Source organism: Melitaea cinxia, chromosome 28 (assembly GCF_905220565.1).
Source record: "Melitaea cinxia chromosome 28, ilMelCinx1.1, whole genome shotgun sequence".
In the NCBI taxonomy this organism is placed as follows: domain Eukaryota; kingdom Metazoa; phylum Arthropoda; class Insecta; order Lepidoptera; family Nymphalidae; genus Melitaea; species Melitaea cinxia.
This window is the reverse complement of record NC_059421.1, coordinates 1,168,853-1,290,656: the sequence shown is the minus strand read 5'-3', so window position 1 is coordinate 1,290,656 and position 121,804 is coordinate 1,168,853. Positions and strand designations below refer to the sequence as shown.

Sequence of the window (121,804 nt, the reverse complement as noted above, 5' to 3'; positions counted from 1 at the left end):
TTTGATGTGATTTTCTTTAGTAAATAGAGTAATTCCAGAGGAAGGTTTATATGTATAATACATACATAATATAGTAGAGGAACACTGATAGTTTTTGCAACCGTGCGAAGCCGGGGCGCGTCGCTAGTAAATAAATAAATCGGCTTATTGCACGAAATGTAGTTTTTTCAGTTGTTGCGTACAGTTTTTATTGGAAGATATTAAAATAAATGAATGAATATTTATTCATTCGTTCTTCTTCGTTCATTTGAACGAGGTCCGGTTTTGTGGTTTACGGTAACAAGGTCATAAAGGTTTATTTGATACGATCATACTAATGAACAAACAAAGCACGGTGGAATAATTGTCTAAACAACGTGCAAATAAATGTAATTAACATAACGTGATAATTATTCGAATATTTTGCAAGTCATCAGAAATTTTAAAAGCAATTTTGTTATAGGAACCGTCCTATATTTAAAAACGAATCGTTCTGAAACGTGTCGTGCTGTATGAGAAACGGTTCGTTTTTTTTTTTTTTTTATGTCACTAGGTCGGTAAACAAGCGTACGGCTTACCTGATGGTAAGCGATTACCGTAGCTTATAGACGCCTGCAATACCAGAAGCATCGCAAGTGCGTTACCGACCTAATCCCCAATCCCCCCAGGAGCTCTGGTCACCTTACTCACCAACAGGAACACAATACTGCTTGAAAACAGTATTATTTTGCTGTGATCTTCTGTAAGGTCGAGGTACTACCCCAGTCGGGAAACCAGTCGTAAACGAAACGAATCATTTTTTGAATAATAAATAGGTATAACTGGAACCGGAGTTAACAAACCTGTACATATATAAATAAAGTCTACAAAAATTACTATTTCAATATGGCGTCGGTGCACACTGATCAGTGTGCTGTGTTTGGAAATCACTATTTTATAATGAGATTACTCCTTAATAATTTTTGTATAATATTAAAATTAATTACTCGTAGTTGGAATAAATCCAGGTACAGTCTAGCTTAAACATTAGTTCCTACTTTATTTATTAAGTAATAAACATGTGAAATAAAATGTGTTTTATTTTTGTTTTCATTCTTAAAAAAAACTTTAGTCTATTTTTTTCTGAAATCGAGAGAAACCCTCGAAAATCGTCGTGACGACTAGTGCTTTTTTTATTATTTTTTAGTAAAAAGGATACAATACCAAAATTTTCAACCAATTTTCTTCGAGTCTCAAGTTTTGTATAAATTACAGTAAGGAGGCATAGAGCAACACGGAGGGGAGTAACCATTGCGTTTGTTACCGATACAAAACTTTCTGTCATTTTTTGCGGGGGGAAATTACACACATGCACACTTTATCTAATTCCCACACAAATATAATCGTCTGTCAGACTGTCACTACGAAACTCACACATACTAAATTAAAATCACACTTACATTTTTCAGACACACGTAGATACATTCTGTGTCATTACAGTATAATGACACGCCGCAACTACACTGACAAGTTGCTTACAGCCGTGGTTGTACCAACTGTCGATATGCATTATCGATAAATTCAAGTACACGGTTAGGGAAATAAGGTTTAAAAGTGACACAAACATCTTCATGTAAAATAAACGATTATAAAGAGTAAAGATTTGATTGTTTGTTTGTTAGCATTGAATAGGCTCCGAAACTACTGGACCGATTTAAAAAATTATTTCACCATTGAGAAGCTACACTATCCTTGAGCGACATAGGTTATACTATATTTTCAAAAATATTAGGGATCCTTACTAAAACTCCAATAATGTAACCCAAGGGATAAAAGATAACCTAAAAAATTCCTTACATTGCGCTGCAAAAACTAATGATAATAGAAATATATAATGTAGTAAGACTTTGTAGAACACATCGTTATCTACATTAATTGTATTTGCTCGCAAAAAAAACCGACTTCAATTACATCGACAAGTAATACGATATACGTAATATATACGCGTTATCAAAGGTTACTCAAAAAGTTGTTATCAGATCTCGATGAAATTTGAACGTGACCACATGATAAACATCAGCTTTCTATTAAATTAAAAATCATCAAATCGGTCCACTCAGTCAAAAGTTCTGAAGTAACACACATAAAAAATACAGTTGAATTGAGAACCTCCCCCCCTTTTTGGAAGTCGGTTAAAAAGTGTCGCGACAGCATATGTCTAACTATTATAATTATGTCACAATATGTTTGGTGCAACGTTGTTGTGCCAAACAATGGCAGTCTACAATAAACGATTTAAAGTTAACATACATTTTGAGGAGTTGATAATGTACACGGTGATGTCAACGAATCGGGAATAGGGACTGTAGCACTAATGGTATCATAAGATGATAGCTTGTCATCTGCTAGATTGAATGATTTGTTGATGACTCTGAAAGGATGGACATTGTTAATTTTAAAAGTTGATAAATCTAAGCTTCATTTCACTACTATGACTAAGGTGAACCACATCTTGATTACCTTGTACATGAGATAAAAAAAAACTTACGGGACAAAAACAGTGTGGCGTTAATGTTGGTTTGGTGCCCTCGACTAATCCTTCTATTGTTCGCCAACACTTGAAAGTTAGTAGTATTGATATGATCAGAACAAATTACACTAGTTTTTGTGGGCGTCCAGGTTAATCTGTTATTACATTTTTTTTCCATGTATCCCTTAAATTTGGATTTTTAGAAAACCCGCCAAATTTTTATATAGAACGTTATGGTCGAAGTTCACATTAAGTTATTCTAGTAAAATGTATTAATACTCATAATACGTGTATTATATTTAATTTAATGCAATTTTATTATATAACTATGTTAAAAAAAGCTAGCAATATAATATTTTAAATAAATCAAAATCTCAAAAATGTTTGTCTCCTCTTTTGCCTTTGCCGTTTTTATCGATAACCATCTACTAACAAACCGGTAACAACACTATCGCTCGGCGACAGTGACTTCTCGGAAATAGACTCCGATCAGTCGCTAGACCGATCCGCATATTGTATGCAATTGTATGAGGGCGAGCGGCCTGTGTTGGTAAACAAATCGAGTCAACACGACCAATAATATTTGTAATTTTTAAGTTTAAAAAAGGTTTAAAAGAAGTATACAAGTAGTAATGTGATTAAAAAATACTTACGTATGAAAGGTAACGTCATGTTTTAGTAAATTTGACGTAGCAAATCTTTTTTTAAAGCAAAAAACAGAACAATTTGGAATTTTTTGAAGGACGTTGATTCAATCGCGCAACTAGATTTAGTCTAGTGATCAGTGCGGCTGCAACTAGTTTTATTGTATGCATATGGCCATTTGGCCTTATACCTTGACAGAGGGGAACGCCTGTACATGGCTACTCCCCTCCGTGTTGCTTTTTGTAAGGAGGTTGAATAATTATGTAAAAAAAAAGCATGTATATAAAAAGCAAGTTTTATTAAAAAAAAGTATTTACAAATCATAAAATATGTTACAAAAATAACATTCCTTATAAATAACGAGTTTTCTACTGGCCTCATTTATTCGCAAAATATTTGCAATAATTGTATATACATAAATATCTGCTGTACATATTATTTATATTATGCACAACAAATAACTCATAATCCGTAGTCATAGCCGAGTCGTTAAAAGATAGAAAAAAAAATTGTCTATTGTCATGCTTATTTGTAATGTCATTAAAAAGTTCTTATAAAAAATAGAAAAAAAAAAATAATACTCAGATTAAATTAAATACCAATTTGATGAACATAAAGATTTAGTTTGGAGTACTTTTTTACTGCTAGTAAACATTTTATAATAAAGAAATAATTATATTTTAAAGTAATACATTTTATATCATTAGTAAGGTCCGCTTGGATATTGGTTTTCGTAGCCAGATTGGCTTCCACTGTAGCCAGACTGGCTGCCACTGTAGCCAGACTGGTTGCCACTATAACCAGATTGGTTGTCGCTATAACCAGAACGTACACCAGTGTCCTCGTACGATATCCTTGGTTTGTAACCATCTTGATCAGCTTCGTATTCAACAGTCTGTAAATACAGAAATCTTTGTAAGTTTCTTCAGAAAATTTCAAAATATTTAGGCAAACTAATGTGTTCAATAGTCAGTGACGTAGCGAGCTATACTCGCGCCCGGACTACGACTTACTACACTACCCTTTTTGCCCCCCCCCCCCCATTCGAAAATCAAATAATATATCCACCAATTTTTTGTTTTGTGGACCATTTGGCGCCCGTTTGTGAGTCGCACCCGGGGCATGATGCCCTCCCCTCGCTACGCCATTCAATAATAAAGGAATTAAAACGAATGACTTAGTTGGATAAGATCAGCTTGAAAGGCTAAATTCCATCTTTAAATAAAAGATTATAACAAAAATGTATAAAAACTTTATCGACTGAAACTCATTTAGGTAATATTTTTTATTTCAATTTAAATAATTGTGTTTGCTCGCAAACGAAAAAAAAACCGACTTCAATTACATCGACAAGTAATACAACGTAGAACGACGAAAAAATAGTCAAGTAACTACGCGTTATCAAAGATTACTCAAAAAGTAGTTATCAGATCTCGATAAAATTTATATGTGACCACATGATAAACACCAGCTTTCGATTAAATTAAAAATTATCAAAATCGGTCCACCCAGTAAAAAGTTATTGCGGATTTTTGAAAGATTCCCTCGATTTCTCTGGGATCCCATCATCAGATCCTGGTTTCCTTATCATGGTACTAAACTAGGGATATACCCTTTCCAACAAAAAAAGAATCATCAAAATCGGTACATCCAGTAGAAAGTTATGCGCTATAATACAACGTAGGTCGACGAAAAAAGCGTCAAGTAAAAACGCATTATTAGATATAACTCGAAAAGTAGTTGTTAGATCTCAAATAAATTTAAATGGGACCAATTGGCACACACCACCTTTCGATTAAAACAAAATTTGTCGAAATCGGTTTACCCGGTCAAAAGTTCTGATGTAACATACATAAAAAAAAAAAAAAAAAAAAATACAGTCGAATTGAGAACCTCCTCCTTTTTTGGAAGTCGGTTAAAAAGTAGGTATAAAATAATGTTGCAAATTGTTTTTTAAGTCGACCTTAAACTGAACAGAGATTTATACAGTTTATTCTGATTCAGTGCATATACAATCACTACTTGGTTACTGTAAAGGATATCGCATATTTAAACTCAGGTCCCTGGTTCTCAGTCATACTTCTAACTTCTACTACTAACTTCTTCCCTTATTTAAAAATTAATCATATGCCATTTACCTGTTTTCTACCATCAGGGAGCAGTACATAGTACAATCCCTCAGCTCTGTCCCCTTGCCTGGACTCCCGGTGACCAAAATCGTTGCCCGAATACGCGTCTCTTACCATGTATTCAAAGTTGTAGTTCGCTGGCTCCTGTTAAAAGTGGATTAAATATCTATACTAATAGAAAGTGATCAATAAATCTAATGACCAAAAGTTTTTATTTTATTTTTTTATTTATATAACTAGGTCGGCAAACAAGCGTACGGCTCACCAGATGGTAAGCGATTACCGTAGCTTATAGACGCCTGCAGCGCCAGAATTCCCCCAGGAGCTCTGGTCACCTTACTCACCAACAGAAACACAGCACTGCTTGAAAGCGGCATTATTTAGCTGTGATCTAAGTAGTGAGTTACTTGAATTAGTCTTAATCTAGTCTAAAGAAAAATGTCGGTATGTAAACTAAACACGAACTTCTATTTTTAATTTCTTTATAAAATTTAATACATTTTTTTTTAGTACATAAGTTTTATCAATAAGTTTGATGTTAAAATTCAATTAAATGCTACGACAAAATCAAAATATTATCTCCTAAAAAAAAAAAAAAAATTATTTATTTATATACGACGCGAAACGACACGCGCGTAATCACATGGAACAAATGAATGTTGAAATGCAGATTGCTACGAGTATAACAGACTACCTTTGAAATAAATATATATTTTGATACGATAATCTTGTACATGAAATTCTCGTGTCACAATGTTAGTTACAATACTCTTCCAAAATGGCTGGACCAATGTTTATGAAATTTTGTGTGAATATCGGATAGGTCTGAGAATCGGCCAACATCTATTTTTCATACCCCTAAGTTACAAGGGGAGGGGGATTAAGCGGGTTAATAACATATATGACAAGAAATCGTTTGAGGGGTTAGCTAGTAATTGTTATAGATATTACGAAGTAGGTGAAAATACAAAGAAACATACCCCGTTGCTGCCATCATCGTATGCGCCACCAGGAGGAAGATATTGTCTGCTTTGCTGGTAGTCGGATCCTGCTAAAATTTTAAAGTTAAAGGAAATTTAATAAATTATAGGCAATAATATCACGATATATTTGATTTGAACTAAATCTATATGCTGTGTGTCTACGGCGTTAAAGAATATAGCCTCTCTTCCTTGGAACCACCTTGGAACTTAAAAAGCCGACCGATGGCGGGATAACCATCCTACCGCTGGCTTTGAAATACACAGGCCGAAGACGGGCAGCAGCGTCTTCGGTGCGACAAAGCCGGCCCTGCGGTCACCAACCCGCCCAGCGTGGTGACTATGGGCAACACACATGAGCACACGCTATTATTGGCGTGAACTTTTGGAGGTGTATGTCCAGCAGTGGACTGTGATAGGCTGAAATGATGATGATGATGATGAAATCTATATATATGTATAATCTTGTAGAAATACAATCCACGTCGTATTTCTTTCTTTAGACAAAATTCGTTTTTATTAACTAATAAAATGTTGTTTTGTGTTTACTATGATGTATTAATATAATTATTATGTATACGATACAGTGCTTTAGTTAAATTATAATACGCTTCAGCCTGTAATATCCCACTACTAAACATAGGCCTCTTTCCCCATGTAGGAGAAGGATCAGAGCTTAATCCACCACGCTGCTCCAATGCGGGTTGGCGGATATATTCCCTACTGTGAGTAACGATCGCTATCAGGTGTACATGATAACAACCGGGACCGACGGCTTAACGTGCTTTCCGAGGCACGGTGGGGAGACCCACAAGGACTGCACAAACACCCAGACTACGGCAAACACCTGTATGGCCAATACAAATGTTTGCCATGTGCGGGGATCGAACCCGCAACCGCCAACGCAACTGGCTCAATTCATGGCTGTGACCGTTGCGCCAACGCGGCGTCTATCTAATTATAATAAAATTGATAAATTGCAAACAATTCCTATAACATAAATTTCTTAAAAGGCTTATTAATCATTTGTATAACTAACCTCTGCTGACACTAGGAGTACCATATTCTTGAGAAGGTGCATTGTATTGAATTCCTGTTACTGCTTGGCTGAGACCTTGGTTGGGTAAACCATATTGACTTGATGGAGTTTGATATTGGCTGGTCTGCGCTTGATATTGGCTGGTCGGGGCTCTGTATTGACTGGCTGGGACTTGATATTCGTTGGTTGGGGCTTGATATTGACTAGTAGGTGGTAAATATTGATTTCTTGGTGCTTGATATTGGGTAGACGTACGGGGAAGACCGTATTGATTGGAGGGAGGTAAGTATTGAGAATTAGGACGAGCGTTAGATGGAGTGCCGTATGTAGAAGAAGGCTTTCTGTAATTTAAAAGGACAATACATGACAGGTTATTATTTATATTATTATGACAGACAGCTTTCCTTAGTATACAAATTAAGGTTTGAAAATAATTTTGTGTAAAAAGATTTATTTGTGATTGATTTTTATTGTTACTAGTCATAAAAATCTTTATTATAAATTGGAAAGTTGTGTGTCTGTGAATCTATATATATAAAAATGAATGTTTGTCTGTATTTCCTTTATAGAATTATAAATCATGTATTTGATCATGTCATGATCTTCAGCAAAGTGTTGTGCATGAGCCCACAAAGGTTTTTGAGTTTTTACGAGAAAAAAAAATAGTAATTCATAAAGATTTTATGATTTAATTATCTTTCATAACCATTTAAGATAAGAAAGTCCAGTAAGACATGATTTTTCTAAGACTGAGTTTAACAGTTTCGTAAAGTATTTGTAGATATTTAATATTATACCTGAACACAGCGTTCCGACTTCCAAAGGATGGAGCGCCGTATGTTTGAGATAGGGCTGAACTTCTGCTAGATGCAGGAGGTAGGTATCTGAAATTGAAATGTCATGTAACTTTTTATTAATCAACTGACAATAATTATAAATAAAAAGTGTCAATCAGTTACAATACATAACATTGGGTCCTTAAGAATGATTACCGTGAGATAACTTCTACATTTCAATCAAATCAAATCAAATTAACTTCATACAAATAGATTTCAAAAGCATTTTACAAGTTAAAATTTTAAAAGTGATTATTATTTTTAAAAGTAAAGCTACTGCACTAATTTGAAATGTAGATTTTGGAGAGAAGAATTGGTAAGAAATTCGGTAGTTACCTACTCTTTTAAAAATGATATATAAACTGTGTTTTAGTACAAAATTATTTATATTTTGTATGAAATACAGCGTCACTTAGTCCACATATCTTTATCATCCCGATGTTATCATATGGGATGAATAATGGGATCAAATATCACTCTCAACGTTTCAGGCCTCGTTACTGTTTCATATGATTTCACTCCCCCATATTTTTGAAGTTATACTTCTTTTGACGTGTTAAGGAAAAAGAATGAGAGCAAATTTTTATGATGCGCGCGCACACCGTCACCCTAGTCAACGCAGAAGAAGTTAGCAACGTACAGTTAGCTAGTCAATGTAGTATAACTTCTGCGTGCGTACATAAGTACACAGGATTTTTTTTCATACTACTGGCCTTAAATAGTTCCTCTAAGAGTGTGAGTTTAAACGCTTCAGCCTGTAATATCCCACTACTGGGCATAGGCCTCTTTCCCCGTGTAGGAGAAGGATCAGAGCTTAATCCACCACGCTGCTCCAATGCGAATTGGCGGATATATTCCCTATTAAGTACTAAGAGTAACGACCGCTATCAGGTGTACATGATAACAATCGGGACCGACGACTTAACGTGCTCCCCGAGGCACGGTGGGGAGACCCACAAGGAGTGTACAAACACCCAGATCACGGCAAACACCTGTATGGCCAATACAAATGTTTGTCATGTGCGGGGATCGAACCCCTAAGTGAGTCTAAAAATATTCATAAATTAGTAATTTATAGAAAATTTGAAATATTACTTATGAAACGAACAGTTAAGAAATTTAAAAATAAATCGATTCATATAACGATCATGTTAATATCACGCGTTGGACATTCCGTCAGACAGGACGATGTCTCTCGGGTCAGCTAGGTTAGAAGTGGTTCAGTTCGAACGAAGTTAATCAAACTGTCAATCATGTAACTGTGTGTGAATCTATATTATAATTCATCAAGTTATAATGTTACCAGTAATATATTTATCATACAACGCTTTTATTTGAGGTTTGAACCAGAAAATGGTTACATGACACACACAATGATTTCTAACAGAAAAAATAACTTCCAATAATGGAGCTCTTAATTTCATAATCAAAGCAATTTTAAATTAGTTTTGGCCTGCCTTACCAGCTATTTCCAATTAAAATCAATAAAAATTGAAATTAAATTACATTTTTTTAAGCAGTTCCTTAAAACAATATATTAGTTTGTGTGTTGTGATATGCGAACAGACACCTATTAACACGGTTCAGTTTGTAATATCCCACTGCTGGGCATAGGCCTCTTTCCCCATGTAGGAGAAGGCTCAGAGCTTAATCCACCACGCTTCTCCGATGCAGGTTGGCGGATAAATTCCCTACTATGAGTAACGATCGCTATCAGGTGTACATGATAACAAGCGGGACCGACGGCTTAACGTGATCTCTGAGACATGTGGGGAGACCCACAAGGACTGCACAAACATCCAGACTACGACAAACAGCTGTATGGCCAATACAAATGTTTGTCGTGTGCGGGGATTGAACCCGCAAACGCTAGAGCAAAAGCCACAAGCCAGTGATGTGACCGTTACGCTAACGCGTCGTTATCGTCTTACTAACACATAGGTATACAAATAAACGTACACACAACAAACATAGTTTTAGATCGAACCAAGATATACCTGTTTACTGGAGGCTCTGCTAGCGATGAAGCTATTAGCGCCACACACGCTATGAAGAACTGAAAAATTTAAAAGAAACTGATTAGTATAATTTCATATATACACATGTACTGGTTTTTAACATATATACATATATCCTAGACATTTTCCTAATTTCATCTGTGTTTAGCTATATTATTTTTTTAATATTTTAGCATTTTTAGCACGTTTATGGCCAAAACAAAAAATTTGGTTTTTGAAAGGCCCATATACTTTTTTAGGTGTATATGATAATAATCGGGACCGACAGCTTAACGTGCTCTCCGAGGCACGGTGGGGAAACCCACCAGGATAGACTAGATAGAAGGAAATTATCATCCATCTCAAAGCAGAATCCAACCCTTTGTACAATTTGTGCATGGCTCACACACCGCTGTTAATTACTCTACTCCTAAGTACATCAAAGTGGTTAGTAGTTCAATCCTCGCTCTAGAGTCTAAATAATAATTGTCCATAAGACACATTTACCGTCCGTCCGGGATCTGCAATTCAATGAGTGAATAAAGACCCATCACTAACTTGGTAATAAATAGGTCATTTCCTGAGCAGTAAGATTGGGCAATTAATTTATTAGCATAGATACATTTTAAAAAATAATTTTATCTCACCTTCATTTTTGTAATTTTTCTTCGATTTCTTTACTAATTCGGTGGGATTACCTGAAATTAATAAAACAAAACATAAGTGGGATACTAAAATGATTTAATAACTTCGACATTGTCTACGAGTATCAACAACACTGTTGAATTGAAATATCGAGCTCTGCAAAATGAATGTAAAAAAAAAATATGATAAATATCCCGTTTTTGAATAATTTTATTAATAAAAATAACCATGTTAATTTAAAATATTATAAGTGAGATAATAATCAAAATAAGTATATTTTTCAAAATAAAACACAATTATATTCTGTGTCTGTTCCTATAATGTTAATGATTCATTTGTTTTAAAACAAATATTTTTTTTTAATTATTATATTGTTATCTATTTTATATACGTGTTAAGTATTAAATATTAAACTTTTACAATTAAAAATAGCTCGAACTCAAAACTACGTTTCTTTTTAAACCGTTACGAAAAGTAGAGGCTATAATATATCATAATATATAGGTTTTAATATATCAATACCTTGTACAACACACTGTTTTACAAATGTAGTGATATGATAAAAAGATGATTTCGGAATGATCTGAGGTGAATCCGTACCACCTTATATACCTGTTCAATCGTTAAGCACAGAAATATACGGCGCATCTCATCATGCGAAACAAAATAAGTATGCTCTACTTAAAACTTATAATAGGGTAATCTATACTAATAAATGGAGCGCCGGTTTTCTCGTTCGGTTATACTGCGAAAACTACAGAATCGATCGGAATAATACTTATAGCATAAGATGCAGCGTGTTTCGGAGAAGGTTTTAGTATATGATACGTTGGTGATTACTTACCGTGTAAGAAAATATGGACGGATAGAGGTCGCTTGTCTTTACAATAAAATGAATCGCTGAAATATATGTACGCACATAATTATAAAACGTCTGCATAAAATTTGATTTATTTTTTGTTTTCGCTATTGTCAAGACAGTGTGTGTATAAAATAAAATAAAAAAACTCGAAATGTTGGCAAAAAAATGCAGTAGCAATTTCGTCGGGCAAAAACGATGCGTTGGCGCAACGGTCACAACACTGGTTTTTGGCTGTTGCGCTGGCAGCTTAGTAGTTAAGCTGTCGGTCCCAGTTGTTATCGTGCACACCTGATAGCAATCGTTACTCATAGTAGGAAATATATCCGCCAACTCGTATTGGAGCAGCGTGGTGGATTAATCTCTGATCCTTCTGCAACTTGGGGAAAGAGGCTTATGCCGAACAGTGGGATATTATAAGCTGAAGCGAGCGATGAATTTCGCTGGATCTAGTAGGTTTATAATAATAGTTTATTCTTTATCGTTTACATAAGGCATAGTAAAGGCTTTACACTCAACGACTCCCAGTAGGATTTATCCTGTCTCGGGGGTCCGGAAATATACACAATACACAAACACAGGCGTGCAGACCAATACAAACTTCTCTAACGCTTATACAAGTTTTTGCCTATGCGGAGATCGAACCCTCGACCACCAGTGCAGCAGCCAGTTCTTCGACTGATGCGCCAACGCATCTTCAATACAAACGAAAATACAAATAAACAATATCAACATAGCAATTATTTTTATTGTATTTTATATGCCACGATATAGTAGCAGATGTTCAAAAAGTGTACGACGAAAAAAATATAGAATTAAAACAGTGTTAACAGAATTATTTTAATAATACGTATCTACCTATATGTACAATTTTTTTTGTTACTACAACATCTGCTTATGCGATTTACAAATCATAAAAAAAATAAAATCAGATGGTCAAAGCGTGTATGTTGAATATATTTATTTATTATTTATTTGTGTATTATTTATTAAATAAATGTAACGTATTTAAAGTTGTATGTCACATACTTAAATCCTTCTTTTACTTCTCGACAAAGAATATATATAAATAAAATTATTTAACCAAAACATAAAGCGAAGCACACTTCACTTCGCGAGCCCTACAATCTCCGAACGGCGCGTGATCCACAAACGCGTGTAGTGCGAGCATCATTTATTTCAATGTAACTATTACTTATTATACTCGGTAGGTACATATGTAATTTGTGTTTATATTAACTACAACTTCGGCTATCCTTGTGAAATGCCGGCGTTTGAGCTTGTGACATACTTCTGTATGAAGATATGGTGTTTCTTTATGATATTTTGCTAAAAATATTTAAATATAACAAAAGTTGTATATCTACATTGATGATCACAGGTAAATAATACTTGCTGTCAAGTAGTGTTGTGTTGCTGTGATGGAGGCAGCAGAGTTCCTGGTTGACGCTAAAGTCGCTTGGTATTGCAGATGTTCATTGGCAACGGTAGCTTACAATCAGGTGGACTGTACGCTTATTTGCTACATCTGTAGACTATAAAAGTTATTAAAAATAGAGAACATGTTTATTTAAACTGAGCTAGGGTTAGAACTAGAGTAAGTAAAATGAAATTATAATTTCTAATATATAGAGTAAGTAAATTAGAATTAAAATTATATTTTCTAATATAGTTTTCAACGAAACCTGTTTTTAAATTTAAATATACAATAAATTTATATGACTCTACAATCGCTTTAACGCAGTTGACAGAGTTCAAGTACTTTCTGCTCTAGTATTGTCAGTTCAATTCTCTTCTCGAGCTTGGGTGTAATATTTATGTATTATTAGAATGTAATTTTTTTTTTAAAAATTCCTCATTATTTTTTTAGTTTTCTACCTTAGGAACAGATGACTGTGTATATGTGAAACATGGTCGGGGAAAAAGTTTTATCGTATTTTTTTAGTAAAAAGTTGCCATAAAAACTTTTTGTTTATATTTTAAATTTTTATTGAAATTAAAAAGTAAACCAGTTTCCCGCCACTTTTCATTTGTTTTTCTGTCCGCCCAAATGGGAGAATCTAACGAAGAAATTCAGTACATTTAAAAGTTTTACTTTAAATAAGGGAAATATTCGACTCAAACTTGCTGCGAAAAAAAAATTGAGACGTTTATTGATATAATGCAGTGTATGTATAGCACAAAATTGATTTAAGCGTTTAAAGTAAGCAAATTTTGATATCAAAGATTCATTTCGCTCTGGTCGCCCAATTATGGATAAACTTGACGACATTTTTGAAAAAGTGGAGTTAGATCGACATTTGAGTAGTTACAATATAGCCGAAGATCTGAGAATTGACCATAAAACAGTTTTCACCCATTTCAAATAGGCTGGCTATACAAGGAAGCTCGATATATGCTACATGAACTCACTGAAATAAACCTTAATGGACCGTGTATTCATTTGCGAGTCTCTCTCTTAAGATGTAATGTTATCGAACCATTTTTGAAGAAATTGATCACTGGAGACGAAAAATGGATCATCTACGATAATAATGTACGAAAAAGATCGCAGTCAAAGTTTGGTCAAGCTGCACAGACTATCGTGAAACCCGGGTTGACACACATAATGTTGAGTGTATGTTGGGTTTGGATGGGCGTCTTTCTTTATGAGCTTTTAGCGCAGGGCAAAATCATCGATTCAGATTTCTACTGTCAACAACTGATGAGACTTAAGCAAGAAATTGAGAATACGCGACCAGAAGGTGCGGTCTTTTATTATGACAGCGTCCAACCACAGACGTCTTTAGGTACACAACTAAAATTATATATAGCATATAGTCCCGATCTTACACCATTCGATTTCCATCTGTTTCGATCTCTTCAGAATTCTTTAGGTAAGTAAAGCTAACATCAAGAGAGAACTGTCAAAATTAATGTAGCGACATCTATCTCGCGACATATAAAACTAGAGAAAACTGACTATCCTACATCGCACTATCAGTTATCAGAGTGCCGTGGGGGCAAGGTGGAGGCAGTAGCCCATCAGACACGTTTCTGTCTGGTCAGAGGATCCTTCCTTTGCGATGGCGGACGAGGGACTCCACACCCTATACCATCGCATCCCCAAACTAATGTAAGTAGATTTTGTAAAATCTTTTATTGAATTTCTGTATAAAATACAAAAGACAATTTTTCCCCGACCTAATATTTATATTTTTATACAAGCTGACCCATTGAACTTCATACAGTCATATTTTTGTAACCGTATCGATATTCTTAATTTTCTTTATACAAATCTAGCTCTAATTATGACGAACTCAAAGAAAGACTTCCAATTTGTTGCAATCGTTCAGACGTTATGTGCATACATACATTTCATTGATCCATTTTTATTTTTCATTGATAAACATAGAATCGTATACGAAAATATTTGTATTTCATGCCTTATTAATGTTATATTATTGATGATCTGTTCTCAGAAATCCATTCTCCGATCTAACAACTTAGACTAAGTAAAACAATTTATTACTTTAACGCAGAGCCCTTAAGCCCTAAGCTGAATTTATAAGCAGTTTCGAATTATCGTGTAAAAGGTATTTCGTTACAGCTACCTTCGATAGATACTATTAATTTTATCTAGAGCTTTCAAAGACTCTCCTAGGATATGTACTGGTTATTTTTGCCACTTAGATACGCCTTTTCGAAGTTTAACTTCTCTACGCACGCTTGACTTGGGGAGTAAACTGGTGAACTCTTGACGAGAGCGTTACGAAAAGTGTGATCGGGCGAGGCGAACGGAAGTTGAGAGGGAGATGTAATGGAGCTAAAGAAGTTTTACTTCATTCGTGTGGTCTAAAGCACACTCGTTTTTTTGACAGAATCTCGTTTTGGCATATAATACAGGATATCTTCAATATTTTCAGTATGAAAGGCTATTTAAAAGCTTATTTAATATAGTCATTCTGTTATATAATATTGCAGACGTATCCTGGTGTAGAGACAATGCGTTAACAAACACAGCGTAGGACTCCCTTTGCAACGGTCACAGCACTGGCTTATAACTATAGTGCTCTGGCCGTTGTGGATTCATTTGTATTGGCAAGATGGAGATGGGCAAGGGCTTTGCTATGGTTTTTGCTTTGTTTGTGCTTGTGTTATTGTGTTTCCTGCCCACTGGGCACGGGAATAAATCCTAGTATCCTCCGTTGAGCGTGAGGCATTTATTTATTTATTTACTATTTATTCTTTTTTATAAAAGAAGAAAGAAAATTGTTTGTTTAATGTTTATTGAACTTCGATGTCTGCGACTTGCGTAATTGTCACAAATAATTATCTGATTTTATTTTGTTCTTTATTTCTTTCAAATACTTTACTTTGTCTTATTATTAATAACTAAGGGGGAGGCCTTTGTCTTTAATACTCTGTACAGTAGTCAATGTCAAGGCTTTTTTAGTCCATTGTCATCTAACTTTTAACGAAGTGATATGATACTCTTAAGTTTTAGTATTTAGTATGATGTAGGTATGATCCTTTTAGTTTTACTAGTTGTTTCTAAAAATGCGTATTCAATTGACTGCTTAATAGACCATCTACATCGTATTATTTATGAAAAAAAAAATAGGAGCAAACACAATTAGTCTCTGAAAATAAATCTCTTTGGATATATTCCCAAGCTAAGTCGCAGGCAACAGTTAGTATGTGTACCTATATACATACAAACATCTAAAAGAATTACAGTACGTCAATAAGTAACTATTTGTTACTAGAATGCTTTAAAATAAAATGTCTGTTCTTATTTATCGATGTCGTAAATATGCTGTTATAATTCTATAACTAAAATTATTTAAATTATTTGCGTTCTCATCGTTAAGACATACCGTAGTTACCTACATTTTATTACCAGTAATTAAAATAGTTACGAATTAATTGAAACGTGTGAATTGAGTCCTTCGGAATATCATTTTGAATTACTTCTCTGTTTATTGCTTTAGTGTAGAAAATAGTAACTATTTAAAGCCGTGGCAAACAACAGTATATAGCGTAACAAACGGATGCAAGGAGTAACGCAAGCGCGTTGTTGACTCTACCCCGCTGTCGACACACCATACCCCCAGAAGCTCTGTTTGCCATTCTCAAAAATCAAAATCAATAATTCCTTTATCTCGAATAGGCTTCAAAATAACTTTTTGATCGTCATTTTACAAATTAAAATAATTTTGTCTTATAAATTGATTACAGTTACAAGTGAAGCTAGCATCAATTCAGAAAGTAGATTCTATGAAGAGAGTCGGCAAGAAACTCATCAGTTACTCTTTTAGATGTCGTCTGGAATAAACTGCTTTGTACTTTCCCCTGATTTTGTATTTTTTTTTCTGGTACACAATAAAGAATTACTTTATTCTTATTACTATTTAAAAAATAAGTTTCATTTTGTGACAAAATTGGTAATATTTTGCAAGAAATGTGCTTTTTCTATCTAAATAATCGCTGACGTGTGCAAAAATAGTATATTTCATGACAAGTGTGGAAAGGCTGTCATTGCAAAGAGTTCCGACATATTGACAGTCGGAACAAGTTGCAATGACGGTTCCGCACGTGTACTGAACGACTATTTTTAATACAGTTGCGAAAAAAATGAAGCAATTCAATAAAATAATAAAAACACAATAAAGTTATTCAAAACTAGGGTCGAAATTACTCATTTTGTGCAACAAACAACTAAACTCGCAAAGAAAATTTCTGAAAAATGGCGCCAACCGTAGAATATAAGCAGATTTTTTTTTCTTCACGCTTTCTGGTAGGCAAAGGGAACTATACCATACAGCTTAATCTTCAGTAGAAGTTTTTTATTGATATGCAATGAAAAATGAAATTTAATGAGATGAAATGAAATGAAACCTAACCAAACTCATTAAATCTGATATTGAAACAAATTAGTAGCTTCTTTTTAGAAATATACGTATTTGCATGAATCATAAAAACTTCTATGAATTTTTTTAGTATAAACTTCATGGTTGGTTTTTCTTTTTAATATACATTATTTTGACAGTTGGAAAAGAGAACTCACGAGTTCGGGAAAGGTAAAAAAAGCACGAGTATGTAATAGCCCACATCCCGAACGCTATACGTCCCTGCAATACGCCACTTTTTGAGCAACTGTATTAAAAATTAGATTTTTTTTTCTAGTTATCAAAGCCAGGAAATAGTATGCATAAAAAGGCAAAAAAGAAACATTTACGAAAAATAACATGACCATACGCAATTTTTTTCATCTCATCGAAAAAAAATTAACGGAGAAAATTATTATTGCTTGTTACATTAAGGCTACATTATTTCAAAACTCTATTTAATAAAATATGCATCTTGTAATTTATTTTTTAAATGCCTACTATTTCTACGGTCTTCAAATTTCTTCGAAGGTTGCATTCTCGACGGCACCGATTAATATCCATCTTGACTTCTCTATTCTCCGTGACATTGAAATCAAACGAATTATTTTGGCACCATTAAAACTCATTAATTAAAATAATTAAATCAATTTATTAGCTTTCATATAATATTTTTAAATACTTGTTAATGATGTACTGGTTTGTTGTTTGTTTGTCGAAATACGAATTTAAAAAAAAATAAGTAGTCCACTTGATTTATTCACTTATTTATTAATTTTTATGGAAATTAATATTACATAATAATTTTATACCATAGCACATATCTAAATCGTTATCAAAACAGTTTTCATCATTACAGCCTTTACAGTTCACTACTGGACTATAGGACACAAGTTTACGTCAAAAATAGCGTGAACTCATGTGTTTTGCCCATAGTCACCACGCTGGGCAGGTGGGTTGGTGACTGTATATTTCAAAGCCAGCAGTTGGATGGTTATCCCGCCATCGGTCGGCTTTTCAAGTTCCAAGGTGGTAGCGGAACTGTGTTATCCCTTAAGGGGCCTACTCAAAGCACTGCCTGCAGGGCCCTGCTTGCAGTGCCACTGCCGATCGTATTGTATGTATGCATGCAGGGCCGATATTTTAATTGTTCACCCTGTCGCAGGGCCGCAGTGTCGTTCTGCCAGCCCGACACACGATCTCCCCACTCCGTAAACTGCAATCAGGGACATGTGTAGCTCGGTCGGGCCGATTTAGACCACCATTTTGTTTACGTCGGTACATTGCGACGTTTGTCTACTCTATTTGACCTGGGGTTTGTCTTGTCAGTGGTTGTCATTTAGCAATTAATCAGTTAGTTGGTGGTTAGTTGGTTTGGTTTTATTATATTATTTGTTTGGCTCTGTTTTCTTCAAGAAAAATGAGCCAGCGAGAAAAAGACGTGTGGAGGGACGTAATCTAATAGTATAGGGATTTGCCATGTCTTTGGAAAACTAACCACGATCATTATCATAACAAAGATATGCGGTCGCAGGCTTATGTCGCTTTTACATGAAAAATATAAAACTTTTTTACACCAGTGCTTCCTTTTTTTCTTTTGAACGCTACAAGTACTCAATACAGTCAAACCCAATGCTATTTTTTGGTGTTTGAATAATGTAGGAGCCATTTATAAAAACTGACGAATTTAGGCAAGGACAAAGAGAACACAAGTGAACACGACAACGTATGCCGCGTAAATGATTTGCAGTGCTTTGTGGAGCAACATCCTCTGCGGCAGTAACTGCAAGCAGGCCCTGCAAGCAGTGCTTTGAGTAGGCCCCTTTAGTCGCCTCTTACGACACCCACGGGAAGAGAGGGGGTGGCTATATTCTTTAGTACCGTAGCCACACAGTAGTACAAAACAGTTTTCAATTACTATTTAACATATAATAAAGTAGAGATTTATAAAGAGAGAGGGTGAAATTATTGAAATAACAGTCTAAAAATTAAAACAATAAATACAGTAACAATTGATCTTCAAATATTTCCTGTTTTTTTTTTTGACAAAGGTCTGACATTAAAATCTTTCATTTATTTTAACAAAACAAAATATTGTGTGTGTTTATAATATCTAAATCTCAGTGTGAACATTTTTAAAATAAATCTAGTAGTTTTAGAGTTTATCCTTAACAGACAAACAAATATTTCATCTTTATAATATTAGGTTATATTACAGTTATAGTCTACATACCAAGGGTAAGAAGATTTCTCATCTGAAAATCTTAATAAGACCACAATGACGCTACAATGACACGAACACTATGAAACAAAGCATTATAGCGTCAATGATTAACGATTTCTGATTATCGAGTTGTAAAAGCAAAGATCTGTTAGAGTAACCAGCTCAAAAATAATTATTAAAATTAGAAAGTCTACACAAAAACTTAATTAAAGTAAGTAACTAAGTAAGTATTGCATAACAGGCCCGCTTGTATACTAATTCTATTATATATTAAGGCCCACTATTCATTTATTCCTAACAATACTATATAATTATATTTAAGGCCAATTACGAATGCTAAAAAAAGTTTAGTGATGCCCAACGTTAATCGATATAATTTTTATCGAAAAAAATACCATGTTACCACGGTGGTGGTGTGTTATTCGAATTCGAATAAAATTCAATGATATACAATGAAGAAGTAATTACCAAAATATATATATTAGAAGTAAGACATAGAATAGAAAAAATAATAACAATGAAAACTAAAAGTCATATTGACTGACGCCTTTGACAATATTAAAAAAAATGAAAAATCTATTTATACAAAAAAAAAAAACAATATAATCGTCAGCACCGGACGGAGACCTAGCTTAGACCAGTCATATAACTGGTGACTGATTATGTAAAACGTTTTAGGACAAGCGGCGTAAAATTTCTTGATGTTATTAAGAATTATAGGTAACTCAGTGCATGTTGCTTAAATGGACATCGAGAAGGTATTCATGTCTATATTAAAGCCTACATGTTACTATGTTATAGTAGTTTCGTGTAAGCTACAATTTACCAGATGTTAGACAATAATGGGTACTATTTCGCTACACACAATGACTTGACAAAATACATTCATAAATCACACAAATTACTTTCGGAATTACCTTAAATATATCATCATAAATAAAACCGTCCAAGCTATAACATCAGTTAGGCAAAGGTCCTTTTTCACAGTTTGTGGATAACGCTATTCGATGGATGACGCTATCCAACAGATAAAAGTATACAATGTTGATCCACAACTCGTGAAACCGGCCCTTATTAAATTAGTATTTATAAAATATTCTATACGCAAAAGTGAATCTAAAAATTGTGGTCTATCAATTAAACCGTTACATGGCGGATATCCGCCGTTACATCCGGATTGACGGAGGAAAGAGAGAGAGTTACGTTTTACCAAGTTTTACTTCAATCGTGTGGTCTTAAGTACACTCGTTTTTCTTTTTACTATCGAAATCCACTATATTTATAAGATGCTAGCTGTGCCCGCGACTTCATCCGCGTGGAATTAAAAAAAAAATATTGTTTAGTTGGCAGACTTACAAAATAAATAAATTTCTAAAATAAAATTGGCCTTAGTTACTCCTTATTACATCAGCTATCTGCCAGTGAAAGTCCCGTCAAAATCGCTCCAGCCGTTTCAGAGATTAGCCGGAACAAACAAATAGACAGACAGACAGAAGAAATTATAAGAAATGTTATTTTGGTATATGTACCGTGTATACATCCATATGCCTTTAGAAAAAATCGGTTATTTTAATATTACAAACAGACACTCCAATTTTATTTATTTGTATAGATTTCTGTTCGTAATTTGTTTTAATTGATATATTCCAAGTCCTAATGACCTGTTCTACCTCGTACTATTAAAGTGTATTCGTAACTTATTTGAATAATAAACTTTATTCATAACTGGAAAACCTGGCTCGAAATATATCTTCATAAATATAATCATGTAAAACTGGTCATCTACAATATTATAGAAAGGCGCATCACTAAAATTTCGTAAGCGCACGAGTTCGCTATTATGACAAGCGTACACGATTGGAGTTATCGATTAAATTGATTCAGAGCAAGGCCGGCGATTTGGTAAATATGGACGCATCTAATGGGGTAATGGGTGTATAATGTAAGGATGTAGCGTTACTTTTTAACGAGTTACGGTAGTGTTTGAATGCGGGTATGTTTTAAACAGACTTAAAAAAGGAGAAATTTGAATGAACTTAATTTTTATGGGTGTGTTACCTCAGAATTTTTTCATCATTACAGCCTATACAGTCCACTGCTGGACATAGGCCTCCACAAGTTTACGCCAAAAATAACGTGAACTCATGTGTTTTGCCCGTAGTCACCACGCTGGGCAGGCGGGTTGGTGACCGCAGTACTGGCTTTGTCGCACCGAAGACGCTGCTGCCCATCTTCGGCCTGTGTATTTCAAAGCCAGCAGTTGGATGGTTATCCCGCCATCGGTCGGCTTCTTAAGTTCCAAGGTGGTTGTGGAACCTTGTTATCCCTTAGTCGCCTCTTACGACACCCACGGGAAGAGAGGGGGTGGCTAAATTCTGTAGTGCCGTAGCCACACAGCACAATTTTTTACTGGTAATGTAATTCTAAATGTGTAAATGGGGTGTACCGATTTTGATGATTATTATTTTATTCGAAAGCTAATATTTGTCTTATAATCCCATTTAAATTTTATCGAATTCTGATGACTATTTTTTTAGTAATCTTGGATAATGCGAATTTACTTGGTTATATTTTCGTCTACATACGTTGTATTACTGTATTATGTGGTATAAACACCTACATTGTTGATTTTTAAATAACATTAAGTATTATTTAAGGATGTTATTATCTATACTAATAATATAAAGCTGAAGAGTTTGTTTGTTTGTTTTTTGTTTGTTTGTTTGTTTGAACGCGCTAATCTCAGAAACTACTGGCCCGATTTGAAAAATTCTTGTAGTGTTAGATAGCCCATTTATCTAGAAAGGTAATATGCTATATATCATCACGCTAAGACCAAAAGGAGCGGAGCACCAATGAAGCATGTTTCAAAATCGGGGGTTCTTTTTTCATTTTGAGAGCTTCCGCTGCGTGCGCTGTGAAAACAGTTAAAGTTTCACAAAAATCACGTATGACAGAATTAAGCCTCTTTAAAAGTTCTAAAAAAAAAGTCCGCGACAGCATATATCTATCTTTTAGGGTTGGCTCATTATAACCTTTTTTATGCAAACCAAGTTTGTTCCAAAATAATGTATTAAGTATTTGCGAAGATGTTTTTATAAACATGATATTAATCCATAACTAAATAAATACGTTATTCATCACAAGTATTTAATTTAAAACAAAATTGCCTTTTACATAATTCGATTTCAATGAGTAATATCTCAAGAGATATCGCAGTTTTAAATAACATCGCAGCAAAATAATGATCAAGTATTGCGCGTGTCTCTGTTCCACGCGGACGAAGTCGCGCGCAGAAGCTAGTATGAAATAAAATGATGTAAGAAACTACTGAATTATTTTATATAAATAGTATAGTATAGAACTTCAAAAGAGATATAGAAAGCGATGACCTATTTCGTTTGTCACTGTACGAGCCCGGATAGCTCAGTCGGTAGAGCATTGGACTTTTAATCCAAGGGTCCAGGGTTCAAGTCCCTGTTCGGGCGGCTATATTTTTTTTAATAAAAATTCTTTTTTTATTTATTTGATCAATTAATGTAATTTAATATAATATTTTATTGAATAAAATGGTAATATCGCTTAGTTTAACTTCGCCTTGGTAAGACATCGTGTACAGCGCTCCAAGCGCATACAATACAAACTAAAATTAGCCGAAAATATTTTGTCTGACTGAAGCGCAGCTGTGTCAGTATTAAATGTTTGTTAATTCCACTTTTTAACCGACTTCCAAAAAGGAGAATGTTCTCAATTCGATTGTATTGTTTTTAATCTATGGTACCTCAGAACTTTTGACTGTGTGGACCGATTTTGATCATTCTAGTTTTAATCGAAAGCTTATGCTTGTCTTGTGGTCCCATTTAAATGTGATCGAGATCTGATGACTACTTTTTGAGTAATCTTTGGTAACGCGTATTTACTTGACTAATTTTTCGTCTACTTACGTTGTATTACTTGTCGATGTTACTGAAGTCGGTTTTTTTCTCGTTTGAGAGCAAAGGCAATTATTTTAGTGAGCTTATTGCCAATTATTCTCAGCATAATACGAGTATGTGTATATTTTCTTGTACTTTGATTATTTAATTTTGTCAATGAAAGACTATCACTAGATATATGGTTAGTCGGTTAGATTACTTGATTTGACTCGATTTTTATAAAATGTAGAATTTGTTCTATGGTAAACGTTTGTTTTGTCAATGGATGACAATTACTTTGTTTAAAATACAAAATACATGGCATGACGCAATAGAAACAGTCTACATAAAGCTATGAATATAACAATACTTATATATAAATTACGCGTCACGTTGTTGGTCCGCGATGGACTCCTAAACTATTCAACCGATTTTAATCAAATTTGCACACCGTGTGCAGTTTGATTCAACTTGAAAGATAGGCTATATTTTATTTTGATATATGTAATTATTATATTTAAGAAAAAAATATATAGCGGTACGAAATTCGCAAGGTCAACTAGTTAATCTAAATAAATAAAATGTAATTGCTATATTGTATATATTTTCAATCCGTAGGCCGAAGATGAGCAGCAGCGTCTTCGGTGCGACAAAGCCAGCCCTGCGGTAACTATGGGCAACACACATGAGTTCACGCCATTTTTGGCGCAAACTTGTGGAGGCCTATGTCCAGCAGTGGACTGCGATAGGCTGAAGTGATGAATTTTCAACTACCGATCGACAGCAACAAAACAATTTTTTTTTTCTAATCCTTACTGATGAGACAAGTTTTATAAAATATTCACGTAAAAATAATATAGTTGTTCGCCAGGTCTTCTAGTTTAATATAAAAATATTCAAAGCTTATATTCAACGCTATATATAATGTATCTTATAGGCTTATAGAAACATAGTTCTAAAACATAATTATAACTAGTGTATTAGTTCTAGTTAGACGCGTCACATAACTCCGCTCGTCCATTGCCTAATCTAAAGTCGTGAGCTGTCTCAACACGCTCGAATATCGATTAATTGCTGTTGTGTGTGGAGTGAGGTATGAGCAAAACGCGGCTTAGAATAATTTATTTTATTATTTTTATAATATTAGGGTGGCAAATAAGTTGCCTACTCCCGACCCTCCCCAGAAGCTCTGGTTAACTTACTAATCACTGGAACAAATCAGAGCTTATTTAGCTAAGAGAACAATATTGTTTAGCTAGATTTTTCGTATCGTAGAGGTACTGTCTCTTCGAGCTGTTCCAATTTTGAGCATGAATTTTTTGTGACCTACCACAAATATTTTAATAAAGCTTAATAACAAAGCATACTCGAAGAATAATTACAATCATCTAATGTAATATAGTTGTTTAGTGATAAATTACACTGACTTCGTAGAGACGACGACTCTATAAATGCAGTGTTTGTAATGAGGTAAATTTACAAAAAAAAAGTAATGATCTAGATTCTAGATAAAGTTTGAAGTTTTATCTGATATAAGTTTGATGGACATGGGTTTCCATGGTTACAAGTTATGTTAACATGATTTGACTTGACTTGATGACGCGTTAACGCAACTCATTTAGTTCAACATATTACGTATAGTTATATAAAAAAGAGTGTGTGTCAGCTCAGACGTTTGACTGGAGTTTACTCCTTCAGATCGACTGTCTAAGGCACAAAAAAGCTTACTGGTTTAAGAAAAAGTTTAAGTCCATATCAAATGAATCATAATCTAAATAAAAAAATCAAATAACATTATCCATCGGAACTGACGAAGGTTAGATGGCGTTATTAGAAAACGTCGTTACGCCAAACGGAACGCCATTCCCGATAGATGGCGTTACGAAAAACGTAACGAGGTCATTCGTTCAGTAGATTTTACTTCTCATATGTTTTCACACAGGGGGCCTTAATGAAAATCGTCCAAAAAACTCCAATAAATTTAAATGACGATAAATCGCTATATTATCCTAAATTAGACCACAGAAGATATACAAATAGTACGCAATTATCTTCGCGCACGAATCAAAACTTATCCGTATGTCCGAAATGATCAGCAACGATCATGGCGTCGATCAAAGGATACTTCATAAACATTCCGATAGTTTGAATACTAGTTATTGATTTATTTTAAGTTGATTCGCTTATTACTTGTATATAATTTATTGAAAAGTAGTTCGCGAATTTAATTACGTTCTTTTTTTAAATTTAAATCGTGAGTATGGTAAGATGTTAATTTTATTTCAGGTTATAGTTTTTATATTATAGTAGATGACCCGATGAAATACGACGGCACGTAATGGATTTTTTTTCGTGAATTTGTCAATTTTTTTTTTTAATTATTTGAAACTGTCCTCATAAATGATAAAAGTACAAAAAATGTATAATCTAATTTGGTGTAGTAGTTTGGAAGTTACGCGCCATTTTAGCATTTTCATTTAGGTATGGGTAAGGATTAAAATTCAAGTTCATATCATTGCAATAAAACGAGTGTACTTTCGACTACACGACTGAAGTAAAACTTTTTTAATTTAACCCTTACAATATACGAAACGTAACTCTCTTTCTATCTTCACTAACTCATATCTCCCTCTCAACTTTCGATCACACTTTTCGTAACGCTCTCGTCTCGCATTCACCAGCTAACTCGCGAATTCCTACTGACCTACCCGATATACACACAAAATTGCATAAAAATCGGTCCAGCCGTTTCGGAGGAGTATTTTAACTAGCACTGTGACACGAGAATTTTATATATAAGATAGATTTAAAGCAATACTTAATAATACTGTTTGAGTTTAGAAAATATATTTCAGTATACGACATTAAATGCTTCGTACTTATTATAATAGAATTACCGACTCCTTAATGTTATGCACATAATATACGCCAATCCAAATCATCTAGTAATTATATTTAATTATCATTGAAAGTTGCACAGCTGTAATGACAGAGGCATTGCTTCGCTATTCACGTTTTGAATTGTATCACCTTTAGACAGACATACCTTTTATGTATGAATATTCATACATACAAATGTAAATGTTATGTTTAACTCATCAAAATTTATAACAAGACTTTCAACAAAATATCGTTAGCTGGCCGACCCGTACCCACTTCGTTGGGTGTTAATTATTATTTTTGTAATTCAAATATATTTCATCTCGCTCGCATTTCTTCGACATGCTTTACATATACTATTATTTTTCACTGAATTTTTTGTTCAATAACAATAAAATATAGCCTATATCACTACTGAATAGTGTAGCTTTCTGTTAGTGAAAGAATTTTCATGATCGGATCAGTATTTGCGAAGATTACCCCCTACATACCATCAAAGTTAGAAACTTTACCTCTTTATAATATTAGTATAGATTATCAATTAGTCTGCCCTTTTTTTCAAGGTAGTGCACAACAGGCTATATCCTGCTCAATCTGGAGCAGTACGTCTGGGGCAGTACCAACAATACAGATGATTATATCTGTCTAGATGCTGTCATACAGTGTTCTGTTCCTGTGGTGAGTAAGGTGACCAAAGCTTGTGGGATGGCTCGATGGTAGAGTCGCCTATGGTATCCGCTTGCCATTAGTCCATACGTTTGTTTGCCGGCATTGTCGTATATGTACTGTGTGGCTACGATACTAAAGAATATAGCCACCCCCTCTCTTCCCGTGGGTGTCGTAAGAGGCGACTAAGGAATAACACAGTTCCGCTACCACCTTGGAACTTAAAAAGCCGACCGGTGGCGGGATAACCATTCAACTGCTGGCTTTGAAATACACAGGCCGAAGACGGGCAGCAGCGTTTTCGGTGCGACAAAGCCAATACTGCGGTCACCAACCCGCCTGCCCAGCGTGGTGACTATGGGCAAAACACATGAGTTCACGTTATTTTTGGCGTAAACTTGTGGAGGCCTATGTCCAGCAGTGGACTGTATAGGCTGTAATGATGATGACGATGACGCTAATGTCACTCGAGTAGGTCGACTTATCACGGCTGGAAAAATAATTATTCCATATCCATAGAATATAGATTATATATGAAATAAATGATTATTATTATTATATGTTTGTCGTGGTCTGGGCGTTTATATTTGTGTATGTTACCGAAACCCGACTTACTACTACTAGACTAGATAACTTAGACATTTTTAAAGTTATACTTCTTTTGACACGTTAGGGAAAAATGATGAGTGAATTTTAACGATGCGCGCGCACACCGTCACAATAAAACCGACACCCTGAAGTTAGCTAGTCAACGAAGAAGTTAGCAACGTGAAGTGATCTAGCCAATATAATAACTTCTTACGTGCGTACATAAGTTCGCACACACTTTTTTTTTAATTATCAGAATAAAATTGTTAATTAAGTAAATAGGGAGGAAAATAAAATAAAGTTTGGTTTTTCAGTTTTATTTATTTACTTCGACAGCTACTTGGCATCACAGTTTACTAAAGTAGAAAGTATTATAGATCACAATTAGTCATTTAAATTATACTTGGTTTTATTATAGTTTAAATTAAAAATACAGTAATAGGCAGATTCGATTCAGTTAGAGTAACTTCACACGGGCTGTCATAACGCTACGATTTTGTTTAAGTAAAAATATACATATCAAATATGCGTCAATGTCGGTAATTCACAAAACATATTTATACATTATATAGGAATATAATAAAATCACTTTTAAGCTATAAAAATATACCTTTAACGTATGTTTTAAAGGAAGACATTTTGACAATTTGACAAAACAGTTCATATTATTTTATAAAAAGCACTATATATATAGCAGTTTATATATATTACGATCTCTACATATCTTATATCTATTTTATATAAAGCTATAAGTATATAAAGAAGCGACGCGTACAACACATCATTATTACATAAAAAAATAATCTTTTGTTCGGACCAGCCGAAATTTTTACAAATATTTTTTTATTTGGTCGTAGTATTTATTTACAAATTACACAGAAAACTAATTAATTTAATATGTAATTCATTTATTATAAATCGTGTCGCAGCGTTTTTCGTTGAACGTGTGAAGCGCTCCTACATATTTTAACTACAAACAGGAACCTGGTTTTCCTTGCTGTTGACTATCCGTCTTTATTTGGCTGTAAGAAAAAAAATCACTACTAAGAAATATAGTAATATTATGAATATACTTACGAGTAGGTACTGTTTATAGTATTATTGACTAGCTGTACCCTATGCGCGTAGCTATGTTTTTTGGTCGTACCAACTCAGGAACCTTTGTGGGCTCATGCACAACACTTTGCTGAAGATCATGACATGATCAACTGCATAAATTACGATTCTACAATGACATACAGACAAACATTCATTTTTATATATATTGATTTTATATTTACTCTATTTACAGAAGTTGTCTGTAAGAGATCGCTAGTACGAATAAGACCACTTTTGCACTTTTGATCAAGTATTGAATAAAACACATAATGCGTTTCATTTAAAGATAATCTTATGATTAATTTTTCAAAAGAATAACGTTGAACAGCCTGTTTCATGAAGGTAGGCTATACAATATCACGCTATGAATGAAAAAGACTGTCGTTCATATGAAGCTATGTATAAAATGTATGATTTTGTTGCATTATTTGTTTTTATCACCACCAGCCTATCGCAGCCCACTGCTGGATATACGCCTTCACAAGTTCGCACCAAAAATGGCGTAAACTCATGTGTGTTGCCCATAGTCACCACGCTGGGCAGGCGGGTCGGTGACCGCAGGGCTGGCTTTGTCGCACCGAAGACGCTGCTACCCATCTTCGGCCTGTGTATTGTATTTATTAATAATATATAATATAGATTATTAATACGCACCAGAGCCGGATAGACGTACGTCGAGATCTGAGTGTTTCCGAAGGTGTTGCTGGCTTGACAGTAGTACTCGCCTAAGTCCTCCCACTGCAGAGACGTTATCACGAGCTCGCCCGAACGGAGCACCTGAAATAAAAATAATAAATAAATAATAACAAATAATAATAATAAATAATAATAAATAAATAAATAAATGTTTCAACTCAACGGCCCCCCTAAGATTTTCTTCTGTGTTGGGGGTCCGAAAACACACAATACACAAGCACAAACGCCCAGACCACGACAAACATTTATATGGTTAATACAAATGTCTGTCGTGAGCGGGGATCGAACCCATGACCGCCAGCACAGCGAGCGCTGTGACTGCTGCTGACCTGACATGTATGTTACATAATTTTAACCTGCATATTTTGTAAGTAGTTGTAACTTAGCTTAAAATTGACTTGAGGAATAAGCTGGTGAATGTGTGACGAGAGCGTTACGAAAAATGTGATTGGGTGAGTCGAACGGAGCAAGAGCGAGAGGTGCACACATTTTCTTTCTCTGTTTCTCTAATAGCCAGATACGTTTTTTATATCTAAGACAAAGTGCAGGCCTATTGCGCAAAAGTTTGACTTCAGTCGTGTGGTATAAAGTACACTCGTTTTTTTAATGATGTATCTAAAGCTACAAAGAAAACTTACACCCGATTTTAATTTAAAACTGTTATTTTTTATTTGTGACAGAACTTTTGACTCTATTTTTAACATAAAAAAAGTACATTTAGCGCCATCTATCAAGTGATTAATCAACTAAATTGTGGATTTACAGTGCCATCTTTTGACGAATAGCAATACTACATTGTAACAAAAATAACTTACAGATACTAATGTTAAATTTTAGAATACAACAGTGTAAAAATATAAATTAAATAGGTATCTAAAATAAAATAGTAATCTCACCTTCATTCTTTTATTGTTTTTCTTGATTTCACCGTCTTTATTTGACCACACAACTTTGGGTCGCGGGTGTCCTTTCACCCTGCAGGGTAGTACGATGTTACTACCTATTGTATCTAAAATTATTTTATATGAAACTAGGATTTTCGGCGCCAGGGGTACAAGTTTAGAGCGTTCCGTTATTTCGGTGCTGCCATCTGTTGACAAAATGAACATATTAGTAGAACTTTGTAGGAATAGTCATTTCGCAAATTGATTTCATTAAAAATTTAGTCTTAAATCGTTAAAATAATCATTGATCAGTAGTAATTTATATAACGAATAACGAATTCGATTTTCTTCTAAAAATTATTATTAATGAAGTGAACATTACTTCAGTGCTTACAAATCTGCCAAAGTTTTTATGGCATATTTTATGTTTCTGATAGTTATTCAATCGTTATGTGTGTTAGATATTAATCTGTCGCAGGCGATAATGCGGTCATTCTTTTATATTATGGGTAATTTCTAGAAAATCTATTTTATTTTTATTTTATACATTCTTGAAGTCGAGAGCTTATTTTCGAAAATAATTAAGTCCACTTTTCCTCAATTCCGTTATTCTAATAATTAATTGATAGTCATAAAAATGAATTACCGAATTGTATCTATCTTCTTGCATAACTTCCGTAGGACTGTACTAAACTGGATAATTCTTGTTTTTTTGTCTGTTTGTTATTGTCAGAATCTGGTTTTTTATAAAAGAAGTGTGTGTGTGCGTGCATGCACGTAAGAAATTATACTTCATTGGCTAGCTAACTTCACGTTGCTAACTTCTTCGTTGACTAGCTAACTTCAGAATGTCGGTTTTTTGTGACGGTGTACGCACGCATTTTAAAAATTTCCTCTCATTTTTTTTTTATAATTAGATAGGTTTGCATTTGACCACTATTTCACCTGATGTTAAGTGAGAATGCGGTCTTGGGTAAAGCACGCTTAACTAGAAGTAACCTATTCACTCGCGACTTAAAGTTCCCCAGGTTGTGTCCCCCGGAAACACAGACGCTGGTAGAGAGTTCCATTCTTTAGCCATACGCATCAAGAATGTACTATTGAATTATTTATTCATTTTTATTCCCATAATTTTTGCCTAACTCACCAAAAGAGGTTATAACTTTAAAAACTAAATCGAAATATATCCAAAAATAAAACGGCAGTACGAACTCCACCGGGTTAATTATTATCAACATTATATTAAAATATGAAACCATTGTAAGTTACAGAACTTATCGTTTCCTGTATCAATTAATTCATAAGCTTGGGCAGCTGATAACGGATGTGTAAAACAACTGTACTACTATTTTTGTACGCACGTGTATAATTATTTATGAATGTTTACGAGATAATATTGTTATATATTATGTACATTTAAAAATATCAAAGAAAGTTTTAAATGAATCATAACTCTGTATGTTGATTCATTAGTTGACCTAAATTGATCTGAATACTTTTAGCATTAAAGGTGGTTTTTATTTATCAATAACTAATATATAATCTCCGAAACAATTGCTTCGAATCAAAAATTATTCATTGTTTTCTAATGTTTACGCTAATTTCACTCATTAAACTGAAACAACTTTTTCGGATTTTATCGCGGAATTAAGTTTTTTTGTAAGTTTCGCATACTTTTAGGGATTTAAGATAATCAATTTTTATTTATTTATTTACACTTTCGCACACTAATACAAGGTTTTAACAGCATAACAAATGATTTATTTATTAATTTAAACTTAGTAAAGTATAATTTAATTGTGGATTTGTACAGGGCCAGACTTCAAGCTAGTAAGATCATGGACGAAAGCAACTGTCAAGTATGTTCTGTATCGCCAATGTCAAGTTACAATCAGTTTTTATGTCCCTTGAGGCACTAATTACCTAACCCTTCACCTTGAATACACAGGAAACGGAAGTAATTATATTTATTATAAATGAAAAGTTTTATAATTCTTAGCGATTAAAATTTCCTATGTACATTCTCATAGTTGGGAATATATCCGCCTATCCGCAGTGGAGCAGCATGGTGAATTAAGCTCCGATCCTTCTTCTACATGGAAAAAGAGGCTTATGCCCAGCAGTGGGTAGTTAAAGACTGAATCGATTAATTGTCATGGTATATATACATACAAATATACATTTGTCCTATAAGATAATGTTGGACATTTTTTAAATAAAATTAAAAATTATTATTTCAAAAGTTTTTGCTAATAAAACCATTACGAAATAAGTCAAATAAACTCTATACTTAAACTTTAGATATTAACACTTTAAAACAGTTTAGCTAAAATATCTAATCAATATTGTCGACCTCTTTCAACTATATATATTATTATTATAATTGAAAACCTCCTTCTTTTTCGGAAGTCGGTTAAAAATAGTATTAGATATTTGAATGTTAAAATATATAAATACCTGTGCTGTATACGATAGTCGAAGCTCGTGCCTTGTTCAGACCGGCGACCACGAGGCAAGTGTACTCCGCGGGTTCCTCCGTCCGCGATATGAGTAGCGTGGACGACATCCTCGCGAGAGAAGTCGGGTTTGTGTCTATTATTTCGTTAGATTCTTTGTCATGCTGGAAATAAATTAACTATTGAGACTTGAGTTTTGTTTGTACACATTTAGATTTCATAATTATGTTAACTTTTAAACGCCATTTATTGGGTCTGTCGATTAGCGTCTGACACACAGCGCGCTCTTGTTTTTTCTGTTTTTTTTTAAATCATTTTTAGGTCATTATTAAAAGTAATTAATAGTTAACATAATTTATTTTAATAAACATAACTTATATTTAAAATTTTAGTATTTTTTATACTTGTAAAAGTAATTAATACTTCATTAGGTAATATTAATTGCAATCTACCCCACTAAAGGTAATGAAGTAATTTAGGTAGAAGTAATAGGGTAATTTAATTTAAATACGTAATCTGAAAATGTATCTATATTATAGTCTAAATTTAACATTTTTAACACATTTAAGTATTTTAACATCAAACTCAAAACGTCTAAAAAACCTTGTGTACAATTTTTTTACATCATTTCGTCATTTGCGTTTATAAATACTATTTAAAGCCAACTATCTTTTAATTCTGGTAATGTCTAGTTTCTGAATGTAAAATTATAAGTTTTTCATATTTATATGAATTTTGAGCGAACAAATTCATTTATTCATTCATTCGAAATACAAGACTTTCTAGAATGTATTGCTGTACATTTTGCATGTTCCAATTTCATTCCACAGCTCAAAATTTATGTACATATCTCCTTTTACAAGAATAAATTCAAGCTCGCAGTTTCTTTTAAGATACTAGCTGACCTGGCGAACTTCGTACCGCCTTATTTATATAATAATTATATATACCGAAATAAAATATAGCCTATATTTTAAGCTGGACAAAGTTAGTATCTGTGCCAAATTTCATTAAAATCGGTTAACGGCCGAACCCAATATTCAATCTATCTCTGGTCCTACTAGAGACAGAAATATCTATCTATCATTCATTTTACTGACCCAATAAACTTGTCGACGATAGGCAATCTTATCCTTCAAAGCTGTCTATCGACGAGTGGGAGGATAGCTTACTAGAGATAACAGTTCGTATGAAAATGACAGTGTAAGCGTCCCAATAATAATAGAGTTCTATCTGTCAGTAACGTTGGTTATCTTTAGTAACAACAATATCCGATCTATAGTTTTCGGGGGATAACTAAGATTTATTAATTGAAAAAGTATTTTCTTTGTTTAAAATAAAATTAATTTCGAGTGAAAAATAATGGCAGACTCAAGTTCAAGTAGCAGTTCAAGTGATATTGCTATTTTGCAACAATTAATTGAATAAAAATAATATGTTTCTTGTGAAATAATACTTACTTTACTCATCTTGTGAATAAAACAAACAATTTGGTGAATGATTGTACCTATAATTTGCAATGATTTGTATAATTTGAATTTTGATTTGTAAAAAAATTATACAAATTCAAACGAAACAACGATTCAATAAAGCGTAATGGCGTCGCAGCGTCTTTTCGTGTCGTGTTAAAACGTTCCGTTACTAGATTTACCATGGATTCCATATTAAAATAATATCATTTATTATAAATTAAAAAGTCTGTGTAAAAATTAATTTGTCCATATTTTTATAAAACAAGATTACTTTAATATGAATAAAATTTGTATGAAAAATTTAAATACTACAAAACATCTGTGTAACATAACTGAGGCCATCTGTGACGCTGCGTATACTAGAATGTAAGGAAGAGCTCAGGTAGCCGGTCTATCTATAGCTAACTGGAGATAGTAGTCCCCTATGCGAATTATTGGGACAACTACAAAGGATAGATAGTTAGTTATTAGCAGTCGATGATAACTACCTATCTCTATCTTTAGATTGAATATTGGGTTCGGCCGTAAGTAGTTTAGGAGTCCATCGCGCACAAAGTTACGCGTAATTTATGTATATTATAAGATGTAAGAAAGTGATGATATGAATCGATCTACCTTTATGTATATGCTGGCAGTAATTAAACCTAACGATAAAATAAAAAGCTCCATAAGACAAAGGAAAGACTGCTACAATACAAGCACTGGAAAACTTACACCCAGATCTGGATTTCAAAGATATTGCGTTATTACGACTAGGGAACATCTTTTTGGTGTACTAATATCAGTCAGAAAGACATAACCCTAGTCGTCGCCCCAGGGCTGTCAATTTTTTTGTTCATGTCCAGTGAGATAGGTTTATGTTCTTAGGGAATCTCGTGTACTATAAGTGTATGCACTGCTGATGACTATATCTCGTGGTTACCATTATTCGCTAACGTTTGCAGATTTTGCACCCGCTTATGGTAGATCTAGGTCTCGGTCTCTCTGGTCTTGTGATTTTGCTCTCATACTTTATAGTATTCAGAGAAGGTTTACGCCCAGCGGTAACATAAATACGGACTAATTGGTTGATTCCTACTTTTATAAAGCTTTCATATACCTTATAAACCGGGGCGTCGTTCTTGAACCAGTGTATAGAGGGCGCTGGTGCAGCTATCGCCTCGCAAGTGATCTCAAGCGTTGTACCGGGCCGGTGGGCGGTGTGGGCGCTCGGTCTTCGGATGATGGTTAGGAAGCGTTTTGACGTATGGACTTTTACACCTATTGGAGATTAGAATGTACTTTTTAAAAGAGTTTTGTACCGTATTGTTAGCAGTTGCAGGATGGATGTCTGCATCACTAACTGCAACTTTAGGCGGTTGCTTTTTAAGAGATTATTTTTTTTTGAAGTTATACTTCTAATGGTGCGCTAGAGAACAATGATGAAAGTAAATTTGTACGAAGCGCGCGCATACCATCACGAAAAACCGACATACTGAAGTTAGCTAGTCAACGAAGAAGAAGTTTGAAACGTGTAGTTAGCTAGCCAATGAAGTATAGCTTCTTACGTGCGTGTAATATTTTTACCATAGGGAAGACGAGTGAATATATATTGACAAGCAAACGGTCGGCTTGATCAGCTTACGTAGCTGGTGCTTGCAACCCAGGAGTATCACAAACTTGCTGCCGATACCCGCTATCAACACAGCGCATATTAAGAGCTCTGGTTACCTTAGTGACCGCAAAAATATAATACAATTTGAGAGCAGTATCATTTGGTTGTGAACTTATGTAAACTTATAAGGTAGTTTTTCAATCTAGCCCCAGATATTTGCTGATGTGGCCTGCCTCAACAATCTGCTAGTCAAGAATTGAGAAAAATATTTTCTTCTGCTCTAGCTTAATACTACTACTAGTTGACCCTGCAAACGTTGTTTTGCCATATATAACCTAACATTAATTCGCCCCCTTATAACTTAGGGGTATGATAAATAGATGTTGGCCGATACTCAGACCTATCCGATATGCACACAAAATTTCATAAAAATCTGTCCAGCCGTTTCGGAGGAGTATGGTAACTAACATTGTGATACGGGAATTTTATATTTAAGATGTATATACATCAGACAATCATAGACATACCATTCGTTTGTATCTGGTTTTCGATGTCGAGTAACTTGATGTGCTTGTTGATGTTCGCTGCCCTGCTGCAGCCGAGCAGCGCTACCGCGAAAATGTATATTAGATACATTATGTTTATTGAGATTCTTGGATTAATCTGCAACAAAAGTAGCATTTATTTAGTATTTGCTTAGATTTACTAGCTCATTGTTTTACTAAAGTTCATATGAATATCTGTAATGTAGGCTGTGTTCACGACTCAAAAGATATGTAATAATTTACAGGACATAAGTGTTAACAATGCATTAAATCGTACAAATAAAATTTTGAACTGATGATAATAAAAACTGATCCGCGCTTGTTCTAAAGCTTTAAAAACTTTGTATTGAAGGTTTCAGAGTAAATTTTTTTAAGATTATCTATATTAATATTATAAAGACGATTTTTATTGACTTTTTAATGCAAAAGCTCAAAAAGTATGATCGAGTTTATTAACGGAGGAGGTTCTCAATTCGACTCAATTTTTTATGTATATAATAACTTTTACCGAGGACCTATTTTTTTTTAAATAATAAATTAATATCTACACAATACACAGACGGTCGTCTGTTCTTAAAGTAAGCAACTTAATGCTTGTGTTATAGGTAACAGCCGTCTGGTATAGCTACATGTATATTTTTTTCGATAAACATACTTATAAATAATACATATATAAATGTATAAATAAATTTGTATATTACACCCAGACTCGGGGTGGGAATCGAACCCACAACCCTCGGAGCAGAAATCCGGGTCACTACAAACTGCGCCAACAGGCTAGTTCTATGTTACCTACCTATGTCAATGATTCTTTCTTTAATCGGAAAATGGTACTTGTTTACATGGTCTCATTTGAATTTAACTGTGATCTGACCAGTACTTTTTGATATACTCGTATCTCTAATAACGCGTGATTTGACTATTTTTTCGTCTACTTACGTTGTATTACTGGTCGATGAAATTTGTGTTGAAAAATAAATTTAGTAATCATAAATTCGGTCACAGCACTAGTTTGGAGTTGTTGTGCTAGCGGTTGCGGGTTCGATCCTCGCACATGACAAACACTTTTATTGGCCATACAGATGTTTGCCGTGGTCTGGGTGTTTGTTGCAGTCCTTGTGGGTCTCCCCACTCACTGTGCCCCGGAGAGCACCCTAAGCCCTCGGTCCGCGATATAGGTATAGCGATAGTTACTCATAGTAGGGAATATATGCTTAAACCCGTATTGGAACAGCGTGGTGGATTAAGCTCTGATCCTTCTCCTACATGGGGGAAGAGGCCTATGATCAGTAGTGGGATATTACAGCCTGGAGCGAAGCGATATAATTTTTTATTAATTAATATAATAATAACAATATTTTTATAATTATAAGAACACGAATAAAAAAATCGTTGCAGTGTTCAGAAGTTATGCTCGCACATTTCGGTGACTCGTTTTTGTTAATACCGATTTTTACGCTTATTGCATCGAAGTTATATTGCAGTTTTTACGATTGGGTATAACAAAAAGATGTCGATGAATTTTGGTTTAATGTGGGGTTTTCCCTTTTTTTTACTTGTGTGGTTATTGTTATTTTTTGTTTAGCTTATACCAACATTAGCTTGTATTAAACTTACACTGATAGAAAGATTGAATGTGACTTAGAGATGTTTAATAATCTGTAGTTTTTTTTATTACGCTACAAAAATGCTTTTTCGACAAAAAAATTGTATGAATTGCATGACATTCGGTTTTACGGACTTAGGTTTCCGTGGTATTTAAATTTTAAAAATATTATGTATTCGATCTATATAGGCCAATAAACTTTAAAAAGTTCCGTTTTGGTACAGAAGCCTAACCTTTTTTTTTTTGAATACAGATATCAAAAACATTAAGTGATTTTTTTTTATTTTCTGAGAAGTGCTTCCAAGGAAAAAAATATATTCAATTTTGATTTTATGTTTTTGGAAGCATTTTTGAAGATGTAAAATCAAAAATACAAAACCATTTGAACTTATTTTTAGTAATGATCTTTTATTTTTGGCACAGACGATATTATTGTTTTCTGTTTTTTGTAAAATTCTTAGTAACATGGGTTCTGCATGTTATTTTATTGTAACGCGAGTTTAGCGATTGTTTTTATTTAATAGTTTCTACTCAGTATTAATAAAAAAATATTTTTTTAATAGAATTAAATTCTTGCTTGATTTCTTGATTCTGAAATGGATAGTTCAAAATTTATTTCCTTAATACGTGCACACTTCTAACCGCTGCTACTGTATCATGTCCAGTACCCAAAGGTTATCTGGAAGAAATCGCTATTTAGCGATAAGATCGCCTTTGTATATCTTGTATTATATCTTTCTTTATATGTGTCTGTGCTTTGGTGTACATTAAGAATAAATAAATAATAAATAAAAATAAAATTATTTTATGTTCTTTGGACAAAAAGTTCCGACGTTTGACTTTGTCGATATATGTAATATTATTTCCGTAAAATCTCACGAAAATGATTCTTATCTATAACATTGTTATAATTTATTTATTTATTTGATTTGTTCTATTAGCTACAATACTGATTATTCATAACTTTATTAATAAAAAGAAAGAACAACAGTTACGAGAAATATGATAGACAATAATTTACCAAACTATTACGAGTATATAAAATGAATAATTGAAAAAAAAGAAATCCATTAAATCGTATTTTTATAAACTTTTATAAAAAAACTTTGAAAAGAAAAATCGTTGTTCGATAATAATAGTGTCGGAAAAATAGTTGCGAATAGGAGCGGATTGAATTTGTTGACGGACAATTTGGCTGACGATCGCAACTAAAGTATTAAATCGTTTTCTATATAATACACATTTATTTTCAATTCAATACTGTAGCGTTCAATTTAAATAAAATACCAAAAAATATATAAAGCCTTTAAGCTAAACAAGAACACTTTATTAAAAAAAATAGTTCTAAGGAATGTACAAAAAAAATTGGGTCAGTTATGAATCACCAGTAAAAAAAAAACGTAAAAAAATCCCTGAAAAAACCGTATCCCTGATTCCAAGCCTGTCCCAAATACGGCGCGTTATCTTATTCGGAAGTAAGATAAAAAAAAAATCGATTTGTCTTTAGATAAGAAATAGGTATGTTTTATTGCATCATGCATTGCTATACATTTCGTTCAGTGTTTTACTATTATAATAGTACATAGATTTATTAATCTATAAAAACGTTTAATGTTACTTATTTTATTGATTTAATAATTCACATATTTTTTAAACAGTAACTGCGGAGTTTTATTTTTAATTTTTCTCCGCAGAATCTAAATAAATCTGATCGCGGTGGTACCACGCACAGATTCGCAATAAAGATTCTTAATATTAACAAGAATTAATTTTTTTTAATGATTAATGTGTAAAATGACTAATTTTATCAGAAGTTCTTTTGAAATCTGTTTCAAATAAGAACTTTTTCTTTTGATTTTGACATATTGGATGATTTTTTTTTTATTTTGCCGACAAATATTAATCCTATATTATGTTAATAATTATTAAAATATTTATAAGTAAAAAAATAATCTGTTACAAAATATTTCAACAAATATAATTAATAAAAATAAAAAACATACCTTTTTAGACGAAACAAATATTAAAAAAGAATAACCACTCGCGATAAAAAACCCTACCCACTAAAATAAAATTCACAATCACAGACCACTATTAAAAAATTAAAAAAGAAAAAAAGGCATAAAATTTCAAAAATCGAATTCTAGTAATACTTTTAAAAATCGAACGCTTTTTGAAAATAGGCGCGTGCGCAAGAGCATTGGCCGAACTAAACGCCGGCACTTGATTGGCGTTATATATATAGGCGGCTTCTTGGATTCCAAACTGAAAAATACACGCACACACTCGTGTAAAGTTTAACACTAATAACCGATGCTTAGAGCTTGAGGGAAAAGGGGAAAAGGGGTGTGAAATTTAACTTTAAAGAATATTATTTTATTATAAGGGTGATGATACTCAACTTTGTTACCGTTCTTTTGAAATCTCTTTTTTTGTAACTATTATCGCAAAATATTTTTAAAAATTATTCTTTAATAAAAAAATGACTAATGAATTTTTTTTTTTCACTTTTTTGTGTCCAAAATTGAACAATTTTGTAGTATATCATTTATATCACTTTTTTTGTAATATTTCTTTGTAGTGTCCACTAAAAAGTATTTATTATCATTATTATATTGTCAAATTTAATGTTAACATAGAACTTCATTTATCAAATAGTTGTAATTTTATTAACGATCAAAATTAATTAATTTAATTATTGCTCTGGCAGTGGTCATGGGAAATTAGTGTTGTACTAGGCGTTTGTTGATCTTGGCATTTGTGTGTATTGTGTTTCTAAACCCCAGAAACATAATTACATCCTACTGGAAGCCTTACAATGTAATTAAAAATTAATGTAATTATTTAATATCTATGGGCAACACACATGAGTTCACGCATTTTTTACGCGAACTTGTGGAGGCCTATGTCCAGCAGTGGACTGCAATAGGCTGGAATAATGATGATATGATGATGATTTAATATCGTATGAAATAAATAAATTTAATGATATATCTTTTATTTCCTGTCGTAAAAACTGAACAACATAAAAAACGTCTGCTCTTGTACGTCCTAAGGTTGGCTGGTAAAGAATGCTTTTAGCTTTAAACGCGCCTTTTGTACAATTCTTTAATGTATTGTACAATAAAGTAGTAATAATAATAACAATAAAAAGTCCAATAAATAGTCGGTTTGCCAAAGTAATTTCACTAAAACTTTGATGTCTTAACCGGGGGTTTAAAGAAATTTTATGAACGTTCCGTGGGTAAAGTCTATCCTGCAAATAAGTTACGATTACAGTTTAACAGCAGGAGGTAGAATAGGGCATTAGGACTTGTTTCACATCAATTAATAAACTATAAATTTTAGGTTCATATTTGCGAATGGAAATATCTCATAAATACAGTGAAATTCGATGGGGAAATGAATAATATATTAAAACTTTTATCTGTTGGATGTCGTCATCTATCAAATAGTTTTATCAACAAATGGTGGAACTGGCCCTTAACGTTGAACAAAATTGTGAATAATTTCGGCTGAGTATTAAATTCAAAAATATTATTGTTCATGTTTTAATTTTAAGCTGTTAAATAATTAGACTAGTCATTTCGAGGACTCATGACATAGGATTTTATTTTTATTATTATTAAATGGTATAAAGCTCATTGAAAAGTTCGTTGCTACTCGTCACGAAGGAATAAGAAAAAAAAAACAAGCTTTAAAAATAGTATTAGTGCTTAGGCTATACGCAAAAAAAGTTGAAAGATGTACAGATAAAAAAAAATTGAGATAACGTAACAGAAAAATACCGTCAGCGTCAGGTCACGTCCTAGCTTTACCAGGTAGTTACAGGACTGTTGTTCTATCGTCTTAATAATAAATCGCCTGTAGGATAAGAGTAAATATAATACATAATTTCATATGGGTATGGGTTAGCTATAAATTCTAGAAATATGAATGAATGAGAAATGCCAACAAATTAAATTAACACTTTAATCCTACAGTTATGCAATTCTTTATCGTGGGTCCGAAATACCAGAACAACCACCCAAGTCGAAACAGCAGTGGGTTCGACCTTAAATATTGACACATATTTGTATGGGCTATACACCGTTATTTTTGGACCTTTAACAAAGGATATTCTACTAAGAGCCCTAATGGCTTGTGTAAAGTGCATTAAACAAAAAAAGTTGAGTTAAGAAATCCTTTTTTGAAGTCGGTTAAAAACGTCCTAGACTTCTTATATTAACGATGATTGAATTTTAATTTGTAAGATGATTTGAAGGTGCTTTTGAAGCCTATTTGAATAAAGCTATTTTTAACCGCATTGCTAATGTAAATAAAAATTTTACATTACAAAAAAGGTTAGTTTTTGTTATATTACCATACAATTTAGTTTTTTCCAATATCTCAATTTGTTCAACAGCAATGAGTTTTTTGGAAGCCTGCATTTTTGGGGAGGGGTGTGTTTATGGCAAAAAATAATATATTTATTCATTTTTTTTGCAATCTTCGCAGTGTGCCCTTAAAGTAGAAGCATTCAAAAATGTTCAGGATTTTTTTCAGATTTTTTAAATTGCAAATTAGACTGTAATATACCCCGGGTCTTCAGCGACCCACGATAAACCTACGCGGTGTCGAAAAAAGCGATAAACTGATCGGGTTAAATGCTTAGTATTTTATATTTTTATAAATTAGTAAAATTACTATTACATTATGTAACCAAACAAAAATTTCAAATAGCTTTAGGTATATCATCTTAATACATAAATTTATTAAAGAAAAAAAAATGATAATCAAAGCTAAAAAGAACAAATAAAATGAAAACAAAAAGTTGACACAATTTGACGTTTTAACATACATTTTTTTAACAGTAATAAAAAACTTGCGAGGTAATAAAAGTAACAGGCACAAGTTTTATTTTATAATTATCTAATTATCTAATAATAAATTTTAAAAAATTGCACTGATACTATTACGACTTATTTTATTTACTTTTGTAAATAATTTTTTTAAAATAATCTGAAATATGAGATAACAAATAATACTTATAGTTTTAGAGTTAGAGTTATGTTTATCTGCCACACGCAATGATATCATAGAAGCGTGTTGTAGGTAATTTGTGAAAGTTGGGCATTTTTATTAATTGGCGGATTTTATTGCAATATTTTCATCAGAATTTTTTGACTCTTCAAAAATGTTAAAATATGTGTCTTTTTGTACGAATAGTTTTGCGGATAAGCGTACGGCTCACCTGATGATACGCGATTACAGTATCCTATATACGCCTGCAACACCAGAAGCATCGTAAACGCGTTACCGACCCTATCCCTGGAGCTCCCTACCTTACTCACCATAGGAATATAGCACACTTGAGAGTATAATTTAGATGTGTTCTTAGCGTTGAAGGACTTCCCCAGGACGGCTGCTACAAGTTTTAAGAACATATCCTGCTATAGATATATCAATAATAATGATATTTACGTATTTTTAATTTTATATTGTGTTTGGTATGTCATATTACATTTTGTTGTAATACTTTCATAATCTTTTGAAATTATTTATAATACATTTTTCATACATTAACTAAATTAAACAAACGATTTCTTTAATGATTCTGAAATACCGTGTCTGAAACCTAAGAAATCTATACAAAAAAAAAATAATAATAATAATTGGAGTATCTGTTTTGTAATAACCTTAATAACCGATTTTTACTAAATATCGGTAGTTTAACTGAGGTAAGGCACAGCAGGAATTTCCTGCTCAAAATATGGAGCAGCCCGACTGGGGTAGTACCTCGACTTTACAGAAGATCACAGCAAAATAATACTGTTTTCAAGCAGTATTGTGTTCCTGTTGGTGAGTAAGGTGACCAGAGCTCCTGGGGGGATTGGGGATTGGGTCGGCAACGCGCTTGCGATGCTTCTGGTGTTGCAGGTGTCTATAAGCTACGGTAATCGCTTACCATCGGGTGAGCCGTACGCTTGTTTGCCGACCTAGTGACATAAAAAAAAAAAAAAAAAATTTACTAATATATGAAAAGATTTTTATTTTTAGTTCGTGTGATTTTATTTTTATTTGCACGTGCAAGTGTTGCTTCGATTTTAAAACGATGGATGGTCATAATTTGCTTAAATATTATTTATATTACATATTTTTTTTGCAAATTTTTTACAATTTTTTAATTTAATTTTTTATTTTTTTAATTTTAAATAAAAAAAAATAACAGTACTTTCATGAAACGTCTAATTTCCCAGTTTCGCCGCAACTCTCGTATAAATTATCAATTGATCGAAGTGCGCAACAGGGCGAAAGTCAAACAGCCCATTAAGGCTTTTACTCGATAATAAATCGTTTCTATCGTCCGACTCACGAACAGACAATAGGGTAATGCACTTTAATAAATTTATAAGAATATAATAATTGAATAAACCATAGACATTTCTGCTATAGGCTGATTTCTACGGTTAATTAAAATATGTTTATGTGTATGCCATATAGGTATGTAACTGGCATGAAATAGCAAGAAAAACTCGCAACTTTACGCGTAACTTGCTATCATTCTTGTATTTCATAATAAAAATCGACGTAAAAATCAATCAAATGGACTCTATTCATTTGTGGTATTAGTACAGATTGATTAAAAATTTGACAGATTATTTGTACTTTTAAATTTTTATAATAATAACCGCCGTCAAACCCTAGTATGTGTTGTGACATCACTAATAATCAAACATGGCGGATAAAATTGTAATAATTTTTTGGTATAAATATTCTCTTATACATTTTTATTAGATTTCATTATACATGAGAAATTTATTACAATTGCATTTGTCATAGGACAGTAATGAAATGGTAAGTATGTAGATGAATTTCATTTTTTTATACTGAATTAAACTCATGATATCGTAAAATTCAACATCATATATGCATATCTACAAGAATATCAAATATGAGACCTGTATAATAACTGAAGGGCTTTAAATTACTACACAATTCTGAGGTAGGACATAGCGGGAAATATCCTGCTCGAAATCTCGAGCAGTCCGACTGGGGAAGTACCTCGAACTTGCAGAAGATCACAGCTAAATAATACTGCTTTTTTTATGTCACTAGGTCGGCAAACAAGCGTACGGCTCACCTGATGGTAAGCGATTACCGTAGCTTATATAGACCCTGCAACACCAGAAGCATCGCAAGCGCGTTGCCGACCCAATCCCCAATCCCCCAGGAGCTCTGGTCACCTTACTCACCAACAGGAACACAATACTGCTTGAAAACAGTATTGCGTTCCTGTGCATCGAACAAGCAATACGCGCTTACACGGCGCATGCAGCTTAAACTAGAGTGCCTAGTGCGAGTTTTATTCACAGAAACATGACAGAAACGCGTTTATACGTGAAGATTATTTTGCATGGGAATTTAAACAGTGCAGCCTAGACGATAAAGAATAGAATACGATACAATCGATACCGAGTCATCTAGCGGCAAACGCGAGAACTAGGTTGAAATCCCGAATTTCCCATACAAAATGAAGTTATTTACACCCGTTATTGCGAGACGGATTAAACAAAACTCGCACTAGGCACTCAGAGCGGTTGTTCCATAGTGTACGGGCAATCTGTGAACGCGCAGCGTCGCACGTAGCACACGAGCTTATTACAAATCTATGATTACAAAATGTTAACAAAAAATATGACTTTAAATGGAGTTAGTTGCTTACAATCAGGTACAATAAAATAAAGTACAAAATATACGAGTAGCAAGTTTTTGTGTTGAGATTTTCGTTTTATTGACCATATAGATGTTAGTCGTGGTCTGGGCGTTGTGTTTGTGTATTGCGTGTGTTTCTGGACCCCTAAAACAAGAAAATCCTACCTCTCCTGTGTATTTCAAAGCAAGTAGGTGGATGGTTATCCCTTCATCGGTCGGCTTTTTGAAACTCCGATTTTCTCGTGGAGCATTCTTTCTTTTGTTTAGACAGCAAATATATACATAAAAATGAATGTTTGTCTGTATATCCTTTATAGAATCGTAAACTATGCATTTCAGTGTTGAGCATGAGCCCACAAAGGTTCCTGAGTTGGTACGACAAAAAAAGCGTAGAAACGCAAGGTACAGCTAGTTTATTATAAATAGTTGATGATTGAAGTCCATAGTAGTTACTAGTGACACATGTTTTTCTTGCCATGGGTCGTATTAAAGACAGCGTGAACGCGTAGATTCACACGTAGCTCACGAGAATTTCACAAATCTTAGATTAGCAATCTATTTAAATTATATTCAAGAATTTAATTCATATATTAATAAGCGTTTATGTAATTATGTATGTTTTATACACTTTAATTGAGGTAGAGCACGGCGGAAATTTTTTTTTGTTTCAAATTCTGGAGAAGCTCGACTGGGGAAGTACCCGTCAAATAGACGCAGGGAAATAATATTGCTTTCGAGTAATTTTGTAATGCTTTGGTTAGTAAGCTAGTCACTTCCTCGAGAAACGCTGTGTTGAAAGCAGTAGTAGGAATGGTAAAGCTCTCAAGATTATTAAGTAAATACTTATTTTATTTTAAAACTAGTGTCCAGGATGATTATATATTATTTAAAAAAAAATATTTCTCATTCACCTACGGTCGGTCGTCTGTTCCTATAGTAACTTATTGCTTGTGTTATACTCGTAGGTAACTGCCAACTCTAATGGCTAAATACGTTTACTCTGGTTTCCCTTCAAAACGTATGTGTAGTTAAATACTTTTTTATTGATAAATATAGAAATAATACATATATAAATACATAATTATATAACAACGTTTAGACTTAGGCGGTAATTGCATCCTCAATCCGCGGGGCAGAAAGCAAACGGCGCCAACGGGCTAGTCATACCATTCAGAGCCATGGATCTACTGTTGATAATTAGTGCTTGCATTTAAATAACTAAATTACAATTTGCCAAAAATAATGGCACGATTATTGCTCGTCTATTTTAAGATACGTAATAACCCTGCCGGTCAAATAAATAATTTGCAATAAGTGACGAATATTTGTGCTACTTAGCGAATTGACAATAACAATGATGGATGGTTTAACAATGATTGCAGTTGGAAATCGTGATTGCATTGAAAATTAAATTCCAGCTAAATTGATGATTAAAAAGAAATTTAAGCCGTGTTTGCTTTCAAATATCGACGAGTAATACGATGGAGGTAGTGGTAGAAGTCAAATAAAGTCTGTCAATTAAATATACATTGTCATAACTCAAAAACAGGTACTTGTGGGATCAGCTTTTGATTAAAGAAAGAATGATTAAAATCGGCACACGCAGTGAAAATTGACGAGATTAATACACTATGACTAGCCCGTTGGCACAGTTTGAAGTGGCCCTGCTTTTTGTGCCGCGGGCTGCAGGTTCGATTCCCACCTGAGTCTGGGTGTAATATTTCTATTTATATATTTATATATGTATTATTTCTATGTATATTTTTAAAATAAAAAAATATATAGTTAGAACAGTCGGCTGTTACCTGTAACACAAGCATTAAGTTGCTTACCATAGGAATAGACGACCACGTGTATGTTATGAGATATTTATATTTATATTTCACAAAATATAGTCGAATTGAGAACTTCCCCATTTTTTAAAGTCAGTCAAAATGCAGGCAGCTCAAACTTAGTTTTCTAACTAGTTTTATGTTTTAACGACTTTTGGACGCGTTTCTAGTCCTGCTCATTTCAAATATTCGCATGTCATACAAGTGTTTATCTTGGTGTAGATGGTCTTTGTATGCTGTGTCAAAATCAAAATTTATTCAAATAGGCTTAAAAGCACCTTCGAATCGTCATCTTACAAATAAAAAATTGAACTATCGTTAAAAGTTAAGCTGAACAGGCGAGAATCTCGGCTGTTACTCTTTAAAAGAAAAAGCCTGTGTTTTAATACAAAATTTGGTAACATCTTGCATGAAATACAGTGTCACTAAATCCACATATTTTTATCGTTTATGTAATATGCCATCAAATAAAACGTACTAGTTATTAATCTATTATTAATACTTCAAAATCTCAGGTAATTGCAAAAAAAGTGGATTTCTTGAGTGGATTCTAATTTGATATTTATAAAACAAAGCAGCAAACGTAGCACCCGTAGACCAAGCTTAGTAGTTCTCCCAAAAATAAGAACCAAATTTGCAAAAAAAGGAATATTACTTTCGATGAAGCACAACTTTATAACAAATTATTATCCTATATAAAACATGTAAGCTCAGTTAATTGATTTAAGTCTCAACTATCAAAATATATTTTAGAGAATACCCACTTTTATAGTGATTAAAATATATAAAACGCTTAATTATGCTCTGTTCCGTCAACTAAGTACCTAAAGGCGAATATTTGTATCATTATATTTATTACTAGCTGACCCGGCAATCGTTGTCTTGCCGCTAAACGCTATTAAAAATAGGGGTTGATGGTAGAGGGTTGAAAATTTAGGGTTGTATGAATTTTTTAATGTTGTATCATAAAAAAATAGAAATTAAAAAATTTGTCTAAAAAATAAAAAAAAAATTTAGGGGTGGACTACCCCTAACATTTAGGGGGATGAAAAATAGATGTTGGCCGATTCTCATAGATACCGGATAAGCACAAAAAATTTCATCAAAATCGGTCAAGCCGTTTCGGAGGAGTATGGCAACGAAAATTGTGACACGAGAATTTTATATATTAGACGTTGTTCTCATGTAAGTGAATTTTCTTTTTGAGAATAAATTCTTTAAACCTAACCAAAACCTATTTACAGACCTCTGACACAGGAGTTAAATACTAGTGGAGTTTATGCCTAAAATTAAAGTCCCTGATAGCTATCTGGAAAATTATAATTTAATACAGAAAACTGTAAGACATATTTATGTATTTTCATGGAAAACACGAGAAAACCTGTTGTTGCAAAACGATAAGCAGTTATTTTACAGTTTGAACAGTTACAGAACATCGGTATATTTCACAAGAATCACAAAATAATCGATTCAATGAAAATCTAAGACACAATAAAAAAAAATTAACACAATCTTTCTAGATACGCATTATCATAAATACATTTAAATAAATTCGTGCGTGTCAAGAGGATGCGCAGACGGTCTGTACGAAAATGAATATATTATGGGGTAAATAAACTCTTTATATATACATTTTTTTACTAAATCACACGTCTGTGTATAGCAAATAATATTTATACGTTAATAATAATTAATACTAAAAACTTTTATTATCAGTTATCAAGTTTTAATAAATGTTTACTCATTGAAAATTGGATTGTATAATAAAAACATGACACAAAATTTTCAAATGATTTTTTTCGCGGTAAAATATTTTCGAAAATGATAGTTAATGTCAAAGATTATTATGACTGGCTGTAACGCATCACTAAGAAAAGATAAAAACTTCGCTAAAGTTAAGGAACTGGTTAAGAGGGACTAAAAAATTAATGATTTTCTCTTCCGGCTCTTTCTTTCTCTTGTCGTTTGAAATCCAACTACACCTAGTAGTAATTTACGCGTAGTAATAGTTTTCTGTCACTAACCCGCATGCCCATATGACCCATGACTATACGAAACACATATAAATTCACGAATAACTTGTGGAAGTCTATTTCCAGCAGTGAACTGCGATAGGCTGAAGTTATAACTGGAGCAGCCCGACTGGGAAAACAGATCACAGCTAAATAATACTGTTTTCAAGCAGTATTGTGTTCCTGTTGGTGAGTAAGGTGACCAGAGCTCCTGGGGGGATTGGGGATTGGGTCGGCAACGCGATGCCTCTGGTGTTGCAGGTGTCTATAAGCTACGGTAATCTCTTACCATCAGGTGAGCTGTACGCTTGTTTGCCGATCTAGTGATATAAAAAAACAGTTTTTTTGGATGAATAGTTTTCTGTGAGAGTATGGTACTGACCCGATTTTGCTGACAGATTAGTAAATTAACAAATCAAAAGCCCCTTAGCACTTTCCTACAAATAAACTTAAATTATATTTAATACCGAATTTGTTTTACGCTGTATAAGACAACATTAACTCTAACAATAAACAATGTGCTATAATTATTTTAATTAAAAAAAAATAACTAGAAAATTTAGATTGTGTACGAAATTTCAATATAAAATATAATTATTTAGATTAAAATAATGGTTTATAATAATTCCAAAATAAAACGGATTATTTCAAATTAATATAGAGTAAAGGAGACACGAAAGTCATTAGTGGAAGCTGAAAGTGTATGACAGTCTATAGCCATGGAAGACGCTATTTGAAGTACGAAACTAAGCAAATACGTGTTTCAAATAAAAATTAAACTTATTTAAAAGTATTTTCGTTCTTTGATCAGACAAAAATTTATAATAAGGTGAAGAATGAGAAAATAAGAATTTGAATACGCTTCAGCCAGTAATATTCCACTACTGTACATAGGCCTCTTTCCCCATGTTGGGTAAGGATCAGAGCTTAATCGACCACGCTGCTCCAATGCGGGTTGGCGGATATATTCCCTACTATGAGTAACGATTGCTATCAGACGTAGATGATAACAACCGGGACCGACGGCTTAACGTGCTCTCTGAGGCACGGTGGGGAGACCCACAAGAACTGCACAAACACCCAGACCACGGCAAACACCTGTATGGCCAATACAAATGTTTGTCATGTGCGGGGATCGAAACCGCGACCGCCAGCGCAACAGGCACAATCCATGGCTGTGACTGTTGCGCCAGCGCGGCGAAAATTTGAATATACTTATGTAATTTGAAGATAAATGATTCTTTTGATGAGGTCTTTATTATCGAACGAGTTTTTAGAAGTAGATAGTATTTAGGAGTAGTGTGGGTATAGTATTTAGGAGTCACCGTTTCTTTTTGGTTCCCAACGGTAAAAATTTTAAGATTGTATAGGAGTTCTGCCATTGATAAAGTTAAAAAAATAAATAAAGAAAATGCATAATAGTTCAATAAGAAAATATTATAGACTTCTGTGAGGTTCTATAATTTTTGGAGTCCGAAATATGAAAACTTTAGTTTAGAATTTTTTATATTTTTAATATCGATGGGTTAAATTGGGTTCGAGTGTTTGTATTGGTGATTTGTAAGGATAATAAAATCAGAATCAGATGAAATATTTCATATTTTAACAACGTATTTTGTATGTACATAAATATGTCTGTCAGAGTAAAGAGAGGAATAAATAATTCCAAAAATAAATGAATGAATAAATAAATAAACGCCTCACATTCAAACGCCCCTAGTTTGATGTTCTGTGTGGGGGATCAGAAGACACATAACACAGAAAACAGAAACAAACACTGACAACTGAGACTCATAACCTGGAGCGGCCCAACTGGGGTACTACCTGACCTTACAAAAGATAACAGCTAAATAATACTGTTTTCAAGCAGTGTTCCTGCTGGTAAGTATCGGAGCTCCTGGGAATCGTGGATAGGATCGGCAATGCGCTTGCGATGATTCTGGTGTTGCAGACGTCTATAAGCTACGGTAATCGCTTACCATCAGATGAGCTTTACGCTTGTTTGCCGACCTAGTAATATTAGAAAAACTCAAATTATACAAACTAACACAATCTTTGTGGGCCATACAAATTTTTATCATGCGCTACCACGCGATCGAACTTTACATTGGGGTGGGTTAAACAAAAAAGAAGTTAGAATATCTTGAGAAATTTACAAGGTTTCAGAGGTTTCAGAGATTTTTGTTTATATAAAATTTTATGTGATATTAAATTTTTTACAATTCTCTAATGCGTGGGTAACACAAAAATAAAATCGTACCCTGAAGTTAGCTAGTCAACGAAGAAGAAGTTAGCAACGTGAATTTAGCTAGCCAATGAACTATATAAATTCTTACATGCGTACATAAGTATACTTTTTTAAAACCAATTTTTGAAATATGTATAATAAAAAAAGGAGGAAAAATCCTCTAAATAATACGCGTGTATCAGTATTATTTTCAAGGATCCTCGAAACACGAGGATAAAATCTTAACCTGAATTCATTTCATTTCTTCATTGAATTTCAGATGACGTTGAATGTCAAATGAGATGATCTTTTATTCGGTTTTTAAATTACTTTTTTTGTTTCATTTTTAGCGTGACCAAAAATCTAACACTTTTATATGTCATCGTATTATTTTGAATGGTAACCCTAAATCGTCAGATTGTGAACTAGAAGAACAATTACAACTGAATTCAATTGAAATAATCTGCCTGTTAATGTCCTATAGCCGCTCAAAGATTTCTTCTTCATATAGAAGACGGGCCAGCCCTATTGTGGGTTGGTAGATTTCCTATTATGAGTAACGATTGCTATCAGGTATCTGTCATAACAATTGGGTCTAAAGACTATAGTTATATATATGATTTTCAAGCCGCGATTACACAACTATTTAACTGAGGTAGGGCATAGCAGGAATTTCCTGCTCAAAATATGGTGCAGCCCGACTGGGGTAGTACCTCGACCTTACAGAAGATCACAGCAAAATAATACTGTTTTCAAGTAGTATTGTGTTCCCGTTGGTGAGTAAGGTGACCAGAGCTCCTGGGGGGATTGGGGATTGGGTCGGCAATGCGCTTGCGATGCTGCTGGTGTTGCAGGCGTCTATAAGCTACGGTAATCGCTTACCATCAGGTGAGCCGTACGCTGGTTTGCCGACCTAATGACATAAAAAAAACAAGAACCAAAAACACATATTTGTTCAAATAGAAATATCTCCTCGATGTGGGAAACCATGCCCAAAGTGTTACATTACACCAAATATAGAACTCTGTGCTAAAAAGCTTACGGAACTCTGATGGTAAGCGCTACGATAGCTTATACAAGTAACACCAGGAACATTTAAAGTGCATTGTCAATTCTACCATCCTTCCAGGAGCTCTGTCTTTCTCACCCAATACAGAAACACTACATTAGAAATTAAAAAAAAAAAAAAAAAAAATTCTTTCATAATTTAATGTTGTTTTGTCGATTTTTGTAAGTATTTTGAAAAAATTAATCGTTATTTTTAATACTCCTTTGGCATAAAACTCACCGTTTTTATACGAAAATACTTCGTAATAAAGATTTGAATAACCACAAAAATTTGGTTAATCTAAAAATACACAAAAATATCTTAAATACACCAATTTCCAAACACATATATTGTTTAACATACAATGAATATATTGAAAAAAAAGCGTCCCACATATAAAAAACCATGTTCAACATTAATATTGCAAATTAGACAAAGTTCAACGTTTATTAAAAACGAATAAAGAAGGCTTAGAAGGAAAAGTCTTACATCCGGTGTTGACCTCAATCTGAACTAAAGATTCTCGAAGTGACAACGTTTCTGAAGGAAAATGTATCGCGTTGTAAAAATTTTGATGTCAGTTGCATAATGCTAGCTGAACTATTTTTTTGGAACGAAGCTCCTTATGGGGAGTTGCAGAGGGGTACTCTAGTCGGTAAGATACGTCCGTAACGTAAAAAAAAGCTTAAGATTTTTATGTATAGTATCATTCAGCGTCTAATGTATAGTCTACGTGATGACTAGTATTATTATTGCATTTTGCTACTATTATTATATCAGTCGATAATCTATAATAATCTATAATAATCTATAATATAATAATATATATAAACGCGAAAGGTCATTCATCACGAAATCTCCGAAACTATAACACCTACAAACTTGAAATTTTGCAGGTAGGCTCCTTATAGGAATTAGACATCCGCTAAGAACGGATTTTACGAAACTCAACCCCTAAGGGGGTAAAATGGGGGTTGGAAGTTTGTATGAGAGTCCCATGTTTTTGAAGTAAGAGTCTTGAAATTTAAAATGTATGCTCTATAGATGGTAACAAGGTGTTCAAATAATGTATCTTTAGAAATCAACTCCCTTTTGGGGTTAAAACGGGGGCTGTTACGTTGACTCACTAATCACGAAATCTCCGAAACTATAATGCTTACAAACTTGAAATTTAGCAGGTAGGCTCCTTATAGGGCATAATCTATTGCTAAGAATGGATTTAACGAAACTCAACCCCTAAGGGGGTAAAACGGGGGTTGGAAGTTTGTATGAAAGTCCCATGTTTTTGAAGTAAGAGACTTGAAATTTAAAATGTATGCTCTATAGATGGTAACAAGGTGCCCAAATAATGTTTCTTAGAAATCAACTCCCTTTTGGGGTTAAAACGGGGGATGTTACGTTGAGCCACTCATCACGAAATCTCCGAAACTATAACAGATACAAATTTGACATTTGGCAGGTAGGTTCCATATAAAGCGTAGTCATATGCTAAGAACTAATTTAACGTAACTAGACCCTTAAAGGGGTAAAACGGGGGTTGGAACTTTGTACGAAAGTCCTATGTTTTTGAAGTAAGAGATTTGAAATTTAAAATGTATGTATAGATAGTAAAAAGGTATCCAAATAATGTATCTTTAGAAATCAACTCCTTTTTGGGGTTAAAACGGGGGATGGTAGGTTGACTCACTCATCACGAAATCTCCGAAACTATAACAGTTATAAACTTTAAATTTGTCAAGTAGGTTTCTTATAAGGCGTAGACATCTGCTAAGAACTAATTTTACGAAACTCGACCCTTAAAAGGGTAAATCGGGGCTTGGAAGTTTATATAAAAGTCCTATGTTTTTGAAGTAAGAGACTTGAAATTTAAAATGTATGCTCTATACATGGTGAGAAGGTGTTCAAATAATGCATTGTAATCTATATATATAAAAGAGAAAGATCACTGACTCACACATCACGAGAACTCAAAAACTGCTGGATGGTCCATTCATCCAGGATGGACAAAGATGAAATTGGGCAGGGAGGTAGATTATAAATAATAGACGTCCGCTAAGAACGGATTTTGCGATATTCCACCGCTAAGGGGGTTTAATTGGGGTTGATAGTTTGTATGAAACTTATACAGCAGGGTCGGTTTAAAGCAAAATAACCACGTTGCAACCCTATGTGTTCAAGAAACATTTATATTGATCACTTATAAGTAGTATAAAAAAATATATTTTTTACAATATCCAACCTTTACGTTACTAGAATACTTTTTATTTACCCCTGTCTTCACGGAGTCACGGAGGAGCGTGCGTTACGCTATTCTGTGACATATAGTTACGTAGAACCATATTAAAAACTGAGTTGCATGCAGTATAGTTAAACATATTTACACTACAATACTACATTATTTCATACCACAATTCTGACGAATTCAGCAAACCATTTTGTTAAACGCGACGCGCGCTTCACGCGCACGTAGTCGCGGGCAACAGTTAGTGTATTATAAAACAAAGTCCCCAAAAGTGTATGTGATCGATTCCCTCAAAATCTACGGAACAGATTTTCATGCGGTTTCATCAATGGAGAGAGGGCTTCAAGAGGAAGGCTTATGGAACGGCTAAGCTGATTATGATGAGAGTTTCACTGGAAGTTTGCCGGAAAAACTTTGTGTCACACTGATTTCAACGCGGGCGAAGCCGCGGGCACAGCTAGTTATTAGATATTTTTATAAATCATTGCAAATAAAATAAAGGTGTTAAGATAATTTAGTAAAATAGTTTTTTGGATTTTTATCGATAAAATATTCATAATAAAAATATATACCCGAATAATTATTTTCTTGAGACTTGAAATCAATGGCTATGCTTTAGATTAAGAACCATCGAATTATGGGGTTTTGGGGGGTGGCGGGTGGAGGGTGGCAGGGGAGCTACACTAGGTAACACTTTACAGACAGTAAATAAGTAAATATAAAATATATTATATAAAAACGACGCATTTATGCTTACATTGCTTTGGAGCGAAACGATAAGTAGCGTGCCATTTTTTTAAAAGTATCTATCTCTTAGTCGTTAAGCATTAGAAACCATGAAAATTAAAAAAACCATGTGAAAACGTTAAAATAACGTGTGAAATATGAAAATAACGTGTGAAATGTGAAAATAGCGTGTGAAAGCTGTGGAATGGAGCACGAGTAACGTAAGTTGTATCTTTTGTTGATATTGCAGTCGATATCGGTTTTACGTACTCCTGTTTAAAAATAATGGGTGAAATTGTGAAAATAACGTGTGAAATGTGTAAATAACGTGCAAAATGTGAAAAAAACGCGTGAAAGCTGCGGAATTCTTCCTCTAATTTCAAAATTTTTACCATGGTTATCTCCAAAACCATGGGGTTCCGAAGGGTGGCAGTGGTACCGGGGGTAGCGCTGACACAGTTTATATATTATTTTAAAATGAGTAACTGCGGAGTTTCTTGCCAATTTTTCTTAGCAGAATCTACATTCCGAAACGGTGGTAGCTTCACTATTAAATATAATAATCACTTTTAAACATTTTAATTTGTAAAATGACGATTTTTATTGATTTTGATAGTTAAAAATTTAATACGGAATGTAAAACTTGGCAATATTTTTATGATTAGCATGAAACTTTAAAAAGCTTCTAATATTAAATATGTGCTAGCGAAAATTTTAGGTTTCTCCTTTTATAAAAATAATTAAAAAACTAATTCATCATCACCATCATTATCATCAACCAAGTCATACGGATACCGGTATCGGTCGACGGTACCCTTATCGAAGTTGTTCAGGATTATATTTACCTAGGCCATACTATCCAACTAGGCCGCAACAACATCGAGAAGGAGGCCGACAGGAGGATCCGGTTGGGCTGGGCGGCGTTTGGCAGGCTTCGTCAAGTCTTCTTCAAAGAATCTTCACTTCGAAGATTCCGCAATGCTTGAAGACAAAAGTCTTCGGGCAATGCGTCCTGCCTGTGTTAACATACGGAGCCGAGACGTGGACACTGACGAAGGGACTGGTCCACAAATTTAAAGTTTCTCAACGTGCAATGGAACGAGCTATGCTTGGGGTTTCTCTCAAAGGTAGGATTAGAAATGAGACTATCCGCGAGAGAACGAAAGTAACCGACATAGCCCACAGAATTAGCAAGTTAAAGTGGCAGTGGGCTGGTCATCTGTGTTGCAGGACCGATGGCCGTTGGAGTAGACGGGTCCTGGAGTGGAGACCGCGTCTTGGCAAACGCAGTGTGGGACGTCCTCCGGCCCGTTAAACCGACGATCTACGTAAGATTGCCGGTTTAGGCTGGATGAGGATTGCGGAAAACCGGGATGTCTGGCGTGAAGTTTCGGGAGGCCTATGTCCAACAGTGGGCTGCCATAGGAGGCTGATGTGATGATCATTCAGCCTATCATTCAGCCTATTACAGTCCACTGCTGGACATAGGCCTCCACAAGTTCACGCTAAAAATGGTGTGAACTCATGTGTTTTGCCCTTAGTCACCACGCTGGGCAGGCGGGTTCATTAACATATTTAAATATTTATAATTACACAATTATGCTCAGCAGCGTCGACGAATACTAAATACTATTCATTTTTATTAACACAAGATTCTGCGCAGTTCAATTTCAAGATCATCATAAATCATAGTAATATGCTAAGCGCCGAAATCCTAGTAGTGTTCTAAGCGGTAATTATTCTAAGTAATTCACGCGTTTCCGAACGCAGAATACGAGCCAGCTGACTGGAATTGTAATGGGTCTTCTGAATGCGAATTGCGTATTTGAAATTTAAAAATCGGCCAATATTTAAGGTAACGACAGATGTTAAATCTTTGATTCTAAACTGTCATTTATCGACTGTGTCATGTGTGTGTGGTTTTTAACAGAATATATAAATAAATACATAATTGATATGTAATATAATGTGTAAAGACGCGGGCGTACCGAGAATTCTGTAATGGTGGGGAAAATAAATTAATGTAAATGTTATAAGTGGTAGAAATTAAAAACGCTTTCTATTCAGTGCAACTTTTCATCTATACATATAAATTAAATTTATCTGTCTGTGATTTTAAAATAACTGTATTTTTTCAAGTTATTTGAAAAAAGAAACTTAAAATTTGGTTTTCGCACAACGGGAGCAAATGAACGGACGTTACCACCTGATATTAAATGGCTATCGTCTCCTATGGACATCTAAAACAATAAAGGCGTTGCGTGTGTTTTACAAGCCTATAATAGTGATATTATAGTAAAAACGTTTATTTCGGACAAGATGTGCAGAAAAACTAATAGTATTTCACGTCAAATACAGCACAAGTAAAGGGCAAGTAAACAGATATATATATATATATATGCTAAACATTTTAATGAAAGAAATCTAAAATAAAGTAACAAACATAATTATAATTAAACATTAAATAAATTTAATAATGGAATGTCGATATCAAGCACTATCAATCAATCAACTTATATTGTTATTAATAAATTACGCCATATTTACAATATGTCATCTTTGGAAAAATAAAAATAATAACAACATAATAAATAATTAATTATGCCCTATAGGTTTTCAAGGATATTTTGGTCTGAAGGGGCACGACAGTGATGTATCAGATAAAGTCAGATTGCTTCTATTTCACATATGTATATAGAATATCAATTATGATTTACAATTAGTACGCTAAACTACTAGCCTACCACTAACTACATAGATATATACGTCTATTCATCTTGTCTTAAATCTCTCTCTGGTTCTACATCATTCGTGGCGTTAATGTCAAAATATAATTTAACTAGCTGTGCCCCCGCGGTTTCACTCGAATTAATTTGATAGATAACTGTACAATGTAGATTTAAATGAACGCCTAGGATCCTAGCCCTAATCACCCAATTTTTTACTAAAGCACATATCTCACAGAAAATTTATTATAACATTTAAAAGCCTATTTATTATATAAGGCTATATGACATCACGATACGACTTTAGAAGCGGAACTATAAATATGAAAAACTATGATATTATATTATATAAGACGAGTAAGGATATATAAATCGCAACGCAATTAATGAGTTCAATCTGTGGGTTGTATTATTCACTTTTATCATTTCAGCCTATCGCAGTTAGCTGCGCGATATAGGCCTCCCCAAATTTACTAATATTAATTAATCATAATATTACTTAATCATTATTATGTTGTCTCGCAAACGAAAAAAAAGACTTCAATTACATCGACAAGTAATGCAACGTAGCCAGACGAAAAACTAGTCAAGTAAATAGGCGCTATCAGAAATTAGTCAAAAAGTAGACATCATATCTCAATTAAATTTAAACAGGACAAGCATCAGTTTTTAAGTAAAATAGGAATCATCAAAATCGGTACACCCAGTAAAAAGTTCTGAGTTAACATAAAAAACACAGTCGAATTGAGAACCTCCTCTATTTTGGAAGTCGGTTGAAACTAATACTACATATATAACTGAGCCTGAATCGCGCTATTAATGTTTTAAGCGCACTTAGAATATATATACAGTTATCAGGACAGTCTAGCAGGTCCTAATCCAGCTAGGACCAGACCCGGATCTCCTCCAACCCACTAAAATCATAATAGATTTTAAGAAACTCGACATCGAGTTAAACAATACTGATTCCAACGAGAATTTAAATAGAATACCCGACACAATTGACTCCGTAGATGTCGCGAAAATCTCACCTCTTTTATTAAAGAAAAGATCGATCACTGCTCAAGGGAGATTCCTAATCGCCCTGGAGAGCAATGGGAACTCTCGGAGGAGTTGAAAGACCTGATCAGGCGCAAGAACGCGCAGACTAGAGCCCATGACACTTACCCGACTGACGACAATCGGAGGAAACTCCGTGTCCTACAGAGGGAGGTGAAAGCACGCTTCGCCGAACTCAGGGACGACCGCCACAGTAGGCGTCTCGGAGAGCTCACGCCTTCGCACACAGCTTACTGGTCGCTAGCGCGATCTCTCCGAAGCGACACTGTCACCACGATACCCCCCTTGCTACGTCCGAACCTCCCTCCAGCCCTCGACGATCTGGATAAGGCCGAGTGTCTTGCTAGTAGCCTGGAGAGCCAATGCTCGCCAAGCACTGAGGCGGTCGATCAAAGTCACCTCTTAAAGGTGGACTTTGAAGTAGAGCGCAAGGCGGCTTCACCGCCTACTGACGAACCACTCCCTCCGACTACCGTCGAGGAGGTTGAATCGATCCTCAAAGGCCTTCACGCGAAAAAGTCTCCGGGGCCCGATAGGATTTCAAACAAGACGCTTAAGCATCTTCCAAGGCAGTTACTCGCCCTCCTAGTAATGATTTATAACTCCCTCCTGGCTGGCTGCTCCTTTCCCGACCAGTGGAAAGAAGCAATAGTTATAGGTATTCACAAACCTGGCAAACCCAGGAACCTCCCTACTAGCTACCGCCCTATAAGTCTTCTCAATACGCTCGGTAAAGTGTACGAGAAAATAATCCTTAATAGATTAAAGAAAGCCATGGAGACCATGGAACCTCCGCTCATTGACGAGCAGTTCGGATTCCGAGCCGGACACTCTCCAGTCTACCAAGTGCACCGCATCACCGAACATATCCTGTCCGGTTTCGCTAAATCGAAAGTCCACTCGACGGGCGCTCTATTTTTCGACATAGCGAAAGCTTTCGACAAAGTCTGGCATAACGGCTTAATTTACAAGCTGTACAATCTAAAAATACCAGACAGACTCGTGCTCATCATACGAGACTACTTGTCGAATCGCACCTTCCGCTATCGAGTCGAAGGCACGTTATCGTCGCCTCGGCCGATACGCGCCGGCGTCCCACAGGGATCCCTACTTTCTCCGTTCCTGTACTCTCTATACACGAACGACATCCCCATTCTCAGCCAAAGCTCAGCAACCAAGCTGGCTCTCTTCGCAGACGACACTGCTATATTCACGACCTCCGTCTCCGTAGCCATGATGTCCAAACGACTCCAATCTGCAACCACCGCACTAGGCGAGTGGTTCAGGAAGTGGAGAATCGAGGTCAACGCCGAGAAAAGCTCAGCGGTGCACTTCACCCGAAACCCAAAATTCGTATTTTGGAGACAAGGGCGCCCGGAGACAATCAAACTCTTCGGGACACCGATCCCATGGCAAAAAGAAGCCAAATATCTCGGAGTCACTCTAGACAGGAAACTTATTTTCAAGTCCCACATCAATCGCGTTCGTAACCGAGCCGCCTTCGTACTCGGTAGGCTGTATATGATGCTATGCGGAAAGAGTAAAATGTCTCTTAGAAATAAGACGACATTATACAAACTCTGCGTTCGTCCTATCATGACCTACGCGAGTCCAGTCTTCGCTCACTGTCACCCCACCTACATCGAACGGCTGCAAGCGTTGCAGAACCGCTTCTTACGCACGGCCACGGCGTCACCGTGGTACGTACGTAACGTCGACCTCCATAAGGACTTTGGGATCGATTCAATCGCCAAGCATCTCAAAAAGCTTTCTTCAAGGTTTTTTGAGAGAGCACTCCGACACCCCAACCCTCTTGTAGCAGAGGCCTGCTCCTACGTAGGTAGAGGAAGCGTACAGACGAGACTTAGACGTCCTAAACACGTCTTGACAGACCCCGATGATAGAATAACCGCAGCCAACGCCCCTCTCGTAGGTAACACACCCACACACCGAACACTCACGCACCGCCTTCGCCGGCGAAGACGAGGTCCCCCGCGTTAGGACGGCTCGGATACGCTTAGGCGCATCGACCGTCCACAACTCGCCGCAGCGCTCCGCATAGCGCCTCCTCCATCCCGACGACGTTCTAAGCCGAGGTGCGATCTCGCTAGGAGACACCCTTAGGACGAACGTCACCCCCGTGCCCGCCGAAAAGGGCCCACATCTTCCTTCGCGGCCGGTTGCCTAAGTGCCCGGCCCCCCTCACCGGTGACGCTGTAAAGGCCAGTAGGGCCAACAGCTACTATCATTTCGAAAAAAAAAAAGTCTAGCAGGGAGTCCATTTCTACACAGTGGAGCAGTCGTAAGTAATAGGAAATAGTTAATTAGTAGTTAATTATTAGAAGTTAATAAATAAAATTTAATTAATAATAATAATTAATTAATAATATAATCATAAATAAAAATAATTAATATTTAAAGTAAAAAATTTCTACTCGGGTATATCATCACGTTAAAATCAATAGGAGCGCAGCACTAATGAAGAATATTTCAAAAACAGGTTTTTTTTCAACTATTCAATGCGGACGAAGTCGCGGGCAGTAGCTAGTATTATAATATTTTCCGTTTACGCATGTTTCTTTGCACGTGTCTTCAGAATTCGAAATCCTTTTTTTTTGCTTTTTTTATGAAAATAAGAATTGATTTGTTGTTAAATTAACATAGTGTTTGGTAATTCAGTAATTATTGTGAGTTTGACAGTCTGTTTTCATCATCATCATCATTACAGCCAATACAGTCCACTGCTGGACATAGGCCTCCACAAGTTCACGCCAAAAACAACGTGAACTCATGTGTGTCAGTCTGTTTTGTTTTGTATTAAATTGTGTAAATGGTTTTAATTTAAGACGGGGTTTCTACATATATTCAGTAAGTGATTCGTTTTGCTAACGGACCATTATCGAACACGACACATTCGAATTTCATTTTATATTGGGTGCTAATGATAGATGGGGGAAAAGCGTTTTCGTATTTTCTAGTAAAAAGTTGGTATAAAATCCTTTTTTTTGTTGTAGTTTAATTTACCTATATAACTACATTTATACTACATTACCTATATACTACAGTTTTTCTAAAAAAAAAAAAAAAAACCTACACCTAAGCTAGAGTTAATGATCTGTTAGTAATTTTATACGTATTAAAAAATTTCTTTTATAGACACATTTTATAAAACTAAAAACTTTTTTATTATTTTAATAAAATTCATGGAAAAAAAATCCAAACAGCCTTGACCACGCCATTATGCAACGCTCGTAACACTCACTGTATAATGAGCTGTAATCACAACGTGACGAATCTAGAAGGTACACGTTTCAATAAGCCTTACATATTATCAGATATCACACACATAATGCCATGTAAATATTCTTTTGGTTCCGTATTATTTTACAAATTTTTTACATACTTCCGCAACCCGAAAATGAAGCGAATGCAGGTGTTGAGCAATCGATCAAGTTTGTTCAAATGGACCTGTTTGAGGTCCAGACAACACACATCGCCGTAGTCGATTATGGGCAAAAGTAAAGTATTCACCAAGTGTTTACTTTTGCCCATAATCGACCTGCAGTGGATTTTACTGAATAATCACAAATAAAGTAAAATCAAAGTAATTGCAGAGCACTTTTACAGGGCATTTTCACTTTTATTATTATATATACTTTATTGCACTTAAAAACAGAACATACAGAAAATTATATGTATAGTTGAAGGGCAAAGGTGGACTTATCCCTAGAAGAGATCTCTTCCAGTCAACCAATGGTCATGAGAAAGAGTGTCATATAGCGGGGGACAAAGTGCAAGAAATAACAATGTAAAGAAAATAGTAGTAGATGGCGTTAGTGTGTAAAAAATTTGTAAAATAATACGGAACCAAAAGAATATTTACATGGCATTATGTGTGTGATATCTGATAATATGTAAGGCTTATTGAAACGTGTACCTTCTAGATTCGTCACGTTGTGATTACAGCTCATTATACAGTGAGTGTTACGAGCGTTGCATAATGGCGTGGTCAAGGCTGTTTGGATTTTTTTTCCATGAATTTTATTAAAATAATAAAAAAGTTTTTAGTTTTATAAAATGTGTCTATAAAAGAAATTTTTTAATACGTATAAAATTACTAACAGATCATTAACTCTAGCTTAGGTGTAGGTTTTTTTTTTTTTTTAGAAAAACTGTAGTATATAGGTAATGTAGTATAAATGTAGTTATATAGGTAAATTAAACTACAACAAAAAAAAAGGATTTTATACCAACTTTTTACTAGAAAATACGAAAACGCTTTTCCCCCATCTATCATTAACACCCAATATAAAATGAAATTCGAATGTGTCGTGTTCGATAATGGTCCGTTAGCAAAACGAATCACTTACTGAATATATGTAGAACACACTTCAGCCTATCGCAGTCCACTGCTGGACATAGGCCTCCCCAAGTTCGCGCCACACATCCCGGTCTTCCGCAATCCTCATCCAGCCTACACCGGCAATCTTACGTAGATCGTCGGTCCAACGGGCCGGAGGACGTCCCACACTACGTTTGCCAAGACGCGGTCTCCACTCTAGGACCCGTCTACTCCAACGGCCATCGGTCCTGCGATACAGATGACCAGCCCACTGCCACTTCAACTTGCTAATTCTGTGGGCTATGTCGGTTACTTTCGTTCTCTCGCGGATAGTCTCATTTCTAATCCTGTCTTTGAGAGAGACCCCAAGCATAGCCCGTTCCATTGCACGTTGAGCGACTTTAAACTTGTGGACCAGTCCCTTGGTCAGTGTCCACGTCTCGGCTCCGTATGTTAACACAGGCAGGACGCATTGCTCGAAAACTTTTGTCTTCAAGCATTGCGGAATCTTCGAAGTGAAGACTCGACGGAGTCTGCCAAACGCCGCCCAGCCCAACCGAATCCTCCTATCGGCCTCCTTCTCGAAGTTGTTGCGGCCTAGTTGGATAGTATGGCCTAGGTAAATATAATCCTGAACAACTTCGAGAAGGGTACCATCGACCGATACCGGTATCGGTATGACTTGGTTGTTAAACATAACTTTCGTCTTATCCAAGTTCATACAGAGACCGACACGTCGGGAGGACTCGTTTAGGCCGGCCAGCATTTGGCCTAACTCATCCAGCGTCTCCGCAAAGATGACAATATCGTCGGCGAAACGAAGGTGAGAGATGAATTCACCGTTGACGTTGATGCCCCGTTCCCCCCAATCCAAGGTCTTAAAAACATCCTCTAGCGCAGTGGTAAACAGTTTCGGAGTTCGGTTTGTAGAAACCCCGTCTTAAATTAAAACCATTTACACAATTTAATACAAAACAAAACAGACTGACACACTCATGTGTGAACTCGTGAACTCATGTTCACGTTGTTTTTGGCGTGAACTTGTGGAGGCCTATGTCCAGCAGTGGACTGTATTGGCTGTAATGATGATGATGATGAAAACAGACTGTCAAACTCACAATAATTACTGAATTACCAAACACTATGTTAATTTAACAACAAATCAATTCTTATTTTCATAAAAAAAGCAAAAAAAAAGGATTTCGAATTCTGAAGACACGTGCAAAGAAACATGCGTAAACGGAAAATATTATAATACTAGCTACTGCCCGCGACTTCGTCCGCATTGAATAGTTGAAAAAAAACCTGTTTTTGAAATATTCTTCATTAGTGCTGCGCTCCTATTGATTTTAACGTGATGATATACCCGAGTAGAAATTTTTTACTTTAAATATTAATTATTTTTATTTATGATTATATTATTAATTAATTATTATTATTAATTAAATTTTATTTATTAACTTCTAATAATTAACTACTAATTAACTATTTCCTATTACTTACGACTGCTCCACTGTGTAGAAATGGACTCCCTGCTAGACTTTTTTTTTTTCGAAATGATAGTAGCTGTTGGCCCTACTGGCCTTTACAGCGTCACCGGTGAGGGGGGCCGGGCACTTAGGCAACCGGCCGCGAAGGAAGATGTGGGCCCTTTTCGGCGGGCACGGGGGTGACGTTCGTCCTAAGGGTGTCTCCTAGCGAGATCGCACCTCGGCTTAGAACGTCGTCGGGATGGAGGAGGCGCTATGCGGAGCGCTGCGGCGAGTTGTGGACGGTCGATGCGCCTAAGCGTATCCGAGCCGTCCTAACGCGGGGGACCTCGTCTTCGCCGGCGAAGGCGGTGCGTGAGTGTTCGGTGTGTGGGTGTGTTACCTACGAGAGGGGCGTTGGCTGCGGTTATTCTATCATCGGGGTCTGTCAAGACGTGTTTAGGACGTCTAAGTCTCGTCTGTACGCTTCCTCTACCTACGTAGGAGCAGGCCTCTGCTACAAGAGGGTTGGGGTGTCGGAGTGCTCTCTCAAAAAACCTTGAAGAAAGCTTTTTGAGATGCTTGGCGATTGAATCGATCCCAAAGTCCTTATGGAGGTCGACGTTACGTACGTACCACGGTGACGCCGTGGCCGTGCGTAAGAAGCGGTTCTGCAACGCTTGCAGCCGTTCGATGTAGGTGGGGTGACAGTGAGCGAAGACTGGACTCGCGTAGGTCATGATAGGACGAACGCAGAGTTTGTATAATGTCGTCTTATTTCTAAGAGACATTTTACTCTTTCCGCATAGCATCATATACAGCCTACCGAGTACGAAGGCGGCTCGGTTACGAACGCGATTGATGTGGGACTTGAAAATAAGTTTCCTGTCTAGAGTGACTCCGAGATATTTGGCTTCTTTTTGCCATGGGATCGGTGTCCCGAAGAGTTTGATTGTCTCCGGGCGCCCTTGTCTCCAAAATACGAATTTTGGGTTTCGGGTGAAGTGCACCGCTGAGCTTTTCTCGGCGTTGACCTCGATTCTCCACTTCCTGAACCACTCGCCTAGTGCGGTGGTTGCAGATTGGAGTCGTTTGGACATCATGGCTACGGAGACGGAGGTCGTGAATATAGCAGTGTCGTCTGCGAAGAGAGCCAGCTTGGTTGCTGAGCTTTGGCTGAGAATGGGGATGTCGTTCGTGTATAGAGAGTACAGGAACGGAGAAAGTAGGGATCCCTGTGGGACGCCGGCGCGTATCGGCCGAGGCGACGATAACGTGCCTTCGACTCGATAGCGGAAGGTGCGATTCGACAAGTAGTCTCGTATGATGAGCACGAGTCTGTCTGGTATTTTTAGATTGTACAGCTTGTAAATTAAGCCGTTATGCCAGACTTTGTCGAAAGCTTTCGCTATGTCGAAAAATAGAGCGCCCGTCGAGTGGACTTTCGATTTAGCGAAACCGGACAGGATATGTTCGGTGATGCGGTGCACTTGGTAGACTGGAGAGTGTCCGGCTCGGAATCCGAACTGCTCGTCAATGAGCGGAGGTTCCATGGTCTCCATGGCTTTCTTTAATCTATTAAGGATTATTTTCTCGTACACTTTACCGAGCGTATTGAGAAGACTTATAGGGCGGTAGCTAGTAGGGAGGTTCCTGGGTTTGCCAGGTTTGTGAATACCTATAACTATTGCTTCTTTCCACTGGTCGGGAAAGGAGCAGCCAGCCAGGAGGGAGTTATAAATCATTACTAGGAGGGCGAGTAACTGCCTTGGAAGATGCTTAAGCGTCTTGTTTGAAATCCTATCGGGCCCCGGAGACTTTTTCGCGTGAAGGCCTTTGAGGATCGATTCAACCTCCTCGACGGTAGTCGGAGGGAGTGGTTCGTCAGTAGGCGGTGAAGCCGCCTTGCGCTCTACTTCAAAGTCCACCTTTAAGAGGTGACTTTGATCGACCGCCTCAGTGCTTGGCGAGCATTGGCTCTCCAGGCTACTAGCAAGACACTCGGCCTTATCCAGATCGTCGAGGGCTGGAGGGAGGTTCGGACGTAGCAAGGGGGGTATCGTGGTGACAGTGTCGCTTCGGAGAGATCGCGCTAGCGACCAGTAAGCTGTGTGCGAAGGCGTGAGCTCTCCGAGACGCCTACTGTGGCGGTCGTCCCTGAGTTCGGCGAAGCGTGCTTTCACCTCCCTCTGTAGGACACGGAGTTTCCTCCGATTGTCGTCAGTCGGGTAAGTGTCATGGGCTCTAGTCTGCGCGTTCTTGCGCCTGATCAGGTCTTTCAACTCCTCCGAGAGTTCCCATTGCTCTCCAGGGCGATTAGGAATCTCCCTTGAGCAGTGATCGATCTTTTCTTTAATAAAAGAGGTGAGATTTTCGCGACATCTACGGAGTCAATTGTGTCGGGTATTCTATTTAAATTCTCGTTGGAATCAGTATTGTTTAACTCGATGTCGAGTTTCTTAAAATCTATTATGATTTTAGTGGGTTGGAGGAGATCCGGGTCTGGTCCTAGCTGGATTAGGACCTGCTAGACTGTCCTGATAACTGTATATATATTCTAAGTGCGCTTAAAACATTAATAGCGCGATTCAGGCTCAGTTATATATGTAGTATTAGTTTCAACCGACTTCCAAAATAGAGGAGGTTCTCAATTCGACTGTGTTTTTTATGTTAACTCAGAACTTTTTACTGGGTGTACCGATTTTGATGATTCCTATTTTACTTAAAAACTGATGCTTGTCCTGTTTAAATTTAATTCTATCCCATCCTACTACCCCTTCACTTTCCTTTCCGAATCTCATGAAAGATCTCTTCGCTCTTCAAATAATCTATCTCTTTCTAATCCTATTCATCGGTCTGGGTTTTTGTCTGATTCATTTGCTGTTTCTGCTGTTCGTCTCTGGAATACGTTACCTGAGTCCATCCGTAAAGCTCCTTCACGTGACTTATTTGAGAGGCAAGTTAAGGGGTTCTTCTTAGCCAAAATGTATGTATGTATGTATGTATGTATGTATGTATGTATGTATGCATGTATGTATTTATGTATGTATGTGTGTATGTATGTATGTATGTATGTATGTCTGTATGTTAGTATGTATGTGTGTATGTATGTATGCAAGTTTGTATCTGTTTATGTGTGTTTATATTTTTATGGTATATATATATATATATATATATATATATGCTGTTATGAATATTATTTAATTAGCTTTTTATTTTTAAGAATTTGTATATATCTACATTACTGCACTTTCTTAGCCTGCTATGTAACACCCACAAACGTCTGCTCTTGTACGTCCTAAGGTTGGCTGGTAGAGAATGCTTTTAACATTAAGTACGCCTTTTGTACAGTTCTTTAATGTATTGTGTAATAAAGTATTAATAAATAAATAAAATGTTTAACAGTCTCAAAATAGTACAGACCATTCGCAAATGTCACGTACAAAGGAAAAGACACTAAAAATCAAAATTGCTTTTATTAATGTTCAAAAGCGTTTTTGAGTTGTCTTTATACAATGTAGCTATAAAAAAAAACATGGCGCTACAAAGTACTGATCGGCTTGTAATTTATAGTTTCAAAATATTATACGTTTACTGATTAAATACTTCTAAAAAATATTTCTTTTTAAGATATTTGTACAGGAACTAAATTTTTAGAATTTTTCAAATAATCGGACACGTGCTGTGGTTTTCCGATATCATTTGCGGAAGTCTAAAAACACACGATGGTTAGTGATTGCAAGTAAACATTCAGAGGCTTGTTTTATGTATGAGACATGAAAAAAAAAATGTGTTGAAATCCCTGTATTTACAAAACGAAAACGCATAGAGAAAAAAACGTCTTATGTAACACGTCTAACTGCGTATGATCGTGTATTGAAATTCATAGTTTCATCCCGGTTTCGCTTGCATTTGAAAAAAGATTTTTTAACTAAAAAGACTAACTTTAATTATTAAAATATTATAAATTATAAAGCCTTATTTACCTATTGTAAAGCCGATATATTAGTTTGAGAATTTAAATTTATTTTGAATTAAAAATTCTGTATATTAAGGAGTCACTGACATAAAAAAATAGCTGTATAAATTATGAAGAGTTAATTCGAGTTAAGTACGAGAAAATATTAAAATGATATCATATAGGTCATTGAACTATACGTTTGCGTATTTTCTTTCGGTTTAAACATTTTTTTTCGAATTTTATTTAGTGATTTTTTTAACCAATTTGAAAATACTCGTACAATCGTTCCCAAACCACAATAAATATATCACATGTCAGCCTCTTTTTATTATGTCTTATGTAAATTTAAAACTATATTGTAGCTTGACTGACTCAGATCATAATGAACAATGTTTAACACTCTAAGAATGAAATTTCTAATATTATAGCTTCAAGACTCCCAATTTGGTTTTAGACCGGGTCTTTCTACAGAGAGTGCCATCCTATGCCTCAAGCAGACTGTACAGTACTATACAGCTAGAAAAACTCCAGTTTATGCCTGTTTTCTGGATTTATCAAAAGCTTTTGATACAATACGGTATGATGTGCTCTGGACAAAATTAAGGGAGGAGACTGATGTACCCTGCGAGGTTGCATCTGTGCTAGAATACTGGTACTACAACCAACGGAATGTTGTAAAGTGGGCGGGCACGCACTCAGAAATGTACGGGTTGGAATGTAGGGTTAGACAGGGGGGCTTGACCTCTCCTCGTTTGTTTAACCTTTATATGAACGGGCTGCTTGCCGAGCTTAGAAATAGCAACATTGGCTGTCATATAGGGGGCGTCTGCGTAAATAACATCAGTTACGCTGACGATATGGTACTGTTAAGCCCGTCTATAGGTGCACTGCGCAAATTAATGCGGATTTGTGAAAGGTACGCTGAGGCCCAGGGACTCAGATATAACTCGAAGAAGAGTGAACTCCTAGTGTTTAAGGCCGGCAAGAAAGTCTATGCGAATGTGCCACCTTTATATCTTGGAGGTGTTGCTTTAAATAGAGTAGAACGTTTTAAGTATCTGGGTCACTGGGTTTCGGACAACCTCAGTGATGACGAGGATGTGGAGCGAGAGCGCAGGGCACTGGCCGTGCGCTGCAACATGCTGGCCCGAAGGTTTGCAAGGTGTAGTGATAGTGTAAAAGTAACTCTGTTTAAGGCATATTGCCAATCCTTCTACACCTGCAGCCTTTGGGTCAGGTATACGCAGCGTGCGTACAACGCCCTGAGAGTCCAGTACAACAATGCATTCAGAGTGCTGCTCGAGTTGCCGCGTTACTGCAGTGCCTCCGAAATGTTTACTACGAGGCGCGTTGATAGCTTTAAGGCTATTATTCGTAAGAGGTGTGCATCCATGCTCCGGAGGCTACGAACCAGCTCGAACGGCATTCTGAGTGCACTGGCGGACCGCTGGGACTCAGCAATACTGCGCCACTGGATACGGCTACATTCTGACTGACGAGGGTCGTGTCCAGATAGCTATTACTTTTACTTTTACTTTTTTACTTTTGCTTGTTATGGATTTGTATTGATTTTATTTGTCGTTTGATATCTTTATTTACTTTTATTCATATTTATATTGATTTACTAACATTAGATATAAGTTGTTTTTGTAATACTAACATTAAGATATGGACTACTTATGTCTGAAACAAAATAAAATAAATAAAAAAAATAAAAATAAAAATAAAAATATAATAAAGGAAAAAAAGTTCGAGTTAGTTTGTACAAATCGAATTGTATAAAAGTCTTCCGTTACGGTATTTTAAAGTCACTCAATAACTACGATACATTCTTCATAGGGAATAAAACAGTAAAATTTATTACCAAATGATAGGTATGTCACGTAATATCTTGTAGTAGCCAGTAAGTTTCCCTGGACAGTTCTACATTCATTATTTCAATGTCGTTTTTTCTATTGTCGCATAAATTGCATTGTAAATACTATTACACAATCTGAAGAGATAGAAATGTATGAAAAAAGTGAATAACAAACTGTTTAAAGGAATTATTTAGTCTATTTTATACGAATCTTACGTAAGTATTTTTCTATACTTAATATATTGGAGTTTTTTTGAAGTTTATTCCTTAGAATCGATTTTCATATAACGCTCGCGGGCCCCGGTATGAAAAAAATATGACGAGTAAGATCTAATGAACGAATGACCTAGTTACGTTTCTCGTAACGCCATCTATCGAAACCCAATACGATTCCGATAGATGGCGTTATTTGTTTCGTTTATTTGATATGGTATTAATCTCTTTCTTAGACTAGTAAGCCTTTTTGTGCCTATTTAGACAGACGATCTGAAGGAGTAGACACAAGTCGTGCATCGGAACTGACACACGCCATTTTTTTGTTTGAGACTAACTTAACTTTAATCTAAGGTAGGGCACAGCAGGAATTATCCTGCTCAAAATCTGAAGCGGCCCCGCTCCACTGGGGAAGTACCTCGACCTTACGAACCTTGCGCCCGATCCTTGAGCGGTGGATGCGCCGTAAGCGCAAGCCCCTCACCTTCCGTCTGACGCAAGTTCTCACCGGGCACGGCTACTTTGGTGAATTGGTTTTTAACTGAGGTAGGGCACAGCAGGCATTTCCTGCTCAAAATATGGAGCAGCCCGACTGGGGTAGTACCTCGACCTTACAGAAGATCACAGCAAAATAATACTGTTTTCAAGCAGTATTGTGTTCCTGTTGGTGAGTAAGGTGACCAGAGCTCCTGGGGGGAAGGGGTTTGGGTCGGTAACGCGCTTGCGATGCTTCTGGTGTCGCAGGCGTCTATAAGCTACGGTAATCGCTTACCATCAGGTGAGCCGTACGCTTGTTTGCCGACCTAGTGACATAAAAAAAAAAAAAAAAAGAATACTTGAGTCGAACGGCCCAAAGGGAGCCGATGACTGATGTCACGATTGTGGCGCGGCAGTGGACTCGGTCCAGCATACCCTAGGGGTGTATCCGAGATGGGCGGCGCTGCGTCGCGATTTGACGACAGTCATTGGAGGGGACTTGTCACTGCCGAGCGTCATCACCGCGATGCTCGGCGACGACAAGTCAGACAGCCTAGACAGTAATGTCCCAGAAGGAGAATGATGAGTGCATGAGAGAGGAGGCCGCCGACGAGGCCTCCGTCCGCAGACGACGAACGGGGGTGCGTAGGATACGTAGGGGGCACTACTTCATGCGTCTCCAGTAACGACCCTATGCCCGTGTCGGGCCAGGATGAGAAAGCAGTCCTGCTAGACATGGCGTCGTCGGGATTGTTCAGAGGCGAGCCGGACAGTCCCCATGGAGGAGAAGTCTGGCCTTTTCGCTGAGGCCAGCCTATCGCTGGAGGGATCCTGTTGCCTACAGATCCGGGACCCTCCAATTCAAGCGGCTGAAGGCTCCCGGAGGGGTTTTGGTTGGTATTGCACCCCTAAGTGCCGACATACCAGATATCACCAGTAAATGGGTTCCCCTGCGATATCAAAAAAAAAAAAAAAATGAGACAGTGAAAAAAGAATACGCGTGTTTCGCGACCGAGTTGTATAACTTTTCATCTAATGCTTTCTCTGCGTACGACTATTGTCGTTCCTTTTTTTTGTTTTCTCCTTCAAAATATGGCCTATGTTACTATATAACTAATTAATATATTTGATTTTTATAATAATTAGATAGGCTCGCGTTTGACCACTATTTCATTTTCCCCAGATTGTAACTTTTCAGAAACACAGACGCTGGTAGAGAGTTCCATTCTTTAGTCGACGCATCAAGAATGTACTAGCGAATCGTTTAGTGCATATAGTGGGTATGTCAACCAAATAAAGGCGACGTAACGCAATGCAACGGTTTACGAAGATGGAAGGGGCAGGGAGGAGATGTTATTTTTTTGTAATAGATCCTTATAGTATTAGTATAGTTATAAATATAGATTTTCTTTTCGTGAAACAGCGGCGTCGTGACGTTATGCAACTTGCAAGGAGTCCGAATAAATCTTTTAACCTTAGGCTAAATTGGTTCATATATACATTGAAGTAAAGCTTCTTTACGCACGCTTGACTTGGAAAGTAAGCTGGTAAATGAGTGACGAGAGCGTTACGAAAAGTGTGATCGGGCGAGGCGAACGAAAGTTGAGAGGGAGATATAAGTAAGAATGAGCTAAAGAAGATTACTTCAGTCGGGTGGTCTAAAGCACACTCGTTTTTTTATTCAACTTATAGTTTCTAAATAAGAGTATTAAGACATTGTATAATCACATTCTTGATTCAGAAATTCAACTTACGTTGGTTTGAGGAAAACGTCGTAACATAACGTATAAATTACGGAAATATTTCTCAGAAGTGTCTACACTCATATATCTGCCTATGCAATAAAAAAAGAGTGACGAATTAATATGGCCGTAGCAGTATTGAGTTTGTATATTGTATATATATATTTTTATTTATTTTAAATTATATTGTACATTAATTTTTATTTATTTTAAATCAATTAAATGATTGTAGAGGCCCTTATGGAATGGCCATATTAGTAGCGGTCGTAATAATAAATACCTGTTGGTAGAAACCTGTCATGGTAGAGATCGGATATTTTACTACAGTACCTGCAACAAAAAAAAAATATAAATTAATATTTAAGTGCTTGCGAAAATAATATTATATTCATTTTACAACTTATATTTTTCATCTCAAACTTTGTATGTCAACAAACTTTTAGTTCTTTCAAAGGCTTACATCTGATAACTAATCTGGTATAGATTAGTAAAGTAAAATAAGCTGAATGAAAAGTAATATAAGCTGATTTTTTTTATTTGTGTGTTTAAACGTTAATTAAATTTAATCTCAGGCACTGCAGGTTCGAATTGAATAATTCTTTTTCTTTTAGTTTTTCCCGCGACTTCGTCCGCGTGTAATTGTAACAAAATAAGTTATTGTTTAGTTCGCAGAGTTATAAAATTAATTTAAAATAAAAGTAGCCTTAGTTACTCCTAATTACACCAGCTATCTGCCAGTAAAAGTCCCGTTAAAATCGGTCCAGTCATTTCGAAGATTAGCCGCAACAAACAGACAGTCAGACAGACAGATAGGCAAAAATTATAAAAAAATGTTTTTTTGAAATATGTACCGTGTACATATGTATGAATTTGTTAAAAAGCGGTTATTTTAATATTGCAAACAGACACACTAATTTTATTTATTTGCATAGATATAATAAAATATATACCTTTGTATTATTTTAATTTATTTTGCTGATTTTAATACAAAACTCTACAAAGTCACGTGTAAATGCCAGTCCTACTTAAATTCTAAATGGGAAAGTTTTTGAGGATGTATATATGTTTATAGTTATGTATGTTTGTTACTCTTTCATGCAAAAACTTAACACATAGGCTACTTTTTATCCCGACATTCCCACGGGATCGGATATTACGTGACTGAAACCGCGTGGCGTTTCATTTCATTCATTACAGCCTATACAGTCCACTGCTGGACATAGGCCTCCACAAGTTTACGCAAAAATAACGTGAACTCATGTGTTTTGCCCATAGTCACCACGCTGGGCAGGCGGGTTGGTGACCGCAGTACTAGTACGTGGCGTAGCTAGTCAATAATAATTCTCCGATTCGTAAGTCGCTACGCACTTTTCGTCACGTAGTCACTTCCAAATTGACAGACTGATCAGAATGTATGGATTACGATATGTTCTATTTACACAAGACTTATGTATATAGATTTGTCTATGATAACTCAGATAAAAAATAATTTATTAAGTTTCTTTTTAAGTTATACCTACTTCTTTTGGGGTGTTAGGGAAAATTTATGAGAGTATATTTTTACGATGCGTTAGCTAGTCAACGACAAAGAAGTTAGCAACATAAACTTAGCTAGCCAATGAAGTATGACTTCTAACTATAGTAAGAAGTATACTTCTGTGTGTGTTGTATACTTTTGGTGTGCAACACCAGAAACATCGCAAGCGCGTTGCTGACCCTAGTCCCTCCAGGAGCTCTGGTCACCTCACTCACCAACAGGAAGACAGCACTGCCTGAAAATAGTATTATTTAGCTGCGATCTTCTGTAATGTCGACGTACTCTACCTCAGTCGGCTGCTCCATATTTTGAGCAGGAAATTTCCTGCTGTGCCCTACCTCATTACCTTCTATTAAGTTTTAGAACCAATGGCAGTGAAGCTCACTAACAAAAAAAACCGACTTTAATTACATCGACCAGTAATACAACGTAGGAAGATGAAAAAATAGTAAATTTAAAACGCATTCAATCTCGATCGTATTTAAATGGCACCCCAATATACCACAATAACGGCAAATCGCAAGCACCAGCTTTCGATCAACAAAATAATCATCAAAATCGGTACACCAAATAAAAACTTCTGAGGCATAAAACACGTAAAAAAAATAACAGCCGATTTGAGAACCTCATCCATTTTTGAAGTCTGTTACCATTCTATAACAAGTAAATTTTACCAAAATTTATTTCATAAAAATTTATATAACAAGAAAGACATTACGTCTATGTCTGACCCTGAAATAAATCAATTCTGTCATTTGATTTTCAGTCTAGACATAGATACACGTGTAAGGTACACACACGTGTATCCTACGTAAAGAAAGGTTTTAGTTGGCAAGGTAAAAGACCTTGAGAATCTTTACATAAAATAAGAATCTTTCACTTTATTCTATCTTTGTAGATTCAATAAAATCATATAATTGAATTTGTTATTCTTTATATATATATTAAAAAAAAAATAGTTTTGAAGTTTTGTAATAAGACAAGGTAATCGCCGTGTTTTTTGCGTTTTTTTTAATGCTTTTGGATTGGCAAACAAGGATACGGCCTAACTGACAGTAAGCCATCACTATGGCCTATGGACGCTTGAAACACCAGAAGCATCGCAAACGCAATACCGACCCTACTCCCGACCCTGCCCAGGAGCTCACAGAATTTTAGTGACACACAACAATACTTGAGAATAGCAGTGCAGTAATTTTTATTATCTGTGATCTTCTGCGAGGTTAAGGTACTTCCCGAGACTGGCTGTTCCAGACTTTGAGCTGTGGATATTTACTGGTGTGCCTTACTTTAATTAAATTGATCACAATTCTTTGATAGACAATTTTTTTGTTCTATTTGTCTCGTTTTTTTTGCCAATATACTTTGATTTTTTTTCTTCTATCTTCTTTATTTTTAATCTATATAAAGAGATAGTGCGGTAATCGCAAGTGGCAAACCTAACCCAAACCTAACCTAACCTAACCCAAACCTAACCTATTTATTTATTTTTGGTTTTATTTTTCAGATACTTACTTTAAAGAAATGTTACGGTATTTTTATTTAACAGAAAGTTTTAAAAACCAACGAGCTTATAAGCACTGCGCGTATCTACTTAAGCATGCGAATCATTTTTTTCACTTTTGATATTTTTGATGATATTTTTTCTTCTGCACATAAAGTGCAACTTCACATTAATAAGCAACGCAAGCAAAATCATGAGTTATTTAAACAGTAACAAATAATATTTCTTACAGACATAAAAACTTTTAAACTTAAAACATTAGAACTTTTGTATTAACTTAAATGTATAATTGAGGGTTAAAAAACGTTTATTTTGAATAATTATAACATGAAAAAAAATGTTAAAACCTAACCTTGAAAAAAGTTAAAATGTTTCTTGCCCGTTAATAACCATTAGATTTTAAATCTTACTCGGATACGACAAAAAAGTCGTACAATATAAATGCACCTTTCCTCCACTAAAGAATAATAACAAAAAAGCGAATCGTATTAACAAGATCTTTCAACGCCATATGCTTATTATCCGTTTTTTAATATAAACATTATTTTTATAAGTGGTTTATTTTCATAAGAAAATAGTTTAGAACCGTTGAAAGATTCTGCTAAACATCCCGCAGTTTACGAACGTTTCGACTTAGATTAATAACGATGAACCCGATAAACATGGCCGCCTGCGTTCAAACATTATCCCTAATTTATAATACAATTGACCGGTGTTTTACACGAGATTCATGTCTGACGTACGTTTTCTTTTCTTAAATATTCTTATTGATATAAGAACTTTTTTTAGAATAACAAAATTTATTTTAAAATGCTATTTTAGACAAAGTGCAGTCATACCGCCATTTTTTTATCATTTCTTCAAAGAAGTGCTTACGTGCAGTCATTGCTTTTTATTTTATATATTTTTTTCTTTTCTAGGTAAAGGGTTAACCATAAATCATTAGCTACTTTCATGGTCCTCAAAATTGTTTTAAGGTTGTAATCTCAATCGCAATGATCGATCCTTCGTGTTTTCTCCTTTCTACATAACATTGGCGAAATAATTTGTACTGTTTTGGCACTATTGGAAGCCATTAATAGTAAATTGTAATGGCTGTCGTGTAAAATGTCGATTCGAAAGTGCTTTTGAAGCATATTTAATTTTTTGTAAACTTCAGCTTGGATAAGTAGGATTTAGGAATAGGGCAATCAGGATTACTTTAATCGTTAACATGATGTTTACAATAACGCTATTGCTTAAAAAAATTTAAACTTATTTGAATCTAAAATCAATTAAAAATCACAATCAAAGCAATCCAAGAAACAATAGTTGCGTATATTGTTCATTTCAGTCTGTTCCCGTGTTTCTAATATTAGTTATGGTATGCGATATTTTGAAAACATAACATTTTGATCGGCTCATTATAATCGAGATCTCAATAACTTCCTTGATTTATGGATTATTGAGCTGTGAATCAGATGGTAAATTAAAATGATTCATTGGTACTGAGGTCACTAAAGTTTATGAGTTTCCACGTGGAAAACAAAAAAATGAAACTTTGTAAGCGCATGAAACTGTTTAGCAAATCGATCGATTAATCGTGTTCGATCACCGCACATGACAAACATTTGTATTGCCCATTTGAACGTTTTTCATGGTCTGGGCGTTTGTGTATGTGTATTGTGTGTTTCCGGACCCCCGACACAGGTGTAAATCGTAGCGGGGCCGATGAATGTGAGGCGTTATTTATTTATTTATATTAAAAAAAAAATGTTATTCTTTTGTTTCTAAGCACTTTGAATAGTCATTTTATAAATTATATCTAAGGTGTCCGCTTGCGATTTCGTCTGCGCGGATTTCGTGAATTTAGCTGTTCTGTTTTCTTTCATTAAAATATAGCCTATGCCACTCAATGATAATATAGTGTACTCCTGGTGCAATAACTTTAAAATCATTCCAGAAATTCGGAGTTAATCGATTGTAAATATCTTAATACATATATTTTCTCTTTATTTGTATATTTTTTTCTTTTGCATCGTTTATTTTAGCTGTGCTGTGTGGATACGGCACCAAAGAATAAAGCCACCCCCTCTCTTCCCATGCGTGTCGTAAGAGGCGACTAAGGGACACAAGTTGGACACAAGTGTGTTACAAGATTTAACAACCTTTAAAACTAAAATAACTATTTATAGAATCGTAATGATATTATATTTATGAGCAAAGTTTAAATTGGAAAATTCTTGTAAAAAATGTATTAACAGTACTATTCCCGCTGGGATTAGAAACGGGACGTGGGCGATATCACGAGTATATAACTAGCCATTTATTTTTTTCTTTACAATCTGACTTTTACCTGTTCGTTTGTGAATTTACGTGTTCGATGTTTGAAATTTCATATTTAATTAATATTGGGTATAAATAACGTTAATGTAGACGAGTTATGTTTTTTTTATATATTCCTTTTTAGCTTGATAATTATTTTTTATTTTTTTATTTTTTTTTTATGTCACTAGGTCGGCAAACAACCATACGGCTCACCTGATGGTAAGCGATTACCATAGCTTATAGACGCCTGCAACACCAGAAGCATCGCAAGCGCGTTGCCGACCCAATCCCCAATCCCCCCAGGAGCTCTGGTCACCTTACTCACCAACAGGAACACAATAATGCTTGAAAACAGTATTATTTTGCTGTGATCTTCTGTAAGGTCGAGGTACTACCCTAGTCGGGCTGCTCCATATTTTGAGCAGGAAATTATTATTTAACTGAGGAGCAGGCATCTTGCTCCAAGAAGGAGCAGTCTGACCGGGGAAAGACCTTAACTGAGTTAGTATTATGTTCCTGTGAGTATTCCTGGTGTTGCTAAATCAAAGTCAATAATTGTATTTGCTCGCGAACGAAAAAAAAACCGACTTCAAATACATTGACAAGTAATAAAAACTTAGTAAGACGAAAACATAGTCAAGTAAATACGCGTTATCAAAGACTACTCAAAAAGTTATAATCAAATCTCGATGAAATTTACATGTGATTACATGATAAACATCAGCTTTCAATTCAATTAAAAATCATCAAAATCAGTACACCCAGTAAGTTATGCGGTATAATACAACGTCGGTCGACGAAAAAATAAAGTAAAAACATATTATTAGATATAATAACTCAAAAAGTATTCGTTGTATCTCAAACAAATTTTAATAGGACCACATAACACGCACCACCTTTCGATAAAAAAATTGTTGAAATCGGTCCACCCAGTTAAAAGTTCTGAAGTAACATTCATAAAAAAAAAAATCGAATTGAGAACCTACTCCTTTTTTGGAAGTCGGTTAATAATAACTTTATTCGAATCATCTTTTTACAAATTAAATTTTTCCTATCCTCGAAAGTAAAACTGCAGAGAAGAAAAAAATGTTAAGGGTAGTCCACCCTTAATTTTTTTTAATATTTAGATAAATTATTTATTTTTTATTTTATTATGATTTGGAGTTGAAAAATACATACAACCCTAAATTTTCACCCTTCTACCACCAACCCCTATTTTTAAATAGCGTTTAGCGGCAAGACAACGTTAGCCGAGTCAGCTAGTAAATATATAAAAATATATTCAAGATAGGCATATATAAAATATATATGAGATCGACAGCTCTTTCACTGCCTAGTAAAGCGAGGACGCGGTCCGAAGCTGGCGTATACTGTTTTATATATATAATATCCGTTCAATGCGAGAATCAAACCAAAAAATTTTAAGTTATATTTATAATAATCTGTGTAGTAAAAATATCTTTTGATTGTATTCTAATCTATAATATTTGTGTGAAATGAAAAAAAAAATAGAATTAATATATCACCGGCCAGGCTATAGCCAAATACCGTCATAAATGCGTAAGCAGATTGCGTAGCTTTTCCCCAACAAAAGATCCCAAGATTAATAGCACAATTAATGGCATGTCCTTATTTCAACAATAATCGTTTTATATATTAAAAAAAAAAAACACAAAAAAATCATCCAAAAAGTTTCATTTCAAAATTTCGAATAATGTTTTTTTTTTTCGAACTGTCAAAGACTATCCTCTCTATTATCTTTCAAGTATTTTATTTGACAGATTCAAAATAGAACAATGGTTACATCTCTCGGAAATCGTAAAGTCTTAAAGATAATGTTAACTTTTTTTATACGGTTACAAAAAGTCGGGACGGTTAAGGAAAAAATGCTTGACCCAGATGTTAGGGTTCGTTTTCATTGTTGCATAGCAACAGAAAATTTACTTTATACATTATTTAGAATTAGAACTAGTATTATTTGTTAATAATTAACAGTATATTAATAAGCGTATGCGACAAGATTCAGTGCTACTTTTATGTGTTTAAGTTAAAACTAAATATATAAGCTCTATTTAGTCAAAATGTGGTCATAATCACATTGCGTTTAGACTTTTTATAGCCTTAATTACGACTTAGAAAACAAAATGTAATTTTGCAGACATATCAAATTTGACGGAGTATTTTTTAAACACTATGGGCCCCATACAATAATATTTTTTTTCGGTTTTATCTCGTGCCAACACGTCACATTCGAGCCATTTAATCCGTCGCGTAAAATATTGAACGGTTGTATGGATAGTTTTGTGTCTAAATTCGACTCGCATTTATTTTTTAATTTTTAACAGAATTCAAATAATTATGTATGGTGGCAAACGAAAAAAAAAAACGACTTCAATTACATCGACAAGTAATACAACGTAGGTAGACGAAAAAATAGTCAAGTAAATACGCATTATCAAAGATTACTCCAAAAGTTGTAATCAGATCTCACATCATAAACATCGGCTTTTGATTTAATTAAAATCATCAAAATCGGTACACCCAATAAAAAGTTATGTTGTGTATTACTTATCATGGTACCACACTCACCAGGACGGCTAAAGTTCTCCTTTCCAACAAAAAAAGAATTATCAGAATCGGTTCATAAACGACGAAGTTATGCCCGAACATATATTATACGGTCGAATTGAGTAGCCTCCTCCTTTTTAACTGACTTCAAAAAAGTGTGTGTATGTGTTCTCTTCTTTCATGTGTATTACCTCATACCTTTGTACTGGTTAGACCGATTTTGATTATTCTTTTTTAATTTAAAGTTAGTGTTTTTTTGTCATGTGGTTCTATTAAATTTAATACTAATAAGGCGTATTTTTTTGACTTTTTTTTTCGTCTACCTACGTTTTGTTACTGGTCTGCGTAATTGAAGTCCGTCATTTGCAAGCAAATTATTTTATACCTCTATGGAGGCAGGTAACCATATAGTCCGCTTAATAGTAAGTGGTTACTGTACCATATAGACGCTTGTAATACCAAAAGTATCGCAAGCACATCGCCAACCCTACCCCCAACCTTCCCCATTAGCTCTGGTCACCTTATTAACAACAGGAACACAACACTGCTTGAAAGCAGTATTATTTAACTGTGATCTTCTTTTATTGGCTCTTTTGTTGATCGATCTGGCAGTTGCGGGTTCGATAACCGCACATGACAAACATTTGTATTGGCCATACGTGTGTTTGCCGTGGTCTGGGTGTTTGTGCAGTCCTTGTGGGTCTCTCCATCGTGCCACGGAAAGCACGTTAAGCTGTAGGTCCCGGTTGTTATTATGTACACCTGATAGCGATCGTTACTCATAGTAGGGAATATATCCGCCAACCCGCATTGGAGCAGTGTGGTGGATTAAGCTCTGAACCTTCTCCTACATGGGGAAAGAGGCCTATGCCCAGTAGTGGGATATTACAGGCTGAAGCGAAGTGATCTTCTTTAAGGTTACTTACCCAGCTGAGCTGCTCCATATTTTGAGTAGAATATTTCATGCTGTGCCCTACCTCAGTTCAGTACCCATGTCAGTAAACATATAAACTGGTACAAATTAACAGCACATGTACAAATATATACACACGTATTGACGCGCGAAACTCTATTTGACTTAAAATATTATTTTTAACATATTCATGTTAATATTTAAAGGTCAAAATGGCTAAAAGTTATTTAATTATAACTATCACACCACTTAACACAATCTAAGTAAATAAAAATAAATGGCCGAATTGTACATACGCACGTACGCACATAACTCCCGAAATACTGCAACAAATTCGAGAATTTCATTTTTTCACACAAAAAATAAATAAATAGAATTTAGATCCTTTTTTTGAAGTCCGTCAAATTAAACACTTTTAAAACCTTACGATTTTTTAAATAAATTTTACTTGAATCTGGTTTTAACGCATAACGCTGTCGTATCGTAAGTTGTAACGGAGACGCACACTATTTTCGGTTACGTGACGCGCTGCACGGACAGACGGGCAGACGACATATCAATTAACACGTTCTCTATTATACGCAATTATAAACCTTACTATCTATATAAAAAGGTTCAATGTTGATTAAGGATTAAATTATTACTGCTTAGGATTTTTCCTTCGCTGCATGGAATGATAATTCTTATACGCTTAGTTAGGTAATAAGAGACGTGGAAAATTTTCTGTTTTAATTTAGGTATGTTTTTAATGAGGGAAAGAAGGTTTTATGTGGTGAAATTTTTAATGAAATATAATATTAAAAATTACGACTTTTTTTAAATCACAAAATGTATTTATTGACCTATATATAAAGGTTATCCTGCAAATAAGTTACGATTAAACTTTAACAGCAGAAGACAGAATAGGCCTCGAATGGCCTAACTTTGTAATATCCTTAATTACGTGTTTCGTACAGCAGTTTTTATTACACAAATCCTATGTTTAATCCTAATTCTGATACCTATATCACGGCGTGTAATTAGTGGTATAATTTTTTTATTATTTAATTTGTAACAATAATCCGCTTATCTGGTGTATATCTGGTCAAAATACAAAAAATAAGCTTGTAATAAATAAAAATCCATTCGTCACGATACTAAGTTATTAACTGAAGTAGGACACAGCAGGAAAAGTCCTGCTCAAGACCTGGAGTTGACCAACTGGGGAAGTACCTTGACCTTACACTAGGTATTTTTGACGTGGAACGTGATCTTATAACACCTACATCACAACTCGTTTACCACGCAATAAGGAGTAGAATTTCAAATCAAATCAAATCTATACAAATAAATAAAATTGGAGTGTCTGTTTGTAATATTAAAATAACCGCTTTTTACTAAATGCATATGGATGTATACATGGTACATATACCAAAACGACATTTTTTTATGATTTTTGTCGTTCTGTCTGTCTCTCTGTCTGTTTGTTCCGGCTAATCTCTGAAACGGCTGGACCGATTTTGATGGGACTTTCACTGGCAGATAATTGATATAATAAGGAGTAACTTAGGCTACTTTAATTTTAGAAAATTTTATTTTATAACTTTGCGAACTGAACAACAACTATTTTGTTAAATTTCATGCGGACGAAATCGCAGGCAGTCAAAAATATTCATATATAGCAGGGATGTCAAAGATACGGCCCGCAATGGCAACGTGTCACAGAAAGAAGAATCATGACTTCACTCGATTTTTCTACGGAAGTTTTAATGTGCGTACACTAGATTTTATTTAAATTTGAATCTGGTCCGCCTACACATTCTAAATTGAATATATGGTCCTCTGCAAAATTGAATTTGACTCAAATTAAAATTTTAATTATCTTAAAAATTAATATTAAACGCAGTAAAAAAAAAGAGAAAAATATGTTTACCACTATAATTTCGTCTTTGCTTAGTTTATATGTTCATTTTATTTTATTTTTATGTTCTTAGTTTTCTATTTTTGTCTACTAACAATATTTTTTTTGATTCATGTTTTAACCGACTTCAAAAAAGGAGGAGGTTACTCGATTCGACCGTACATATATTTATGTATGTTCGGGGATAAATTCGGCGTTTATGAACTGATTCAGATAATTCTTTTTTTTTTTTGTTGGAAAGGATCCCAAGTGTGGTACCGTGATAAGGAAACCAGGATCTAATGATGGGATCCCAGAGAAATCAAGGGAAACCCTCGAAAATCCGTCTAACTTTTTACTAGGTGTACCGATTTTGATGATTTTCAATTTAATCGAAAGCCGATGTTTATCACGTTTAAATTCAATCGACACAATTTAAATTTCATCGAGTTCTGATTACAACTTTCGGAGTAATCTTTGATAATGCGTATTTACTTGACTATTTTTTCGTCTACCTACGTTGTATTACTTGTCAATGTAATTGAAGTCGTTTTTTTTCGTTTGCCAGCAAACACAATTATTAATTTATTTGTCACTTATTGTTTTTTTCATTTTGTTTTGGTATAACCCAATATGGATCTTAGTCTGAAATAAAGAGATTATTATTATTATTATTATTTATTTAAAATACTGTCTCATTTTATAGATTTCTAATCCGATATAAAATGTTTACTATAATCTCTATTTGATTATTTAGTTCGTATGTAAATGCGTTACAATGTTGTTATCAGAGTCATGTACGTGACACACCTACACTTAACACGCCCATTTCGTTGACATCGTGATACGTGAATGATGATCACGATGTGTAGAAACTAGTTCATTCTTATTTTAATAATACTAATATTATCTATGTTGTATTGAATTCGTTTGGTTTCAAGCCGTCAATTCTCAAACACAATAAATAATAAACACAAATAATACTAAATGAAATAAAAGTAAATATAGAAGCTATAACAATCTAATAATATATAATTACTAGCTGACCCCGCAAACGTTGTTTTTCCCATATATGTTATTAGCCCCCTTAATGTCCCACCCCGATAAATTAGGGGTATGAAAAATAGATGTTAGCCGATTCTTAGACCTACCCGATGTGCACATAAATTCCATAAAAATCGGTCCAGCCGTTTCGGAGGAGTATGGTAACTAACATTGTGACACGAGAATATTGTGTATATGATTATATTCAACCTATCATTTTTAATTTCTCAAATATTTTTCAATTATATGTTTAAACTCAAAAATAAATTAATTAATTTAGATATTAAAAATTAACAAACCATCTTAAACCGATACCTACCTAAATTGAACATAATTTTCAATTTCTTAAATACATAATAAATATACACGGATTTAAAACGTCGAATTGCAAATAGGACAGTATGGCCGTGCCCTAAAAGCTTATCTCAATTATTTGCTCGGCTCGGGAGTCGAACGGTTCTACTATTGCGTCATGAAGTAGATCGTACGATATCCACGTGTTTCCTGCACGTAGTAGGGAGAGCATCGCGTCAAGAGTACTCGGGACAGTCCCATTTATATAAATAAAAAAAATCACTGAAACGTACGAGTATGTACGCGAATAACTTTCGAAAGCCTGCATCGAATTAAATGATTCTTTTTTCTGTGTTTGTTGACAATGCTTGTATAAAAGAAACTTTTAAATAAATCAACGTATTCATAAAAATATATGACGGTACGGAAGTTTGGCGTGTCTGTTATACAATATTTTCAACATCTACAAATCCAATGGTAATAGCAGGTTATTTTTTAATATTTAATAGCTTTTAGCCGCGGCTTCGCACGCATTGAAATTTTAAAAAAAAATACGCTTTAGCCTGTAATATCCCATTACTGGGCATAGGCCTCTTTCCCCATGTAAGGAGAAGGATTAGAGCTTAATTCACCACGCTGCTCCAATGCGGGTTGGCGGATTTAAAAAAAAATATCCTATGTTACTTCTAATACCTTCAAAAATATGTATACAAAGTTTCACGATGATCGGTTGAGTAGTTTTCGCGTGAAAGCGTAACAAACAAACTTACATTCACACTACTAATATTATTAGGGATTAGGGATTTTTATATTTAAAGTTTTAAGTAAACTTAGGCAATTTTTAAAAAAAGCTGAATTGAAATTTCTAGATAAATTACACAACGATTTCATCATTTCCCAATAAAATTATGTCACAATGTCGATAACTTCCGGATTAATCATAATTATACATTGTTATATTTATATACACATATTTCATTCTTAGTAGCAAACTTATCAATACGATTAAGTCCTAGTGGTGAGTTAAAACACAAATTCATTCGAGCCAATTACTTTACAAATTATCGTCTTAAACTTTTTGGTCAAAATTTAAAAAAAAGTACGAATTCCTTGGATCTTAACAAAAAAAAACTAATCGTTGTGATTTGAAACTCGATGAAACACATAAATGTATAGGAGGGAACGAGATAAAATACATTACTACTTAAAACGCGTAAGTGACGGCGCTTACGACATTTTTCACGAGGCCGTGATATTTGGCCGTGATCAGCATTGACAGGACAAATCGTAACAGCCTACTTTCCTACGACTCTTTCGAAGCTTCACTTCTGCCGTGTGTGAATTGCATACACACCCTTTTTACTTGTTTTAATTGTGTTAGTTAAAGCCCTGTTATCACTAATGACCTTGACTATGTTTCCGATTGGAAGACTGCTTGCTGAGACCTAGCTGTAAACAGAAAAGCCCTTTAGGAAAGCTCAGAACACGTTCATCCCTAGGGTGTCCACTAGCGATATCGCATCATTGTTTAGGATGAAGCAGAAAAGGAGGGAACTTTGAGAGAATTGAGACAATGTGCCTTAGATTCTAATCAAACTAATCAAAAAATAAACAAACGACCCTTGCTGATAGTTCCAAATAAAAAAAAAAACGATGATTGCTGAAAGTACCAAAAAAAAAAAACTATGATTGATGGTAAGTTATTGTTAAATATTGTGTATTTGAAACAGGGTTTCAAAATACTTTATTCAAATTTTATACATCAATATACAATTTTTATCTGCGCATTTTTCGATACAGATAGATCTATCAGAATCCCCAATGGAACTTAACATTTTATATCGAAGTTTTTTTCACAAAGACGAACGAACTAGCATTGATTTCGTCATATCATACGTTGTGTAACACAAGATTAAAATATCATGCACAGAATAAATGATTTGTTGGTTAATTGTCATTGGGTATATTATCTTACTTATATCGTTTATTAGATACGCAACTAATTTTTATCAACTATTACGCCTTTCAAGAAGTTTCTTGATAATTAGAATATTCTCGTTAAAAATTAAACGAACTTCAAGTTGATATGAGTTATAATTTAGTACGTAATATATCTTAGTCCTATCGTCCTCTCCTTTCATAGTCAATATTACATACAAAAAATTTACATTGTAATATTACAAAAGCGCAAGGAACTCTATTTCCTGTTTGTTACGTTTTCAGCGAAGTTATCAAACTGTTCGTAAATTTAAATGATTACATTACAATTTATTACGCCAAACTTGAACTATGAGAGGTGAAATGGAGATTCATTTGCCTAAAACTTATTTCATTGATATGATATACTTACAAACTTGACATTTGATTTAATTTATGACAACCTGCTCGGACAGATTTCGTTCTGTCGAAACTTAATAGTGAAAATTAATTATTTTTTAAATTGTTTATTGTATTAAAAGCTTCCGTAGGCTTTTAGGGACATACAAAAAATAGCCGAATTATTATTAACATTCATTTTTTATTTATATAGATTTTTATGTTCGGACTACTTAAAGCCAACACAAATGGAGCCATAGATGAGTTTACTCAGACCTTTGTTTTTGTAAAAGTTTTGTTAACCTTTATTTCTACATAAATTTTTCAAAGTGCTAGTAAATTAACAAATAATATGGAACAAACGATAACACCTTACTTATCCTTTCCAAGTTCTATTTTTACATCAAAAAGTGGCCTGAATCTTCGCATATACCCTAATCTCAGAAAGCAAATAAATGGGATCAACACCTCAGACAAAAGAGTACCAATAAACAGATTTCACATTTACGATATTACTTAGAGTATAAAATATATAAAACACTAAAACAGCTACAAAGGGTGTACTTATCCCTAAAAAGGTTTCTTCCAATACACGTGAATTAGCAAAGTTACAGACAGAAATTAAAGTATTTAGAAGTGGTGCAGTTATCTTAAAATACACACTAAAAATTATGATAAGGAAAGAATTATAATCTTTTTAATTCAAAAATAAACATATAAGTACTCGTCCGAATTATTTACAATAAAACCTGAAACGAACGAAGCTTAAGGAATTACAATAGCGACTCGGTTGTAAATAATATCTTTTTATGATATAGCAAAGTCATCTTAGACTAATTTTACAGTGTCTGAAATTCAACAAACTGCGTGTTTAATTGCGATAAGCTTAAGAAATCATTATTTATCATGTCAATAGACGTTTTGAAATTTCTGCTATCTGTTTCCGAGCTACTTATTAATATAACATTTAATTATGGTGGTTACATATGCGTTTGATTTTAGTACAGATAGTACGTGTTCTGATTCGCTCGGTTGTCCCGAGATCACCCGATAGAGCCTTTCACCTCAGAGCGTGACGGATCAGCCTAACTTACTACCTACAAAAAAATGTGTGTGTGGTGCGCCAAAAGAAGATTTTACTTCAAAAACTCGCTATATTAAAAAAAAGCTGCTGTGTGCTACGGCACTAAAGAATTTAGCCACCCCCTCTCTTCTCGTGGGTGTCGTAAGAGGCGACTAAGGGATAACAAGGTTCCACAACCACCTTGGAACTTAAGAAGCCGACCGATGGCGGGATAACCATGCAACTGCTGGCTTTCAAATACACAGGCCGAAAACAGGCAGCAGCGTCTTCGGTGCGACAAAGCCAGTACTGCGGTTACCAACCCGCCTACCCAGCGTGGTGACTATGGGCAAAACACATGAGTTCACGTTATTTTTGGCGTCAACTTGTGGAGGCCTATGTCCAGCAGTGGACTGTATAGGCTGTAATGATTGATTGATTGATTAAAAAAAACGAATGTGCTTTAGACCGCACGATTGAAGTAAATCTTCTGCAGAGATATATGATACGTAACTGGCTATGAGAGAAAGAGAAAAAGAAATTGTGTGCTTGCACCTCTCTCTCTTGGTACGTTCGCCTCGCTCGATCACTCTTTTCGTAACACTCTCGTCACGTATTTACAAGCTTACCCCCCAACTTCGCCGGTCATTTAGTATAATATAAATATTATGTATAAAAATAGTGTCCCCGTTTGTCATAGCGTTATGGTATTCATCTGTCATTCATAGATTGTCCGCTGGAATGCGCTCGCTTCCGAGAACCACGTCACTATCTGATGAGATAGTGGACTCCTTCCTGCCTTAAAAAAAGGGCTTAGATTTTTTTCCACTTCTAAATGATTGTCTAGACGTATAATTAAAGATTGGAATCTACTTCAGACATATTTTAAATGTGAATTTGTGTTTGTCGATGCATGCTATAATATTTATTTATTTTTTCTCGAAATCGTTAAGGACATTGACGTGGGGATCAAACTTCAGCGTGGGACTGGACCTAGCATTAGAGAAAGGATTTATATCTTCATCCTTTTACAAACACTCAGATTAACCTTAAAATATAACAAGTTAATTCGAATAATTAAAAATCTATTTGTTATATTGACTACTTGAACAAAGCAGTGGCCATTTCTGTACTATAAAGGTTAAAATTATAAAACTATTTAGGTTAGATACATAATGTTAAATGATTTTTTTTTTCTTGGATTTAGACGGTTAATTTTAGTTGTGATTTTTTTTTAATTAGGCTCGTTTTATGAGTCATCAACGTTTCAAAGAATATCGTTTCTACAAATATCTAATTACAGAAATGGATTTCGCTATAAGTAATTATAACAGGAATGATAAATTAATAACTTCTCAGATGACATTAGTCATATATTTAGATGAATTGACGTCATTATGAACCGACTCCAAAAAAGTAGGAGATTCACAATTCGACTGTATTTTTTATATGTTTTACCTCATAACTTTTTACTGAGTGGAATTATTTAGATTATTTTTTTTAATAGAAAGGTGGTGCTTGTCAATCATGTGGTCCCATTTAAATTAAATCGACATCAGACGGGTACTTTTTGAATTATAATTTATAATACGTTTTAACTTGACTATTTCTTCGACTTGCTACATTGTATTGTCGTTGTACTTGTCAATAACAACACAATTATATAATAGGTATTATATTAGGGATATTAGGGATGTACAGATTCCTTGGCTTAGAGTTCTGTTTGATTCTTGTTCTGCTCTTGTACAATATACCATAATATATTCGTAAATTCGTGTACAATATATTCGTAAAGCTTATTCATGTGGCGCATTTGAAAGCCAAGTCAATGAATATTTCCAACCCAGTGTTAAGTTTACTTATTATTTTATTTTGTGTATAGCTATTGTTAGTCAGTTTGTTAAGTATAGATATGTGTGCGTATTCTATTTTGAGTGATTATTTGAAAGAAAGAAGACAAACCAAGTTTATTAAGGTAAAAGCATTAATAAAAAAAAACAGAGAAAATCAAAATGAAAAATAACTTTATTCAAATATACTACAAAAGCACAATCTAATCGTCATTTTACAAATTAAAATTATAAAGTGATTACTATATTTTAAAGTAAAGCTACTACCGATTCGAAATGTAGATTCTGTAAAGAACAATCTGCAAGAAACTCCGCAATTACTCTTTTGATAATCTTCACTACATAGTATAAAACAAAGTCGCTTTCTCTGTCCCTGCACATGTATGTACGCTTAAATCTTTAAAACTACGCAACGGATTTTGATGCGGTTCTTTTTAATAGATAGATTGATTCAAGAGGAAGGTTTATATGTATAATAACATCCATTAAATAGTGGAGAAATACTGTTATTTTTGAGTTTTCTAATGTCATGTCGTAAATAATTATTGTGCTGTGTGGCTACGGCACTGTGCTTGTAATCAGATCTCGATGAAATTTAAATGTGACCAATCAAAAAATCAAAATGTGAAAATCAAAATCGGTACACCCAGTAAAAAGTTATGCGTAGGGTTTGCCTCGATTTCTCTGTGATCCCGTCATCAGATCCTGGTTTCCTTATCATGATATCACACTTAGGATATCTCCTTTCAAACAAAAAAAGAACTATCAAAACCGGTTCATAAACGACGAAGTTATCCCCGAACATACATAAATATATATATACCGACCGACCGTAGAATAGACGGTCGAATTAAGTAACCTCCTCCTTTTTTGAAGTCGGTTGAAAACTAATAAATTTACATTAAGGAAGTTTATGAGTGGCCAGTTGTGTTTGATAAAATCTGTGACGAAATGGTAAGGACAGACTGATTACGTTGGGGATTTCCCAAAATTATTACGGTCATAATTCACAGAATCGGTACTTCAAAGATTTATCTGGTGCTTGTTACGTAAAGAATTGAGGTATTGAAAATTTTAGGTATAATCATTACAGCCTATACAGTCCACTGCTGGACATAGGCCTTCACAAGTTTACACCAAAAATGGCGTGAACTCATGTGTTTTGCCCATAGTCACCGCGCTGGGCAGGCGGGCTGGCTTTGTCGCACCGAAGACGCTGCTGCCCGTCTTTGGCCTGTGTATTTCAAAGGCAGCAGTTGGATGGTTATCCCGCCACCGGTCGGCTTTTTAAGTTCCAAGGTGGTAGCGGAACTGCGTTATCGCTTAGTTGCCTCTTACGACACCCACGGGAAGAGAGGGGGTGGCTATATTCTTTAGTACCGTAGCCACACAGTACCTTAGGTATATGAATCAAATAAATATTATTCACCAGTTTAGGTTATTGACTAGCTCGTTGGCGCAGTTTTGTAGTGGCCCTGCTTTGTGCTCCGCGGGTTGCGGGTTCGATTCCCGTCTGAGTCTAGGTGTGTGATATATATATATATATATATAATATTTTTATGTATATTTATCAAAAAAGAATTTAGCTATATCAACCGGCTGTTACCTCTAACACAAGCATTAAGTTGCTTGCCATAGGAACGACCGTGTGTGTATGTTATAAGATATTTATTTACTATTTATTTATATAATATCATGATGAAACTTAAGCCCATAACGAGCTAAAAATATAAATACGAACTTTATCAAGATTTTTACTTATACTGCGCTATCCAATCCTTCTAGCTCTTTGAATTCGAAGTAGAGAATGAAGAATCTACGCGATCGGTGCGGACTTAAATCTAAACAGACGGACATGGCACAAAATTTAAAAAGATAAATTAATCACTCATATCTCCACAGCTAGAAGACAACTTCCTAAATTAAAATACAAAACTAAAAAATTACAAAACATCTGTCTGTTTCATAATAATTATATTCTTCTAAGACTTTATTGTATTAAAATGGACGAGTTAACCATTAAAATAATCTATGTTTAAAAATCGAGTGTGCTTTAGACCACACAACTAAAGTAAAACTTACAAAACCTAATTCTCTCTCTTTCTATCTTCGCTAATTTATATCTCCCTTTCAACTTCCGTTCGCCTCGCTCGATCACACTTTTAGTAACGCTTTCGTCACGCCTTCACCAGCGTACTCCTTAAGTCAAGTATGCATAAAGTAGTTTTACTTCAAGAAGGCAAGGAATTGTCTTATCTATAACGTTATAAACGCATTTTATCTTACACGTACGAAAATGGTACAAATCATTCATAATACGCATTAGAAAACATAATTATAAACAGTTCTAATGTCAAGTTAATAATTGAAATTATTTAAAATCGTTGACATATTTTAACTAATATAATTTAAAAAATTTGTGTGTTTCTTTTAACGAGCTAATTTCAGGGACTACTCGTTCGAATTGAAAAAATATTTTTCTATTGGATAGAAAATTTACTGAACATGGCTATAGGTTATTTTATTTCTCAAATTAACGCGTGTCAAACCTCGGTGCATAACTAGCCGATAGTATATGTTAAGAGCAAACTGAAGATAGATTGGGGGACAATACCTTCGTATTCAAGCCTTGAATAAAATTTTAAACTTAAACTTGCATCATACATACCTTTAGCACTTCCAATTTTGACGTATAATCTTTTTACATGACAATAACTTCACACACAGACATTGACATCAACACGAACGTACTAGTCTTGTAGAAATGGAACTTAAACTTTTATACATACAAGACAGAGTCTCTCAAACTGAGAACGCATTCCCAATAATAGTATCCCATAAAACTGATATATAAATAATTTATTTTGTTTCCAATATGAAAGATATGAAAAACAGATATTTTAATTTATACCTTGATTTATATTGTCATTATCTGCTAATCCGTAGTGGGGGGGGCTACGCTTGGGGTTTCTCTCAAAGATAGGATTAGAAATGAGACTATCCGCGAGGGAACGAAAGTAACCAACATAGCCCATAGAATTAATAAGTTGAAGTGGCAGTGGGTTGGTCATCTGTGTCGCAGGATCGATAGCCGTTGGATCAGACCTGGAGTGGAAAACTGACTGACTGGCTGACCGTAGTGGGGCAGCTTGGTGGATTAAGCTCTAAACCTATCTACTCTACTAACCTATATGGACAAAGAGATAGACCCAACAGTGAAATGTAACAGGTTGAACCGTGATATATAGCCATAACTACTGTTATAAAGGAAGCAATTGCCAACATATTACAAATTACGAGCCAACAGGTATAGCGCCAAAGTCACGCAGAAAAGTAAAATAAAATATCAGTTATCAGTATAACTAAATAAAGCATGAGATGTTTCTCACCATAATAATATATTTATGTTTTTATTGCCTTAATATAGGGATACCATGTCATTCATTATACGAAAAACTTCTGATACAAGTCTACCAAAGGCACTACAACATTGATAATTGCACGAACATTGCACAACTATAACATTTCCATTTCGAAATTAAATCTAAACTCATAATTACTTTCTTAAATATTTCTTCGATTCTTGTCCAACTATCTTCATGTAAATAAATAAAAAAATAATAATAATAAAAAATAAAATTTAAAAAAAGTCAATGTCTTTTTGCATGTAAGATATCAATTAAGTTAGCATAATTTCGGTCAAATGGTAAATGGGTGATTTGATTTTAGTTTGAGAAGCAGTTGAAAATTAGAATCGAATATTTTTTCTACAAAAAGTTTGAAAAAAATCCAAGGGTCAGCCCATTACATTAAAAATTACTAGCAAGTAAATTTATGGACTTTTCAGTTATCCAAATTTCAACTTAATGTTTTATATGATAGAGTTGAATTTATTTTCGAAAACGAAACATAGTTGCCTTAATTTCAGAAATAGAATCTAGTATGGGTATTGGAAATGAAACAAACCTAGTAATTATGTTAATATTGAAATTATCTTTAGGGATGTTCTTTTTTTACTTTTAAATTTTCGATAATATTATATAATTAATTTTTGGTATCCTTAAAATGATAGTAACTAAAATTGTAATAAAAACATTCAATTTGCTTTTGTACGCCCCGTTGAATTTCTTCAACAGTCAATTTATTATATATTTCCTCGAAAATTTAGGACAGAAGGTATAAATAGAAATTGTCCTCACTATAGGGGATTCCCCGACCCATGATTAGTGTAAACCATTTATCTATTTACCATGTGTAGATCTATCTACCAAATTTACGGGAGGTTGATCATGAATGATCCCGATTAGTTAATGTATGTTATATTTTTTATACATAACTAGGTCGGCAAACAAACGCACGGGTCACCTGATGGTAAGCGATTACCGTAGCTTATAGACGTCTGCAACACCAGATGCCGATGCATCTGCCATGCTGCAAGCGCGTTGCCGACCCTATCCCCAATTCCCTCCTAGAGTTCTGGTCACCTTACTCACCAACAAGATACACAATATTGCTTGAAAACAGTATTATTTAGAGCATCGTAATCGCGTTGTCTACCTTATCCCTAATTCTCCCCAAAAGCTCTGGTAAGCACCTTACTCACAAACAAGAACACAACACTGCTTGAAAGCAGTATTATTTAGCTGTGCTCTTCTGTAAGGTCGAGGTACTACCCCAGTCGACCTGCTCCATATTTTGAGCAGGAAATTTCCTGCTATGCCCAACCTTAGTTATGTACTGGAATTGTCAATAATGACAATTATTGATATATATAAACATCAATTCAAAAGTACAAATGCATTGCGTGACATAAACAATATATTTATTGTCCAAATACTTGAAAAACAAACAAACAACGGCTCTAAAAAATAATACAGCAATCATGTCAGATAATATGATGACCTTGCTTCATCTTACAATGACCAGTAAAATTCAGCACCAATTTACTTAAGCCCGCTTCATTTTCAAGTGCTTAATTTACCCAGTATTTGACTATGAAAGACATCGTCAGGTAACCTGAGCTAGAAGAAGTATTTACGTCAAATTTACTATAATAGAGTCGGTTATGGAATAATATTTATTTCTGACTAACTGTGCCCGCGCCTTCGTCCACGTGGAAGAGTGAGTTTGGACAGCGTTTTTTGGATATATCTTTTGGTTTATTTTGAACATCAGAATAGCTCCAATATTTTGTCATTTGTCGCAAACTTATAAAACATTCACATAAACCTTACATATTTCCACACAAACTTTAATCTTCTATTCCCTATTGCTATTTTACACCTTTGAGGGTAAAACTTTTACAAACTTTGAATTTAAAATTTATTTATATCGAATCAACAGCCTAAAAAAATAAGCTTCTAGCTCTAAAAATGACGATACTTCCATATAATTTTTCATCCCCACCTTTCAAGCCCTCTACACCCCTTTTTTCGCATTAAAAAGTAGCCTATGTCCTTTCTCAGGCTCTAGACTATCTGCGTACCAAATTTCATATAAATCGATTTATCACTTTTGCCGTGAAAGCGCGATTAACAGACAGACAGACAGAGTTACTTTCGCACGTACTGTTACTATATAGTAAGATAAGAGCCAGCCCAGCTACATTATTGGTAAACTTTTATGATTACAATAACATTGACGAAATGAATTGCTAAGGAAAATATTAACAATTACAGATAATACAATATACTATCAGAAATATCAATATCTAAACATAAACACTTTATTCAAGTAATCGTCATTTTGTAAGTTGTAGTTATATTTACAGTCTTACAAATTAATTCGGAATGTAGATTTTGCCAAGAAAAACCGACAAGAGACTTATTATTTAGTATTTTTAAAATACTGTCAATCAGTAGAAATAAAGTCATACCTTGTATGAAATATAATCTGTAACCGAACAATATGCTTTAGTTAACTTTAGCTGTGTGTCTATTGTATAGAATAGCGACAGAGCTAGGTCGTCTATCGACTATAACGTATCGATATTCTAATGTCGATGTTTTAAAATCGATTCGTCCGTCACTAAAACGTTGCTAAGCAATTAGAGAAGTTATTTACGCGTGCCGTTATCTAAGCTCTCAATTTCACTTAAGTTCTGAATAACTTTAGCTCAATTATATTCAATTTAACGTTTTTAATTCTGTTTGTGTAAGCTCTTCAAATCGATATTGTGATATTTTTGGATTTAATTAAAACTTAAATTTCGTAGGAAATCGAAATAGATTACAAATTTACAGAATTTTAGTAAAGTGTTTCTAATTGTGTTTGTATAACGATCATTGAGGGGATAAATATTGTAATATTTTTAGACTTAATTCGATCATTCTGTTCCAAGACTTCTTAGGAAACTACAAAGTATATAAATCTGTACGAATACTGTTAAAATTAAATTAATTATTACTTAGAAGTCCTTATCATTTACATGGTATAAAACAAAGTCGCTTCCCGCTGTCTGTTTGCTTAGATCTTTAAAACTACCCACGCAACGGATTTTGATGCGGTCTTCTTAATAGAATGATTCCAGAGGAAGGTTTATATGTATAACACATGCATAATATAGTAGAGGAACACTGATAGTTTTTGAACTCGTGTGAAGTCAGGACGGGTCGCTAGTATATGATATAATATGACGACTATACTTTAAGTAATTATAAATGAAGTTGTTAGTAATGTTAGATACTTTAAGGCAGTAGCGTAGCGTGGGGGGGGGGTGGGGCATGGGCCCTGGCGGCACACGAAAGAGGGCGACAAAATCACTATGATTTTTTCAATTCAAATTTTTTTTTATTTATTTCAAATGCGTCCTTAATGTAAAAATACAGTAGAAATAAGTAGAATTGGGAACCTCCTCCTTTTTGGAACTAATTTAATGAAAATAATGAAAATTATGCTTGTAATTAATGTCTTAAATTAATTTGGCAATTTTTTTTTATACTATGATAGGCTTGCGTTTGACCGCTATTTCACCTGATGATAAGTGAAAATGCGGTCTAAGATGGAGCACGCTTACCTAGAAGTAACCTATTCACTCGCGACTTAAAGATCCCCAGGTTATAGTTTGAAATATAAAGTAAATGAACTGGTAGGAGCGGTGAACTAAAGATGGGCCCCGGGCGGCATAAAACCAAACTACGCCACTGGAGAAAGAGTATACGTGTTTGAAGATTTAAAATAAAGTGGCTTATAATTTTAGTTTTTCCGCATTATATTATTACTGATCTAGGTTAGCAACATCGTCAGCTACGTATCATTATCAACTACACGTTATGTCCTAATAGTTAATCTTTTATTTAGATCTTACACGCAAAGTTATTGAACACACACGCATGCACACTATCTGTTGTAGCATGCCTTTTGATATCTACTAGTATTGATTGATTGATTGACTAATATATAAGTTTGGCTTGAATTTTTATAGGCGTTGCGCTTTACAGTTTTAAGGGGTGAAACGGAGTACAATTATTACGCGTTGTCTTATCCCAAAATAAAATCTCAAGGTCGTGACCTCTCCTTGCTAGTGAAATAATTTACTTCTGGATATTAGAATGGATTACTGTTTTAAACATTTATAAACAAAGTTTCACACATAAAGACCTTAATTAGGACTGACTCCTGTGTCAATGGACGGGATAGGTAATGCTAATCCGGATCTTTACCTATGTAAGCATAATATTATGCTTACATAGGTAAACACTCAGTAATTTTAGTGTAAAAAAGGAACTAATCAATTCTTCCTACCTCGCAAATAATCAAGTTAAACAAAAATGATTACATACCAAAGTCAATTCACGGGAGCTCGCACGATAAAAAAAAAAAACCTTAATTACTCAGAACGTTACGAAGATTTTTTTTTGTTAATAATTTAAACGATCTTTAGGCATTCCGACAAAAAACGTTAAGCAGGATAAGATATTGAGCAAAAAAAAAAATACGATAAAAAATGGCACACTGTCAGATTTTAATGTTCAAGAAAGCGTTAGTTTCGTGTGAGTCACCGGAATCAAAGATGGCGAACAAAAAAGTGAGCAAAAACTGAACAGCAGGTGTGTTACGAAGGACGAATGTTGATGAAAGTCGTTTCGTGAATTTAAAAAGTATTAGAGATCCGCGTAGGTTGTAAAAACATGGATTGTGGTCACCAATGTCAAGGTTGACGTTTGATATAATATGTAATTGGTTTGTGGTCACTAGTGACGTTTGTCTTTACACTGGCAAAGTAATCTGTGCTTTTTCAGTGACATTAAAAAATATTTAACGAAAAGAAGTTTAAGTTTGTCTTCATATTATGTAATGCTTTCGGAAGATTTTCGTACTATTTTGCTCAATTGAAAGCCATTTATCTAAGAGTGTCATTCTGGGGGGCTTATTTTATTTACGTTGTAACAACATTATAATACGACTAATAATGACATTTGTTAGAAGCATGTTATATAATAGTGACTAATACTTTGTTAAGTTACTTCAGACAAGGCGGCCTTTTGATATATCAGAACGAAACTTACAAATTCAAACTAGGCTGTATGGATTATAGTCCTTTGCCTTTCCCTATTGGGGATAAATTTTAAAACAACATAATAATTTTTGTTAATTATATAATTAAAAAATGGCACTAGGTTAAGTTGTAACGTTTTTTTTTTTCTATACAATAAACAGAACATTAAAGAGAGACTTAAAGATTATTATAAGATATTGAGATAGTCCAGTTCAGACAAACACAACGTAATAATAATACTCTTTATTGTACACAACAACAATCAACACATTAACATATTACAAATAAAGACGTACCAGAATTAAAAAATATAGATATCCAACCAAGCAGAAATTAAGTAAGCAAACTTAACTGCGAGTTCACTTTGCTAAAAATGCTAGATAAAAATGGTTTATTTAAAAAGAATATTGAAAGCTTTAGTATATTTTTTTTTTATTTACACTAAAAAAACTCATACTGTGCTGTGTGGCTACGGCACCAAAGAATATAGCCACCCACTCTCTTCCCACGGGTGTCGTAAGCGGCGACTAAGGGATAACAAGGTTCCACTACCACCTCGGAACTTAAGAAGCCGACCGCTTAACCATCTAACCGCTGGCTTTGAAATACACAGGCCGAAGACGGGCAGCGGCGTCTTAGGTGCGACAAAGCCAGCCCTGCGGTCACCAACCCGCCTGCCCAGCGTGGTGACTATGGGCAACACACATGAGTTCACGCATTTTTGTCGCGAACTTGTGGAGGCCTATGTCCAGCAAAGGACTGCCATAGGCTGAAATGATGATGATTATGATGATGAAAAAACCCACTCAATATATTAATACCCTACGGAACGTTTCTTACTTAATCACTTATTACATTTAAATTATATAAATATTGAACAGAAGACATACCGAAGTACTTGCAAATGAATATAATCTTTATACACACACAATAAGGCCAGTTTTCTTTTAAACAAACCTATACTTTGGATCGGACAAAAAAACGTCGAAAAAGCATTTCTTTCGTGTGTTAATTCATTTTTCGAAAAAAAAGTATTAAAAAAAAGTCAGTAATGTATATGACGTAAGACTTCGACTGGTTTGAGTTTGACCTTGTCTTCTTTTATATGTATATAAAAGTGTGTGTCTGTTTGAAATGTTAAAATTATATTTTGTCAATAACTTAAGTCAAACAATATAAACTTCAAAGATAAGTCAGAGTGCGTAAAAAAAGTGATCTTTAGACCTCACGACTGAAGTAAAACTTCTTTAAGCCTGCAATGTGTGTACAAATGAATTGCTATATGGGAAAGAGAAAGAATTTGTGTGCTCGCACCTCTCTCTTTTGCACCGTTCGCCTCGCCCGATTAGGCTTTTCGTAACGCTCTCGTCACGCATTCACCAGCTTACTCAACAAGTCAAGCGTGCGGATAGAAGTAAATATATAAAGTTAAGCATAGCACGGAATATCCTGCTCAAAATATGGTGAAATTACCTCAACCTTACAGAAGATCCCAGCTAAATAATACTGTTTTCAAGCAGTGTTGTGTTCCTGCGGTGAGTAAGGTGACCAGAGCAGGGAATTGGGGATGGGGTCGGCAGCCGACCCCAGTCGGGCTGCTGACATGCATGCTGCATGTTTTGAGCAGGAAATATCCTGCTGTGTCTCAGTTTAAGGGCTACAGTGATCGCTTACTATAAAGCGGACTCTACGGTAATATGCCACCGTAATTGTATAAAATTACATGCACTTGTTTTGCTAATGAACACTCACGCATAAATAGACTTTATTCATCAGTTTAGTTTGTAAAGATACACTCGAATTGATAAGCTCATTTGAAGTCGGTTAAAAGTCTTTAATAACGAGAAAGTTATATGTTGTATTTCATACAAGACATGATTTAATTTATAATAATTGACAGTTTTTTTTTAATAGCAGGGGGTATCTTCTGAATCTTATCAGCAAAATCGGCATTCTAAATCTAATCTAACTAACATTGTGACACGAGAATTTTATATTAACTTATATTATTAAATTCTAATTTCATTATAACTTGTAACTTCTATGTTGTTTGTAATTAAATAATGAAATATTCAATTCTTTTGGGTATTTAAAACTATAACCTATCAATTTTGACATTAAGATGACACCAAAAATAAAAATATCAAGTAAAGTCGCAGTAGTTACGTAGCTTAGTCGATATTGACCTCTTTTACTTTTTGCGGTAATCCGAAACCTGGCGAGCAAAAAACCGAGCAAAAAGTAAAATATTGCGTAACCTGTGACGTCATTTCCGAACATTTTTTTTTTCAATTCAAGCTCGTTGAGACTTTTCGACGTATTAATAGTTGTTAATAATTGTATGATAATTTGATGATTCATTCAACTGACATGTTTACGAGTTTTTAAATTTATAGTATGGGCTATGATTAAAATAATTTCGTATGGTAATAAAATTTGATACGATTTTAATTTACAAAGTTAACTTATTGCTTCCCGTGACTACGCTTGAGTATTTTTAAAATGTTAGAAACAGTTTTATCGTAATACTTAATAAAGCCTAAGATATAATAGAAAGGTGATATCTGCCGCGACATTAGGATTTCATTATCATCATCATCATTACAGCCTACACAGTCCACTGCTGGACATAGGCCTCCACAAGTTTACGCCAAAAATAACGTGAACTCATGTGTTTTGCCCATAGTCACCACGCTGCGCAGACGGGTTGGTGACCCTAGTACTGACTTTGTCGCACCGAAAACGCTGCTGCCCGCCTTCGGACTGCGTATTTCAAAGCCAGGAGTTGAATGTGGAACGTGTGTTGTTGGAATGTGTGTTGTTGGAACTGTGTTATCCCTTAGTCGCCTCTTACGACACCCACGGGAAGAGAGGGGGTGGCTATATTTTTTAGTACCGTAGCCACACAGTCACACAGTACACATTAGGATTTAGAGTGCACTAATTTTGTGACCAAGTTAAGGTTGCTGGATAACACTGGGTATATTACCTCAGCTGGTAACGTATGAAGTGTCTTTAAATAAAGATAAGAATATTTAATTTTATATTACATTAACAATAATAATAAAATTATTTATTTATCTATTTTATTAATTTAATTACTGTAATAAACCAATTTGTTTTAGTTCTCATTTCATTCATTAATTCCTTAGGTTTAAGAAACATGGAAAGCAGTTACAGTTACCCGTGATCACGGTATCTGCAACATGTCCGAAAAATCGGGAGTTTGTAATGATAATCTCGGTAAATCCCCTTGAATCAAAATTAGTCATAAATATCAAAATGAAATCGCGAGGGTCATCTATTTAGTTACATAGCTGCGCTGGTCACAAACGGAAAAAACCGACTATAGTTACATCGACCAGTACAACGTAGGTAGACGAAAAAAATAGTCAAGTAAATACGCATTATTAAATATAATTCAAAAAGTACTCATCACATCTCAATTAAATTTAAATTGAAGTACAAGATGAGTGAATTTTGATTTAAATAAAATAACCAAAATCGGTACACCCAGTAAAAAGTTCTGAGGTAATACAATTATTTTTTCGTAAGTGATATATCCACGGGCTTATAATACCCATGCTTTTGTCATTCCATTTTTTTTGTTTAAACATGCATCGGTTTTTTTTTTGAGGTAATTAATACACATTAACAATACAGTTGAGTTGAGAATCTCCTCCTTTTTTGATGTTGGTAAAAATGCAGAACAGATTAAAAAGTTTTATTATTGCAATAACTGAAATAACGACTTTGTATTGTTGTTTTATTGCAAATAAATTTATGATGATTTCATGAAAGTACCTCGGTGAAAGTATTTTATCATCATCAGACCACAATCTTGTTTAAAAGGCAGATATGTGGTCCAGGCTAGTTTAAGTTAGTAAATAAGTGTGTTTAGTCACCTTATGGCGAAATAAATATTTTATCTCCTCGGTGTTATAGAAATATGGACGAGAGACGTATGAGATATGACGTAGAGGAGGACGTATGGATTGGATTCAAAATTTATTTATTTTATTTATTTGTTTTATTTATTTATTTTATTTTATACTTTATTGTACACCACAAATATATATACAAACAAAGCATGAAGATAGTTACAGGCAGTGAAGAAGTGTGGGTTGTCTGGAAGAGATCACTATCTAGTGATAAGACCGCCCGTTGCATGCGACGTAATTATTTTTTTTCCCTTTAAGCTTTATACATAAGTAATTGTTATATGTTACTGTGTGCAATAAAGTTATTTATTATTATTATTTATTAAGTACAATGGGCGGACTTATGGCTAGTTAGCCATTTCTTCCAGACAACCCATTACCACATTAATGTGCTACTTCACAATACCTATAAGTGTGTTAATTATCCCAAATCAAATAAGTATAAACATTTGTAACTAACGTTTCTTATTGTATCTATAAAAAGTACACTCTTACACAAAGTTTTCGGTTTTAAATAAATTATTATCCTCCAGCCATTACCAGAACAATGTTACCCTTTATGAACTCTTTTGGCCTTTGGCCATCAGTAGAACATTTCCAAACTGATCTAGTTCAGTTCATTAAATAACTGTAGAGGAATGGGGAACAGATATTAGGGCTCATTAGGTCATTTTCACCTAGATACGGCATAGCAGTAAATAACCCTTAGTATTTGTATTGTATTGTATTGTATCCCACTCAAAGTCTGAAGCGGTCTGACGTGGGAAGTACAGCCCGTCGATCGTACAGAAGATCGCAGGCTTGGCAACACGATTGCGATGCTTCTGGTGTTGCACATTTATATAAATTGGCGGTAAATCCAAAATGATTTAGAACACTTAATTCTAGAGAATTCAATAATTGCAATAAACAATAAAAAAAATAGAAAATAAAATTTCATTTTCATTTAGAAATCGCATTGAGACCGATTTAAAAGTAATTATTGAAATTAAAGCGATAGTGACGCATGTCGAACGTGGCAACCGAGGAACTAGGTCAGCGCCTTCATACGTTTTGCATGTACGTCATAAGATACACATGTCAAGCATTCGATGCGACTGATGTAACTGGGGATCGTGGATAACTAAACACTTATATAATGAAATCATTGAGGAGATCTGTTCGAATGCACTAATTTATGGATTATTATCATCATTACAGCCTATACAGTCCACTGCTGGACATAGGCCTCCACAAGTTTACGCCAAAAATAACGTGAACTCATGTGTTTTGCCCATAGTCACCACGCTGGGCAGGCGGGTTGGTGACCGTAGTACTGGCTTTGTCGCACCGAAGACGCTGCTGCCCGTCTTCGGCCTGTGTATTTCAAAGCCAGCAGTTGGATGGTTATCCCGCCATCGGTCGGCTTCTAAAGTTCCAAGGTCGTTGAGGAACCTTGTTATCCCTTAGTCGCCTCTTACGACACCCACGGGAAGAGAGGGGGTGGGTAAATTCTTTAGTGCCGTAGCCACACAGCACATGGATTATTAGTTTGACATAAAATTGTGAAGATTCGGGTACCTATTTTTGGGAGTTATTCTAATTTCCTTCCTTCCTCAGTTACGTAATACACAGTATACTTTACACACTTCATTATTGGTTATATCTTTATGAAACTAGATTGACTTAACTGTCGTGAGCTAAATCCGCAGGAAGTATTAATCTTGAATACGATGGGATTGAATCAAATAAGCAAACTGACCAATATCTTAACTGTATCCCCTTCATCCCGGTAATTTCCAGAAATCCTTCGAACCAAATCTTTATAAAAGATCTTATGAGTATGTTACGATGGAATGGGATGAGAATAATCTTGAAATTTCTTTTTCAAGAAGGGTTTATTCAAGTTAAACTTTAATAATTATTTGTGTATGTAAGATAGTCTGTTTTATCCAGCGACTCATAAATACTCAGTAGTAACCATAAATTTCAATGCGAAAGAACTTGCGTCATCTAGTTCTATGACAGAAAGGACAGTTTATAAAACCGTAGGTATTCTCAATCCTTAGAAATTGTATTACTAGAAATTTGTCATAATGCGTCTTCGGTGCGACAAAGCCAGCCCTGCGGTCACCAACCCGCCTGCCAGCGTAGTGACTATGGGCAAAACACATGAGTTCACGCTATTTTTGGCGTAAACTTGTGGAGGTCTATGTCCAGCAGTGGACTGTGATAGGCTGTAATGATGATGATGATGTCATATTGTAATTGAAGTGACAGATAACAGAAAAGACGAAAGCAATACCAATGAAGACAAGCAACCGATATGTATATGATATACTAAGACTTTTCGTTTATTTTTTGATTCACGTATAGTAAATCTACAGGTTTATTAAATCTTTCAAAAAATTACTTAGAACGGATTTCTTCTGAACCATTCATCCTCGATATCTTCATTTTACATTCAATAAAGTATGGCTAACTACATAAGCTAGAGCTAGTAAGTTTTAACTGAGGTAGGGCACAGCAGGAATTTCCTGCTCAAAATATGGAGCAGCCCGACTGGGGTAGTACCTCGACCTTACAGAAGATCACAGCAAAATAATACTGTTTTCAAGCAGTATTGTATTCTTGTTGGTGAGTAAGGTGACCAGAGCTCCTGGGGGGATTGGGGATTGGGTCGGCAACGCGCTTGCTAAGCTACGGTAATCGCTTACCATCAGGTGAGCTGTACGCTTGTTGGCCGACCTAGTGACATAAAGAATATACATAATTTTTGAGATCTTAATTGATAAATTGAAGCTTTAGTTCTGATTCCCAGTATCATGAATGTATTACGCGTTGCGTGCGTTATCAGTTATATCATTACCATTAACCAGCTGAGGCGCTGACCCCAAAATATGATATGCTGAATTTCGTTATATTTACATACGTTTCAACATTTTTAACAGGAAAATTAATATATTACTGGCGCACAGGAGTGTACTCTGTAAGAAACAATATGCCCGTTCTATGAAAATGAGATTCATTAAGAATGAAATCCAATCACGTGACCGAGCTGACGCACACTTTTTTTTCGTCTGTATATCTATACGCTTCAGCCTGTAATATCCCGCTACTGGGCATAGGCCTCTTTCCGCACGTAAGAGAAGGATCAGAGCTTAATCCACCACGCTGCTCCAATGCGGGTTGATGGATATATTCCCTACTATGAGTAACGATCGCTATCAGGTGTACATGATAACAACCGGGACCGATGGCTTAACGTGCTCTCCGAGGCACGGTGGGGAGACCCACAAGGATTGCACAAACACCCAGACCACGGCAAACTCCTGTATGACCAATACAAATGTTAGTCATGTGCGGGTATCGAACCCGCAACAGCCAGCGCAACCGGCACAATCCATGGCTGTGACCGTTGCACCAACGCGGCATCTATCTAACAGAAGGAATTTTCAAATCATTTCGTCATCATCATTTCAGCCTATTGCAGTCCACTGCTGGACATAGGCCTCCACAAGTTCGCGCAAGAAATGCGTGAACTCATGTGTGTTGCCCACCACGCTGGGCAGGCGGGTTGGTGACCGATTTTCAAATGCCATTCTTGTAATGATATTAACCGGAATCCTAAGTCAAAATTGGAAATAATAAAAGCGTCAAAACATAACTACTCTATGGAGGACAGGAGGGTGTAAAGGTGATCGGTAGCAATTATTCTGTACCGCATTGGTTCCGCAGTATCCATTACATGCATGGAGTGATTACAAAGTTCGTCATCAGACGATAATTGGCTAATAAAACCGTATGATATGTAATTGTCGTGTCAAACACATGGTTCCTATTAAGAGTTCTAATTGAGCCAGCTAAATGTGTGTCACGTCTGTGATATACAAGATTATTTTAGTTATATATAGTTTCAAAGTTAAAGAACAAGAACTAGTAAATTTTTAAATAATTGTGTTTGCAGGCAAACGAAAAAAAACCGACTTCAATTATATCGACAAGTAATACAACGTAAGTAGACGAAAAAATAATCAAGTAAATACGCATTATCAAAGATTACTCCAAACGTTGTGATCAGATCTCGATGAAATTTAAATGTGGTCACATGATAAACATCGGCTTTCGATTAACTTAAAAATTATCAAAATCGGTACACCCAGTAAAAAGTTATGCGGATTTTCGAGAGTTTCCCTCGATTTCTCTGAGATTTCATCATCAGATCCTGGTTTTCTTATCATGGTACCACACCAGGGATATACCCTTTCTAACAAAAAAATAATTATCAAAATCGGTTCATAAACGACGAAATTATCCCTGAACATACATAAAAATATATATATACGGTCGAATTGAGTAACCTCCTCCTTTTTTCGAAGTCGGTTAAAAAAAAGTGTGTATATTTATATGTAATACGCACGTAAGAAGTTATACTTCATTGGCTAGCTAATTTCACGTTGCTAACTTCTTCTTCGTTGACTAACTTCAGGGTGTCGGATTTATGGTGACGGTGTGGACGCGCAGCGTAAAAATGTACTCTCATTATTTTTCTCCAACGTGCCAAATGAAGTATAACTTCAAAAATAATGAGTAGAAGGGGTGTAGATATTTGAGAGAAACTTTATGTAATGATAGCTTAGCTGACCGAGGTTGTCCTGTTTGGCTGTTAAAGAATTGTCAAAATCATGAAGTTTAAATAATTCATTGCGTGTATTGGTTCAGTCCAGTTTGCGCTTAGCAATACATTTAGAGATTAAATAGCTGTGCCCGTGACTTCGCGTGGAATTTACCAGAAAATTTATTGTTCAGTTTGCGGATTTATAAAAGAAAAGTAAAATACAAGCAGCTTAAGTTACTCCTTAGTACATCAGCTATCCACCACTCTCGTCGAAATCAGTCCAACCGTTTCAGAGAATAGCCGGAACAAACAGACAGATAGACAAAAATTGCAAAAAATGTTATTTTGGTATATGTAACATGTATATATCTACATGCAATTAGTAAAAAACGGTTATTTTAATATTACAAACAGACACTCCAATTTAATTTAATTTTATAGATTGATATTTGTATAGAATAAAATATATAAAATAGCACAGGAAAAAATAACCTGAACAAATCGATTAATATCGAAATGCAGCGGAAAAGAAGTCTTCTTTGGAGTACTGGCAAAAGTTACTGTAAATATTTACCGTAGCCTATGAACTCTGTAACATCAGGGCTGAAGTTTGTTGTTAACCCTACTCCCGTTGTCGACTCAGCGCAACCCTGTGAACTCTGGCTTCCCACTACAACAAAAATACAACACTACTCGAGAACCGCATTATTTAGCTGCGATCTTCAGTCGGGCTGCTCCAGATTTTGAGCTAGGTATTCCCTGTTGTGTCCTACCTCAATAGGCTGTGTAGTACAATTTTTATACACAATTATATGGTATATTTTATTAAGAGGGAAAATAGAACAAATTGTGTATATTTGCTGTGTGGCTAAGGCATTAAAGAATATAGGCACCCCCTCTCTTCTCGTGGGTGTCGTAAGAGGCGACTAAGGGATAGCACAGTTCCACTACCACATTGGAATTTATAAAGCCGACCGATTGCGGGATAACAAGCCAACTGCTGGCTTTGAAATACACAGGCCGAAGACGGGCAGCAGCGTCTTCGGTGCAACAAAGCCAGCCCTGCGGTCACCAACCCGTCTGCCCAGCGTGGTGACTATGGGTAACACATGAGTTCATGCCATTTTTGTCGTGAACTTGTGGAGGACTATGTCCAGCAGTGGACTGCAATAGGCTAAAATGATGATGATGATGATGATGTGTAGATAACTGGCTAGATGTCGTGATAGATCGCGAGATGCTCGTATTTCTCGTTGTGGCCTATCTCATGAACAAAACATACAAGGATTAATTGCATTAGTCCATTTGTATTATATCGAGCTATTAACTGATTTTACTGAAGTTAACGTCATTTACTTCAACCTTGTCATTCCAATAGGCTGGTCTGGGTGTTTGTGCAGTCCTTGTGGGTTTCCCCACCGTGCCACGGAGAGCACGTTGAGCCTTCCCTGTACACCTGATAGCGATCGTTACTCATAGTAGGGAATATATCCTCCAACCCGCATTGGAACAACGTGGTGGATTAGGCTTTGATCCTTCTTGTACATGGGGAAAGAGACCTGTGCCCTGCAGTGGGATGTTACAGGCTGAAGCGTTATAATAATAATGGTTTAATTATAACTCGTACGTCACAGTAAACTAATAAAGATTCATCTCGAGTGATGCAATGTTCAAAGTCCATGAAATGATTGCAAGCACTCCAATCTAGTGTCGCCATGCAGTCTCTTGAAGCCAATTTACTGCGCTTGCGCAGAGTAAATAAAACAGAGGTTACTTTTTATTTTGTTTTATTAATTTTTTTTTTGTATATAAGTTTATATATTAACTAACTTCAAAATAAAGAGAAGGTTGTAAATTCGACGATTTTTTTAATGTGTTATCTGAAGCCTTTTTAGTGCGTGTACCAATTATGATTATTCTTGATTTGATCGAAAGCTGATGCTTGTCTTATGTTCTCATTTTAATTGATAGATACCTGGTCTGATGACTAAGTTTTGAGTAATCCTTGATAACGCATATTTACTTGACTAAAATTCATCTATCTACGTTGTATTACTTGTCGATGTAACTTGAAGTATTTATTATTTCGTCTGCAAGCAAATATAATAATTAGTTCAGCCTGTAACACTTAACAACTGAGCATAATCCTCAATCTCCACGTAAAAGAAGAGTCATATAATATAGTATAAATAGACATAATATAAATTAAAATGATTGCATAGGGTGCATAAATCGGTAATCAACGACTGCATGTTTTTTGTGTTGGTAACATTAAAGATTTAATGTCACGTTTGTATTTCTAAGATAAATGATTAAATAATGGGTAGCATAATGTGTGTAAAAAATAATAAATAATTGATAATACAAAGATGTAAGTATGTATTTTTTTTATACCACTAGGTCGACAAACAAGCGTCCGGCTCACCTGATGGTAAGCAATTACCGTAGCTTATAGACGCCTGCAACACCAGAAGCATCGCAAGCGCGTTGCCGACCCAATCCCCAATCCCCCCCAGGGGCTCTGGTCCTCTTACTCACCAATAGGAACACAATACTGCTTGAAAACAGTATTATTTAGCTGTGATCTTCTGTAAGGTCGAGGTACTACCTCAGTCGGGATGCTCCACATTTTGAGCAGGAAATTCCTGCTGTGCCCTACCTCAGTATATATTCCTAATCAAATTATTATATAAGAGGTGGAACAAAAATGTAATAATTAATGATAAGAAAAATAGCTTTATATTTTCTTAATGGAATGTTATCTCAAGCAATAAACAGCATTTAAAATTGAGAATAATTAGATTTTTTTTTTCTAAAGTATTCGGTCGCATAGTAGATAAAATGGGGCCTTGAAAATCAATTTTCTGTTGCGAAATTTTATATTTTATACGGTAAGTACATTAGTCACGAAGTTTTGTTCAATGAGTTAATACTTATTAATATTTAAAACAAAATTTTCAAATATCAAAATCAAAAACAGCTTTATTCAAACAGGCCCCATGAGCACTTTCGAATTGTCATTTTACAAATTAAAACTTTAAAAATATATTATTATTTTTGTAAAAGTAAAGCTACCACCGATTAATGTAGATTCTGCAGAGAAGAATCGGCAAGAAATTCCGCAGTTACTTTTATACAACACTTACAATCAAGGAAAGAAAAACAAAAAAGGCTAAATGTAAAAAGGTCAACATACAATCCTGATAAAAATAATACATTCGCTGAACAATGTAACCTTTGCAATAATAAAAAAAAAAAAAAACACTTCCAAATTCCCGAAAAATAAAACAGTAAAAAGTTACTCTGTGCTATCTCCTGTAGCAACTGCATGCGCGGTGGTCTTATTGATTGAATATCATCTATTGCTTCATTGAATGTCACTTGCATGCTTATTCGTACCCTTCAATTTATAATTTAAGATATTTAAACACGATATATTGATCAAAGAAATATTAACAAGGAGGAAAAGTCTATTAATTTTGAATATTTTGAAATTTGCGTTCTGAAGTTCCAAATTTAAATATACTGAACCAAATTTTCTGATGCTACTGAGGATCAAAAATAATTTAACTTATCAATTGATTGATACCTTTAAATCAAGTATTAGACACTATTATTATTTTTATTAATGCCTTAATAAAAATTATAAGTGTGTCCCGATAAAAAGATAGCCTTTTATAAGAGAGTTCATTTCTAATGTTATCGTAAAAGAGCTCCTAAGAAATATTTAAGAATTTGTAATAATTTACGTCACAGATAAAATATACAAATTATCTAACCAAAGAGGTCATCATCTAAAGAGGTTATCTATAAAATAGAAAAAACGTTTCATTTAACTCTACGCAATTACGTTTTAATAAAAATTGCATTCTTACGATATCTTTCCGTCAATGAAATAGTGGAATATTTGGTTGATAAGTTATCTCAAACGAAATGAGAATGATAATTAAAAAAGTCTTACAAATGTGTCGAGGACGGAACACTGCGTCACTGTGACGTGCTTAATGTACTGATAAAAACTCCTACGACCTGACATAATTAGCTGCCAATATTTTTTTTTAATTAACGTATCTATGCATATCATGATTTATTTATTTTTAATAGTTATTTGAATTCGTGATCCACGCGTGTAAAAATACATATCAATATTAACATTTATCAATATTTTATCAGTTGATAGGGGGTGAGGGGTATGTAAGAAATCACTATAGTGATTAGACCGACTTTTTTTAAAGTATTTATTTTACTAACCTATGTCAAAAAAGGAGGAGTTTTCTCAAGTCGATCGTATATATTTTTTTGTGTGTTCGTGGATAACTTCGTCGTTTGTGAACCGATTTTGATGATTCTTTTTTTGTTGGAAAGGAGATATACCAAGTTATCCAAGTGTGGTACCATGATAAGGAAACCAAGATCTGATGATGGCATCCCAGAGAAATTGAGAGAAATCTTCGAAAATCGTAGTGTTGACTATTGACTTTGTTAATTATGTTCGTCTACGTTGTATTACTTGTCGATGAAATTGATGTCGGTTTTTATCCTTTGTTAGCAAACATAATTATAATAATACGCGATATGATATCAAAAACGAAAAATCTCTATCCAGATAGAGTTCTAAAGCACTTTTGGATCGTCATTATACAAATTAAAATTATATTAGCTATTAATAAATTAATTATAGTTAAAGTGAAGATAACACCGATTCGGAATGTAGATTCTGCAGAGAAGAATCGGCGAACTCCGCAGTTACTCTTTTAAAAATAATAAATTTTGTTTTATAGTTTTAATCGTTAATATAATCGTGATCTGAATAATTATGATGATAAAATTAAGAAATCAAAAAAGAGCTTTATTCACATATGCCTCAAAACCACCTCAAAGTTGACATCTTACAAATTAAAATTTTAAAAAATTGTTAAAAAAGTTTAAAATTGGTCAATGCTTTGCATATCAGTCCGCTGTTTTTAAACTTAACATAAACACAGGATTTAGGGTTTAATGGATATATATCTTGTAATTGCTGTTGAAAATTACTTAAATAAAAAAAAATATAGATTTTTCAAGACTAAAAAGATTTATGTCTACTAACGTCGTATTCGCAAAGATAGGGCGGTATTTTATAGCGTACTATCTATCACTTTATTAAAAGGAAAAATTTAATTAATAATATACATTAATCTATACTTATTATAAAACTGAATAGTTTGTTTGAACGCGCTAATCTCAGATACTACTGGTTCGATTTGAAAAATTCTTTCAGCGTTAGATAGCCTATGTATCGAGGAAGGCTATAGGCTATATATCATCACGCTAAGACTAATAAGAGCGGAGCACCAATGAAAAATGTTTCAAAATCGGCGATTTTTTTGTCTTTTTGAGAGCTTCTGCTGCGTGCGCTGCGTAAACAATTAAAGTTTCGCAAAAATCATGTATGACAGAATTGTTCCTATTCCATACGAAGTCGCGAGCAGAAGCTATATATATTTTGTATAATTACAGTTACGCCTTTCCCAATCTTCAAGCATAAAATTATTAAAAAAATACCATAAAAAATTTAAATGAATTTTTTTAATATAAGCCGGAAAAGAAAACTTAATTATAATATTGCCAGGAAAAAAAATATTTAAAATGACTGGTTAAAAGAAGATTAATTTATTATTTCTGATGTCAATTTATAATTAATAAGTATAAATGACTAATGTTCTATTTAGTTCCAAGTCCATACAGTTAGGGTTAACGAACCTAGTAAACGTTGGAATAAAAACATTTGTATTAAACTATTACTAGATACCGCAGTAAACGCCTTGTGCGTTAGCGAGTTCAATTTCCGCTAGTGACAAATATTCTTACTTTTTATTTTAAAGTTGGCAAGCAAGCGTACGGAGGTTATGATGGTGAGCGGATACTGATTCTCGTATATTTAGCCAAATAAATGATTTAATTATAATGATCTTTAATAATCCCCCTTTTCATAGTTATTGGGTTTTAATAAAAGAGTTAAAAATAATAATATCTGTGCATTGAATTATAATTTTTCGTTCCAAATTTGAAAAAGTATTTATTTGGTAGAAGACAGGATAAGGCACAGGGTTTTTTTCAGGAAACTGTAGATTTCGGGCATAATCAAGTTGCACTATTTTTAGAAAAAAAAATTTCTACTCACTCGCAAGACTCACAATCACTAGATGAAACGTTTAGAAATATTGAATACTAAGGTCAATGGAAAAACTATACCGATGAAATACGCTTATGATCTTTTTATTTTTGTACGAAGGGCACGTAGAATTCTACGTTTCATGTACTTTGACTGTCTCTTGATCAAGCGTTATGTTTAAGGGCCTCTTAATTTCGTCAGCAAAACGAGCTAGTGGGATATAATTTGGTAATCACAATCATATTTTTTTTCAACCACTAACGCACGACAAAACAAAAGAACTTTGTTACCAGCTCTTAATGCCACTGTTATATTTTCGGAAATTATTAAGGTTAACTATGACAACATTAATAAATTTGAAATACTAAAAATAATTGATATGGTATCACTGACTGACCAGTGATGTACCATTGTTGCACGATTGAAAAATAACTTATGCTGGAAAAAAATTGCGTGTCCTGGAAGATAAATGTCTTTAAAAACCACGTCGTATGAGGTGGAGAGGGCTGGTGTATTTTTCCCCAGACAATCGGTATAGCAATTCAACGGGAAAATGCCGCTAATATTCTAGATACCATTACACGCGCACATGATCTGTAACGCAACTATCTGTAAATAATTAGTTCTTAAGTTGTGAATTGTAAATATATACAATGTAAAATGTCATATAACAATTGTTATCACTTTATAAAATAGTTAAAATTAAGTAAAAAACTATATTCAACCAACGAATACATGATAAAAATACGTTTCCTATGTCGCAAGGTTATCTGAAACGAACGGGAAACAAGCTCTACAGGGAAGCGCGCACTTGTAACAGACTACCAGTTCCTAGATAAATCGAGAAATAAGAGCTAATAATATTTCTGTCACCGTAACAATCGTTCTGGTTTAGCGATGCGAAAGTTTTATTAACCATCGTTAGATTTGACTCACGATCAGAATACATATTTGCATCTTAATCTATTCATTAATTTCTTACTTGGTTTTTTGCGTTGTTTGTTTCAAAACCGTTCTGTTAATTTAATTTAGTCAGATTTCAAAGTGGTTCACTTGAAACTTGTTAAGAATATTTATATTTTTATAGTTTTACTAGCTGACCCGGCGAACTTCGTATCGCCTAACACAAACTTTATCGTATGGTATTAAAGTTCAAATTGATTTTTAAGTATTATCACAAATCTTCTGTATGGGAGTATAGAAAAGTGTTGTTTTTAGACTTTTTCAGGAAATTTAAAATTTTTTTTTTTAGAATTTTTCTCTCCGTAAGAACCATCCTCGTACTTCAAGGAATATTTTAAAAAAAGAATTAGCGAAATCGGTCCAACCGTTCTCGAGTTTTGCGCTTAGCAACACATTCAGCGACTCATTTTTATATTATAGATATCGTATTATACAATCCTACTATATATATAGTTGGGTATTGACATCGGCTATTAACTATGTAACTTCTCACAGCTTAGGTGCATTGTTGATAATAAGGTAGTACCTACTATAGTATAAAAGCAAAAAACCATGTGGTAACAATAGTATTGTTTTATACCCATTTAGTCATTGGAAACTGTTCTGGTGATGATTTTCCAAATGTGTGCTATTTTTTATAAAAATTATTATATACTGTTTGTTTCCATTAAAAATTAAATAAATAAATAAATAAATTACCGATTGCCTCTTGCTTGATAATTTATCCAATATTGGTACAGTAAAGCTGGTTGTGAGGTTAGGCCTAGATGTAGGATATTTTCATGTCACTACAGTAAATAGCATGTTAAATTTTAACTATTTAGCAAAGAACTCTAGGAGATTTCAAGAGAAGTTATATAGTTTTAACCGACTTCAAAAAAGGAGGAGGTTTTCCATTCGAAATTGTATTTACAAACAATAAAAAAACGGACTTTAAATTATCGCGACAACCGTCAGATATTGCTGAAAATTAAATGGACCCAATGACGAGCACCAATTTTCGAATCAAAAGAATCATCAAAATCAGCGAACCTAGTAAAAATGAGGCACATGGTGCCGCAATAGAACTTGTTTATTACATCATCTTTTTTTCGCGTGGTAGAAAGTGCGCAGGCGAAGAGCTTGCTGCCGTTGGGTTACGCTCATGGAGTTTTAGTCGCAAATTCACAATGAGTCACTTACATGGGAGGTTCGTACATTTTGTGCGAGCCTAGGCCCGCTAGACCCATGATCTACGTAAGATTGCCATTGGAGGCTGGATGAGGACTGAGGAGAACCGGGAAGTTTAGCGCAAATTTGGGGAGCCGTACGTATATTAGTGGACTGCGATAGACAGAAACGAAGCGATTCACTTTTCTATACTAATATTACTCTTCAGCCTGTAATATCCCACTGCTGGGCATAGGCCTCTTTCCCCAAATAGGAGAAGGATCAGAGCTTAATCCACCACGCTGCTCCAATGCGGGTTGGCGACTACTATGAGTAACGATCGCTATCAGGTGTACATGATAACCACCGGGACCGACGGCTTAACGTGCTCTCCGAGGCACGGTGGGTAGACTATACTAATATTATACAGCTGAAAAATTTGTAAACTCGTTTAAACGCGCTAATCTCAGGAAATACTGCTTCGAATTGAAAAATTATTTTGTTAGACAGCCCGTTTACCGAGGAATGCATCAGGTAATTTTTATTCTTCAAATTGACGCGAGGGAAGTCATGACACAGCGGATATTTATATAAAGTACATTTTCATTTACTCTTTACCTTATGGAGTGAATTATCTATAATATAAAAATGAGTCGCTGAATGTGTTGCTAAGCGCAAAACTCGAGAACGGTTGGACCGATTTCGGTAATTCTTTTTTTAAAATATTCCTTGAAGTACGAGGATGGTTCTTACGGAGAGAAAAATTCTAAAAAAAAAAAATTTAAATTTCCTGAAAAAGTCTAAAAACAACACTTTTCTATACTCCCATACAAAAGATTTGTGATAATACTTAAAAGTCAATTTGAACTTTAATACCATACGATAAAGTTTGCGTTAGGCGATACGAAGTTCGCCGGGTCAGCTAGTTACACATAAAAATTAGTGTAACATATTATTGTTTTTGTACACAAGAAATACATTTATAGTTTTAAGTTAGCCACAGACAAGCCCAGCAGTGGAATGTTAAAGGCTGAACTTATCAACCGACTATCTAGTCAAGTAATTAGTCATTTTTTCCAGACAACCCAAAAAAAAAAAGATTTTAAAATGAATTAAAAACTTTGTATGGAGAATACAGTGTCGTAATAGACACACCTCGCAATTTAACCCAACAGTGACTAGCGACACGTAATGATAGTGCTCAGCCTTGATCTGATTACGAACGGCCATTGACCTCACGCAAATTCAAACTAGGGTTGGCGATTTATAAAGATCTAATCAAAATCAGTTCATTACTGACTAGCCCGTTGCCCCAGTTTGTAGTGACCCTGCTTTCTGCTCCGAGGGTTGTGGGTTCGATTCCCACCCCGAGTCTGGGTGTAATATAAATATTTATTTATATATTTTTATATGTATTATTTATAAGTATGTTTATCGAAAATAAAATATGCATCTATACCAGTATTATTATTATTATTTATTTATTAATAGCATTTAGTTTGCTTTTTAGACCCGTGTAGTCATAATCATCACCTGACTGACACATGAAAATATTTGCAGCGTAAACAAAAACATCCAGAACATAGAACACAACAAATTATGCGGTCGATATGCACTCGAAGAAATCGAGTTTTCTGTGATCAAAAGCACATGTTGTTAATAACACGTAAATGTACAGAGATACTAGCTGACCCCGCAAACGTTGTTTTGTCATATATGTTATTAGCCCCCTTATAACTTATGCCTTATTACCCCCTAATATCTATGAAAAATAGATTTTGGCCGATTCTCAGGCCTAACCGATATGCACACAAATTTCATAAAAATCGGTCCAGCCGTTTCGGAGGAGTATGGTAACTAACATTGTGACACGAGTATTTTATATATAAGATTTTGACTGTTTTTTTTTTAATAGTGCTACATAAAAATAAATTGAAAAATGAAATGATGAATGATTCCTCTGAGTAATAATTGTGTTTGTTCGCAAACGAAAAAAAAAACCGACTTCAATTACATCACGAAGTATGTATTATAACGTGGGCAGGCGTTAAAGCAGTCAATAGCACTCAAAAAGTACTCGCCAGATCATTATCAAATTAAAATGAGACCACACGTCAAGCGCTACCTTTCAATTGAAACAAAAATACCACAGACCCTGGGGCGATTGGGGTAGGATCGTCAACGCGCTTGCGATGCTTCAGTTGTTACAGGCGTTTATAAGCTACGATAGCCACTTACCATTAAGTCGGCTGTACTTATGTTTGCCACCCCAGGGTGCCATTTAGAAAATTAAATACATAAAAAAACGAGTGAAGCTTAACTTCTTTAGCAATAGGCCTGCACTGTGTCTTGGATATACGTAACCGAAACGTAGTCGGCTATTAGATGATCACACTTTTCGTAACGCTCTCGTCGTGCTTTCTCCAGCTTACTCCCCAAGTTAAGCGTGCGTTAAGAACTTTTAGTACATAAATATTGAAAAAAATTTAGTCGAACTGGGAACCTCTTCGTTTTTTTTCGATTAGTTAATAAAGTATAGTAAACGCATAAAAAGTAAGAGACAACCCTAGAAATCCTTGCACATTCTTGCTTAAGGTAAAGGTCGCGTACAGACATACACAACTATCACGTAAACGATTTGAAAGAGGTGTGGAGGTCACATTTACAATTAAGACAAACTTACAAAGAATATACATAATATAGACGGTTATTACTAGAATATGAATGCAATCCGCCAACCCGTAGTGAAGAAGCGTGATGGGTTCAGTATGACCTTTCTCCTACGTGAAGAAATATGCCAGTAGTTGGATGTTTGGCGTTTTTACTACGAGTTGTATATATGTATATTCCCTGCTATGAGTAACGATCGCAATCAGGTGTATACGATGCAAGTACCACTACACCAGATCGATGCCGAACTAAAATGTTGTTATAAAACTGTTATTGTTGGTCGACAAACAAACGTACGGCTCACCGAATGGTAAGCGATTTCCTTAGCTTATAGACCTCAGTAACACCAGAGGCATTGCATACACATTGCCGATCCTATCCCCAATTCCTCTAGAAGCTCTGGTCACTTTATTCACCAACAGGAACATTTGCTAATTATACCGCTTTCAAGCACAAAATTGGTTGAAATCGGTATAATTTACCTAATCTTCTGTAAGGTCGAGGTACCCCTTTCGGGCTGCTCCATATTTTGAGCAATAAGTAAGAGCATAGCAGGAAATCTTTCCTTCCATCTGTGAACCTTCTGTGCCCTACCTCAGTTAAATGTTTTTGCCCCACATTGCATGCCCATTGCAGGTCTATAAATTACAGTAACCGCTTACCATCAGGTGGGCATAGTCATAGCATTGTTTATCGACATAGTCGTATAGAAAAAATAGTAAATTATTACGTCTGTCTAAATGGCTTACTTCAACTGGTCAATTCGTACATATCCTTATACAACTGTAGTATTTGGGAAAATTCCAAAAAAATCCTCCAAAAACCTGTCAAAATGAATGGATCTAGATTTAAATAAACGGCCTTTCTTTGATGTAGAATTTTATCATACAACTGATTAGATACGCTTCAGCCTGTAATATCCCACTGCTATGTTTAGGCCTCTTTCCCTATGTAGGAGAAAGATAAGAGCTTAATCCAACAAACTGCTCCAATGCGGGTTGGCGGATATATTCCCTACTAGGAGTAACGATCGCTATCAGGTGTACATGATAACAACCGGGACCAACGATTTAACATGCTTTCCTTCCTCCTTAGTCCTAGTGGATTCTATAAGGTACACACAAAATTACTTAAATATTACTGAAAAATTATCTTAATACTTTTATAAAGATTTATATGTATGTATGTTACTCAATCACGAAAAAAATTACTGAACGGATCTGGAAAGGGAACAGATTCATGGGTAACTAGTAATAAACACAATGAAGACGTCTTACACCATAGATTATACACTTATATACTGGTATCTTACACGATAAAAATCTTTCTGAGGAAAAAAAACAAGATTTTAAAAAGCTATAATTTTTTTATCTTTGAAGTCATTGAAATATAAACATGAGGCACTGAAACGATTGGGTTCATTTTTATTCAAAAATACAAAGTACTTTAAAAAAACTTAATTTAATATAGCTACTAAAATACTGAATATACTGGTACGGCATATTTTATTCATTAAAAGTTTTAACAATATATAGGTTTAAAAATAAGCAATAAGCGTAGTTAAAACTGAATAAAACCGGTTTGATCAGGAATTGTAACCTCGTAACCGCCATTACAATTTTATGAATAATAGTATTTTTAATTCTCAAAAAAAAAAAATAATAGATCTTTTTTTTTTTAAATCAAAACAGTTACATAATATTATTATCCAATTGTAGCTAATCTAATCTATTATGGTCAAAGATCGCTTGTCATACATGAAAGATGAAAAACTAAATATAAAAAATTCCTTTTACTCAGAATAAAAGAGTCTATTTCAAATTAGGAACACTTAAAAAAATTAAAAATTAGATACTTTATTCAGCCAGGCTTCAAAAGATTTAAATAGTCATTTTGAAATTATATTAGTTTTGATTAATTATAAGTTAAAAGTGAAGTTCGGAATGTAGATTCTGCAGAGAAGAATCAGTAAGAAATTCCGCCGTTACTCTTTAAAAAAAAGTTTTTTATTATAAAACTTAGTTTCACTTTCAACTGTCCACGCGAAAATGTACTCTACTACTACTAATACAGATAACAAATTTCCATAACAATGTATTAATTAAACTTACCTATAATAGGCGTCTTCAAGAAGTAATACTGTTAAAAGTTTTTAAAAGTCAAAAACGTTACTTTATAGCGAAATACAAATAATATTGTATTCGAGACACATTTAACATCTTGTTTCAAAAGAAAAAAAAAGTTTTTAGTTTGAGTATCCACGTGTTCACAGATATATAAGCATCACAAAAACGCGCGAAAGTACACAATCGAAAAAAAAAAATTTAAGCGTTTGAACGTTTGAAAATCGAACGAGTCCCGTCGGAAAGAAAATAGTGCGGTACACACTCAAAATGTCCGAATATCGATAGAATCGATAAAAATAAAACACGTCTTTTATTCGCGACTGCGCAATGTCGAATGCGGAGAGCTATAGCAAGTCGGAAGGTACTTTATCAGTGGTTTGAAGCTTAACATAAAGAATGTTATATCAACATTATTGACAGTAGTGTAGCACGATTGCACGACTGTATCGATTTTCGATTATTCCGCATTATAAGAATCCGATTGCCGTGAACGTTTTTAATTGATGACTATGCGTAACCTTTTATTTGGATGGGATATTTTTTAATTAAAATTATTTTAAATTTTACGATATATTTTTTTTTTAAAGCGGGATTAAACGTATGATTTTATATTCGTTACTCGTTTGTGACTTCCTTATGTATTTTAACCTAAATTAAAACGCTGTCTATAATATTTTTTACGAGTCTCGTTA

General features: G+C 34.7%; 2 protein-coding genes and 1 non-coding gene across 3 annotated transcripts; 1 reads left to right on the top strand and 2 right to left on the bottom strand.

The window, feature by feature from the left end:
* Nucleotides 1-3,836: 3,836 nt before the first annotated feature.
* On the bottom strand, nt 3,837-10,767 carry LOC123667389 (pro-resilin-like). The gene is made up of 6 exons (XM_045601297.1): nt 10,762-10,767; nt 10,115-10,173; nt 7,282-7,622; nt 6,243-6,313; nt 5,272-5,406; nt 3,837-4,028 (listed from the first exon to the last, which is right to left on the bottom strand). The coding sequence occupies exons 1-6, from the start codon at nt 10,765-10,767 to the stop codon at nt 3,837-3,839; spliced, it is 804 nt and encodes a 267-aa protein (XP_045457253.1).
* A 12,360-nt stretch (nt 10,768-23,127) lies between these two features.
* Nucleotides 23,128-23,200, top strand: Trnak-uuu. Its single transcript has one exon. It is a non-coding gene; the product is annotated as a tRNA-Lys (tRNA).
* A 5,451-nt stretch (nt 23,201-28,651) lies between these two features.
* On the bottom strand, nt 28,652-121,358 carry LOC123667606 (neural/ectodermal development factor IMP-L2). Its single transcript, XM_045601479.1, has 7 exons — nt 121,098-121,358; nt 36,488-36,623; nt 35,466-35,626; nt 32,896-33,058; nt 30,451-30,644; nt 29,513-29,635; nt 28,652-28,782 (listed from the first exon to the last, which is right to left on the bottom strand). Exons 2-7 carry the CDS (start codon nt 36,594-36,596, stop codon nt 28,765-28,767), a joined length of 768 nt encoding a protein of 255 aa, XP_045457435.1. The 5' UTR covers nt 36,597-36,623; nt 121,098-121,358; the 3' UTR covers nt 28,652-28,764.
* Nucleotides 121,359-121,804: the final 446 nt, after the last annotated feature.

Coding starts and splice junctions, on each gene's coding strand:
- LOC123667606 (XM_045601479.1), bottom strand. CDS start 36,596: ATGTATCTAATATACATTTTCGCGGTAGCGCTGCTCGGCTGCAGCAGG. Junction 35,627..36,487: donor AAACCAGATACAAACGAATG/GTATGTCTATGA, acceptor AATCTCCAATAG/GTGTAAAAGTCCATACGTCA. Junction 33,059..35,465: donor ACGACGCCCCGGTTTATAAG/GTATATGAAAGC, acceptor ATTTATTTCCAG/CATGACAAAGAATCTAACGA.
- LOC123667389 (XM_045601297.1), bottom strand. Junction 7,623..10,114: donor GCAGAGCCTCCAGTAAACAG/GTATATCTTGGT, acceptor TTTAAATTACAG/AAAGCCTTCTTCTACATACG. Junction 4,029..5,271: donor TCCCTGATGGTAGAAAACAG/GTAAATGGCATA, acceptor CTGTATTTACAG/ACTGTTGAATACGAAGCTGA.